Genomic DNA, 144179 nt, shown 5'->3' with positions numbered 1-144179 from the left:
GTTTGTAGTTTGTACTTTGTTGTTCAGTCAGACTGACCAACTCAATGATTTTCATTAAGGGAATATGCAAAAAAATGTTGTCGTTAAAAAAATAATTGTCATTACATTTAGTAAATGAACGATTTTAGTAAACGATTTTCGTTAATTTTTCTCTTGAAAAAATTAACGAAAATAGTTTACTAAAATCGTTCATGTACTAAATCGTTGTGTATGCAGCTTTAGGGGTATATTTACTAAAGTGCAGGTTTTTAGAAATGGAGATGTTGCCCATAGCTACCAATCAGATTCTACTTAATACATACTTGCGAACATTGTGGCTTACATGTATGGGTGGGAGCAGCCAGGTCGGCATAGCAGGGGACATGGCCGGCATGGACATGGCAGGGAGGCGCAGCTGGACATATTACCCAACATTTGCGGGCAGAGCGGGGTGTGTGGTCACATGATCACATAATGTTGGCCTCGCCCCTGCTACACAGTGCCGAGATTATCGGCATTGTGAATCAGGGGGCGGGGTCATGATGATTGGCCACCCCTGCTGCGGCGGTGTCTGGAGGGGTCGTGGCCCCCGGTAGGCTTGCCTGCATTTCCAGGGGGCCGGTCTAGCCCTATCTAGAAGATAATAGCTAGAATCTGTTTGGTTGCTAGGGACAATATCTCCCATTCTAAAAACTCTCACTTTAGTAAATATTCCCTTTTCCCTTGTAGTGCTATGCAGAAAAAAAAGGAAATGCAGCTGTACACTCTAAGCACTAAGGGGTATAAAGAATCATGTCTGACTTAGTTTTAACCATACTTTACATCGCAAGGACACAAAGGAGTTTGTTTAAAACAAACTCACAAGTTTACTAAGAATTGTGTTTGATTGAATTGTTTTATATAATGGTGTATGCAATCATGTTTGCTATTGTACTGAACAAAATAGCTACATGTTTAACATAAGCGTACACAGATCAGTGCAATTTGTGCATGCATCTGAGTGTAAAATGAACTTTAAAGTGTTAATATTGACATGGCGTCCCCCAAAAGCATAACCACCACTATACAGGGAAAACAATTGCATTTGGATCCCCATATTTCCATTAACCAACACCGGGCTCAACTAGTGGAGGGGGGCGGAAGTGTTTTTCCACAGCTAGGGGACACAGGCCCTGATTCAGAGCCAGATGCTCTGACAGAGTGCTCGCTCTGAATCAGGGCCGGCCTACTTGTTTTTTAGAGCGGCCCCCTGGCCGCTGGCATAGCTGTGGGTGACCACCCACAGCTATAGCGAGTGGCCAGGAAGACGGTCGCGATGGTCAAGACCATCACGGCCATCGGGTTTGCGACGAGACCCTTGTGGTAGGGTCTGGTTGCCGCAAGCCCCAGAGAGATTTCGGCTCTAACAGAGCCGAAATCTCTCCCACTGACATCACTCGTGATGTCAGTGGGGCTGCCCCCAAACGGTGGCGTTCACATGGGAATGCCTCAGTTTGGGCAGCCACTCCCCAGGCCCACCCAGCAAAGGGGGCGTGCTGTCACTCAACATCGACAGCAAGCCCCCTTTGGTACGAGACCCGGAGCGACGGTTTGCCCGTCGCTATCCGGGTCTCGCGCATGCGCACGATGGAGCCGGCTCTGTCATGCGCATGTGCACTGGGCCACCATCGACCCACTTGCGAGCGCATAGCGCTCGCGAGCGGGTCTGAATCAGGCCCACTGTCCATGTGGTCCCCCAACTAAGGGGTCTATGTACTAAGCAGTGATAAGAGTTAGAGTGAAAAGAGATAAGTCTGTGAATAAGGTGCCAGCCAATCAGCTCCCAACTGTCATTTTTTAAACAGAGCCTGTGAGATGGCAGTTTGGAGCTGACTGGCACCTTATCACTTATTTATCACTTTTCGCTCTGTCTCTTATCACTGCTTAGTACATAGACTCCTAAAGCATTAACCAGCCCCAAACTAGTAAGACCAGGCCATGGATTCAAAATAAAGGAGTCCTCCTACCAAGTATACCCCAGGCCAGCGTTGAAGCTTTGAGTTATCAACCACATCCCTGGGTGGTAGGTGTGGGGGTCTAAAAATTAGATTCAAATTAATTATGTTCTTTACAGTAGGACTACTGGTTCCAGCAAGCCTGCTCCACTTTCTGGCAATTGGATAATCACAAGTGCAAGCAAGCCTGGACATTAAGGGTACAATAGTACCTATGGTCCCCCTGTAAAGAAAATCTTAAAATAAAGACACACACACCAACATTTTTAATATTTTATAACACATTCACTCACTCACTCACCCACACTCACACTCACCCCTACTCCCTGGTGCTGGTCAGTCCCCTTGTTCAGTAGGCATCCCAGGCAGAAATCTGTCATCTTCTCCAGTAGGCAACCATGGGTAAGAATATAAAAGATACAAACCATACTAGCCAGACATAGCATGTATATGTATGTATGTACATGTATATGCTGCTCTCAAATGTGACAGGACCTACATGTGGTCCAGCACTTGAAGCCTCACCAGCCAACAGTGGCTACTACCATGGGAGCAGATTGTTCATTGGCTGTGAGCAGTGGCAGCTCCAGAGGTGAGGCAGTAGCACAGTTCAAACTTCAAATAGGGAAGTTCAACTTCTAGTGAGTCCCAACCAGCGATGGTTGGCAGCATTTTAGGGTGGGAGTTAGTGTGGTTCCATTATATGGAGCTGCCACTGGCTGTGTGTGCTTTGTATCATAGCCAAATGCCAGCCTGCTAGCAATTTCCCCCATATATTTAGAACCATGACCAGCTCACAGAGCCTGGTGCTGGTTATACGTTTAGGGGGGACCCCAAATACATTTTTTATTTAACATGTAATACTTTAAAGCCTATTTTACACTCAGAAGCATGCATGGATAACACTGATCAATATATGCTTCTGCAAACACAATGCTGGTGAGGTGGTGTGTTTGAAACTTCTGTTTTTTAGTGAATTTGCTTAAATTAAACCCATGTTTGCAATCATGAATTTTGGTGAATGCCCATGCTGTATTCTCGTCTATGGAAAGTACTTGCCAGTTTGGCTAATGGTGTATTAGCTGTATTGCTATTTGTAATTTCACTCTTGTTTGGTACACAGTAGGAGTATATCCTGTATTGTGCTCCATCCATCTGTTTGTCTTGTATTGTACTCCCCATCAGTATGTCCTGTAGTGTGCTCCTTTCATCTGCATAGCCTAAATTATGCTCTACCATCTGTATGTCCTATATTGTGCTCACATATCCATATGTCCTGTACTGTGCTCCCTCTACAAGTATGTCCTGTATTGTGCTCACCTATCTGTATGTCCTGTGTTGTGCTCCTTTCATCTGCATGGCCAAAATTATGCTCCCCAATCTGTATGTCCTATATTGTGTTCACTCTATTTCTATGTCCGGTACTGTGCTTTCACCATCTGTATGTCCTGTATTGTGCTCCATCACCTGTATGTCCTGTATTGTGCTCCACCATCTGTATGTCCTGTATTGTGCTCCCCTTTCTGTATATCCTGTACTGTTCTCCCCTATATGTATGCTCTGTACTGTGCTCCCCTTTCTGTATGTCCTGTATTGTGCTCCCCTGTCTGTATGTCCTGTATTGTGCTCCCCTTTGTGTATATCCTGTACTGTTCTCCCCTATCTGTATGTTCTGGACTGTGCTCCCTTGTCTGTATGTCCTGTATTGTGCTCCCCTTTATGTATATCCTGTACTGTTCTCCCCTATCTGTATGTCCTGTACTGTGCTCCTCCATCTGTATGTCCTGTATTATGCTCCCCCATCTGTATGTCCTACTCTGTGCTCCCCTTTCTGTATGTCCTGTATTATGCTCCCCCATCTGTATGTCCTACTCTGTGCTTCCCTATCTGTATGTCCTGTTGTGTTCCCTTTAACTGTAAGTCCTGTATTGTCCTTTTACCATCTGTATGTCCTTCATTTTGCTCTCCCAACTGTACTATATGTCCTATATTGTGCTCCCTGTCTGTATGTCCTGTATTTCTCCATTTACTGTATATCCTGTACAGTGCTCCCCCATCTGTATGTCCTGTACTGCGCTCACCTTTCTGTATGTCCTGTATTGTGCTCCCCCATCTGTATGTCCTGTACTGTACTCCCCATCTGTATGTCCTGTACTATGCTTCCCCATCTGTATATCCTGTATTATGATCCCCTTTCTGTATGTCCTGTATTGTGCTCCCCCATCTGTATGTCCTGTATTGTGCGCCCCTTTCTGTATGTCCTGTATTGTGCTCCCCCATCTTTATGTCCTATACTGTGCTCCCCTATCTGTATGTCCTGTACTGTGCTCCCCTATCTGTATGTCCTGTACTGTGCTCCCCTATCTGTGTGTCCTGTACTGTGCTCCCCCATCTGTATGTCCTGTACTGTGCTCCCCCATCTGTATGTCCTGTACTGTGCTCCCCCTTCTGTATGTCCTGTACTGTGCTCCCCTTTCCGTATGCCCTGTATTATGCTCCCCCATCTGTATGTCCTGTACTGTGCTCCCCTATCTGTGTGTCCTGTACTGTGCTCCCCTTTCTGTATGTCATGTACTATGTTCCCCATCTGTATGTCCTGTACTATGCTCCCCCATCTGTATGTCCTGTACTGTGCTCCCCCATTTGTATGTCCTGTATTGTGCTCCACTTACTATATGGCCTGTATTGTTCTTCCTTTTTCTGTATGTCCTGTACTGTGCTCCCCCACCTGTATGTCTGTACTGTGCTCCCCTTCTGTATGTCCTGTATTGTACTCCCCTTTCTGTTTGTCCTGTATTGTGCTACCCCATCTCTATGTCCTGTACAGTGCTCCCACATCTGTATGTCCTGTACAGTGCTCCCCCATCTGTATGTCCTGTATTGTGCTCCCCTTTCTGTATGTCCTGTATTGTGCTCCCCCATCTGTATGTCCTGTACTGTGCTCCCCTATCTGTATGTCCTGTATTGTGTTCCCCATCTGTATGTCCTGTACTGTGCTCCCCTTTCCGTATGCCCTGTATTATGCTCCCCCATCTGTATGTCCTGTACTGTGCTCCCCTATCTGTGTCCTGTACTGTGCGCCCCATTCTGTATGTCCTGTATTATGCTTCCCCATCTGTATGTCCTGTATTGTACTCCCCTACCTGTATGTCCTGTACAGTGCTCCCCCATCTGTATGTCCTGTACTGCGCTTCCCTTTCTGTATGTCCTGTATTGTCCTTTTAGCATCTGTATGTCCTTCATTTTGTTCTCCCAACTGTACTATATGTACTATATTGTGCTCCCCTGTCTGAGTGTCCTGTACTGTGCTCCACATCTGTATTTCCTGTATTTACTCCCTTTCCTGTATATCATGTACTGTTCTCCCCTATCTGTATGTTCTATACTCTGCTTCCCTTTATGTGTGTCCTTTATTCTGCTCCCTCATCTGTATGTCCTGTATTGTGCTCCACTATCTGTAAGTCCTGTTTGTGATCCCTTTAACTGTATGTCCTGTTTTGTCCTTTTACCATCTGTATGTCCTTCATTTTGTTCTCCCAACTGTACTATATGTACTATATTGTGCTCCCCTGTCCGTATGTCCTGTACTGTGCTCCCCATCTGTATTTCCTGTATTTACTCCCTTTACTGTATATCATGTACTGTTCTCCCCTATCTGTATGTTCTATACTCTGATTCCCTTTACGTGTGTCCTTTATTCTGCTCCCTCATCTGTATGTCCTGTATTGTACTCCCCTATCTGTATGTCCTGTACAGTGCTCCCCCATCTGTATATCCTGTACTGCACTTCCCTTTCTGTATGTCCTGTATTGTCCTTTTAGCATCTGTATGTCCTTCATTTTGCTCTCCCAACTGTACTATATGTCCTATATTGTGCTCCCTTTCTGTATGTCCTGTATTTACTCCATTTACTGTATATCCTGTACAGTGCTCCCCTATCTGTATGTCCTGTACTGCGCTCCCCTTTCTGTATGTCCTGTATTGTGCTCCCCCATCTGTATGTCCTGTATTGTGCTTCTCCATCTGTATGTTCTGTATTGTGCTTCCCTATCTGTATGTCCTGTATTGTGCTCCCCTTTCTGTATGTCATGTATTGTGCTCCCCCATCTGTATGCCCTGTATTGTGCTACCCTTTCTGTATGTCCTGTATTGTGCTCCCCCATCCTTATGTCCAGTACTGTGCTCCCCTATCTATATGTCTTGTACTGTGCTCCCCCATCTCTATGTCCTGTATTGTGCTCCCTTTTCTGTATGTCCTGTGCTGTGCTCCCTTATCTGTATATCCTGTACTATGCTCCCCCATCTGTATGTACTGTACTATGCTCCCCCATCTGTATGTCCTGTACTTTGCTCCCCCATCTGTATGTCATGTATTGTGCTCCCCTTTCTGTATGTCCTGTACTATGCTTCCCTATCTGTATGTCCCGTACTATGCTCCCCTATCTGTATGTCCTGTACTATGCACCCCCATCTGTATGTCCTGTACTGTGCTCCCCTATTTGTATGTCCTGTATTGTGCTCCCCTTTCTGTATGGCCTGTATTGTTCTTCCCTCTTCTGTATGTCCTGTACTGTGCTCCCCCATCTGTAGGTCCTGTACTGTACTCCCCTTTCTATCTGTCCTGTATTGTACTCCCCTTTCTGTATTTCCAATATTGTGCTACCCCATCTGTATATCCTGTACAGTGCTCCTCAATCTGTTTGTCCTGTACAGTGCTCCTCCATCTGTATGTACTATATTGTGCTCCCCTTTCTGTATGTCCTGTATTGTGCTCCCCTATCTGTATGTCCTGTACTGTGCTCCCCTTTCTGTATGTCCTGTATTGTGCTCCCCTTTCTGTATGTCCTGTACTGTGCTCCACTTTCTGTATGTCCTGTATTGTGCTCCCCTTTCTGTATGTCCTGTACTATGCTCCCCCACCTGTATGTCCTGTACTATGCTCCCCCATCTGTATGTGCTGTATTGTCCTCCCCTTTCTGTATGTCCTGTACTATGCTCCCCCACCTGTATGTCCTGTACTATGCTCCCCCAACTGTATATCCTGTACTGTGCTCCCCCATTTGTATGTCCTGTATTGTGCTCCCCTTTCTGCATGGCCTGTATTGCTCTTCCCTTTTCTGTATGTCCTGTACTGTGCTCCCCCATCTGTATGTCCTGTACTGTGCTTCCCCATCTGTATGTCTTGTACTGTGCTCCCCCATCTGTATGTCCTGTACTGTGCTCCCCTTTCTGTATGTCCTGTACTGTACTCCCCTTTCTGTATGTACTGTATTGTGCTACCCCTTCTGTATGTCCTGTACAGTGCTCCCCCATCTCTATGTCCTGTACAGTGCTCCTCCATCTGTATGTCCTGTATTGTGCTCCCCTTTCTGTATGTCTTGTATTGTGCTCCCCTTTCTGTATGTCCTGTATTGTGCTCCCCCATCTGTATGTCCAGTACTGCGCTCCCCTTTCTGTATGTCCTGTATTGTGCTCCCCCATCTGTATGTCCTGTATTGTGCTCCTCCATCTGTATGTTCTGTATTGTGCTTCTCCATCTGTATGTCCTGTATTGTGCTCCACTTTCTGTATGTCCTGTATTGTGCTCCCCCATCTGTATGTCCTGTACTGCGCTCCCCTTTCTGTATGTCCTGTACTGTTCTCCCCCATCTGTATGTCCTGTATTGTGCTCCCCTTTCTGTATGTCCTATACTGTGCTCCCTTATCTCTATGTCCTGTACTATGCTCCCCCATCTATATGTAATGTACTATGCTCCCCCATCTGTATGTACTGAACTATGCTCCCCCATCTGTATGTCCTGTACTTTGCTCCCCAAACTGTATGTCATGTATTGTGCTCCCCTTTCTGTATGTCCTGTACTATGCTTCCCTATCTGTATGTTCAGTACTATGCTCCCCTGTCTGTATGTCCTGTACTATGCACCGCTATCTGTATGTCCTGTACTGTGCTCCCCCATTTGTATGTCTTGTATTGTACTCCCCTTTCTGTATGGCCTGTATTGTTCTTCCCTTTTTTGTATGTCCTGTACTGTGCTCCCCCATCTGTAGGTCCTGTACTGTACTCCCCTTTCTGTCTGTCCTGTATTGTACTCCCCTTTCTGTATTTCCTATATTGTGCTACCCCATCTGTATATCCTCTACAGTGCTCCTCCATCTGTATGTCCTATATTGTGCTCCCCTTTCTGCATGGCCTGTATTGTTCTTCCCTTTTCTGTATGTCCTGTACTGTGCTCCCCTTTCTGTATGTCCTGTATTGTGCTCCCCTTTCTGTATTTCCTATATTGTGCTACCCCATCTGTATATCCTGTACAGTGCTCCTCCATCTGTATGTCCTATATTGTGCTCCCCTTTCTGCATGGCCTGTATTGTTCTTCCCTTTTCTGTATGTCCTTTACTGTGCTCCCCTTTCTGTATGTCCTGTACTGTGCTCCCCTTTCTGTATGTCCTGTACTGTGCTCCACTTTCTGTATGTCCTGTACTGTGCTCCACTTTCTGTATGTCCTGTACTATGCTCCCCCACCTGTATGTCCTGTACTATGCTCCCCCATCTGTATGTCCTGTATTGTGCTCCCCTTTCTGTATGTCCTGTACTATGCTCCCCACCTGTATGTCCTGTACTATGCTCCCCCATCTGTATGTCATGTACTGTGCTCCCCCATTTGTATGTCCTATATTGTGCTCCCCTTTCTGCATGGCCTGTATTGTTCTTCCCTTTTCTGTATGTCCTGTACTGTGCTCCACCATCTGTATGTCCTGTACTGTGCTTCCCCATCTGTATGTCTTGTACTGTGCTCCCCTATCTGTATGTCCTGTACTGTGCTCCCCTTTCTGTATGTCCTGTATTGTACTCCCATATCTGTATGTACTGTATTGTGCTACCCCTTCTGTATGTCCTGTACAGTGCTCCCCCATCTGTATGTCCTGTACTGTGCTCCTCCATCTGTTTGTCCTGTATTGTGCTCCCCTTTCTGTATGTCCTGTATTATGCTCCCCCATCTGTATGTCCAGTACTGCGCTCCCTTTTCTGTAAATCCTGTATTGTGCTCCCCCGTCTGTATGTCCTGTATTGTTCTCCTCCATCTCTATGTTCTGTATTGTGCTTCTCCATCTGTATGTCCTGTATTCTGCTCCACTTTCTGTATGTCCTGTATTGTGCTCCCCCATCTGTATGTCCAGTACTGCGCTCCCCTTTCTGTATGTCCTGTACTGTTCTCCCCTATCTCTATGTCCTGTACTGTTCTCCCCTATCTGTATGTCCTGTACTGTGCTCCCCTTTCTGTATGTCCTGTATTATGTTCCCCTATCTGTATGTCCTGTTTGTGATCCCTTTAACTGTATGTCCTGTATTGTCCTTTTACCATCTGTATGTCCTTCATTTTGTTCTCCCAACTGTACTATATGTACTATATTGTGCTCCCCTGTCTGTGTGTCCAGTAGTTACTCCCTTTACTGTATATCATGTACTGTTCTCCCCTATCTGTATGTTCTATACTCTGCTTCCCTTTATGTGTGTCCTTTATTCTGCTCCCTCATCTGTATATCCTGTATTGTGCTCCACTATCTGTATGTCCTGTACTGTGCTCCCTTTTCCGTATGCCCTGTATTATGCTCCCCATCTGTATGTCCTGTACTGTGCTCCCCTATCTGTGTGTCCTGTACTGTGCTCCCCATCTGTATGTCCTTTACTGTGCTCCCCTATCTGTGTGTCCTGTACTGTGCTCCCCCATCTGTATGTCCTGTACTGTGCTCCCCTATCTGTATGTCCGGTACTGTGCTCCCCCATCTGTATGTCCTGTACTGTGTTCCCCTTTCCGTATGCCCTGTATTATGCTCCCCCATCTGTATATCCTGTACTGTGCTCCCCTATCTGTGTGTGCTGTATTGTGCTCCCCTATCTGTGTGTCCTGCTCTGTGCTCCCCCATCTGTATGTCCTGTACTGTGCTCCCCTTTCTGTATGTCCTGTATTATGCTCCCCCATCTGTATGTCCTGTACTGTGCTCTCATTTCTGTATGTCATGTATTATGCTCCCCCATCTGTATTTCCTGTATTGTGCTCCCCCATATGTATGTCCTGTACTGTGATCCCCATTCTGTATGTCCTGTATTATTCTCCCCCACCTGTATGTCCTGTATTATGCTCCCCCATCTGTATGTCCTGTACTATGCTCCCCTATCTGTATGTCCTGTATTATGCTCCCCCATCTGTATGTCCTGTACTATGCTCCCCCATCTATATGTCCTGTATTGTGCTCCCCTATCTGTTTGTCCTGTATTACGCTCCCCCATCTGTATGTCCTATTCTGTGCTCCCTTATCTGTATGTCCTGTTTGTGTTCCCTCTAACTGTATGTCCTGTACTGTGCTCACCTACCTGTATGTCCTGTACTGTGCTCCCCTACCTGTATGTCCTGTTTGTGTTCCCTCTAACTGTATGTCCTGTACTGTGCTCCCCTATCTGTATGTCCTGTATTATGCTCCCCCATCTGTATGTCCTGTACTATGCTCCCCCATCTATATGTCCTGTATTGTGCTCCCCTATCTGTATGTCCTGTATTATGCTCCCCCATCTGTATGTCCTATTCTGTTCTCCCCTATCTGTATGTCCTGTTTGTGTTCCCTCTATTTGTATGTCCTGTACTGTGCTCACCTACCTGTATGTCCTGTACTGTGCTCCCCTATCTGTATGTCCTGTTTGTGTTCCCTCTAACTGTATGTCCTGTACTGTGCTCCCCTATCTGTATGTCCTGTTTGTGTTCCCTCTAACTGTATGTCCTGTATTGTCCTTTTACCATCTGTATGTCCTTCATTTTGCTCTGCCAACTGTATGTCCTATATTGTGCTCCCCTGTCTGTATGTTATGTATCTGTATTTCCTTTTCTGTGTTTCCCTATCTGTATGCCTATATTTTGAGCTCCCCTATCTTTATTAGCTGTGTTGTGTTTCCTCTAACTGTATGTCCTGTATTGTTCTTTCACCATCCTGTAATGGGCTCCCTTATCTGTATGTCCTGGATTGTGCCCCACTCCTCTATTGGTATGTCCTGTATTGTTTTCATCGCATCTCTATGTTCAAAATTATACTCCCTATTGTTTTTGTTCCAAAGTGTTGCTCCCCCATATTTATGTCCAATATTGAGTTACCCCATCTGTAAGTCCTTTATTTTTCTTCTCAGCTGTATATCCTGTATTATGCTCCCCCATCTGTATGTGCTATATTTTGCTCATCCACCTTTAGTACAGCATATGGTCCTTACTATTCTAAAGTATCTACCAATGTTCTGCATGTGGAATTGCATATTCAGGCCATCCTGCTTCACTCACACTCCAAGACATATAGCTAATCCCAGGGGTCCCAACCTGAATCAACAAACCTCTTGTGCCGTGGAAGTTTGTACTGGCCCAATTAATTATCAGGGAAACTCGACCCAATAATCTCTTGTGTAGCAGACTGGAGAAACAAGAAGCTAATCATGGCCAATTAATGCAATTCTTACCTGTAAACTTGTTTGGGTTCAATTCAAGTCTCTCTGAGCAGCCAAGCTATACCACAGCTGCTTAATCAAGTATGGTCTAGAACTCTGCCTTTGACTTCCATTTGCCTCCTACCTACTCTGGCTAAGTGTGATGGAGATTATCAATCTGCCAGAGGATTTCTGAACCAATCATTATCTTCCAATTTAAATGTAATATCCCTTTGCAACACAAAAGAGCCTAGGAAAGGGGTAGGATGGAATGTCTCAATGTTTGTCCCATGTTTTCAGTCTCAATCTCCTAATTCAGAGGAACCTAGGAAAGTAGACAGTTCTTGTCTCACCCTAGAAGAATGTGAAACATGTTTCAGAGAAAACCTCTCTCTATATTTTACTTAACAAGGCCATATGCTTGGATCTTATCCCAAAAGGTCAGGAAATGTCGGCTCCTAGTTGATGGTGGGTAGGTCAGTTTAAAGTGTTCTACTCATTTTCCTAGCAAACAAGACTGTTTCTTTCATGTAGCTCTTAAACCTTCTATGGAGTCTATATATTTACCTATCCTTCTCGATTCTGGAGAGGCTGGGAAGTTCATGACAGCACATTGGCCATCCCATTATCCACCACCTCCATGCCAATGTACAGTACCTTACTGCAGTCAATGGTAGTCACATGGTGGTACCATCACTCAGCCGACTCTTCCTTTGAATCGACTTCCCTTATCATAGTGAAGGTCTACTATCATCTCACACTTGGATTCCCCTTGTTATGATAACATAATCTGCATGCTTATTAGATGACTTCTCAGGTTCTTGCTTGGGAACCCTCTTGCATCAAGAGGTTCTTCATACAAATTCTTCCTCACTGCACCACCATGGTCTCTGAAAATCCTGCCTTTCTCCACCATACAGGGAGTTCCAGGATTGTTTCTATAAACAAGCCACAGAGACTCTTCCTCCACACAAAGGGAAATATGTAGTAGGCTGCTAACTTCAAACATATTTTAGTCCCATGTAAGATTGCCAAATGTTTTAAATTAACAATCATTTAAAAGGCAAATTTAACCTGGTTTTGCCTTTTTAATGACTGCTACTTAAAAACATCAGGCAGTCTCTCCGATGTTTGAAGTCCACAGCCTATTACATATAGAGTCATGGATCTTCTTTGATCTCCTCCCCTAATCTGTGCTTGCTGGCCCCCTGCTTTCTCTCCTCCACTAATTTATTAATGAATGTTAGGCCTCTTAAATGGTTCTTAATGTATATGTCACTTTATATTATAAACATGTAGAATTAGGGAAACTATACAATATTCATTTTATTTTTTCTAACATATCTCTTCCCCTACAGTAACTACCACATGCTGATAACCACCCAGTGTCAAAACAATATGTCATCCATGCACTGTCATATGTCAACCATGCAGGAAAAGAGTGCAAATACCACATTAATCACAATGAACTATTGACAAAAAAATTTGCATATATATTTTTCTCACAATGCACCACACCAGCAACTTATGCAATGTTTGCACTACCCCTGTGCAGCCGATACACAAGAACCAAGAAACAGTGACTAGAACATAGTATTATAATATAAAAAAACACATATAGAAAAACTAATAATAATGTTTCTCTTATCCTAATGGTGTATGATTTAAATGACCCCAGTGTAGTGTAAATCACACACCAGTCTTCTTCTGGGGAGAGCTGAAGAATCTATTCCCCAAACAGAATCCTTGACCAACCTTGGGGTAAAAGGGGTGACTGAGTTCTGTTGGATCATCAATCACAATGGGTTACAGATTAGATAATTTCCATACTTGAACAAACATTGAACATCTACGACATGGTAATTACAATATCATTACTTACCAGTAGTTTGTGTGTTGTACATTTTTGAATGTTTTCAAAAAATGTATCAGAAACTTCTATTAATGATCTCGCTCCATGGAATCATCTCTAAGACTACTACATCCTTTACTCTCCCTGCAGCTCATCCTTCTGTACATATTGCTGCCTCAGTACTTTCCTCTCCTCTTACAAACACACATGAGCTTTTAACTTATTTATACACATTGACAATAACATCCACAACCTCTTGCCATAAAAAACATTCAGACAAATCCCACAAATATATTTATATCTCGCTCCTGTTGCTTCTATTAGCCGGTGACATATCTCCAAATCCAGGCCCGACCCACATGCCACACTCACAGCAAACTATAAATCCAGCTAACCTCATTAACATTGCGTGCCTCCCTTCACCATCCAAGTCACTAAAATGTGCCTTATGGAATGCACGCTCTGTCTGCAACAAACTGACATCCATCCATGATCTCTTTATTTCAACTAACCTCAACCTTCTGGCAGTAACAGAAACATGTCTCACACAATCAGACACTGTCTCCCCTGCTGCACTTTCACATGGTAACCTACACTTCTCACACACCTCCAGGCCTGGCAATTGTAAAGGAGGTGGGGTAGGAATATTACTGTCCCAATCTTTCACATACACAGTTCTCCCACAGGTACCGTCACTCACATTTACATAATTTGAAGTACATTCTATCAGGACTTTCACCCCTTTTTCTCTGCGAGTTGCTGTTATCCATCGCCCACCTGGGCCACCACAACAATTTCTGAAACATTTTTCTGCCTGGCTCCCTCACTTTCTATCCTCAGACATCTCCACCATCATTATGGGTGATTTCAATATCCCCATTGACAGTCCACAATCTCCTCATGCCTCCAAAAAACTCTCTCTAACCTCCTCTCTTGGCCTCTCCCAATAGACTGACACCTCCACTCATCAGGATGGCCACTGGCTTGATCTTGTATTTACCAGACTATGCTCAGTTTCTGATTTCACGAATGCTCCTTCCCTCTCTCAGATCTCAACCTTATCACCTGCATGCTCTCCTCCATTACATCAACCTCAATGTCAGTGAAATCAACCAAACCTCCTAAAACCCGCAGAAATATTAATGCAGTTAACTTTCAACAACTATCTACCTCTCTACAACAACAACTCTCGCCAATATCTGGACTCACTTCTCCTGAGACTGCTGCATCAAACCTAAATCAGATTCTAGTAAAAGCCCTCGATGAAGTAGCTCCAGCTACCCATCACACTCCGCGTAGACTTAGACGTCAACCATGGCATTCTAACTTAACAAGGCATCTACAAAAACTCTCACGTAAAGTAGAACATCAGTGGCGAAAGCCTCGCACTCCACGTGACTTCCTCACATATAAGTCTATCTACAACTCTTATCGTACTGCTCTGGACACTGCCAAGCAAACATATTTCCAATCTCTTATCTCTGCTCAAGCCTCTAACCCCAAGTAAATTTTTTAATACATATAAACTGCTTCTTACCCCTCCCTCACCCAAGCCACCTGCTACTATCTGTGCACAAGATCTTGCTTCCTATTTCAAGGACAAGATTGATGATATCCGAAATGAAATGTTATTCTCTTCCTCAGCTAGTGACCTACTCAATTCCCTACCTGAACCCTCTGGCACATTCTCTTCATTTGACCCCACAAATGAAGATGAAGTATCTACACTCTTCTCATCCTCCTACTCTATTACCTCTCCTCTAGGTCTTATAGCCTCACAAATCAGTAAAGCTCTGTCTCCTGTGCTCATCCCAACGCTAATTAAAATCTGTAATCTCTCTCTTTCTACTGGCATCTTTCCATCACTGTTCAAGCATGCAGTGATTACTCACATTCTGAAAAAACAAAGGCCCTCATTCAGAGCCGCTCGCAATTAGCGCTCGCTCGTTCAGAAAAAGGGGGTGGCTAATCAAATGAACCGTACGCTCCTTGCGGTCTGTTGCCGCCTCCATGTCTGAACGAGCGAACAAAACATGCGCTCGTTTATTTGATAAAAACGCCCCCTGGCTGCTCGCATCATACGTCATGTCCGCTATTTATTAGATTAATCGAGTACATCGAACAGCGTATGAACTGCTCGCTATTCTTGTGGTTGGTTTTTCCTACCACTATATTGCGAGCAGTTCTGGCTATAAAACAACCAAGTGACGTGGTCAATGACGCTGCTGTATTAATTATGCACACCCATAAAATGCCCGTTTTGACCTTTAAGCATGCCTGCGTTCTTATCTCCACTCCCTGTTTTCAAGCACCTTCCCCTGTTACCATCCACATACGCCTCATTCTGTCACTCAAAATAGCAGGCACTCGCTATATAGCGAACAAAAGATTTTCGGCCGCACTAACTGGTTCGCGTATGCGTACTAAAAACCGTACGCATGTGCAGATGTGCGAACATCGCTTGGAACGAGCGTACTGCCGCTAACGAGCGGCTCTGAATGAGGGCCAAAATTCTGACCCTAACACTCTCTCAAATTACCGTCCTATCTCCCAGCTCCCATGCGCCTCCAAGCTACTGGAGAGACTTGCCTACACCCGCCTCACACACTTTCTTAACACCCACAACTTATTGGACCCACTTCAGTCTGGCTTTCGTTCCCAGCACTCCACAGAGACAGCACTGACTAAGGTAGTAAATGATTTGGTCACTGCCAAGGCTAAAGGCCATTACTCACTCCTAATTCTTCTAGATCTCTCTGCTGCTTTTGAAACTGTTGACCACTTTCTTCTCGTACAAACATTACAATCCCTAGGTCTTAAGGACACAGCTCTTTCTTGGTTCTCTTCCTACCTATCTGATCGCTCTTTTTCTGTTCGTTTTTCTGAATCTGCCTCCTCTTTGCTACCTCTATCACTGGGAGTACCGCAAGGCTTAGTATTAGGTCCTCTGCTATTCTCAATCTATACCACCTCTCTTGGCAAACTAATCCGCTCTTTTGGATTTCAGTATCATCTGTATGTGGATGATACTCAAATTTACCTATCCTCTCCAGATTTATCACCATCTGTATTGGTCCGTGTCACTGAATGTATTTCTGCCATTTCATCTTGGATGTCATCTCGCCAGCTGAAACTTAATATTTCTAAAACAGAATTAATTATATTTCCACCGGCCAAATACAGTTACCAATCTGATCTCTTTATCACTGTTGATAACTCAACAATCCACTCCACCCCACAAGCTCACTGCCTTGGTGTCATCCTTGATTCTGAACTGTCCTTTGTTCCCCACATTCAATCTGTCTCAAAATCATGTTACATACATCTAAAAAAATATACAAAATTCGACCATATCTCACACAAGACACTGCAAAAACTCTAATCCCTGCACTCATTATTTCCTGCATTGATTATTGCAATAATCTCCTTACTGGTCTTCCCAAAATCAGGCTAACACCAACATACATCTCTTCACTCATCTCAAAATATCTCCCAACCTGACCTCTCCGCTCAGCACAAGATCTGCGTCTCTTACTTGCTCCCATTTACAGGATTTTCTTCAGGCTGCACCCACTCTATGGAATACCTTACCACACACAATAAGACTTACCTCTAGTCTTCAATCCTTCAAGCGTTCCCTGAAAACTCCCCTCTTCAGGCAAGCTTATCAGATTCCAGAACCACCCACATAACATTCATAGCTTCCATGTCTAATTACATCCCCTCTCACAGTCCACACATAACCTCACACATTGTCTTTCTTTCACATCCTCCTGACATTTGGCCGACATTCCTGTGTGACTGGATCATGCAGCCCACCAAGAAACTCTGCATTCTGGCCGGACCAAATTGCAATATATATAGCACCTATCCTTGTGTATCAATGCCTATTTCCCTATAGATTGTAAGCTTGCAAGCAGGGCCCTCTTACCTCTATGTCTGTCTGTTATTACCCTGTTTCGTTCTATAAATGTTTCCAATTGTAAAGCGCAACGGAATATGCTGCGCTATATAAGAAACTTAATAAATAAATTAAATAAATAATTAGCAAATTACGTTGCCCACAATTGTAATTGATGCAATATCGGTATGCTTTTTCCTGCATAGTTGAACATGACACATAGAAATCAATAAATATTAAATAGGGACTGATTTGCATATAGTCAGAAATGGAAGTTGTCTCCTCCGCCTCTATACCCACACTGGACTTAGGGCCTTATTCAGCAAGGAATGCAGTTGCTTATACGCATGCAATCGACCGATCATTGCATATTGTGCATGCATACGAATCAGTCATTGCAATCAGGATTGTTTCACTCTGTTACTCCCACTGAGACAGTGCAGCCCCACACTGCCTCTCCCCCACTGCGCTGCTTTGTCCTCTCCCACCCTGACTCACTGAAGGAGAGCTCAGAGAACCTGGAGGCAGCATCAGGAAGGTAAGAGGACACAGCAGGGAGGGATCTTTTCAGATCCGTCTGCTATATCGGGCGCTGTACGCCATCTCAGGGTGGCATATAGTATTACTGTCAAGTTCCAAAAAAAATGCTTTGTCAGGACTTGATGAATTTCAAAATTTCCACATCTCCATTCTATAGTCTGGGGACTATATAGTACTATAATATGGGGACTGTGTAGTACTATAGTCTGGGGACTGTATAGTACTATAATATGGGGACTATATAGTACTATAACATGGGGACTGTATAGTACTATAGTATGGGGACTGTCTAATATTACAGTATGGGGACTGTATAGAACAATAGTATGGGGACTGTGTAGTACTATAGAATGGGGACTGTACAGTACTATAGTATGGGGACTGTATAGTGCTAGAGCATGACGACTATATAATGTTATAATATGGGGACTGTAAAATACTATAGTATAGGGACTGTATAGTACTAAAGTATGGGGACTGTATAGTATTACAGTATGGGGACTGTATAGTGCTATAGTATGAGGACTATATAATGTTATAGTACTGTATAGTATTACATTATGGGGACTGTATAGTACTATAGTACGGGGACTGTAAAGTACTATAGCATGGGGACTGTTAAGTACTATAGTTAGGTGATAGTATAGTACTATATTATGGGAACCGTATAGTACTAAAGTATGGGGAACATGTAGTACTATAATATGGGGACTGTATAGTACTATAATATGGAAACTGTATAGTACTATAGCAAGGGGATTGTATAGTACTATAGTATGGGGACTGTAAAATTCTATAAAATGGGGACTGTATAGAACTATAGTATGGAACTTTATAGTACTATAGCATGAGGACTGCATAGTACTATAGTATGGGGACTGTATAGTACTGTAGTATGGGACTGTATTGTACTATAGTATGGGGACTGTATAGTGCTATAGTATTGGGAATATATAATACTATAATATGGGGACTGTATAATACTATAGTATGCAGACTATATAGTACTATATTATGGAGACTGTATAGTACTATAAATTTTATAGTACTATAGCATGGGGACTGTATAGTACAATAGCATGGGGATTGTATAGTACTATAGTATGGGGACTGTATAATACTATAATATGAGGACTGTATAGAACTATAGTATGGGACTGTATTGTACTATAGTATGGGGACTGTATAGTAATATAGTATGGGGACTGTATAGTACTATAATATGGGGACTGTATAGTTCCTTAGTATAGGGACTGTATAGAACTATAGTATGGGGACTGTACTGTATAGTCCTATAGTATGGGGACTGTATAGTACTATTTTATGGGGCCTATATAGTACTATAATATGGGGACTATACAGTACTATAGTATGGGGACTGTATACTATATAGTATGAGGACTGTATAGTACTATAGTATGGGGACAGTATAGTACTATAGTATGGGGACTACATAGTACTTAAGAATGGGGACTGTATAGTACTATACTATGAGGAATATATAGTGCTATGTGGATTGAATAGTATAATAGTATGGGGACTGTATAGTACTTTAGTATGGGGACTGTACAGTTTTATAGTATGGGGACTGTAAAGTACTTTAGTATGGAGCATATATAGAGCTATAGAATTTAGACTCTATAGTACTATAATATGGGGATTCTATAGTACTGTAGTATGTGTACTTTACAGTGCTATAGTATGGTGAAGTATAGTGCTATAGTGTGGGGACTGTAAAGTACCTTAGTATGGGGACTGTATATTACTTTAGTATGGGGACTATATTGTGATATAGTATGCGGACTATATAGTAGGGATGAGCGGGTTCGGTTCCCTGAGAACCGAACCCACCCGAACTTCGGGGATCCGGGGCGATCCGAGCCCAAGCTCGGATCTCCCTGTCTGCCCCGGATCCCTCTCCCGAGGCAAAACCTCGAGATCTGCTGTCGGATCTCGAGGTTTTGCCTCGAGCGGCCATTTAAAAAAAAATGCCTTTGCCTTTAATGGGCAAAGTGCTGATTGGCTGACAGAGCCGTCTGTCACGGCTCTCAGCCAATCAGCATTATGGTGCTCATTTGCATGTAGCACGGACTCGTGAGATCCGTGCTACATGCATCTGTGTGATTGACAGTGACACAGAGCACAGATGGGTCAGTGAGACCCGTCTGTGCTGCTGTGTATTTCAATGACACAGATGCACGCACGGACCAGGAGATCCGTGCTACTTGCATCTGTGTCATTGACACAGAGCACTAACGGGTCCGTGAGACCCGTCTGTGCTGCTGTGGTAAATAAAAAAAAAAAAACCTGTGTAAAAAGAGAAAAAAATGGCGTGCCCCCCCCCAAAAAAAAAGAGCAACCAGCCCCGGGCATTAGTGACCCAGTGCTGGGTGTGCTTAAATACAGGGGACAAACGACATAGGGGTCCCCTGTACTTAAACACAACCAGCACCGGGCTAGTCAGAACCAGCGCTGGTTGCCAAAATACGGGGGACAAACGACGTAGGGGTCCCCCGTATTCTGCGCAACCAGCTCTGGGCTCTGATCCGGTCCTGGTTCTGGAAATACAGGGGAAAAAAATGAGTAGGGTTCCCCTGTATGTTCCAGAACCAGCACTGGACTTTTTCTAGCGGGGGGCTGATGCCACAGCCAGGGGAGCCCTTTCACCGGGCCCCCCAGCCGCAGCATCAGCCCTGACCGCTAGTCAGCCCAGGCCGGGGATCCCTGGAGAGCTGGGGACCCCCCCAATAAAGGGGTCACCCTCTCCAGGGCACCCCAGGCCCAGGCTGATAGCCCGGGGCTATCCCCGCCACCCCTGGTGGCGGTGGGTGGCGGGTTGATTGTGTGGTGTGGTGTAAATAAAGAATATCAAACATTGTCTTTACAAGTAGAACTGCAAGTCCCAGCAAGCCTGCCCCGCATGCTGGTACTTGGAGAACCACAAGTACCAGCATGCAGGGCATTAAGGGCCCACTAGTACCTGTAGTTCACCTGTAAAAAAATGTTTAAAAAAAACACAGGACACACACACCGTGACAGTATAAGTTTATTAAACATACATACACACACACACACACACACACACATGTACACATACTCACCTATGTAACCCTGTAGCATCGGTCCACTTGTCCGGTAAAGTATCCATAGGGGACCTGTGAAAAAAAACATACTCACCATCTCCTATGCGAGGTTCTGTCCTCTTCGTTCCAAAGTAGGCATCCCCGGACTTGGCAAAAAAAAACAAACGAAAACGCGATCCACGAACTTAGTACCGTTCTATAGAACGGTACTTCCCGAATGAGAGCTTAGCGGCGGGGTATCACCATGGAAACCCCGCTGCTAAGCGTTCATTGGCTGAGAGAGGCCATCTCCCGTCTCTCTCAGCCAATGAACGGCTCCCTCCATTGTAGTCAATGCTGGGAGCCGCAAGGTTATTAAAGTTTACCCTGCGGTTCCCACCATTGACTACAATGGAGGGAGCCGTTCATTGGCTGAGAGACGGGAGATGACCTCTCTCAGCCAATGAACGCTTAGCAGCGGGGTTTCCATGGTGATACCCCGCCGCTAAGCTCTCATTCGGGAAGTACCGTTCTATAGAACGGTACTAAGTTCGTGGATCGCGTTTTCGTTTTTTTTTTTTTGCCAAGTCCGGGGATGCCTACTTTGGAACGAAGAGGACAGAACCTCGCATAGGAGATGGTGAGTATGTTTTTTTTCACAGGTCCCCTAGGGATACTTTACCGGACAAGTGGACCGATGCTACAGGGTTACATAGGTGAGTATGTGTACATGTGTGTGTGTGTATGTATGTTTAATAAACTTATACTGTCACGGTGTGTGTGTCCTGTGTTTTTTTAAACATTTTTTTTACAGGTGAACTACAGGTACTAGTGGGCCCTTAATGCCCTGCATGCTGGTACTTGTGGTTCTCCAAGTACCAGCATGCGGGGCAGGCTAGCTGGGACTTGCAGTTCTACTTGTAAAGACAATGTTTGATATTCTTTATTTACACCACACCACACAATCAACCCGCCACCCACCGCCACCAGGGGTGGCGGGGATAGCCCCGGGCTATCAGCCTGGGCCTGGGGTGCCCTGGAGAGGGTGACCCCTTTATTGGGGGGGTCCCCAGCTCTCCAGGGATCCCCGGCCTGGGCTGACTAGCGGTCAGGGTTGATGCTGCGGCTGGGGGGCCCGGTGAAAGGGCTCCCCTGGCTGTGGCATCAGCCCCCCGCTAGAAAAAGTCCAGTGCTGGTTCTGGAACATACAGGGGAACCCTACTCATTTTTTGTCCCCTATATTTCCAGAACCAGGACCGGATCAGAGCCCAGAGCTGGTTGCGCAGAATACAGGGGACCCCTACGTCGTTTGTCCCCCGTATTTTGGCAACCAGCGCTGGTTCTGACTAGCCCGGTGCTGGTTGTGCTTAAGTACAGGGGACCCCTACGTCATTTGTCCCCTGTATTTAAGCACACCCAGCACTGGGTTACTAATGCCCGGGGCTGGTTGCTCTTTTTTGGGGGGGTGCACGCCATTTTTTTCTTTTTTTACACAGGTTTTTTTTTTTTTTTTTACCACAGCAGCACAGACGGGTCTCACGGACCTGTCATTGCTCTGTGCCAATCACACAGATGCATGTAGCACGGATCTCCCGGGTTCGTGCTACATGCAAATGGGCACCATAACGCTGATTGGCTTCCTGTCTGCCACTGCAGTGCCACTCCTAGATGGGCCACGTGTTTGTGCCGCCCCCTTGTGTCGCTTAGCATAGTCATCCAGCTTCCTCGGTACAACCTTTTGGCCTAAAAACAATATTGTGAGGTGTGAGGTGTTCAGAATAGAGTGGAAATGAGTGGAAATTAATGTTATTGGGGTTATTAATAGCGTAGGAACAAAAAAAGGCCCATTTATGTGATTTTAGCGTTTTTTTTTTATTTTTTAAGAAAAAATCCAGATCCAAAACACAAAACCCAGAACCCAAAACACGGAAGGGTGGTTTTGGCAAAACCAATCCAGATCCAAAACACGAAGAAAGATCCAGATCCAAAACCAAAACACAAAACACGAAAAGTGTCCGGTGCACACCCCTACTATATAGTGCTATAATATGGGGACTGTATATTGCTATATTATGGGAATGTATAGTACTTTAGTATATTGACATTTTAGTACTATAGTATGGGGACTGTATAGTACTTTAGAATAGGGACTGTATAATGCTTTAGTACAGCAACTTTATAGCGCTATAGTATGAGGACTTTATAATGCTATAGTATGGGGACTGTATAATACTATGGTACTATGGTATTGGGACTGTATAGTACTATGGTTTGGGGACTGTATTTACTATATTATGGGGAATGTATAGTACTTTTATATGGGGAATATATAGTGCTATAGTATGAGGACTATATAAAGCTTTATTATGGTTACTATATAGTGCTTTAGTATGGGGACTATATAGTGCTACAGTTTTTGACTGTATAGTGCTATAGTATGGGGACTGTGTAGAACTGTAGTATGGGAACTATATAGTACTAAAGTATGGGTACTGTATAGTACTAAAGTATGGGGACTGTATAGTACTAAAGTATGGGGACTATATATTATTATAGTAGTGTGATTGTATAGTACTTATGTATGTGGACTCTATAGTATTTTAGTATGAGGACTATATAGTACTATAGTACTATAGTATTGGGACCATATAGTGCAATAGTACGGGGACCGCATATTACTATAGTTTGGAGACTGTATAGTGCTATAGTATGGGGATTGTCTAGTAATATAGTATAGGCACTATATAGCACTATAGTATGTGGACTATATAGTACTATAGTACTATAGTATGGGGATTTTATAGTAATATAGTATGGGGACTATATATTACTATAGTATGGGGATTATATAGTACTATAGTATGGGGACTGTAAAGAACTATAATATTGGGACTGTATAGTACTATAGTATGGGGAATATATAGTACTATAGTATGGGGACTGTATAGTACTATAGTATGGGGACTTTATAGTACTATATTATGGGGACTATGTAGTACTATAGTATGGGTACTATACACTATTATAGTATGAGGAATATATAGTGCTATAGTTTGGGGAATGAATAGTATTATAGTATGGGAACTGTATAGTACTTTAGTATGGAGACAATATAGAGCTATAGTATGAAGAATCTATATTACTTTAATATGGGGACTCTATAGTACTATAGTATAGGAACTATATAGTGCTACAGTATGGTGACTGTATAGTACTTTAGTATGGGTACTATATAGTGCTACAGTATGAGGACTGTATAGTGCTATAGTATGAGGACTGTACAGTACTTTAGTTAGGGGACTATATGGTGCTATATTATGGGGACTATATAGTGCCATTGTATGGAGACTGTATAGTACCTTAGTATGGGGACTTTATATTACTTTAGTATGAGGACTATATAGAACAATAGTATGGGGACTGTATAGTGCTATATTATGGGGACTGTAAAGCACTATATTATGGTGAATATTTAGTTCTATAGTATGGGGACTGTATAATACTGTAGTATGTGGACTGTATAATACTATGGTATGGGGACTGTATAGTACTATAGTATGTGGTCTGTATAATACTATAGTATGTGGACTGTATAATACTATAGTATTGGGACTGTATAGTACTTTAGTATGGGAACTTTATAGTGCTATACTATGTGGACTATATAATGCTATAGTATGGGGACTGTATGTTGTTATAGTATGGGGTCTGTATAGTACTATATTATGGGGACTCTATAGTACTATAGTATGGGGACTGTATAGTACTATAGTATGGGCACTATTTAGTACTATAGTATGGGGAATATATAGTACTATACTTTGGGGACTGTATAATACTATAGTATGTGGACTGTATAATACTTTAGTATGGGGACTATATAATGCTTTAGTATGGGGACTATATAGAGCTATATTATGGGAACTATATAGTGCTTTAGTATGGGGACTATATAATGTTATAGTATGTGGACTATTTAGTGCTATATTATGGGGACTGTATAGTACTATAGTATGAGAACTGTATAGTACTATAGTATGGGGACTCTATAGTACTATAGTATGGGGACTGTGTAGTACTATATTATGGGACTGTATAGTATTATAGTATGGGAACTCTGTAGTATTATAATACGGGGACTCTATAGTACTATAGTATGTGGACTCTATAGTACTATAGTATGTGGACTCTATAGTACTATAGTATGTGGACTCTATAGTACTATAGTATGGGGACTCTATAGTACTATAGAATGGGGACTCTATAGTACTAGGGAATTTACTTTACTATTCATACTGAATGCGTACTTTAGAATGTAAGCTCTTATGAGCAGGGTCTCTACCCTCTTCTGCTTCTCCTTACTTTACTTTCACCTACTTCTTACCCCCCACCAGGGCACCTAACACTTGGTTGCTTACGCTCTGTTGCATATCTAGGTGTTATGGTCACTTATGTATCAATGTATGTTATCCATGTCCTTGTCCTATCTTGTACTGTAAGTCAGTTGTCAAATTATTTGTTTATGTACTATGTAAGGTGCTGCGGAACACTTGTGGCGCCATAGAAATAAAGGATAATAATAATAATAATAATAATAATAATAATAATAATAATAGGGAAGCCCAGGCCAAAGTTTGACAGCAGAGAAATAATAATTGTAACTTTATCTCGTTCAACTTGGTTTTGGGTCTTTAGACTCAAAATACTGTCTCCCATCATTTATATTAAACTTATTTTACATTTAAGGTTATAGTTCTATTAATTAAGAATGCCGCCAACAAAGCGAAAATCTCAGTGAACTTATGAATTGTGTAATACTAATGACAAAGAAACTGTATTATACTCAATGGGCAGAGCTGATTTAAGTTGCCCTTGGTGGGAGATCTGACATTGTGGTCCATATTAAATGAAAGAAACAGACTTGTAGCTCAGACTTCTTTACATTTTGTGCCGGTGACCAATTTATTTACACCTTTATGGATAGTTTGTCCTGGTGTTTATTGGCAGGGCCGTAGCTAGGGTAGTGCAGCCGATGGCATCGCACAGGGCACCACAGGTCAGGGGGCGCTGTTTGGGCCTGTCAAATTTCTGTATATTATCATTCTCACTTGTAGCTTCCTCTTATTTCATCCCCAGCATCTCCTGGCCTCCCCTATATCGTCCCTGGCTCTTCCCCATGGGTGTATTATGTCCATTTGAAAAACGAGGGGGGCGCCAATGCTCTTTCTGGCACAGGGTACCAAAAAGTCTAGTTACGGATCTGTTTATCCGTCATTGGTGTGTACACTGTAAGTAATATAACTTCCTCTCAACAATGTGGTTATAAAATGGAAAGAAGAGAAAAGCAGATCACATTGTATAATGTTACACAGCAGGTGTATGATGGAATATAACACTCACCATAATAATGACAAATGTGGGCTATAGACAATCTGAGCACTGTTGTCCTATTGTAGTTGCTCAGCTACTGAGTGGCCTCTTTACATCTGGGTGTTCAGTATTGTGGTTCAAATACTCAGGAGATGGGAGAAAAGTGAAAGAACATGGTGTACAGTATATCCTCTACAGCCAGTGATGGATACGGATGATTATAGTGATTGCACTCCTCATTAGTGAGGCTCATCTCCTGGACCTTTGCTAAGACAAACTATTAGCACAAGGTCTTTCCTAGAAAGTTTCTTATAAACAGCGCAGAATAGTTTATCACAATAATATACAGTGTATTTCCAGCTATTACTGTGTTACTTACTTTATGTTTTAACCAACAGTTATTTTTAATACACATTTACTGAATATAATGTTAAGAAAAGGTTATTACATGTTGGTCTGATGGCAGCGCTCTAGCAATGAGATAATGCAAACATCATATAAAGAAGAGCTGGCAGAACTTCTTAGGTGCTTATTACTTAAAAAAAATGTTCAGAAAATGATTAATGAGGAAACATAATTTGATATAAAGTAGCGTCTCCAATAAATATGTGGCCTAAATGTCTGCATATTGTCCATACGGTCTTTGCCTCTCTGCCGAGTGTATGTCCTATGGGTACTTTAGTGTAAAGAGGAGTTGAGGGAAGATCACAGTTGTTTGAGCTCTCTGTGGGTGGCAGTTGAAGGGTGAATGCACTCAGTTTATTACAGAACAACTTCTCAGTGGGGTCTGCAGGAGAGGGTGTGAGGGGTGGAGAAGAAAATATGGGTAAAGTGACAGAAGTGGGAGAATCCCCGTTTCTTAAAGTTGAAGTGACGCTTCAAATGTTGCTGATAAGTAAAAGATTAGGAAGGAAACTACGTCATCTGAAGACCAAGGGAGCGGGTAAGAAATGGTACCGTAAGCTGGGTGGGAGGGAGGCTGAAGGGAGGAGCAATTATCTAGGGAGTCATTGTGCCAGTTTCAGGTGGTGGTAACCCTGGGCTGTATACTGGCACTTAGATAGGTTTCTAGATCTAAAATCAAGCATCAATTTCCCCGGGGTGAATTCTGGAAGCCACTGTGGCTATGTAGGAAAGTCTTGTGCACTGGGTAGTCCAAATCTAACTATAGACTCATACTGTATATTTTATTTGTGCCTTTAAATTATGTTTTTCCATAAATGTAACTTTTGTACCCCAAGACCCTGCTTTACATAAAGACATCAATGTTACAAAGTGCACCCTGTTCTATGCCATCATGATTACTGTTCATTAGGTTGCACATTATAATAATCTTGTACTTATTTTATAATTGTTTAACAAAGATTCTCTCTAATACTAAACTTCTATCTACTTACTCCTTTCAGGACTTGTCACAGAATATCAGAATGTTGCTCTCAGTGGCCGTGCAACACAGTCATCCTTATACAATAGCCCAAAATGGGGATATATGGCTTATGCTGGGAATGCAATAGATGGAAACCAAGATGCAGACTATTACCATGGATCATGTTTTCACTCTGATAACAAGCTTTCCCCCTGGTGGAGAGTGGACTTACTGAGGCCCCACAAGATTCACCACATAACTATCACCAACAGAGGTGACTGTTGTGGAGAACGACTGAACGGAGCAGAAATTCTTGTTGGAAACTCATTGGCAAATAATGGAAACAACAATCCAAGGTGATGATACAAATATATATATAGTATAGATGTCACAATGTTAAGGCTCAGAGCAAACATTGGGGGAAAAAGTATTGCCCAGTCTTGAGGGCTAGAGAATCTTGGCTAGATGAGGCTGTATAGTGGTGGTGCAACCTTTGGGCCGGTAGCAGCCACTGGGCTGGTTGAGGCCTGTGGGCCAGTGAGTTGTGGTGCGGCCATTGGGCAGGTAGCAGCCCCAGGACTTTTGAAGCCTGTAGGCAAATGAGCTGAGTTGCAGCCTTTCTGCCAGAAGCAGACTCTAGGCTGGTTGAGACCTGAGGGCCATTAAGCTGTGGTGCAGCCTTTGAGCCAGTAGCATCCTCTGGGCTGGTTGGTACCTTGTGCCTTGAAGAATGCATCTATAGTCAAAAGAGCAGGACTGGAGGAAGGGAGCCCAAAAGCCCAAGTTTGTGGTTCACCTTGATGCCAGGAAATAATAATAATAATGCCTACTTGCTGGGTCTCTGAACCTGAGGACCCAGGTCGGCATCTGAAATAGAGCTTGCAGCTCTCTCTAAAGTTTATGAAGTCTTCCCAATTTCTGGAGAACCTGTCAGGAAAGTTCAGTTTAGGTTTAACCATAGCAGACGCAGTGGCACAATGGGTGTCCTCAACTTGGAGGGACAGCTCCTGGACTTTTTGTGTCAAAATCTGGATCTGAATGGCCAGGATCTGAGCCATAATCTGACCTGTGTCCATGATGGAAAATTCACATACCCTGCGGGAGTATAATGTCTTTTTTTTTGTGGCCGGTGATAATGTTAAGAATCAGAGAAAACAGTGGGGGAAAAAGTCTTGCACAGCCTTGAGGGTTAGAGTGTCTTGGCTAGATGCGCCCGTATAGTGGCAGTGTGGCCTTTGGGCCGGTAGCAGCCACTGGGCTGGTTGAGGCCTGTGGACCAGGGAGTGGTGATGCAGCCTTTGGGTCGGTCATAGACTCTGGGCTGGTTGGGGCCTGATGGAAAATAAGTTGTCGTGCAGCCTTTAGGCCGGTAGCAGCCCCAGGACTGTTGTAGCCTGTAGGCAAATGAGTTGAGGTGTGGCCTTTGGGCCGGTAGCAGCCTCTGAACTTGTTGAGGCCTAAGGGCCAATAAACTGTGTTGCGGCCTTTGGGCGGGTTGTAGCCTTGGGCTGGTTGAGGCCTGATGATAAATAAGTTGTGGTGCAGCCTTTGGGCCGGTAACAGCTCCGGGACCATTGAAGCCTGTAGGCAAATGAGTTGAGGTGCGGCCTTTGGGCCGTTAGCAGCCTCCGGGCTGGTTGAGGCCTAAAGGCCAGTAAGCTGTGTTGCGGCCTTTGGGCCAGTAGCAGCCTCTGGGCTGGTTGCTGCCTTGAGGGCAGAATGAATTGGCAAGAGGATGCTGAGGTGCACACAGTGTAGCCGGGATGACACCAGCAGTAGGATGTAGTGTTGTGTAAAGAGGACACTAAGGTGTGCTGAGGTGCTGCCAAGATGACACCAGTGGTTGTACACAGGGTTGTGTACTCTAATGTGCGGCCTGGGAACTCGACTGTGAAACAGGAGACCAAAACAACAACCGGAAACCCGTGAACGCTATCACCGGCATGGAGTGAAAGGCTGGCTGGAATTTAACTGAAACAGGTCCCAATCAGAGCAAGTCTCCCTAATGACAGACCAGTGAGCACCTGGGCTGTGCACAGACAGGAGAATCAATCAGTGTGCACCTGATAGTGCACACAGACAGGCAGTAATTAGTGCAGAGCAATCAATACTGGAACTGCAAACATTATGCTGCTAACCACAGATCCTAACATGAGGAAGGAGGAGACTTCAGCGAACGCTTGCCCGGCTTTCACCCCACACAGCATTAGCAGTGTGGCGGCTTGTGACACACAATGGTTATTAAATTATAGCTAACAAAGCATTTTATCGGGAAGTAAATATATCCACATACAATATGTTCCCTTTCATAATTACAGTTATGTCTAACATTTCAATATATATATGTGACTTTTCAAAATATGGACATATATTTAATATATTATCCAGAGATGTGAGTATTAGATGGCTAATGTACAATAGGATGCATTTACTCCTGGGAAACTTACTGGAGACGAGGAATGCATGATAATGATAAATGGGATTTACATGCAAATGTTCAGTTTGACATATTTCTAGCTGCAACTAGCGGCACATTAGCGGAGTATGGCCCTCATTCAGAGCCGTACGCTCTGAGCAGAGCGCACGCTCTGAATGAGGGCCGGGCTCCATTTTCATGGAGCGTCCTCCTGGACGCTCGTATAGCTGTGGGTCACCACCCACAGGCTATACGAGCGTGCATTGTGATGGCCGCGATGGTCGTGACCATCGCGACCATCGAAATTGCGAGCCGGAGCCTGCGGTTGAGGTTTTCAACTGCAAGCTCCGGAGTGATTTTGGCTCTATCAGAGCCAAAATCACTCCCACTGACATCACTAGTGATGTCAGTGGGCCGGCTTCTGACGGGAGGCGTTCCCGTGGGAACGCCCCCGTCAGGGAGGCACGCCCCCGGCACGCCCACCAAAGGGGGAGTGCTGTCAATCAACATTGACAGCACGCCCCCTTTGATCGGACACAACGAGCGAAGGACTTTCCTTCGCTCGTCGCGTCTGGCGCATGCGCACGACGGAGCTCCCTCCGTCGTGCGCATGCTCAGTGCCTAACATCGACCCACTTGCGAGCGGACAGCCGCTCGCGAGTGGGTCTGAATCAGGCCCTATGTCCCAAGCTTACATAAGGACTAGCAAGTCTGTATGGTGTACTTACATAGCACAAGAGATGCGGGTGATCATTTTAGGCGTTAATGTGAAATCACATGAATCTATATGTACACAATATAATAATATACTGAAGTGTTACATACACACATGAAATAGACTCAATCATCTCCAAAAATAAAATACAAGTAATATAAACACAAATACAAATGAAAAATATATAATGAATTTAATTAAATACACACATCTACTTTTTCCCTTTATAAATCATTTGGAATGCAATGCTCAGTTATTAGACTGTCACAACTTCTTACAATATAAAAGCCAATTGCAATGCATGTAATCTCAGCTGGAGAGGGCAATACACAATTAGCCCAACTGAAATGACTTCTGTAGCTCTACTGACCATCATCATCATCATCATCTTTATCATTACCGTGTCTGTTCCATCGGCACCCTGCAGCGATATGTCTGCAGACAGGTGTATGTGTTTTTATTCTTCGTTAAAATTACTAAAGATCGACATTTTTTGACTTATCCCTAAATCCAGATTTTACCTCCATAGAAGCAAGATTTACTAGTCTGCAGTTTGGAGAGTGAAGAAACAAATCACAGGTGTTTTGTCAATTTGGATGAAAAGTGTTTTATTTTGCAGCATTTTTATATAAATAAAAAATACTTCTATAATATTATTACTAAAGGCTAAACCAGCTTGGTACATTGTATGCATTGTTCACCTGACATATGTGGTCCCCTAATGAACGGTACATAACATCTGCCTCATTGCAGATGACATCCTGCTTTTCATCACCAGCCTGGAGACCTCTCTTCTAACTATCCAGGGCACATAACAGGACTTTTCATTGGCTACTTTTTATAAGTTGAATTTATAACAAATGGAAGTCCTTCCTCTCAATTTCTGCTCTCTTAGCCAGTTTGCAGACCCAATTGACAAATAATTGTCAGTCTCTCTCCCTTAAATATCTTGGCATCTCTTTTTACTGCCAAGAAGGATTCCCCCCTTCACTTTAATTATGGGTCTGTTTTGAAACAACTTATGGCTTACTCAAAAGACTGGCTTTATTATGAGGTTTCCTGGCTGGATAGAATTTCAACCATCAAAATGACATTTATCCCTAAACTTCTCTACTTTTTTTGTTGTATTTCTCAATTCTTCCCCCCTTGTGGATGAGCAAATTTCATGAAATTTTTAATAAATTAATTTGGTATAATAAAAGAGCTAGACTTGCCAAAAAATACCTCATGATGCCCAACAGTTTGGGTACTCTGACTTTTCCTAATTGTCCTGTATCAATTGGCTTGTCTGCTCGACCAAATAAGTGACTGATTTCTAACAGCACATCCTAAACCTTGGTACTCCTGGGTACCATGTGTTACCTCCGTACCATGTGTTACCAGGATACTATTGTTTACATTTTTACTTGGTTAACATTGTTTTACATAAGTGACATTAGTGTATTTGTTTTCCTTATTTTAGTTTTTAATACATTTAGACCATCTTTATATTATAAACTAATATTTTTACCCAAAAAATGTTTTTCGAGGTTTAAAAAAAGACAGACAAGTGTTTTTTGGTTTGCATTTTTATGTCCTGATTAATGCAAACTACAGTCACAGGAATTCTGGACTGGATTCAAAAAATTATACAGAGAAAATGAGTGCCCTTAACATACGTCCTTCTCAGATTGGTAGAACCAGGCACATGAGAAATTGCACATGTATGTCAGAAACCGCAATGCAAACAGCAGACATAGACTCGTGAAGCAAAAATAAACAATTTCTGAACACTGTACGAGGAAAACACAATGAAATACATGAACTCAAACATCCCAGAGCCAGGATAAATGAGGGTGACAAACCAACTTTAGGATATTATGATCTATTCATAAAACATCTCAAAGAAAGAGCAGGAGATATAGGAGAGTTACATTTATGAAACTTTGCAAAAAATAAAAACCGCAAATACAAAAATTCTATTTGAAAAAATCAATACTCATCATCGGGATGAAGTACTGCCTGAGTACTGTGCCAAAGTGACTCAACAGTACTCGTGGATGGCCCTGGTTGGTTGGAAGGGGGAGCAGTGGAACCCAAGGCATAGTGGGACTGATATGTATACGGAGGATCTGGGTGAAACATCTGAAGGGGAGCAAAGATTGGATACGCTGGGGGCGGTAGATGTTGGCCACTATATGGGCTTAGCGTCGTGTTTTCCTCGAGTTTATCGACTAACCCATGACGCTTTGCCTCATATATGACCCATTGAAAGTACAGCTGTGCCTGGAGCTTCATTTTCCGCATATCGTTTGCCATATTTTGCCCGAATGCTGCAAATTTATCAGTCTTTTATGCAATACCTCCTTTGCAAGTTTCATAAATTCATCCTCTTCCTCCATCCATCCTGACATCGAGGATTTAGCAGCTGCCTTGCCACCCGGCGTCCTCCTGTTTGGCTGGGAGGCTTCCTCACAAGCTGTTTGGGCTGGTAGTAGCACTCTGCTGCATTATATAAATGATGCAGCATTTTTGCTTTAATGAAGACCCTTACAGCATCTCCTCCCCTTAGACCTGTGCTCCATAAATCAGCCATGCTATGTATGTACATAAGCAAAAAGGAAAAGGTAGTGCTCATGGAATAATTATAACATTCAACAGTATAAAATCACTAATTGCTATTATATAATGCACAAAAAATGCACATAAAATAACAAGCAATATAATACTACGTAGCATAGATAAAATACAGCAGAATAAAAATTGTTGTAAAGATGTATCAAAGATATTGATGCCACTGAATGAAAAGTCCACTGCTAGCCACAGTAACAGTCACCTTATTCCCATTCCTATGTTAACCCCCGCTAATAAGAATTCCACTTGGAGGTGGCAAGTTGCTTATATACGGAGTAATCCGTTAGCTATAAAGTTACCAGTACACTAAGGGAGGAAGATCCTCCTGGAGAATGATAGTCCAGTATATAGTCCTTAGATGATACAGTGATTGGTATAGCTTCTATGCCAGTATGCCCAGGGTGTAGAGGAACTGCACAATGTGATGGTAAGATGGAGGTTCGGTCTGGGTGGTCCATGGTGAATCCAGAATGTAATCTGTGGATGGTTAAAAAAATAAGTATTTCTAACAGGAAAAATCTGCCCCATGGTGTGGTGAAACGCGTTTGTTATACTTACTTTTATAACCATCCACTGTCCCCTGTTCTGGTAGCTGCTATACTCAGCATACCATCTCAGCACCAACCAATTCCCTGTTAGGTATATTTCCCACATGCTATGTATGTAATCATTTCCAGTACATAATTGTTCTACATGTCTCACCCAGGTGTGCAAAGATCATATCCATGGCTGCTGGAACTTCTAAGACCTTTCAGTGCAATGATATGGTCGGTCAGTACGTGAACATTGTTATACCTGGAAGAGTAGAATATCTCCATGTGTGTGAGGTGCAGATCTTTGGAATTTCTCTACCTGATGGTAATTATTCTGCTTGGTATGAAGAGCATATTGCACAGCAAAGGTTTCTGTATCTTGCATAGGACTAAAATAAAAATATTTAACATAATAAAGTAGTAACCAACAGTATAACTTTAGTTCAGTAGAATTGTATTGTGTGTGGTACTCTACTGAGTTAGCAAAGCTTGATAGACACTATACTGTATGATTGTGCATTAATGGAACCTGCGACCACCATATAGTGTGTACACACAAATAATTGTGTAGTCACATTTTCCATTTGATGTGCTGCACATCCTTTAGATTGTAAGCTCTCTTGAATAGGGCTCTCTTCCTTTTTTATCTTTTGTCAATTACCCCTGGAAGTATAACTGTCTGCACTCTGATTGTGGCTGTAATTTGAATCACCTTAATTGTATCACACTAACATCAGGGCTGTGATCACATAGAGCTCAATGTACTGATCAGTGAGGGTAGAGCTGAATGTAATACTCACTGCAAATTCTCTCTCTCTACCTATGGTACCATATGCTTCTCTTTTAACTGTCACCACCCATGGTAAATAAAGAAGCCACAGGTTCCCAAACACTCTATCACAATTGTGCAGGCACTGTGATACAAACTACTATGCAGTATTACACTGAGATGAGAAAACATTTGTTGGGAAAGCACACATTACCGAAGCTAAAAAAATTTGTTATGAGATCAAGGTAGTGGTCCCCTCTGCTGGGGTAGATGGGCCATTGCAAACACACAGCAACCAGAAAACAGCACACAAGCCCAGAGTTTCTGTGTAATTAGCCAAAAATAGTTTACAGTAAAAGAAAAACATAATCCAAAATCCTAACCTGTCTGGTCTCTAACTAAGCAAAGAGGATACCTCTTCCATAAGCAGAAGAACCTGATGTCCCCACCAAAAACATAGTCATATGTACAGTACTCATGGTCAATAAATCACAATATCTCTTACCAAGCCTGTTTCCCCAGGTAGTGAGACACTAAGTAAAAACCCTGAGACAACTTTTCAGCCTCTCAGAGGTGCAAGTTCCTAATTAGCCTGCTCTCAGGCTGTAGACCCGAAAAGGCCGAATGGATGGAGCCTCCCTCACTCTCCATAAACATATAGGTCAGAAACCTTGGACAAATATATCTCATTTGTATGGCCTCATCAGTGCTTTTCTCACATTTTATATATATATATATATATATATATACATACATACACACAGTAGTGTATTCAAATAAGCAGTACAGAGATTACAAGTTACCACAAAGTGATCTAAGCAACATGCAGATATTGCTCTGCAGAGTAGATTTAGACACTGAACAGAAAACAGCTGATAAGGACATGAAATAACTAACATATATGTATTAATGAATACAAATGCATCAAGAACAATGTGCAGGGAGGAAGACTACACCTGAGAATGTGACTGAATTGCACAAAGAGCAGCATCTCTGTCAGGACAAATGCTGCAGCAAGATGACACCAACCTGCAGCCCAGTTGCACAATATCTGTCAGTTTAGGGTTTCAGATACAAGTCAGGACCTTTGGACTGGGCTGATGAGTCACAAAGCAACAGTGGTGGTTGTATCAGGAGTCTACTCATAGGTGTGACCCATGTGGGAAATGCTTGGTCCCTTCTGAGAGGTCAGTGGAACCTGGAAGGCTTCCAATCTTCCCCTGGAACCTATAGAATGTTACTCAACCCCTTACTCTAAATACAGGAATTAAGGGTCAGGACAAATATTTGAGAACTCAGGGGACAGAGCAGTGAGTAATACAGGTAATCAGTTCTCCATCTGGAATCTGATAACTGCAAGAGAAAGGTGGAGGAAGTCATGTGAGCATGACAGACAGGTAGAGACTGGATACTAGCACTCACCTGATCAGAGTCAACATGGCTGTGCCCATGGCCCTTAGGGATGCATTGACAGCTTTCTAGGCTAGAGTGTCCCTCCTTGATAAAGGACCACTTTGCAAGGCAGGTACGACTAAGTCCTGGTTTTGTGACAACAATGTCATGGAGGCATCTGAGACGTGTCATGTCCAAAGTATGATACTAGTTCTATAAGTACTGCATTGACTGTGCTCTTTGTCATATGGAGGCAAAGGGTCAAAGAAGGACAAAGACTATACTTTGCAAATCTCCAGGAACCATGAGGACAGAATAGCAATGAAGTCATGAATGTTAAGTGTTGGCAAACTGGAGATAAGCAGGATACAAAATGAGTAATGCAACTGTGAATTCAGAAGGCAACAGCAATCATACATGGATATGAATTAGGTAATGCCAGAGACAAAGGCTATCAGAATCCAGGCACACAATGATTGCTAAACCAAAGGTTAGATACCTAATTTACTTTCAACCAGTATGTGATACATGGTAAGTAGATATGGCTGAAAGATGATATCTAATCCAATCAGCATGTGAATCCCTATTTGAGTGCACTTGAAACTCATATTAACCAGGCTTGCCAGAGCAAAGTGTAACAGTGCACATATAACAGTGGGCTTGAACACACATTGCCCAGGTTTCTTGAACAATTCCTATGAAGTCTTTTCACAGGAATCTAGGATCTCTCCATGGAGCCAAAGTCAACTTAGGCTTCTAATTTATGGCTATTTGCTATGACATTATTGAATTCAGAATCTCCCTGATCTCAAACTCCTTTTTGCTCATCTTCTACCAATTCCAAACTCCTATGAGCAGAGAATGAGACTTAATTCCAGACAATTGGTTTGAGAAGTGACACCTGAAACTATTATGAATCCAAACATGAGCCAATAACTTCAATTTATAAGAGACAGGATTGATCTGACTAATGATGGTACTGTATATGGACTGATGCACTGAGGTGAAAACTTTATAGACTATACCCTCAACCTGATGTACTTAGTGGATAGCCAGACTCTCATGCCAGTAACAAAAACTACTGTACTCTTATCAATATTTTTGGTCTGTACTTTATATCTGGCAGAAGTTTGAACCAAATCCTTCCTCACATGTGTCCAAATACTGGAAAAAAATCTTATCATGGGTGCTATTGCTAGAACATTGTCAGGAACCTCTGGCACCTCAGGAAGAGCTGGGTGCCTGCTATATACATAAAAAAGGTGACTTCAATGATGAATTGTGGTAATGTTTGTAGTGAGCATACTCTGCTCATCAACCAAGTTATCATGGTTGGCCGCTAAGTATAGGTGGATACAAGTCTCCAGATCTTGATTGACACTCTCTGTCTGGCAATTGGATTGGCAATGTAACCTGAAGTAAAATCCAACAGAATTCCCCAAAAAATGCCCACCCAAATTTGGATACAAAGTGGATTATATAGTACTATAGTATAGGGACTGTACCGTTTTATAGTATGGGGAATATATTGTACTATTATATGGGGATCATATAGTAATATAGTATGGAGAACATATAGTGCTTTAGTATGGGGACTATATAGTACTATAGTATTGGGACTATATAGTACTTTAGAATGGTGACCACTGACTATATAGTGTGAAAGTATGTGGACTGCACAAGAGTATAGTATGGGAATTATATAGTAGTATAATATGATGAATGAATAGCATTATTGTATGTGGACTGTTTAGTACTATAGTATAGGGAATGTACAGTATTATAGTATGGGGACTGTATAGTACTATAGTATGGAAACTACATAGTACTAAGGTATGAGGACTATATTATGCATAATGTGTAGTACTATAGTATGGGGATTATATAGTACTATAGTATGGGGACTGTATAGTACTAAAGTATGGGGACTGTATAGTACTAAAGTATGGGGACTGTATAGTACTATAGTATGGGGACTGTATAGTACTATAGTATGGGGACTATATAGTGCTACAGTATAAGGCAGGGGTTCCCAACCACGGTCCTCAAGGCACGCTAACAGTCCAGGTTTTAGGAATAGCCATACTTAAGCACAAGTGACTTAATTAGTACCTCAGTTATTTTGATTTAACCAACTGTGCACAATTATGGATATCACTAAAACCAGGACCGTTAGTGTGCCTTGAGGACCGAGGTTGGGAATCACTGGTATAAGGACTGTATAGTACTATTGTATGGGGACTGTATAGTTCTATAGCATGTGGCCTGTATAGTACTATAGCATGTGGCATTTATAGTACTTTAGTATGGGGGCTGTATAGTACTATAGTATGGGGGCTATATAATAGTATAGTATGGGGACTGTATATTACTATAGTATGGGGACTGTATAGTACTATAATATGGGGACTGTATAGAACTATTGTATGGGACTTTATAGCACTATAGCATGGGGACTGTATAGTGCTATAGCATGTGGACCATATAGTGCTATAATATGGGGACTGTAAAGGACTATAGTATGGGGACGATATAGTACTATAGTATGGGGACCATTTAGAACTATAGTATGGGGACCATATAGCACTATAGTATGTTGACCTTGTAGTACTATAGTAGGGGGACTGTGTAGCACTATAGTATGGGCACAATATAGTAATATAGTAAGGAAACTGTATAGTACTACAATAGAGGAACCATATTGTACTATAGTATGGGTTATATATATATATATTACTATAGTATGGGGACCATATAGTACTATAGTATGAGGACCATAAAGTACTATGGTATAGGTACCATATAGTTTTATAGTATGGGGACTTCATAGTGTTATAGTACGGGGACCATAAGTTTCTATATTATAGGGACCATATAGTACTATAGTATGTGGACCATATAATAATATAATACGGGGACTGTATTGTACTATAGTATGGGGACCATATAGTGCTATAGTATGGGGAGCTTATAGTGCTATAGTATGGGAAATGGATAGGTCAACAATATGGCAACTGTATAGTACTATAATATGGGGACTGTATAGTACTATAATATGGGGACTGAATAGTACTATAGTATGGGGAATATATAGTACTATAGTATGGGGACTATATAGTACTGAAGTATGGGGACTGCATAGTACAATATTATGGGGACTGCATAGTGCTATGTTATGAGGACTGTATAGTACTATAATATTGTGACTGTATACTACTTAAGCATTTGGACTGTATAGTACTATAGTATGGGGATTTGATAGTACTATAGTTTGAGGACTATATAGTAATATAGTATGAGGACTGTGTAGTACTATAGTATGGGGAATGTATAGTACTATAGTATGGGGACTATATAGTGCTATAGTATGAGGACTGCACATCACAATAGTATAGTGACTGTATAGTGCTATAGCATGTGGACTGTATAGTACTTTAGTATGGGGACATTATAGTACTTTAGATAGGGGAATATATAGTATCGGGACTATATAGTACTTTTGTATGGGACCTATATAGTACTATAGTATGGGGACTATATAGTACTGTAGAATGGGGACTGTATAGTACTATAGTATGGGGACTGTAAAGTATTATATTATCGGGACTATATAGTACTATATTATGGGGAATATATAGTATTATAGTTTGGGGACTGTATAGTACTATACTATGGGGACTATATAGTTCAGTAGTATGGGGACTGAATAGTATTATAGTATGGGGACTGTACATTACTTTAGTATGGGGAGTATCTAGTATTATAATATGGGGACTGTACAGTATTATAATATGGAGACTGTATAGTACTTTAGTATGGGGTCTCTATAGTACTATATTATGGGGAATATATAGTGCTATAGGATGGGGACTGTATAGCAGAGCTGTAACTATATTTTTGGCACCCCCCTCATTTTTCAAAGGGACATCATGCACCCAAAAAAGGGTCATGGCTTCATGGGGAAGGGCCAGGGAATAGATAGTAGAGGCCAGGAGATGCTGGGGATGAAATAAGAGAAAGCCACAAGCAAGAATGTTAATAAACAGAATTTGACAGGCCAAAACAGCGCCCACTGACCTGTGGTGCCCTGTGCGATGGCACGGCCGCACTACCCTAGCTACAGCCCTGATATGTAGTACTATGGTATGGGGACTCTATAGTACTATATTATGGGGACTCTATAGTACTATAGTATGGTGACTCTATAGTACTATAGTATGGGGACTCTATAGTACTATAGTATGGTGACTCTATAGTACTATAGTATGGGGACTCTATTGTACTAGGGAAGCTCAGGCCAAAGTTTGACAGCAGAGAAATAATAATTGTAACTTTATCTCGTTCAACTTGATTTTGGGTATTTAGACTCAAAATACTGTCTCCCATCATTTATATTAAACTTATTTTACATTTAAGGTTATAGTTCTATTAATTAAGAATGCCGTTATCAAAGAGAAAATCTCAGATAACTGATGAATTGTGTAATACTAATGACAAAGAAACTATTATAATTGATGGGCAGAGCTGATTTAAGTTGCCCTTGGTGGGAGATCTGACATTGTGGTCCATATTAAATGAAAGAAACAGACTTGTAGCTCAGACTTCTTTACATTTTGTGCCGGTGACCAATTTATTTACACATTTATGTTTAGTGTGTCCTGATGTTTATCTGGTATGAAGTCGGGAAGCCGGCAGACCTTATACCGACAGCCAGCTTCCCGGTAAGTGTCTAATGACAGGCGTGGAAATCCTGATTGAAGGGACGCCAGGCTCCGAACATGGATAGCCGCAGTGGGGGAGGGTTAGGGCTCCCGGGGGGGGATTTAGGGTTAGACAACTCCTGGGAGGTTAGGGTTAGGCTAGGGGGAGGGAGGGTTAGGGTTAGGCATCCCAGGGGGGGACTTAGGTTTAGGCGGTGAGGAAGAGTTGGTGGTTAGGTTTAGGCACTGGGGGGGAAGTTTAGGGTTAGGCACCTCTAAGGGAGGGTTAGAGTTTGGGGGAACAAATAGGTTAGTAGATACTTACCTTCGATGATCGGGATTTCTGCCGGGATGCTGCTGTCGGGATTCCAACCACCGGGCATGGGTCCGGCGGTAAATTATACTGATTCCGTTTATCCGTCATTGGTGTGTACACTGTAAGTAATATAACTTCCTCTCAACAATGTGGTTATAAAATGGAAAGAAGAGAAAAGCAGATCACATTGTATAATGTTACACAGCAGGTGTATGATGGAATATAACACTCACCATAATAATGACAAATGTGGGCAATAGACAATCTGAGCACTGTTGTCCTATTGTAGTTGCTCAGCTACTGAGTGGCCTCTTTACATCTGGGTGTTCAGTATTGTGGTTCAAATACTCAGGAGATGGGAGAAAAGTGAAAGAACATAGTGTACAGTATATCCTCTACAGCCAGTGATGGATATGGATGATTATAGTGATTGCACTCCTCATTAGTGAGGCTCATCTCCTGGACCTTTGCTAAGACAAACTATTAGCACAAGGTCTTTCCTAGAAAGTTTCTTATAAACAGCGCAGAATAGTTTATCACAATAATATACAGTGTATTTCCAGCTATTACTGTGTTACTTACTTTATGTTTTAACCAACAGTTATTTTTAATACACATTTACTGAATATAATGTTAAGAAAAGGTTATTACATGTTGGCCTGATGGCAGCGCTCTAGCAATGAGATAATGCAAAGATCATATAAAGAAGAGCAGGCAGAACTTCTTAGGTGCTTATTACTTAAAAAACAATGTTCAGAAAATGATTAATGAGGAAACATAATTTGATATAAAGTAGCGTCTCCAATAAATATGTGGCCTTAATGTCTGCATATTGTCCATACGGTCTTTGCCTCTCTGCCGAGTGTATGTCCTATGGGTACTTTAGTGTAAAGAGGAGTTGAGGGAAGATCACAGTAGTTTGAGCTCTCTGTGGGTGGCAGTTGAAGGGTGAATGCACTCAGTTTATTACAGAACAACTTCTCAGTGGGGTCTGCAGGAGAGGGTGTGAGGGGTGGAGAAGAAAATATGTGACAGCACTGGGAGAATCCCCGTTTCTTAAAGTTTGAGTGACGCTTCAAATTTTGTTGATAAGTAAAAGATTAGGAAGGAAACAACGTCATCTGAAGACCAAGGGAGTGGGTAAGAAATGGTACCGTAAGCTGGGTGGGAGGGAGGCTGATGGGAGGAGCAATTATCTAGGGAGTCATTGTGCCAGATTCAGGTGGTGGTAACCCTGGGCTGTATACTGGCACTTAGATAGGTTTCTAGATCTAAAATCAAGCATCCATTTCCCCGGGGTGAATTCTGGAAGCCTCTGTGGCTATGTAAGAAAGTCTTGTGCACTGGGTAGTCCAAATCTAACTACATACTATATATTTTATTTGTCCCTTTAAATTATGTTTTTCCATTAATGTTACTTTAGTACCCCAAGACCCTGCTTTACATAAAGACATCAAACTTACAAATTGCACCAAGTCCTTTGCCATCATGATTACTGTTCATTAGGTTGCACATTATAATAATCTTGTATTGTTTTTTTATTGTTTATCAAAGATACTCTCTAATACCAAACTTCTATCTACTTACTCCTTTCAGGACTTGTCACAGAATATCAGAATGTAGCTCTCAGTGGCCGTGCGACACAGTCAACCTTATACAATAGCCCAAAATGGGGATATATGGCTTATGCTGGGAATGCAATAGATGGAAACCAAGATGCAAACTATTATCATGGATCATGTTTTCACTCTGATAACAAGCTTTCCCCCTGGTGGAGAGTGGACTTACTGAGGCCCCACAAGATTCACCACATAACTATCACCAACAGAGGTGACTGTTGTGGAGAACGACTGAACGGAGCAGAAATTCTTGTTGGAAACTCATTGGCAAATAATGGAAACAACAATCCAAGGTGATGATACAAATATATATACAGTATAGATGTCACAATGTTAAGGCTCAGAGCAAACATTGGGGGAAAATGTCTTGCACAGCCTTGAGGGCTAGAGTATCTTGGCTAAATTATGTTGTATAGTGGTGGTGCGGCCTTTGGGCTGGTAGCATCCACTGGGCTGGTTGAGTCCTGTGGGCCAGTGAGTGGTGATATGGCCTTTAGGCTGGTAGCAGCCCCGGGACTGTTGAAGCCTGTAGGCAAACGAGTTAAGGTGTGGACTTTGGGCTGGTAGCAGCCTCTAGGCTGGTTGAGGCCTGAGGTCCAGTAAGCTGTGGTGCGGCCTTTGGGCCGGTAACAGCCTCTAGGCTGTTTGCTGCCTTCAGGGCAAAATTACTTGGGAAGAGGATGCTGAGGTGCGCACAGTGTTGCTGGGAAGGCACACGCGGTAGGATGCAGAGTTGTGTACAGAGGATGCTAAGGTGTGCTTAGTGCCGCCGCGATGACACCAGCAGTTGTACACAGGGTGCATACACAGGATGCTGAGGTGCCGCCCAGATGACAACAGTGGTTGTACACAGGGTTGCGTACTCTGATGTGCGGCCTGTGTTTCCAGATTGACTCAAGACGCTGGGTTTTACACTCAGGCCCTGATTCAGAGGCGCTCGCTACATGTGAGCGCACACTCTGAATCAAGGTGGGCCAGTGTTTTTTTACACCTGCTTCCAGGCCGCTCGCTAAGCTGTGGGTGACCACCCACAACTTTAGAGGGCGGCCAGGTGATGGTCGTGATTATCGCGACCATCGGGTTTGCGACGAGACCCTTGTGGTTTTGTAGAGACGAACAGCAAAACAAAGTGTACTTCCTGCTCTAAAAGAGCAGGAAGTACACTACTGACATCTGTGATGTCAGTAGGGCCGCCAACAAGCAGCAGGCATTTCTTCAGGAATGCCTCCGTTTGCCCAGCTACACGCCTATGAAACGGGGCGAGCTGTCAATCACAATCGACACCCGCCCCATCTTGTAGTGAGACCCGCAGCAATTGAAAATTCACTTGCTACGGGGCTCGCGCATGCACAGTGCGCACGCTGCGTGTACGCATTGCCCGGCCATGGACCCGCTTGTGAGCATTATGCACTCACGAGAGGGTCTGAATCAGGCCCTCAGAACGCTGAGTGCGGGCTGTGCCATCTGGATGACACAAACGACAGCTAGAGCAAATGCAGACCATGCCGCCTGGATGACACAAATGACAGCTGGAGCAAATGCAGACCATGCCGCTTGGATGACACAAACAAAAGCTAGAGCAAATGCAGATCATGCCGCCTGGTTGACACAAATGACAGCTGGAGCAAATGCAGAGTGTGCCGCCTGGATGACACAAATGACAGCTGGAGCAAATGTAGACCGTGCTGCCTAGATGACACAAATGATAGCTGGAGCAAATGCAGACTGTGCCGCCTGGATGACACAAATGACAGCTGGAGCAAATGCAGACCATGCCGCCTGGATGACACAAATGACAGCTGGAGCAAATGCAGACCGTGCTGCCTAGATGACACAAATGACAGCAGGAGCAAATGCAGATCATGCCGCCTGGTTGACACAAATGACAGCTGGAGCAAATGCAGACCGTGCTGCCTAGATGATACAAATGACAGCTGGAGCAAATGCAGACCGTGCTGCCTGGATGACACAAATGACAGCAGGAGCAAATGCAGATCATGCCGCCTGGTTGACACAAATGACAGCTGGAGCAAATGCAGACTGTGCTGCCTAGATGACACAAATGACAGCTGGAGCAAATGCAGACTGTGCCGCCAGGATGACACAAATGACAGCAGGAGCAAATGCAGACCGTGCTGCCTGGATGACACAAATGATAGCCGGAGCAAATGCAGACCGTGCCGCCTGGATGATACAAACGACAGCTGGAGCAAATGCAGATCGTGCCGCCTGGTTGACACAAATGACAGCTGGAGCAAATGCAGACTGTGCCGCCTGGATGACACAAACAACAGCTGGAGCAAATGCAGATCATGCCGCCTGGTTGACACAAATGACAGCTGGAGCAAATGCAGACCGTGCTGCCTAGATGACACAAATGACAGCTGGAGCAAATGCAGACTGTGCCGCCTGGATGTCACAAATGACAGCTGGAGCAAATGCAGACTGTGCTGCCTGTATGACACAAATGACAGCTGGAGCAAATGCAGATCATGCTGCCTGGTTGACACAAATGACAGCTGGAGCAAATGCAGACCGTGCTGCCTAGATGACACAAATGACAGCTGGAGCAAATGCAGACTGTGCCGCCTGGATGACACAAATGACAGCTGGAGCAAATGCAGACTGTGCCGCCTGGATGACACAAACGACAGCTGGAGCAAATGCAGATCATGCCGCCTGGTTGACACAAATGACAGCTGGAGCAAATGCAGACCGTGCTGCCTAGATGACACAAATGACAGCAGGAGCAAATGCAGATCATGCCGCCTGGATTATACAAACGACTGCTCGAGCAAATGCAGACCGTGCCGCCTGGATGACACAAATGACAGCTGGAGCAAATGCAGACTGTGCTGCCTGGATGATACAAACGACTGCTCGAGCAAATGCAGACCGTGCTGCCTAGATGACACAAATGACAGCAGGAGCAAATGCAGACCATGCTGCCTGGATGACACAAATGACAGCTGGAGCAAATGCAGACCGTGCCGCCTGGATGATACAAACGACAGCAGGAGCAAATGCAGACCGTGCCGCCTGGATGACACAAATGATAGCTGGAGCAAATGCAGACTGTGCCGCCAGGATGATACAAACGACTGCTCGAGCAAATGCAGACCGTGCCACTTGGATAACACAAATGGCAGGAAGAGGGAAGCAGGCTAGGTGCTGGGAACTAAACTGTGAAACAGGAGACCAAAATGCCAACTGGAAACATGTGAACGCTGTCACCGGCATGGAGTGAAAGGCTGGCTGGAATTTAACCAAAACAGGTCCCAATCAGAGCAATTCTCCCTAATGACAGACCAGTGAGCACCTGGGCTGTGCACAGACAGTAGAATCAATCAGTGTGCACCTGATAGTGCACACAGACAGGCAGTAATTAGTGCAGAGGCTCAGCAGCAATTAATACTGGAACTGCAACCAATATGCTGCTACCACTGATCCTAACATGAGGAAGGAGGAGACTTCAGCGAACGCTTGCCCGGCATTCACCCCGCACAGTATTAGCAGTGCGGTGCCTTGTGTCAATGGTTATTAATTTACAGTTAACAAAGCACTTTATAGGGAAGTAAATATATCCACATACAGTATGTTCCCTTTCATAATTACAGTTATGTCTAATATTTCAATATATGCGACTTTTAAAAATATGGACATATATTTAATATATTATCCACAGAGATGTATTAGATGGCTAATGTACAATAGGATGCATTTACTCCCGGGAAACTTACTGGAGAAGAGGAATGCATGATAATGATAAATGGGATTTATGTGCAAATGTTCAGTTTGACATATTTCTAGCTGCAACTAGCGGCACATTAGCGGTTTATGTCCCAAGCTTACATAAGGACTGGAAGTCTGTATGGTGTACTTACATAGCACAAGAGATGCGGGTGATCATTTTAGGCGTTAATGTGAAATCACATGAATCTATATGTACACAATATAATAATATACTGAAGTGTTACATACACACATGAAATAGACTCAATCATCTCCAAAAATAAAATACAAGTAATATAAACACAAATACAAATGAAAAATATATAATGAATTTAATTAAATACACACATCTACTTTTTCCCTTTATAAATCATTTGGAATGCAATGCTCAGTTATTAGACTGTCACAACTTCTTACAATATAAAAGCCAATTGCAATGCATGTAATCTCAGCTGGAGAGGGCAATACACAATTAGCCCAACTGAAATGACTTCTGTAGCTCTACTGACCATCATCATCATCATCATCTTTATCATTACCGTGTCTGTTCCATCGGCACCCTGCAGCGATATGTCTGCAGACAGGTGTATGTGTTTTTATTCTTCGTTAAAATTACTAAAGATCGACATTTTTTGACTTATCCCTAAATCCAGTTTTTACCTCCATAGAAGAACTAGTCTGCAGTTTGGAGAGTGAAGAAACAAATCACAGGTGTTTTGTCAATTTGGATGAAAAGTGTTTTATTTTGCAGCATTTTTATATAAATAAAAAATACTTCTATAATATTATTACTAAAGGCTAAACCAGCTTGGTACATTGTATGCATTGTTCACCTGACAGATGTGGTCCCCTAATGAACGGTACATAACATCTGCCTCATTGCAGATGACATCCTGCTTTTCATCACCAGCCTGGAGACCTCTCTTCTAACTATCCAGGGCACATAACAGGACTTTTCATTGGCTACTTTTTATTAGGGGTGTGCACCGGCCACTTTTCGTGTTTTGTGTTTTGGTTTTGGATCTGGATCTTTCTTCGTGTTTTGGATCTGGATTGGTTTTGCCAAAACCACCCTTCCGTGTTTTGGGTTCTGGGTTTTGTGTTTTGGATCTGTATTTTTTTGAAAAAAAGCATAAAAACAGCTAAAATCACAGAATTTGTAGGTTTTTCTGCTCCTATGCTATTATTAACCTCAATAACCTTAATTTCCACTCATTTCCAGTCTATTCTGAACACCTCACACCTCACAATAGTGTTTTTATGTCCAAAAGGTTGCACCGAGGTAGCTGGATGACTATGCTAAGCGACACGAGTGGGCGGCACAAACACGTGACCCATCTAGGAGTGACACTGCAGTGGCAGGCAGGATGGCAGTTAGAAAAACTAGGCCCCAAACTGTACATAATGCAAAGAAAAAAAGAGGTGCAAGATGGAATTGTCCTTGGGCCCTCCCACCCACCCTTATGTTGTATAAACAGGACATGCACACTTTAACAAATCAATCATTTCAGCGCCAGGGTCTGCCACACAACTGTGGCTGAAATGATTGGTTCGTTTGGGCCCCCACAAAACAAGCTGGCAATTAATGTGTCCCTGCACAAACTGGCTCTACGGAGGCAAGATGTCATCCTCATCCTCCTCATCCACCGATTCCTCACCCTCTTCAGTGTGTACATCCTCATCCTCACAAAGTATTAACTCGTCCCCACTTGAATCCACCACCACAGGTCCCTCTGTACCTTCTGGAGGCTGGTCTCCCTGGAAGAGCTGATAATTCATTTTGATGAACATCATCTTCTCCACATTCTGTGGAAGCAACCTCCTACGCCTTTCGCTGACAAGGTTCCCGGCTGCACTAAACACTCTTTCGGAGTACACACTGGAGGGGGGGCAACTCAGGTAAAATAGAGCCAGTTTGTACAGGGGCCTCCAAATTGCCTCTTTTTCCTGCCAGTACAGGTATGGACTGTCTGACATGCCTACTTGGATGCTGTCACCGATGTAATCCTCCACCATTCTGTCAATGGTGACAGTATCATATGCAGTGACAGTAGACATGTCAGAAATTGTTGCCAGGTCCTTCAGTCCGGACCAGATGTCCAAACTTGGTCCTGCCTGCCCTGCATCACCGCCAGCGGGTTGCTTAGGATACCTAAGTTTTTTCCTGGCAGCCCCAGTTGCGGGAGAAAATGAAGAAGGAGCCGTTGACGTGTCACGTTCCGCTTCAGCTGACAGTGTGTTCACCAGCAGGTCTTTGCACCTCTGCAGGCTTGTGTCGGCCGGAAAGAGAGACACCACATAGGCTTTAAACCTAGGATCGAGCACGGTGGCCAAAATGTAGTGGTCTGATTTCAACAGATTGACCACCCTGGAATCCTGGCAAAGCGAATGAAGGGCTTCATCCACAAGTCCCACATGCCGAGCGGAATCGCTCCGTCTTAGCTCCTCCTTCACTTTCTCCAGCTGCTTCTGCAAAAGCCTGATGAGGGGAATGACCTGACTCAAGCTGGCAGTGTCTGAACTGACTTCACGTGTGGCAAGTTCGAAGGGCTGAAGAACCTTGCACAACACGGAAATCATTCTCCACTGCGCTTGAGTCAGGTGCATACCCCCTCCTTTGCCTATGTCATAGGTGGATGTATAGGCTTGTATGGCCTTTTGCTGCTCCTCCATCCTCTGAAGCATATAGAGGGTTGAGTTCCACCGCGTCACAACCTCTTGCTTCAGGTGATGGCGGGGCAGGTTCAAGAGTGTTTGCTGGCGCTCCAGTCTTCGGCACGCAGTCGCTGAATGGCGAAAGTGGCCAGAAATTTTTCGGGCCACCCAAAGCGTCTCCTGCACGCCCCTGTCGCTTTTCAGAAAATTCTGCACCACCAAGTTTATTGTGTGAGCAAAACATGGGACGTGCTGGAATTTGCCCAGATGTAATGCCCGCACAATATTGGTGGCGTTGTCAGATATCACAAATCCCCAGGAGAGTCTAAGTGGGGTAAGCCACTGGGCGATGATTTCCCTCAGTTTCTCTAAGAGGTTGTCGGCGGTGTGCCTCTTACTGAAACCGGTGATACACAGCGTAGCCTGCCTTGTAACGAGCTGGCGTTTCTGAGATGCTGCTACTGGTGACGCTGCTGCTGTTGCTGCGTAAGGTGATACATCTACCCAGTGGGCTGTCACAGTCATATAGTCCTTAGTCTGCCCTGTTCCACTTGTCCACATGTCCGTGGTTAAGTGGACATTGTGTACAACGGCATTTTTCAGGACACTGAGGACACTTTTTCTGACGTTTCTGTACAGTCTCGGTATCGCCTGCCTAGTGAAGTGGAATCTAGACGGGATTTGGAACCGGGGACACACTACCTCCATCAATTGTCTAAATCCCACTGCACTAATGGCGGATACCGGACGCACGTCTAACACCAACATAGCAGTCAAGGCCTCAGTTATACGTTTTGCTTCAGGATGACTGCTGTCGTACTTCATCCTCCTCGCTAAGGACTGTTGGAGGGTCAATTGTTTAGTAAAAGTAGTGGTGTTCCTACTTCCTCTCTGGGATGATGAACGACTCCCAGCAGCAGCAGCAACAGCAGCAGCGGCAGCAGTAGGCGTAGCAATGCAGGATCCTCCGGAGGAATCCCGGATAGGAGAGTCAGTCATGCCAGTGATATGGCCTGCAGGACTACTTCCGATCCTGACTAAGGAGGAAATTGACGAGGAGGGAGTTGACGGTGTGGTTTGCAGGCGCTTGGATACAACAGGACAACGGGATTTAGGTGTCCCTGGACTGCTTACGGTCTGAGCCAAAGTTTCTGAACTTGACAGTAACTTTTTATGAACGCGCTGCAGGTGCCGTATAAGGGAGGATGTTCCTAGGTGGTTGACGTCCCTACCCCTACTTATTTCACCTTTACATATGGTACATATGGCAAGACAGTTGTTGTCCGGATTTGGATAGAAATATTGCCAGACCAAAGAGGTGGAATGTTTGGTCTTCTGCCCAGGCATAACCGTGATGGGCTTTTTCATCCCACGGACAACAACTGTCTCCCCCGGAGCCTGATTTAAACAAACCACATCACCATCAGAATCCTCCTCGCCAACTTCCTCCTCAGCGCCAGCTACACCAGTATCCTCATCCTGTTGTACTTCAACAGTGACATCTTCAATTTGCATATCAGCAAGTGGACTGTGGGTGCTCCTTTCAGCACTTGCAGGGGGCGTGCAAATGGTGGAAAGAGCCACCTCTTCCCGTCCAGTGCTGGGAAGGTCAGGCATCGCAACCACCACCACACTTGGACTCTCCTTGGGGATTTGTGATATCTTCTTAGAAAGCACAGTTCTTCGCTGTGCTTTTGCCAGCTTAACTCTTTTGATTTTTTTAGTGGGAGGAGGGCTTCCATCGTCATGTGAAGCTGAACCACTAGTCATGAACATACTAGGGATCGACCTTAGCCGTTCCTTGCCACTCCGTGTCGTAAATGGCATATTGGCAAGTTTACGTTTCTCTTCAGCTGATTTAAATGTCTTTTTCAAGGTCATTTTCCTGAACTTTGCCATTTGGGATTGTATGTGCCCTCTACTATGACATTGGGCATCGGCCTTGGCAGACGACGTTGATGGCATGTTATCGTCTATGTCATGACTAGTGGCAGCAGCTTCAGCACTAGGAGGAAGTGGTTCTTGATCTTTCTCTATTTTATTTTTATCGGAGAAAGTTTGGTCCTCCATTTATGTTATATCGATTTGATATATACGTGCGGCTAAACACAGAAAATAAATTTTTTTTTGGTTCGGACTGGAGTGTACTTTGTGGGTTACAGCACCCTTTAACGGTCAAGCCAGCCGGCCCTTTACTTATGACACAGGCGCACTCTTGGCACTACTTTGTTGATGCACGTGCGGCTACTGCGCACACAATTCACAAACACAGAAAATAATTTTTTTTTTGGTTTGGACTGGAGTGTACTTTCGGGGGTTACAGCACCCTTAACGGTCAAGCCAGCCGGCCCTTTACTTATGACACAGGCGCACGCTTGACACTACTTTGTTGATGCACGTGCGGCTACTGCGCACACAATTCACAAACACAGAAAATAATTTTTTTTTGGTTTGGACTGGAGTGTACTTTCAGGGGTTACAGCACCCTTTAACGGTCAAGCCAGCCGGCCCTTTACTTATGACACAGGCGCACGCTTGGCACTACTTTGTTGATGCACGTGCGGCTACTGCGCACACAATTCACAAACACAGAAAATAATTTTTTTTTGGTTTGGACTGGAGTGTACTTTCGGGGGTTACAGCACCCTTTAACGGTCAAGCCAGCCGGCCCTTTACTTATGACACAGGCGCACTCTTGGCACTACTTTATTGATGCACGTGCGGCTACTGCGCACACAATTCACAAACACAGAAAATAATTTTTTTTTAGGTTTGGACTGGAGTGTACTTTCGGGGGTTACAGCACCCTTAACGGTCAAGCCAGCCGGCCCTTTACTTATGACACAGGCGCACGCTTGGCACTACTTTGTTGATGCACGTGCGGCTACTGCGCACACAATTCACAAACACAGAAAATAATTTTTTTTTGGTTTGGACTGGAGTGTACTTTCGGGGGTTACAGCACCCTTTAACGGTCAAGCCAGCCGGCCCTTTACTTATGACACAGGCGCACGCTTGGCACTACTTTGTTGATGCACGTGCGGCTACTGCGCACACAATTCACAAACACAGAAAATAATTTTTTTTTAGGTTTGGACTGGAGTGTACTTTCGGGGGTTACAGCACCCTTAACGGTCAAGCCAGCCGGCCCTTTACTTATGACACAGGCGCACGCTTGGCACTACTTTGTTGATGCACGTGCGGCTACTGCGCACACAATTCACAAACACAGAAAATAATTTTTTTTTTGGTTTGGACTGGAGTGTACTTTCGGGGGTTACCGCACCCTTAACGGTCAAGCCAGCCGGCCCTTTACTTATGACACAGGCGCACGCTTGGCACTACTTTGTTGATGCACGTGCGGCTACTGCGCACACAATTCACAAACACAGAAAATAATTTTTTTTTTGGTTTGGACTGGAGTGTACTTTCGGGGGTTACAGCACCCTTAACGGTCAAGCCAGCCGGCCCTTTACTTATGACACAGGCGAACGCTTGACACTACTTTGTTGATGCACGTGCGGCTACTGCGCACACAATTCACAAACACAGAAAATAATTTTTTTTTGGTTTGGACTGGAGTGTACTTTCAGGGGTTACAGCACCCTTTAACGGTCAAGCCAGCCGGCCCTTTACTTATGACACAGGCGCACGCTTGGCACTACTTTGTTGATGCACGTGCGGCTACTGCGCACACAATTCACAAACACAGAAAATAATTTTTTTTTGGTTTGGACTGGAGTGTACTTTCGGGGGTTACAGCACCCTTTAACGGTCAAGCCAGCCGGCCCTTTACTTATGACACAGGGGCACTCTTGGCACTACTTTGTTGATGCACGTGCGGCTACTGCGCACACAATTCACAAACACAGAAAATAATTTTTTTTTAGGTTTGGACTGGAGTGTACTTTCGGGGGTTACAGCACCCTTAACGGTCAAGCCAGCCGGCCCTTTACTTATGACACAGGCGCACGCTTGGCACTACTTTGTTGATGCACGTGCGGCTACTGCGCACACAATTCACAAACACAGAAAATAATTTTTTTTTGGTTTGGACTGGAGAGTACTTTCGGGGGTTACAGCACCCTTTAACGGTCAAGCCAGCCGGCCCTTTACTTATGACACAGGCGCACGCTTGGCACTACTTTGTTGATGCACGTGCGGCTACTGCGCACACAATTCACAAACACAGAAAATAATTTTTTTTTAGGTTTGGACTGGAGTGTACTTTCGGGGGTTACAGCACCCTTAACGGTCAAGCCAGCCGGCCCTTTACTTATGACACAGGCGCACGCTTGGCACTACTTTGTTGATGCACGTGCGGCTACTGCGCACACAATTCACAAACACAGAAAATAATTTTTTTTTTGGTTTGGACTGGAGTGTACTTTCGGGGGTTACAGCACCCTTAACGGTCAAGCCAGCCGGCCCTTTACTTATGACACAGGCGCACGCTTGGCACTACTTTGTTGATGCACGTGCGGCTACTGCGCACACAATTCACAAACACAGAAAATAATTTTTTTTTTGGTTTGGACTGGAGTGTACTTTCGGGGGTTACAGCACCCTTAACGGTCAAGCCAGCCGGCCCTTTACTTATGACACAGGCGCACGCTTGGCACTACTTTGTTGATGCACGTGCGGCTACTGCGCACACAATTCACAAACACAGAAAATATATTATTTTTTTAGCACTTGGGGGGAGCACCCCTGATGGACAGAGCACCCCCTGGACAACACTACAGCACCCCTTTAGGACTGGGACACTGCACAGGACTTTGGAGTGGACACAGCCCCTATGGAGAACTGACTGCACAACACAGTCCAGCCAGCCCCTATGGACTTTGAAGTAGTGGACACAGCCCCTATTAACAACAGCAGCACAGCACAACACAGCCAGCCCCTATGGACTTTGAAGTAGTGGACAACAGCAGCACTACACTACACTACACTACACAGCACTAACTCCCACCCTCCCTCTTCACTGTCCACAGCCGAGTGAGAAAATGGCGCCGACGCGGGTACCTTATATAGGATCCAAAACCCGCGAGACTCGGAAGGCGGGATGATGACGTTTTGCCTCGATGTCAGATCCGAGTCAGGCGGGAAAAGTCGAGCCTGACTCGGATCGGACTCGGATCGGGGGGGCTCGGGGGGGTTCGGATTTCAGAAATCCGAACCCGCTCACCCCTACTTTTTATAAGTTGAATTTATAACAAATGGAAGTCTCAATTTCTGCTCTCTTAGCCAGTTTGCAGACCCACTTGACAAATAATTGTCAGTCTCTCTCCCTTAAATATCTTGGCATCTCTTTTTACTGCCAAGAAGGATTCCCCCCTTCACTTTAATTATGGGTCTGTTTTGAAACAACTTATGGCTTACTCAAAAGACTGGCTTTATTATGAGGTTTCCTGGCTGGATAGAATTTCAACCATCAAAATGACATTTATCCCTAAACTTCTCTACTTTTTTTGTTGTATTTCTCAATTCTTCCCCCCTTGTGGATGAGCAAATTTCAAGAAATTTTTAATAAATGTATTTAGGATAATAAAAGAGCTAGACTTGAAAAAAAATAGCTCATGATGCCCAACAGTTTGGGTAGTCTGACTTTTCCTAATTGTCCTGTATAAATTGGCTTGTCTGCTCGACCAAATAAGTGACTGATTTCTAACAGCACATCCTAAACCTTGGTTCTCCTGGGTACCATGTGTTACCTCCAAACCATGTGCTACCGGAGTACGATGTATTACCTCCATACCATGTGTTACCTTGGTACCATGTGTTACCTGAGTACCATGTGTACCATGTGTACCATGTGTTACCTGGGTACCATGTGTTACCTCCATACCACGTGTTACCTGAGTACCATGTGTTAGCTCTGTACCTTGTGTTACCTGAGTACCATGTGTTACCTCCGTACCATGTATTATCTGGGTACCATGTGTTACCTTGGTACCATGTGTTACCTCGGTACCATGTGTTACCTCCGTACCATGTGTTACCTCCGTACCATGTGTTACTTGGGTACCATGTGTACCATGTGTTACCAGGATACTATTGTTTCCATTTTTACTTTGTTAAAAAAATTTTACATAAGTGACATTAGTGTATTTGTTTTCCTTATTTTAGTTTTTAATAAATGTAAACCATCTTTATAATATAAATTAATGATTTTACCCAAAAAATGTTTTTTGAGGTTTAAAAAATTACAGACAAGTGATTTTTGGTTTGCATTTTTGTGTCCTGATAAATGCAAACTACAGTCACAGGAATTCTGGACAGGATTCAAAAATTATACAGAGAAAATGAGTGCCCTTAACATACGTCCTTCTCAGATTGGTAGAACCCGGCACATGAGAAATTGCACATGTATGTCAGAAACCGCAATGCAAACAGCAGACATAGACTCGTGAAGCAAAAAATAAACAATTTCCAAACACTGGGGCTGATTCAGAGCCGCTCGTAAGCGGCCGCTCATTCGCTCCGAGCGATGTTCGCACATCTGCGCATGCGTATGGGTTTTAGCATGCATGCGCAAACCAGTCAGTGCGGTCGAAAATCGTGTGCTCGCAAAATAGCGAATGCGTGCTAATTTGAGTGACAGAATGAGGCGTTTGTGGGTGGTAACAGGGGAAGGTGCTTGAAAACGGGGAGTGGAGATCTGAACGCAGGCGTGCCAAACCGTCAAAACGGGCGTTTTAAGGGTGTGCATAATTAACAAAGCAGCGTCATCGACCACGTCACTTGGTTGTTTCTTAGCCTGAACTGCTCGCATGATTGCGGTAGGAAAATCCAACCACAAACACTGCGAGCAGTTCAGACGCCTTTCGATGTACTCGATTAATCAAATAAATAGCGGAGATGACGTAGGATGCGAGCGGCCAGGGGGTGTTTTTTCCAAAATAGTGAGCGCATGTTTCGTTCGCTCATTCAGACATAGAGGCGTCAACAGACCGCAAAGAGCTAGCGCTTAATTTAAATAGCCAGACCCTTTTTCTGAACGAGCGTCCGCAAATAGCGTCCGGCTCTGAATCAGGCCCTCTGTACGAGGAAAACACAACGAAATACATGAACTCAAACTTCCCAGAGCCGGGATAAATGATGGTGAGAAACCAACTTTAGGATATTATGATCTATTCATAAAACATCTCAAAGAAAGAGCTGGAGATATAGGAGAGTTACATTTATGAAACTTTGCAAAAAACAAAAAACGCAAATACAAAAAATCAATTTGTAAAAATCAATGCTCATCATCGGGATGAAGTACTACTGCCTGAGTACTGTGCCAAAGTGACTCGACAGTACTCGTGGATGGCCCTGGTTGGTTGGAAGGGGGAGCAGTGGAACCCAAGGCATAGTGGGACTGATATGTATACAGAGGATCTGGGTGAAACATCCGAAGGGGAGCAAAGATTGGATACACTGGGGGCGGTAGCTGTTGGCCACTATATGGGCTTAGCGTCATGTTTTCCTCAAGTTTATCAACTAACCACGTTGCACTACCTCATATATGACACATTGAAAGTACAGTTGTGCCTGGGGCTTCGTTTTCCGCATGTCGTTTGCCATATTTTGCCCGAACACTGCAAATTCATTAGTGTTTCTATGCAATACCTCCTTTGCAAGTTTCATAAATTCATCCTCTTCCTCCATCCATCCTGGCCACGAGGATTTAGCAGCTGTCTTCCCACCCATCCTCCTCCTCTTTGCCGGTGGCTGGGAGGCTTCCTCACAAGCTGCTATGGCTGGTGGTAGCACCCCGCTGCTCTCCCCATGGTCAATGAGCTCACTGGTCAGAGAGCCAACATCAACTTCCGTAGCATGGAACTAATAAAAATAGAAATTCAAAATGAGGTAATTTTTTTATTGTATCCACAGCAAAAAAATTTAAAATAAAATATTCTTCACAATTTTTTCTCAAGACACATTTAGACACCTGCCACCGCAATTACAAACCCCAACTTCCTTCAGCAGGCTAAAATGGGGTTACCCATACTAATCCCCCATGTCTGGGCATCTTTAGGGGGCTCCCAGGGGCATTTCCCCAAAATGAAAAACATCTAAACTTTGTACAGGCAACCCTTTTGTCTGGCTCCATATTGAATACGGGGATAAAGCGGATGCGCACCCGATACTGTATCCCTCGAAAACCTGAGATGTGGAGTGAAAAGTGCAGCACAGACTTTTCACTTCCATATTAAATATGGTCCATAGATTATTAAAACAAGGCAAAAAATTACATTGACAATTATACACCACTATTAAGAAAATAAAAAAACGTACGCTTTGTTGGCTCTCTCCGATTCCTCATGTGGAACCTCCAAGTCCTCGCCCAGCGAACTCACTGATGGCATCTCCGGCTCTTTCTCCAAGACGAATCTGAATCGTAGTACCATAAAGTTGGTTTCTGTACCTCATCTGTCCCAGCTCCGAAACGCATGGAGTTCATGTGTTTGTTGTGTTCCCTCGTAAACGTGGTCAGGAAATTATTTATTTTTTGCTTCACAGAAGCTAAGTCTGCCATTGCATCACGGCTTCTGGAATACGTGACCAATTTCTCTAATGCCTGCTTCTTTTGGATCCGATCTGAGAAGGACTTCATTCATAGGTTCCACAGGCACTCATTCTCTCTGTATAATTCGATTAATCCTGTCAAGAACTCTCTGTTTGCTGCCATTGCTGTTTTGAGAAAATACAAAAAAAATATTATTAACATTTCTGTCAAGATGCTTATGGAGGCATATTCAACTTTGAAATCAAATCCAGTCCTTTTCGCATTTGGGAATTTTGAATGTGTCCCTTTCCTTAATGTTTTATACTTTGAAAAAATACTAAGTACCAAATGGGCCAAAAACACCTTAAAAATACAAAACCGGATTTTTGAAAACGCCATCCTGTATTAGATTGGTATAGGAAAGAAATTAAGTGGGGGTACCCCGTATTAAGCACAACCAGCACCAGGCTTTTCAGAACCAGTCTTGGTTGAAAAAATGCAGGGAACAAATGATGTATGGGTCCCCCTTATTCAATGCAACCAGCAATGGGCTCTGATACGGTGCTGCTTCGGAGGGCTGATGCTGCAGCCAGGGGAGCCCTCTCACCAGGCCCCCCAGCCGCAGCATCAGCTGTGACCGCTAGTCAACCCAGGCCAAAAATCCCTGGGGTGCTGGGGACCCCCCAAATAAAGGGCTCCCCCTCTCCAGTGCACCTCAGGCCCAGGCTGATAGCCCGAGACTATCCCCAGCACCCCTGGACAGTGGGTGCCAGGTTGATTGTGTAATGTGTGGTGCAAGTTAAATTTAAAAATTGACTATTGTTGTGGAACTACAGAACCCAGCAAGGCTAGGCCATTGCTGGTAGTTGGTGAACCAACAGTATGACCATGCAGGGCATTATGTCCATGCTAGTACTTGTAGGTCGACAGTATAGGCAATATTTGAATGAAACAACACTCACAACTTTTCAAAAGAATTTTGATTTAAAAAGACACATACGCTCACATGCACACACATGATCACATATCCCCTCCCCCACAACACATTGCATAGCACCCCTATTCCCAATGCACAGCAGCTCCCCAACATTGCATGTCATGCCTATTCCCCCAGCACCACCATAATTGCATGGCATGCCTATTCCTCCTGCAAATCAACACCCCCGCTTTGCTGCCAGATTCTCTACCCTCACCCCCGCATTGCTGCCACAATCATTCACTCTCCTTACCTACCCACCGCAATGCAGCCATTTTATGTCCGTCTCCTTACCACCCCCCCCCCTCCACAATGCAGGCATTTTATGTCCGTCTCCTTACCACCCCCCCCTCTCCGCAATGCAGGCATTTTATGTCCCTCTCCTTATCCCCCCACCCTCCCCAGAATGCAGGCATTTTATGTCCCTCTCCTTATCCTCCCACCCTCCCCAGAATGCAGGCATTTTATGTCCCTCTCCTTACCCCCCCCCACCGCAAAGCTGCCTTTTTATGTCCCTCTCCTTACCACCCCCCCACCGCAAAGCTGCCTTTTTATGTCCCTCTCCTTATCCCCCCACCCCACCCAGAATGCAGCCATTTTATGTCCCTCTCCTTACCACCCCCCCACATGCACTCCATGCATGTCAGCCAAACATAAAACACCACTTACCACTTTTATATAGTGCCATATGTGCCCCTCAACATTGGTGGTCAGTGAGGGGAGGGGGAGATGGGTACTTACCTTTGCAAAATTCTGGTTGGGGTCTCCATGGCAACGTGGTGTGTTTCAGCTCTGCATGCGCGGGAATGACTGGAGTCTGGCGGGGAGTGTGGTGGGAGGATCCGTTGTTCTTCGTTCATCGTTCATTCTGCCAAACATGAAAGAAAATCGTTCAGTTGGACAGTCAGAATGGACAATAAACAAAAACTACAAACTGCAAATGGGAGCGCGCATGAACGATTTTCGTTCATTATTTTGGCAAAAAATAAATTTTTTAAATGATTGAATGATAACGACATCGTTATAGTTAAATTGTTAAATAAATTGTTGTGTGTGTACGCACCTTGAGAGAGGAAAGACAAAAGATATCCCTTGAAAATTCCGGTGGCTGTGCTGAATGATATATGTCATGTACATGACAGATTTTGACAAAAGACGAATGATGAACAATATTTCATGACATCATTCAGGGAGTGGATTTTTTTTAATGTTTGTATGAATATTCATTGAAAATATCGTTCGTCGTTTCGTCATTTACCGCATATAAACTGCCAGATATTTCTAATATCTGGCAGCTATATGCGATAATTGACCAACATGTTGGAGAGATAATAGATGCAATTTATTGGCAGCGGGAGTGCGCATCTGTCATCGTTCCAGGCAGATCCGCAGCACATAAATTGAACGATTGAACGATATATCATTCAATTTATCTGCTAATGGATAGGCCCCTTAATAAGGATGAACTTGTTTTTCCTCTCAGAAAGATCTCCGATGAGACCAATCATATTAGATTTGTAGGTGATTATAGAAGGAATTAGCGAGAACTTAAAAAATCCTGCAGAGACATTGGTCTATTCTCCTCTCAGATCCAGACCTAAAGGATCATCTTGGAACACAAGTCTCAATGAATTGGAGATAAGCCAAAAATCTCAAGGACCATTTGGTACACAGTCACTTTGAGAATACTGCCAAGAAAATGCCTAAACTTACTGGAACATACCCCTGTGGTGAATGTAAGGCTTGTACCTACATTTTAAAAAGGTAGAAAACAAAAATGGTAAAATCATCACCATACAAAAATTCATGAATTGCAAAGCCAATGGGCTGATCTATTGCTTACAATGAGAGTGCGGACTCAGATATGTAGGGATGACCTCCAGGATGCTCAAAGTATGCATTTCAGAACATATCAGCAACATCAAGATCACCAAGACAGATATGGCTAGGATGAAGAAGATCTCCACAGTAGCCAGACATTTCTGTTTAAAACACAGTGGTGACCCAAGAAATGTAAGAGCATTTGGCTTGGACAGATTGGGCATTAGAGGAGGAGACCTAACCAACACCTTACTTAAAAACCAAACAGAATGAATTTTCAAGTGGGGAACCATAATACCACATGGCCTCAGTGAATATAACAGTTATAGCCTATTAGTGAATTGATTTTTTTATTCAGCACTGATGGTGCTTTTGAGATAATCTTCATTTCCTTCAATATCCCCCTTCTTCCTTCCTTCTCCTCCATACATAGCTATATGATTCTTTTTTATTATATACATAAACAATTACATTCCTGACCTTGTGTGTGATTTTCACTCTATTTCTATTTATCAATAAATAATGATATTTTATTTTTATACGATCACTTAGAACTAAGGGCCTGATTCAGAGCCGTTCGCTATTTGCGGTCGTTCGTTCAAAAACAAGGGGTGGCTATTCAAATGATCTGTTCGCAAATTGCAGTCTGTTCACACCTCTAAGTCTGAACGAGCGAGCAAAACATACGCTCGTTTATTTGTTAAAAACGCCCCCTGGCCGCTCGCACCATACGTCATGTCCGCTATTTATTAGATTAATCGAGTACATCGACCAGCGTATGAACTGCTCGCTATTCTTGTGGTTGGTTTTTGCTACCACAATTTTGCGAACAGTTCTGGCTTAAAAAAAACCCAGTGACGTGGTCAATGACGCTGCTGTTTTAAATATGCACACCCATAAAACGCCCGTTTTGACCTTTAAGCACGCCTGCGTTCTGATTTCCACTCCCCGTTTTCAAGCACCTTCCCCTGTTACCACCCACATACGCCTCATCCTGTCACTCAAATTATCAGGCATTCGCTATTTTGCGAGCACATGAATTTCGGCCGCACTGACTGGTTCGCGCATGCGTATAACTATCCGTACGCATGCGCAGATGTGCGAACATCGCTCGGAACGAGCGTACTGCCGCTAGCGAGTGGCTCTGAATGAGGGCCTAATTTTTTTACAATTTCCTAATAATTGACATGATAGTACATTACTTACTACATTACTTACTACATTCTTCACTCTTCTATGTTACACTTTGGTTATATATCTTATGATATCTTATGATAACAAATGCACAATAATACACCCTTTTTCTCTTCTTTCTTTTCTCCTATATCTATGGATTATGGCCCTCATTCAGAGCCGCACGTTACCAACAGTACGCTCGTTGCGTTCCGATGTTGACTAACCGCGCATGCGTCGGTGTTACACTGCGCATGTGCGTACGGCAGATTGCGAGTTTTTTTTCTCTCGTTCCTAAAATAGCGTACAGGAAGTGACATGTCAAATGTGATTGACAGAACAGGGCGTTTTTGGGTGTTGACGGGGGTGGAGATGAAAAAACGCAGGCGTGGCGAGGCGTTTTTGGGGCGTACATACATTAGCAGATGCGAACGTCAAATGTGTTCGGACCGTCTCATACGTCACTGGAACATCCGCTTTCCCTTCAAAATGCTCGCACAGCTTAGGGTCAGGATTACTCGACCACATTGGCGATGGCCTTCTCCTCCGTCCCGGGACTCAACGATGGTGCTGCGATTAATCGCGGCTGGTCAGTAAAGTAATTAGTGTTGGATTGAAAACCGGCTTGGTATGTGTTTGGAAAGCAGTTTATTGGGATAGCACAAAAGCGTACACAGGTGGAAATCAGAGCTGCTAATGTCAGGATTACACAATCAATTAGCGTACATTTTTGGGCTTTTATTTTGGCCACAATTTGGTGGTTATGGCCTATTGTAACAATAATGTCATCATGTTTTAATTAGCTCCCCTTTTTTTTGGTTTACTGTGGAATTTGCATCGCTATGTGATTTTTTAAACGTTCCTTAAAGAGGCCTTTTTTTTTTTTTAAGAGGGTCAGTTTTTGCCTTTAGGGCCAGGATTAAATGTAACCCATTTGTACAATAATGTCACAATACAATGTCAGTTTTTTGTTTTAAATTTATTGTTTAAACACAAACAAATTGGCCTAATATTTTGTTGCCTTTTTTTTGTGGCCAAGATATTTGTTAAAAAAAAAAAAAACCATAACTGCTAACATAAGCGTAAATACAAAATGTAAAAACATTTCACAAGAAAGGAGAGGGAAGTTTTGACCAGAAAGGAATATGAGCCAAGCACAGAAGGAGTGTGGGAAAAGTCGCCATTGCTGTCACCGTTTTCTCGCCCGTTTGGCTGGGTGAGGGTGGGCGCCAGACCGGGTCCGGGATGCCATCGGGCTGGCCTGTCCAGAGGCAGATGTTGTGGCCTCTGGACTAGGCATAGGGCTAGGCACATTTGGAGGATTGGCTGATGTTGTGCCAGAGGTGGAGGATCCGGATGTTCCGGCAGGAAGGGAGGTCGGCTCCACCATGTGCTGGCGAACGAGCTGCTCCAGGGCATCGGCGATGCGGATGTTGGCCCTGGTATTTTCCGCCAGGGCCTGAGCAATGGTCACGTTGGCCGCAGCATTTTGCTCCAGGGCCTCAGCCACCCGTATCAGACTGGCGTCCATCCTCTGCAGAATCTCCGTATGGCAATCCGATTTAAAATTGAGTTCTGTGAGGAGGCCCACTGCCTGCGAGGGGGCACGCCCTGGACTGGCTTCTGCAGGGTCCTCAGCCGGATGTACTGGTTCCTCCCCTGCAGAGCCAGCAGAAATTCTGCGGCCAAGGCTCCCCTCTGGAGCAGACTCATCCGCCTCTGTCTCTGTTAGGAAAATTGCGAAAAGACTCACATTAGAATCTACATATTGGCACAATAGCATTTCAGAGTTGGTGACATCACAAGACTTACCTTGGCCAACATGAGGAGCCGCAAAGTCTGGCATGTCCGTATCCATGTTGGACACGCCAAACACCTCCACAGCCTGCACACACCCCTGTGCCAGCTCTTCTAAGTCTGTCAACTCCAATGACACAGGGGTGGGACCCCCACCTGTCCCCCTTGCATGCCTAGCCCTGTCGGCAAGTTTTTGCTTGAGACGATATTTGAAGTCTGCCCATCTGTGGAATGAAATTGGAACCATTATCCTTTTTTTTACAATGGGGTTTGTTTATAGGATGGGAAAGTGTTTACTTACCGCCGTTTGACATCCCGGGCTAGACGGACATAATCACCCACCCTATTGACAGCAACGGCGACCTCCTCCCACATTCTCCACTTCTGGCTTTGGCTCATATTCCTGGCTGCCTGGGGCATCCTGTCAACGCACTTCTGGATCAAAACCTCCATCTCCTTGCTTGTGAAATGTGGCTGCCTTTTTTTTTTGGCAGCTTTGGCGGGTTGACTGGGGCCAGCAGTCTCTTCCATGTCATCCTCCTCACCTATTTGGGTAAATATGCAGATTTAGGCACTTCACAACTTGACCAATATATTTGTTTTAAAATAATCATTGAGACAAAATGCATGAAGGCCTTACCGCCGGATTTTTGGCCATTGTTTCCCTGGTCTGAAGCCATGTCTCTGCTTCCAGAATGAAATCAACCAGAAATTCAATGTGATTTCGTGACGTATTTATACATGCGTCCTTTGTTTGCGGCCGCATCATTGATTGTGCGTCCCTATGATTCATCCTTAATTTGTGCGGGAAAATAAACACTATTTATGGCTTGGTGTGTGTGGAGTCGAGGTGGGGTTGTTGGATTGTTGGCGGTTAAGTTGTTTGGATTTGGTTGTTTGCGGTTGGAGGATTTGGCAGAGTTGGTTTTTTGTTTGGTTTTGCTACAGTTCTTTTGTTTTTCCGTTCGCATTTTTTTCCTTTTTTCCACATCCTTTCCTGATTTGGTAAGTTTTGTGCAGTCTAATTTGTGGCCAATTGGTGTCTACTTCTGTTTTTTGGTTCGCTAATTTTTTTAACACTAATTTCATCTTTTTTAGTTTGTTTTGGCTTTCGGACCCAAAGACCTTTTTTTTGGAAATCTTATATATTCGAGTTGGGTAAGTCCATTTTTTGTCTTGCATTTGCGAATTAATTAACGCATTTTTGACTGTTGGTGTAGTGACTTGCATTTGCGAATTAATTACCGCATTTTTGACTGTTGGTGTAGTGACTTGCATTTGAGAATTAATTAACGCATTTTTGACTGTTGGTGTAGTGACTTGCATTTGCGAATTAATTACCGCATTTTTGACTGTTGGTGTAGTGACTTGCATTTGAGAATTAATTAACGCATTTTTGACTGTTGGTGTAGTGACTTGCATTTGCGAACTAATTAACGCATTTTTGACTGTTGGTGTAGTGACTTGCATTTGCGAACTAATTAACCCATTTTTGACTGTTGGTGTAGTGACTTGCATTTGCGAACTAATTAACGCATTTTTGGCGGCTTATTCATCATGTAAACCAGTTTTGCTTTTCCCTTTTCCATTTTTGGGGTCCATTTGAACCCTATTTGACGTACGGTGTGCAATGTCGTTTTCATCGATGGCCAAATGTGTGTTTCGGCTATTTTCTGTGTTGGCTTGCAACAATTTGAAAAACAAAAATTCACCCTCTAAATTTTTGATGTCTCATTTTTGGCTTTTTTACAGTTTATACGTATCATGACAATACCCCGGCATGTAAGCAGCTATGGATGGTATCAGAAAGCTAAGTTGTTTTTTGTTACTTTTGGGGTGGCTCAAAAGCCTTACATTGTAAACTTTGAATTTCAGGTAGATCTGGGGCGAATTGTTCTGGCCCTGCTCCTGGAAGACGACCAACCTCAAACTCGTCCCAGGCGTAGGCATCGTAGGCATGCAAGGCCCCAGATATTTCGAACACGTGTCACCCTTTTTGGAATGCCCGATGATGAGGTTTTAAGACGCTACCGTCTACCTCCCAAAATCATCATAGACACTCTCTCATTAATAGAAAGTGATCTTGAGCGGCAAATTGACAGTCCAACAGCAATACCACCACTGACGCAATTTATGGCGGTGTTACATTTCTGTGCCTCAGGATCGTTTCAAACAACGGTGGGAATAGTGGCGGGCATCTCCCAATCCTCCTTTTCCCGGATCCTGAGGGCAGTGATGGAGGCACTTTTCAAGCACCTCCATCATTTTATTAAAATGCCTTTGGATATGGGTGCCCTTAGTGTGGCCAAGGCCAATTTTTACCAAATAGCTGGCTTCCCACACATCATAGGGGTTGTGGATGGTACTCACATACCACTTCAGCCTCCAGCACGGCTGGAGGCAATATTTAGAAACAGGAAACACTATCACTCCCTGAATGTAATGGTGGTATGTGATGCCTCCCTCCAGATCCTGTCCCTGAATGCTAAATTACCCGGAAGTGCTCATGACTCCTTCGTCATCCGGCAATCAGGGATATGGCAGAAATTAACCAACCTACAAGCTGGTGATGCGTGGCTTCTGGGTAAGTGGAGACCTTTAGTACATAACAATGTTAAGCTTGATACACAGTGTTCCTGATGTGGTCTATTTTTGTTCACAGGAGACAGTGGATACCCTTGCATGTCCTGGCTGCTCACTCCTTATTTGGCTCCCACACCAGGGCCACAAAGTGCGTATAATTCCGCACTTACAGCCACCAGGCAAGTGGTGGAGCGCTGTATCGGCCTTTTAAAAGGCCGATTCAGATGCCTCCACCGCTCTGGTGGCGAGCTCATGTATGTGCCGGATATGGTGTCTAAAATTGTGGTCCTGTGTGGGATATTTCACAACATTGCCATAAGGAGTGGTGTCCCAATGCAGCCAGAGGATGCCTTACCTGAGGATGGCCCCCCCGAGGTTGGTCGAAGGTCAGTATGTGGGGGGGCCATACGCGATGATGTGGTGGCCAGATTTTTTAGGTAAGTTTGAACAAAACTCCAGTGTTTATACCTAATGTGTTTGTGTTTGTTTGCGAACATCTAATTTATTTTTTTTTTTCTCACCATCTTCTGTTTGTTCACATAATCTTTGGCACTCCAACGCTCACTACTTCCTGCTACCCTTACCAAACCTGGATCTGGTCCTTTTGGGCATATATTCTGGAACCCATATCGCAACACCATGTTTGTGGAATCATGTTGGCATGGTCCTTCGTCAACCAGTTCTTGATTTTGTGTTTTTATTTAATTATTTCTTGGTATGTGTTGTATTTGAATTTATCACTGTGTTCTTTTTTTGGGAGTGACCACTTTGTTTTCTCTGTTATGTTGTGAATAAATGTTTGGAGAGTGAAATGGTCTTCCTTTTTTGGGACGTTAACAGCAAGTGTAACCAGGTTAACACAAGTTACATTTGACTAAGGGGTAAACCAGTACTGATGCCAGTTGAGCTAAACTGAAATATGTTTTCAGCTTCCCAATCCACACCAAAAGGAAGCCTGGCCCAACCTTGGGATTTGTAAGATTGGCCTAAGCAGCTTGCGCACCAAGTAGGAACCTGGAAAATGTAGAAATATGTAATTGACACTACACCCAAAAAGGGAAATGACATTGTTACTGTTATGTGTTTCTTGTGTCTGTTTGACATACAAAGACAAAACACAATCTAACTTTTAAAAAAGGGAAATCCTTGCAGGAACAGTCTACTTATGTCAGGCTAAACTATCTTGGTTTGGGTTTTTAAAAATGAGCCACAACGTATATTTGTCTTAATAAATTTAATTGGAAAATATAACAAAAATAAAAAAACTACTGCCGAAGGAGGCCAGACAGCCGGTCGAGGGCCACCAGAATGCCGATGACATGTTGGCGCATCTGCCCCACAACATCCGCCACCTCTTGCCGACGCCTCTGTTCCTCTGTGGGTGAGAAAAGTGTGTGGGTTAATACAACAATAGGGAATCCACATAAAAAAAAAAAAACACAACCAAATCACTCCTAAACCCAAACCAAAAAAAAAAAAGGGGGGGCTGGCAAAAATACAAGGCCTAGGTACAAATTCCCACAGGTATGATATGTGTATGTTTAAATCACCAGGAAGAGGTAAAGGCAAACCTTCACAATCACCAAAAGTCAAGCCACAAAAACACGAAGAAAGGCACGACACATGATTACATACAAACAGTTTGTGCTTTAAAAAAAAAAAAAAAAAAAACATACCGGGAGACAAAACGGGAGCTCCGGGAAAACCTCCATGATCCTCGGAGGAGGATCCGTCATTACCCAAAGAATGGGGAGGAGTTATGATGGACTCCGGGGAGGGGGTAATTGGAAGAGGGGTGGGTGGAGGAGAGGGGGAAGTGGGACGGAGGGGAAGGAGGCCCGACATTTCCGGGAAAGGGTCTGGGAAGGATGGGGAGGAGTGGGGAATAGGGGAAAGATTTGGGGTGGAGTGTTGGCTGGGGGTTGGGGATAGTGGCCGGGAACGCCGTCTGGACGGACGGTGAGGGCGGAGTCTTGGCTGTCCCCCTAAAATATGTCAAAGAAATTGCGTTTAGTTTATGGACAAATCCGGGCAACAAAACTAAAAAAAAAAAAAACAAATAAGCCAAATAGCAGTAGAATTAATAAATCAGAAATAGAGGGAAACATGCACACGCAGATATGAGTACAAATAATAAAGAGGACAGACAGGAAAACATGCACACGCAGATATGAGTACAAATAATAAATAGAACAGACAGGAAAACATGCACACGCAGATATGAGTACAAATAATAAATAGAACAGACAGGAAAACATGCACACGCAGATATGAGTACAAATAATAAATAGAACAGACAGGAAAACATGCACACGCAGATATGAGTACAAATAATAAATAGAACAGACCGGAAAACATGCACACGCAGATATGAGTACAAATAATAAATAGAACAGACAGGAAAACATGCACACGCAGTTTGCCCCACAAACACAAACATTAAAACCACAATACATAACACTTACTTGCCAGGATCTGCATGCGAAAGCATGCCAGCAAGCGGGGCATTCGCCGTTGCAGGTCGGACCACCTGCGCTCCAGCTACCCGATGTTGCGGCGTGAGCCGAAGGACCGCAGGCGGGACCGTGCCTCCGCATACGCGGAGCGCTTCTGCCGGTTGGTCATGGGTTGAGGCTGGCTGGTGATCCGGCGATCCATGACCTCCGTAAGCACCAGCAGCTCGCGCCTGGTGAATGCGGAGGCTCTCATGATGGCGTTGGAGTTTTTCATACAAAACATTTTTGATAAAGTGTGTAAAAATTTTCTGATTGGCTAATGTAGCTTGGAAATTAACAGGAGCAATTTTATTGGTTAGTGTATGAGTCATATGTTCGACAGGGCCAGAAATCTCTGGAGAGTTATGATAGGCTTGATGCAGTGACATGCGTAAGCAAATTTAAATAAAGAAATGAACCCAGGGAAATATGCGAGGATCCACAGCAATAGAACAATTGTTTAATTGTGGTTCACATGTTTTTTGAACAATAAAAGCGAATGTTTCATCCGTACGTATTCTGCGGGTAAACACAAACACGGACAAGAGTAAAGTTTCTTGCATTGTGTTGAAAAAAACAAACAATTAAGCTAATTGATACATTGATTGACATGATACGATTGATGGAGGTAGGCAGAATAAAGGAGCAGGTAATCGACATCTGACAAGGCCACTTCCTGTTTATACTTGTGCGTGCGTTCCTTTCAAGCCATTTCGGGGATGTACGCTCGCTATTTCGTACGCTCGTTAGTTAGAGGAGGGGTCGTCAGAGTTTTGGGAGGAATTTTAAATGCGAACGAAAATACGAGCGAGCCATTGAATTTAAATATTTTTGTACGTACACCTAACGTACGTGCGCCCGCTTGCGAGTGGGTCTGAATGAGGGCCTATGTTTGACATAAATAATTAGTAATGGCACTAATACGATTGTTATTCCCTTATTTCCTCTTTAATATATTTACTCCATAATGAATATTTTCTTATAATCACACTGCCACAAATGTCACTCCTTTACAAATTGGAGAATTATCTCCTATATTAGTGTATTCTCATACTTGACTAATCCTTTTAATTAATATTTTTTCTCACACATATATGTCATTTTTTTAAAGACCAATACTTTATGTTAATATTCTTGGATCCTATGATAAGGATCTCTGATCACAGACACCATTTAGCTCTCCTTTTCGCGGCTGCCATAATGCAGCCTGTACTAAAATCTGGAATGGATATGAAGTCCATGTCTCGACACCGGCAACCCGAAGGGAGAAGATTCTGATAGGGCAGGTAAGTGCCCTATCCCTACCATCCCCCCCAGTAACCCTAACCCTCCCTTATTGGTGCCTAACCCTAAGCCCTCCTTACTACACCCTAAACCTAACCCACCCAGGGGGTGCCTAACCCTTAGCCTCCCTCCTAGGGGTACCTAACCCTAACTTCCCCTCCAAAACCTAAACCTAACCCCACTACACTCCCTAAACCTAACCCACCACCCCGCAGCTGACTGTAAGCCCTCCTTACTGTACCCTAGACCTAACCCACCCATGTGGGTGTCTAACTCTAACCTCCCCATGTGGGTGCCTAACTCTAAGCCTTCCCCCTAGGGGTGCCTAACCCTAACTTCCCCTCCAAACATAACCCTAACCCCACTACACTCCCTAAACCTAACCCACCACCCCACAGCTAACTGTAAGCCCTCCTAACTGTACCCTAAACATAACCCACCCATGTGGGTGCCTAACCATAAGCCTCCCCCCTAGGGGTGCCTAACCCTAACTTCCCATCCAAAACCTAACCCTAACCCCACTACACTTCATAAACCTAAAATACCACCCCGCAGGGTGCTCCTAACTCACCTCATTCAGGCTGGCGTCCTTCGGCGCTCTGGTGTCGAGATTAAGATAGACGTCGGTATTTTGGTGCCTATCTTACATCCCTTCTCGGAATTTCCTTGTTGGTATTGAGACCAGCGGCCCCTAAAATCCCTGCCAGCCATGTCTGCAGTGAATACAAGGTGTTTCTTTCTACTTAGATGAATTACTGGTGCATGCCATGTACCCAGCTATCCCCCCTCTGTTATCTGACTGGACGGCTCCTCTCCTTCACTGTCCTATGCATTTAAGTGCAAGATAATGAATAGTAGAAACGATCAGCGGTAATAAATGTTACTGGCTGTTGTTTCCAAGGGTTACAGTGGAACACGTCTCTCACTCCTCACCCTATGTCTTAGGTAAGAGGGGAAGCAGCAGAACTGTGCAATACAGGTCTTTTATACCCTGACTTTCTCTCCTACTAGCTGAATGGGAATAACTAAGTGCAATGCTAATAGGATTGATTGCATTAAATTATATCATCATAGAGCTATTTTTTAATTTATGAAAGCAGTGACAACAACACTGATATACTTTGTTCCTGGGTCTATTTTATAATTGTTTTTGTGTTATATGTATTTCTATAAGTGTTTATATGTATGTGAAGTATATCACCTTTTCCATATTTTGCCATCCCAAGAAGGATGACCCCTCACACTCCCATTTGTATACCTTACACACCTTATCCCATCTATTTAAAATGTTTGACTTGTAAATCGATTTGAAATAAGTTTTTTTGAAATATGAAAAGTTATATTTTAAGTGATTGATTACTAATACAGGCTATAAGGGTGCTCCATGATAGAGTCTTGCAGGTCACATAGATCTTCGCTTTGATACTGCCATGCTATGTATGTACATAAGCAGAAAAGAAAAGGTAGTGCTCATGGAAAAATTATAACATTCAACAAAGTAAAATCACTAAATGCTATTATTTAATGCACATAAAAAACAAGAAATACAATATTATGTAGCACAGATAAAATACAGCAGAATGAAAATTGACACTGAATGCAATAAACAACAATGTTGCAAAAATGTATCAAAGATATTGATGCCACTGAAAAGTCCACTGCTAACCGCAGTAAGAGTCACCTTATTCCCATTCCTATGTTAATCCCCACTAATAAGAGTTCCTATGTTAATCCCCACTAATAACAGATCCACTTGGGTATGGCAAGTGCCTTATGTACAGGGTAATCCATTAGGTATATAGTTAACAGTACACTGATAGAGGAAGATCCTCCTGGAGAATGATAGTCCAGTATATAGTCCTCAGATGATACAGTGATTGGTATAGCTTCTATGCCACTATGCCCAGGGTGGAGAGGAACTGCACAATGTGATGGTAAGATGGAGGTTCGGTCTGGGTGCTCTGAGGTGAGTCCAGAATGTAATTTGTGGAGGGTTAAAAAAATAAGTATTTCTAACAGGAAAAATCTGCCCCATGGTGTGGTGAAACGCGTTTGTTATACTTACTTTTATAACCATCCACTGTCCCCTGTTCTGGTAGCTGCTATACTCAGCATACCATCTCAGCACCCACCAATTCCCTGTTAGGTATATTTCCCACATGCTATGTATGTAATCATTTCCAGTACATAATTGTTCTACATGTCTCACCCAGGTGTGCAAAGATCATATCCATGGCTGCTGGAACTTCTAAGACCTTTCAGTGCAATGATATGGTCGGCCAGTACGTGAACATTGTTATACCTGGAAGAGTAGAATATCTCCATGTGTGTGAGGTGCAGATCTTTGGAATTTCTCTACCTGATGGTAATTATTCTGCTTGGTATGAAGAGCATATTGCACAGCAAAGGTTTCTGTATCTTGCATAGGACTAAAATAAAAAAATTTAATATAATAAAGTTGTAATTAACAGTATAACTTTAGTTCAGTAGAATTGTATTGTGTGTGGTACTCTACTGAGTTAGCAAAGCTTGATAGACACTATACTGTATGATTGTGCATTAATGGAACCTGCGACCACCATATAGTGTGTACACACAAATATTTGTGTAGTCACATTTTCCATTTGATGTTCTGCACATCCTTTAGATTGTAAGCTCTCTTGAATAGGGCTCTCTTCCTTTTTTATCTTTTGTCAATTACCCCTGGAAGTATAACTGTCTGCACTCTGATTGTGGCTGTAATTTGAATCACCTTAATTGTATCACACTAACATCAGGGCTGTGATCACATAGAGCTCAATGTCCTGATCAGTGAGGGCAGAGCTGAATTTAATACCCACACTTAATATTCTCTTTTAACTGCCACCACCCATGGTAAATACAGAAGCCACAGGTCCCACTGTATTACACTGAGACCAAAAAACATTTGTTGGGCAATCACACAGTAACCAATCTAATATAAATTGTGATAAGAATAAGGTAGGAGTCTCCTCTCCTCGGGTAGATGGGCCCTTGAAAACACACAGCAGCCAGGAAACAGCACTTCAGTCCAGGGTTTCAATGTAATTAGCCTTTGATAGCTTATTGTACAGTAAAAGAAAAACATAATACAAAATCCTAACCTGTCTGGTCTCTAACTAAACAAACAGGATACCTCTTCCATAAAGGGTAGGACCTTATGCTCCTACCACAAACATAGGCATATGTACAGTACTCATGGTCAGTAAATCTTAATATCTCTTACCAAGCCTGTTTCTCCAGGTAGTGAGACACTGAGTAATAACCCTGACACACCTTTATCAGCCTCTCAGAGGTGCAAGTGCGTAATTAGCCTGCTCTGAGTCTGTAAACCCAAAAAGGCCAAATGGATGGAGCCTGTCCTCACTCTCCATCCATAACCTCAGGAACTCTTTACCAGTTTTTCCAAAATCCCAAATACTTTAAGTTTTTTTTAGTCACAATATATATACCGCAAAGTGATCTAAGCAACATGCATATATTGCTCTGCAGAGTAGATTAGACACTGAACAGAAAAAAACTAATAAGGACATGAAAGAACTAACATATATGTATTAATGAATACAAATGCATAGAGAACAATGTGCAGGGAGGAAGACTACACCTAAGAATGTGATTGAATTACACAAAGAGCAGCATCTCTGTCAGGACAAAAGCTGCAGCTAGATGACACCAACCTGCAGCCCAGTTGCACAATATCTGTCAGTTTAGGGTTTCAGATACAAGTCAGGACCTTTGGACTGGGCTGTTGAGTCACAAAGCAACAGTGGTGGTTGTATCAGGAGTCTACTCATAGGTGTGACCCATGTGGGAAATGCTTGGTGCCTTCAGAGAGGTCAGTGGAACCTGGAAGGCTTCAAATCTTCCCCTGGAACCTATAGAGTGTTACTCAACCCCTTACCCTGAATACAGGAATGAAGGGTGGACAAGTGTTTGAGAACTCAGGGGACAGAGCAGTGAGTAATACAGGTAATCAGTACCCCATCTGGAATCTGCTAACTGCAAGAGAAAGGTGGAGGAAGTCATGTGAGCATGACAGACAGGTAGAGACTGGATACTAGCGCTCACCTGATAAGAGTCAACATGGCTGTGCCCATGTTAGGGATGCATTGACAGCTCTCTAGGCTAGAATGTCCCTCCTTGATAAAGGACCACTTTGCAAGGTAGGTATGACTAAGTCCTGGTTTCGTGACAACAATGTCATGGAGGCATCTGAGACGTGTCATGTCCAAAGTATGATACCAGTTCTATAAGTACCGCACTGACTGTGCTCTTAGACATATGGAGGCATAGGATCAAATAAGGATGAAGACTAAAGTTTGCAAACCTCCAGGAACCACGAGGACAGAATAGCAATTAATTCATGAATGTTAAGTGTTGGCAAACTGGACGTAAGCATGATACAAAAGGAGTAATGCAGCTGTGAAGTAAGAAGGCAACAGCGATCATACATGGAAATTAATTAGGTAATGCCAGAGACAAAGGCTATCAGAATCAGGGCTCACAAGAATTGATAAACCAAAGGTTAGAGACATGATTTACTTTCAACCAGTATGTGATACATGGTAAGTAGATATGGCTAAAAGATGATGTCTGATCCAATCAGCATGTGAATCCCTATTTGTGTGCACTTGAAACTCATATTAACCAGGCTTGCCAGAGCAAAGTGTAACAGTACACCTATAATGGTGGGCTTGAACACGCATTGCCCAGGTTACTTGGACATCTCCTTTGAAGTTTTTTCACCAAGTGCAAACCCTTCCTTCCAAGGAGCCAAAGTCAACTTAGGCTTCTAAATTATGAATACTTCCTATGACATTATTAAATTCAGAATATCCCTGATCTCAAACTCCTTTTTGATCATCTACTACCAATTCCAAACTCTTATGAGCAGATAATGAGACTTAATTCAAGACAATTGGTTTGAGAAGTGACACCTGAAACTATTGGGAATTCTACCATGAGCCAATAACTTCAATTTATAAGAGACAGGATTGATCTGACTAATGATGGTACTGTATATGGACTGATGTACTGAGGTGAAAACTTCATAGACTAAACCCTCGACCTGATGTTCTTAGTGGATAGCCAGACTCTCATGCCAGTAACAAAAACTACTCTAATTCATTTTTTTTGGTCTGTACTTTATATATGGCAGAAGTTTGAACCAAATCCTTCCTCACATGTGTCCAAATACTGGAAAAAGATCTTATCATGGGTGCTACTGCTAGAACATTGTCAGGAACCTCTGGCACCTCAGGAAGAGCTGGGAGCCTGCTATATACATGAAAAAGGTGACTTCAAAGATGAATTTTGGTAATGTTTGTAGTGAGCATACTCTGCTCATGGCAGCATATCCACCAAGTTTTCCTGGTTGGCCACTAAGTATAGGTGGATACAAGTCTCCAGATCTTGATTGACACTCTCTGTCTGGCAATTGGATTGGGAATGTAACCTGAAGTAAAATCCAACTGAATTCTAAAAAAATACCCACCAAAATTTGGATACAAAGAGGACACCTCTGTCCAAAACTATTTCTTTAGGGACCCCATGCAAAGTGAATATCTGCTTAATAATAGTTCCCTCAGGGAAGTCACTGCTGTTACCCCTGAGAGGGTTACAAAATGAGTGTGTTTTCAAAAATGTATCTACCACAACCCATATAGTCTTGCTAGCCTTCCTTGTCAATAATCGAGAAATAAAATCTATACATACAGTATATGTGTCCATGACACAGCAGGAATGGGTAAAAATAATTCCTCAGAGTTTTGTGTTGAGCACATACTGGGCTAGAGTAAAGAAAATTCTTAACACCCTTCCTAATAGAAGGCCACTGGCATTGTACTAATACTGTGAACATTTTTTGATTACTTATGGGTGACTGGAAAACAAAGACTCATGAGCCCTTCTTAATTTTTTTCACAAAATCTGTTGAGCGCTATAGATTTACCAGAAGATCTACTTTTCTATGTTTGGGAAGCAGCTACAATACATTTGTGATTAGCGATGGGATTGCTGTCCTTCTTGGCATATTTTTCCCCACTTGACAGAACTTTCTAGAAACAAACATGCATGGGTGTAAACAGCCATCCTCCCTCCTTTGAGACGGGAATGCTTCTACCTAAAATGTGGATGCACCCACTTCCAAAATATGTTTTTTGAGTTATCAGTATTGGGGCAGATGTGATATGAAAAATATTCTAAGGTCTTGGGATGCCAATCCTTGAAGTTTGCACCTTTATGGGTAATTTCCATTAATGGGGTCTACAGTGTAGAGTAGTCCTTGATAAAATAATGAGTATAATTAGCAAAACCTCTGGGTAGCGTTCAATTCTGAAGGCACTTACCAATCAATAATAACAAAAGTCCAAAATGGAGGCCTTGCCAATATGGAACTAACATTTCTTTATTTTGCAATAAAATTTGCTTTCTCACACTCTTTTGAGAACCTTTCTCACTGACTTGACATAAGAATCCATGTCCTTAGAAAATATAAAATATTATCAAGATATACAGTATGACTACATATGTGTACTCTAATTGCTCATAAAAATTTGAAAAACATCTGGCACATTGCTGAGACCAAAAGGCATAACCTGAAACTCACAGTGACCATCTCTGTTGTTAAATGTAATAAGCCACTTGTCCCATTCTCTAATGCATATCGTTATAAGTACCCTTCAAATTGAACTTAGAGTATATTGATTCTATCAAAGAGCTCTGGGCCTGATTCAGAGCCGCTCGTAAGCGGCCGCTCGCCCGCTCCGAGCGATGTTCGCACATCTGCGCATGCGTATGGGTCGTAATTCGCATGCGCAAACCAGTCATTGCGGTCGGAAATCGTGTGTTCGCAAAATAGCGAGTGCCTGCTAATTTGAATGACAGGATGAGGCGTTTGTGGGTGGTAACAGGGGAAGGGGCTTGAAAACGGGGAGTGGAGATCCGAACGCAGGCATGCTAAACGGTCAAAACGGGAGTTTCAGGGGTGTGCATAATTAACAAAGCAGCGTCATCGGCCACGTCACTTGGTTGTCTCTTAGCATGATTGCGGTAGGAAAATTGAACTGTTCGCATGATTGCGGTAGGAAAATCCAACCACAAGCACTGCGAGCAGTTCAGACGCCTTTCGGTGTACTCAATTAATCTAATAAATAGCGGAGATGACGTATGATGCGAACGGCCAGGGTTCGTCTTTACAAAATAGCGAGCGCATATTTTGTTCGCTCGCTCAGACATAGAGGCGTCAACAGACTGCAAAGAGCGAGTGCTCTATTTAAATATCTGGCCCCTTTTTCTGAACGAGCGAGCACAAATAGCGTCCGGCTCTGAATGAGGTCCACTGTTATCAGAGATCAGTTGTATTTACTTAGTAATTGCATAAAGAACTCTAATAAATGCAGCTTCTCAAATCTTCACTTTTCTTTTTCTCAAAACAATAGTTGGGGAAGTTACAGACTCTACGCTCATACTGTTAGCACATTCTCACTGCACAATATAAGCAGGACCACATGTTCTTTGAAAATAAGGTTTCAGGAACAAAGGCTGAATATTATTAAGAAATTTCAACTTCGTGAAGATTCCAAAGAGTTTTCTAATTGTCATAAATGGGACCCCAATGGCCTTTAAGTAGTGGGGTTACAACATATGGGTAACACCTAAAGAGGGAGAGACAGATATAGGAGCTCATGAATCTCTGACCTCCAGACTCTATTTCCAGAAATGATGAATGATAATATATCTGAGTCTTTTATCTGATTAGGTTTTAGTTAGCTTACCATCATCATTTAGGCTTTGGATCTATATGTATTTGAAATGGTTAGTTTAGTTCCCCTGTACATTAGTGGGATTGTGTTATCCCATCTTTTGGAGATTTGATTACAGCACAGCCATATCTTTGGTTAGGACTCATTCTTTTTTGGGGGGGTTATTAATTGATTACAAATAATTAGGAAGACAACAACATAATGAAAAGTTATTTATTGTCCACAAAAACATTCTATAGAATAGTATTATGACACCTACAATATTATAATCTTATGAGACAACTTGTTAATTAGTTTTCTCTGAAATAAAGTTGGAGGAGCACAAAAAGAAAAGCAGGAAAAAAAAGTATAGATTTGATTGTAACTACGATCACATTACGGAGTGAGCATCAGCAGGTAAGACTATGGGTCTCATTCAAACCCGGTCACAAGCACTGAGCGCTCGCAACCGGGTTGATGTTAAGGCCCTGCGCATGTGCAACGACCACACTGCACGTGCGCAAGCCCCGGAGCGAGAGAGAAACTCTCTCGCTCCGGAGCTCACTACAAAAGGGCCGGCTGTCAATGTTGATCGACATCTCGGCCCAATTTGTAGGCGTGGTGGGGAGGTGGTTTCACAAACGCCTGCCGTTTTGTGGGCGGCCACACTGACATCAGCAGTGATGTCAGTGGGGAGCTTCCTGCTCGATCAGAGCAGGAAGCTCCCTGGGGTTTGCGGTTGCCGAGACCCAACCTAAGGGTCTCGTCGCAAGCCCCGATGGTCACGATGGTCTTGACCATCGCGACCATCACCCTGGTTGGTCGCTAAGCTGTGGGTGGTAACCCACAGCTTAGCTAGCGACCAGGAGGCTGCACTTAAAAAATCAAGTGGCCGTCCTCATTCAGAGCTAGCGCTCACTTCTTGCGACCGCCTCTGAATGAGGGCCAATGTTCTCTAGGGATATTTTTAGTAGAGTAGTGAGATAGATAGATAGATAGATAGATAGATAGATAGATAGATAGACAGACAGACAGACAGACAGACAGACAGACAGATATGAGATAGATAGGTAGATAGATAGATATGAGATAGACAGACAGACAGATAGATAGATAGATAGATAGATAGATAGATAGATAGATAGATAGATAGATAGATAGATAGATAGATAGATAGATAGATAGATAGATATAGAAAAATATCAGACATGAGTGTTTAAAGCAACATCATTGTAATTTAGTTGTTGAAGGATTAGTTGTGGACTGAAATTTAATAGATGGCTTTAGTGGAACAGTGGTAAGGACATTGCCCAGTACAGCTAGATGCTACATTTTGGTTCCCAGGGTGCTACAGTATATGATAATATACCTTTGTTGGGATATTAAACCATACATAAATAATTTAAAATGATATTTATTCAAGAAATTAAACAGTCAATAAACAGAACATACAGAGCACAAGACAGAAGTGTATAATACGATATTTAAAAAAATCTTATATTTTCCACATTATTAGTAGGCGATATTCTTATATTCAAAGCTGCATGTGAAGATTTATACACATAATACACTTCCACTTAAATATTGGTTATATATTATTTCATAAAAATAGAGCCGATGTATCAGCAGGATTTTAACCAATTCTCTTTAATGTTTCAAGAATCATGTATGTTACTGTGGCCAATGACCTAAAATCCAGACCCTGCTTTTATTATATGCAAATAGCAGACACTGTTACAAGTTGTGTCTAAAAATATACAGGAGCTGATTCAGACCTGGACCCTAGAAGCGTTCCCTCGTAGCTGGCCGATGTTTGCATTCAGCTCATGCATATGCATCATAGTGTGCGTGCGCGAACCAGTGCGAAATATCAAGATGCGTTTGCTTGCCGAGCATAGACAGCCCAGCATAGACAGCTCAGCATAGACAGCCCAGCAATAGACAGCCCAGCATAGACAGCCCAGCATAGACAGCCCAGCAATAGGCAGCCCAGCATAGACAGCCCAGCATAGACAGCCCAGCATAGACAGCCCAGCAATAGGCAGCCCAGCATAGACAGCCCAGCATAGACAGCCCAGCAATAGGCAGCCCAGCATAGACAGCCCAGCATAGACAGCCCAGCATAGACAGCCCAGCAATAGGCAGCCCAGCATAGACAGCCCAGCATAGACAGCCCAGCAATAGGCAGCCCAGCATAGACAGCCCAGCATAGACAGCCCAGCATAGACAGCCCAGCAATAGGCAGCCCAGCAATAGGCAGCCCAGCAATAGGCAGCCCAGCATAGACAGCCCAGCATAGACAGCCCAGCATAGACAGCCCAGCATAGACAGCCCAGCAATAGGCAGCCCAGCATAGACAGCCCAGCAATAGGCAGCCCAGCATAGACAGCCCAGCATAGACAGCCCAGCAGAGTGAGTGACAGGAGAAGCCATTTGTGGGTGGTGACAGGGGCTGGCCTCTAGAAACGGGAGTGTAGATGTGAACATAGGCGTGCCTGAGCGTCTCAACGCCGTTTCAAGGGCGTGCATAATTAAAAGGAAGCATCATAGTACACGTCACCTGGCTGTTTTTTACACTCAAGTGATCGCAGTTTTTGCGGCAGGGTATAGTCAACCTCAAGTGCTGCTTTCGCTTCCGATGGTACCCGATGTACCGATGGTTGCATACACTTCCTGGAGATGACGTGCATTAGTGGGCATCTTAAGACAGGCTGGTGGGCATCTGTATACACAAAGAGAATGCACGCCAAGACGTAGTGGGCGTGCTTATGCCTTGCCGTGTGATTGCCTGCCATGCCATCACTTAGCCGAACTAGTATACACTGGCAGCGAAAGAATACATCTAGCGAGCGGTTCTGAATGAGCTCCACAGTTCCCTGGGGATTTTTCTCTGACATATGCAGTGATAGTAAGTAGCATTAAGCCAGCTCTCCGTTTATTGTTGTATAAGAGTAAGAGATCTGTCTCAGTGATCCTGTGAATTTGCTGTTTAGCAAAATTTATGTAACATAGATATGACAGATTTTTTTCATCCCGTGTAACACGAAGCATCAGGTTACGTCACCTGAACTTTATCCACTGTGATAATCTTGTATATGCACGCCAATAGTCACAGTCCCCATTATGTCAGTAGCTGATGGCTCAGGCTCAGCATTGTGATAGTAAGCAGATCAGGCACATCATGGTATAGCAGCTGTAACTGGTGGCTCGGTAATTGAGAGCGGCTCAGGCCAGGGTGGGCAACAGAAAACTTGGGGCTCGGTACACTAAAATCTCTGGGGCCCCCAACCCCGATTCCCCACCCCCACCCCCCCTTGGGAATCTGGCAGTCAGAATCCTCACGCCGCCACCTTGACAGTGTTAGGATACCGTTGGTCAGTATCCTAACCCTCCCCCTTCTCCCTACCTCTAACCCTCCCTCCCCAGTGCCTAAACCCAACCTTCCCCCTTAGAGCCTAACCATAACCCTCCCCTTAACCTCATTACTTACCTTCGGGATCCCAGCTGTCATGATACCAGCACCAGTATTCTGACAAGTGTGGGGATGCCGATGTCGGCACTCTGAACACCGGAATCCCTGCAGCCACACAAACACACATACATTTATATATATATATTACAAAAAAAGACAATAAAAAATAAGAAATGACAATAAGTAGTTACTTACCTGGACTAAGAGAGACCCTTTATACACTTTTCTGTTGGACCACCTAGAGAGGAGGACTTGGAGTGATCGGGGGGGGGGGGGGGTGGCGCGAGAGGGGGGGGGGCGGCAGTCAGACACTGTGGGGCGGAGTTGAACAACAAGCCGATGGTGAGGAACAGGAAGCAAAGGTGAAAAATGGTTGCTATCGGTGCTGGAGCAGTGCAGGGTAGGTGGGGATGCGGGCTCATGAGGGAGGAACACCGGCCCCTGCGTGTCACAGTGTGACCGGTGTGACTTGGGGGAAGGAAGGAGGTGAGATGGAGGGAGGAGTTTCTGCTGGACTGTTACTGCAGCTGTCTACAGCAGCACACACAGCCGGTTAAAGGTAATAATAGGTGACCATGTTGCTGATCCATTTTTTTTCTATCCCTGAATTCTTGGGGTCCCCCTTGTCCCACGGGGCCTGGTACTGGTGTCCCCTTAGTCCCTCCCTGTCACCGAGCCTGGCTCAGGCACAGCGTGATGTAACGATTTAACCACTGTGTGATGCAGCGGCTGTCTCCAGTCTCTGTAGCCGTATCTGGCCAACAGTGTGGAGCTTGTAGCGAGTAGTTGGGCATAGAATAGGATCCCCAGAGTCCTGTAACAGAGAGCAGCAATGCAGTTAGGCTCAGGCACAGCGTGATGTAACGATTTAACCACTGTGCGATGCAGCGGCTGTCTCCAGTCTCTGTAGCCGTATCTGGCCAACAGTGTGGAGCTTGTAGCAAGTAGTTGGGCATAGAATAGGATCCCTAGAGTCCTGTAACAGAGAGCAGCAATGCAGTTAGGCTCAGGCACAGCGTGATGTAACGATTTAACCACTGTGTGATGCAGCGGCTGTCTCCAGTCTCTGTAGCCGTATCTGGCCAACAGTGTGGAGCTTGTAGCGAGTAGTTGGGCATAGAATAGGATCCCCAGAGTCCTGTAACAGAGAGCAGCAATGCAGTTAGGCTTAGGCACTTTAGCCTTTTTCAAGTAATTGGTCAATTAGTTGATTAGATTTAACTGCTAAGTGTCCGTATTCTATGAGTGTAGCAGAGATGTTCTTAATAACTCTAATGTGTTCTGTGGACAAATACTTCATCCAGACACATAAAGAACAAAGCAATACATATGTATATATAGTTTTCTCTCACTGTCACAGCAATATATCATCTACTGAAAATGGAGCTCTTATACACCCAACCATTTTAATTAAGAATTACACAAAAAAAGATACATAAAAGCACAGACCTAAATAAAGGTCATATTCATACAAAATACATATACTGTATATATATATATATTAGGGGTGTGCACCGGCCACTTTTCGTGTTTTGTGTTTTGATTTTGGATCTGGATCTTTCTTCCTGTTTTGGATCTAGATTGGTTTTGCCAAAACCACCCTTCCGTGTTTTGGGTTCTGGGTTTTGTGTTTTGGATCTGTATTTTTTTGAAAAAAAGCATAAAAACAGCTAAAATCACAGAATGTGCTGGTTTTTCTTCTCCTATGCTATTATTAACCTCAATAACCTTAATTTCCACTCATTTCCAGTCTTTTCTGAACACCTCACACCTCACAATAGTGTTTTTATGTCCAAAAGGTTGCACCTAGGTAGCTGGATGACTATGCTAAGCGACACGAGTGGGCGGCACAAACACGTGGCCCATCTAGGAGTGATACTGCAGTGGCAGACAGGATGGTAGTTAGAAAAACTAGGCCCCAAACAGTACATAATGCAAAGAAAAAAAAGAGGTGCAAGATGGAATTTTTTTTGGGCCCTCCCACCCACCCTTATGTTGTATAAATAGGACATGCACACTTTAACAAACCAATCATTTCAGCGCCAGGGTCTGCCACATGACTGTGGCTGAAATGATTGGTTCATTTGGGCCCCCACAAAACAAGCTGGCAATTAATCTGTCCCTGCACAAACTGGCTCTACGGAGGCAGGATGTCGTCCTCATCCTCATCCACAGATTCCTCACCCTCTTCAGTGTTGTGTACATCCTCATCCTCACAGAGTATTAACTCGTCCCCGCTGGAATCCACCACCACAGGTCCCTCTGTACGTTCTGGAGGCTGGTCTCCCTGGAAGAGTTGATAATTCATTATTATGAACATCATCTTCTCCACATTTTGTGGAAGCAACCTCCTACGCCTTTCGCTGACAAGGTTCCCAGCTGCACTAAACACTCTTTCGGAGTACACACTGGAGGGGGGGCAACTCAGGTAAAATAGAGCCAGTTTGTACAGGGGCCTCCAAATTGCCTCTTTTTCCTGCCAGTACATGTATGGACTGTCTGACATGCCTACTTGGATGCTGTCACCGATGTAATCCTCCACCAATCTGTCAATGGTGACAGTATCATATGCAGTGACAGTAGACATGTCAGAAATTGTTGCCAGGTCCTTCAGTCCGGACCAGATGTCCAAACTTGGTCCTGCCTGCCTTGCATCACCGCCAGTGGGTTGCTTAGGATACCTAAGTTTTTTCCTGGCAGCCCCAGTTGCGGGAGAAAATGAAGAAGGAGCTGTTGACGTGTCATGTTCCGCTTCAGCTGACAGTGTTTTCACCAGCAGGTCTTTGCACCTCTGCAGGCTTGTGTCGGCCGGAAAGAGAGACACCACATAGGCTTTAAACCTAGGATCGAGCACGGTGGCCAAAATGTAGTGGTCTGATTTCAACAGATTGACCACCCTGGAATCCTGGCAAAGCGAAAGAAGGGCTTCATCCACAAGTCCCACATGCCGAGCGGAATCGCTCTGTCTTAGCTCCTCCTTCACTTTCACCAGCTGCTTCTGCAAAAGCCTGATGAGGGGAATGACCTGACTCAAGCTGGCAGTGTCTGAACTGACTTCACGTGTGGCAAGTTCGAAGGGCTGGAGAACCTTGCACAATACGGAAGTCATTCTCCACTGTGCTTGAGTCAGGTGCATACCCCCTCCTTTGCCTATGTCATAGGTGGATGTATAGGCTTGAATGGCCTTTTGCTGCCCCTCCATCCTCTGAAGCATATAGAGGGTTGAGTTCCACCGCATCACAACCTCTTGCTTCAGATGATGGCGGGGCAGGTTCAAGAGTGTTTGCTGGCACTCCAGTCTTTGGCATGCAGTCGCTGAATGGCGAAAGTGGCCAGAAATTTTTTGGACTACCCAAAGCGTCTCCTGCACGTCCCTGTCGCTTTTCAGAAAATTCTGCACCACCAAGTTTATTGTGTGAGCAAAACATGGGACGTGCTGGAATTTGCCCAGATGTAATGCCCGCACAATATTGGTGGCGTTGTCAGATATCACAAATCCCCAGGAGAGTCTAAGTGGGGTAAGCCATTGGGCGATGATTTCCCTCAGTTTCTCTAAGAGGTTGTCGGCGGTGTGCTCTTACTGAAACTGGTGATACACAGCGTAGCCTGCCTTGGAACGAGCTGGCGTTTCTGAGATGCTGCTACTGGTGACGCTGCTGCTGTTGCTGCGTAAGGTGATACATCTACCCAGTGGGCTGTCACAGTCATATAGTCCTTAGTCTGCCCTGTTCCACTTGTCCACATGTCCGTGGTTAAGTGGACATTGGGTACAATGGCATTTTTCAGGACACTGAGGACACTTTTGTTGACGTTTCTGTACAGTCTCGGTATCGCCTGCATAGTGAAGTGGAATCTAGATGGGATTTGGAACCGGGGACACACTACCTCCATCAATTGTCTAAATCCCACTGCACTAATGGCGGATACCGGACGCACGTCTAACACCGACATAGCAGTCAAGGCTTCAGTTATACGTTTTGCTTCAGGATGACTGCTGTCGTACTTAAAGGACTGTTGGAGGGTCAATTGTTTAGTAAAAGTAGTGGTGTTCCTACTTCCTCTCTGGGATGATGAACGACTCCCAGCAGCGGCAGCAGGAGGCGTAGCAATGCAGGATCCTCCGGAGGAATCCCGGATAGGAGAGTCAGTCATGCCAGTGACATGGCCTGCAGGACTACTTCTGATCCTGACTAAGGAGGAAATTGACGAGGAGGGAGTTGACGGTGTGGCTTGCAGGCGCTTGGATACAACAGGACAACGGGATTTAGGTGTCCCTGGACTGCTTACGGACTTAGCCAAAGTTTCTGAACTTGACAGAAACTTATTATGAACACGCTGCAGGTGCCGTATAAGGGAGAATGTTCCTAGGTGGTTAACGTCCCTACCCCTACTTATTCCACGTTTACATATGGTACATATGGCAAGACAGTTGTTGTCCGGATTTGGATAGAAATATTGCCAGACCAAAGAGGTGGAATGTTTGGTATTCTGCCCAGGCATGACCGTGATGGGCTTTTTCATCCCACGGACAACAACTGTCTCCCCTGGAGCCTGATTTAAACAAACCACATCACCATCAGAATCCTCCTCGCCAACTTCCACCTCAGCACCAGCTACACCAGTATCCTCATCCTGTTGTACTTCAACAGTGACATCTTCAATTTGCATATCAGCAAGTGGACTGTGGGTGCTCCTTTCAGCACTTGCAGGGGGCGTGCAAATGGTGGAAAGAGCCACCTCTTCCCGTCCATTGCTGGGAAGGTCAGGCATCGCAACCGCCACCACACTTGGACTCTCCTTGGGGATTTGTGATATCTTCTTAGAACGCACAGTTCTTTGGTGTGCTTTTGCCAGCTTAACTCGTTTGATTTTTTTAGCGGGAGGAGGGCTTCCATCGTCATGTGAAGCTGAACCACTAGTCATGAACATACTAGTCATACTCGTATGACACACACTAGTCATTGGGAAAGACCTTAGCCGTTCCTTGCCACTCCGTGTCATAAATGGCATATTGGCAAGTTTACGTTTCTCTTCAGATGATTTAAATGTTTTTTTTAAGGTCATTTTCCTGAACTTTGTCTTTTGTGATTGTATGTGGCTTCTACTATGACATTGGGCATCGGCCGTGGCAGACGACGTTGATGGCATGTTATCGTCTATTTCATGACTAGTGGGAGCAGCTTCAGCACTAGGAGGAAGTGGTTCCTGATCTTTCTCTATTTTATTTTTATCGGAGAAAGTTTGGTCCTCCGTTTATGTTATATCGATTTGATATATACGTGCGGCTAAGGCGCACACAAACACAGAAAATATTTTTTTATTTTTGCTGGAGAGTAGTGCACTTTGTGGGTTACACCACCCTTTAAGAAATGAGCCAGCCAGCACTTTACTTATGGGACACAAGCGCACGCTTGGCGCTGCTCCTTTGTTGATGCACGTGCGGCTACTGCGCACACAATTCACAAACACAGAAAATATTTTTTTATTTGGTTTGGAGTGTACTTTGGGGGTTACAGCACCCTTTAACGGTCAAGCCAGCTGGCCCTTACTTATGACACAGGCGCACGCTTGGCACTACTTTGTTGATGCACGTGCGGCTACTGCGCACACAATTCACAAACACAGAAAAAAAAATTTTATTTGGTTTGGACTGGAGTGTACTTTGGGGGTTATAGCACCCTTTAACGGTCAAGCCAGCCGGCCCTTTACTTATGACACAGGCGCACGCTTGGCACTACTTTGTTGATGCACGTGCGGCTACTGCGCACACAATTCACAAACACAGAAAATATATATTTTTTTGGTTTGGAGTGTACTTTGGGGGTTACAGCACCCTTTAACGGTCAAGCCAGCCGGCCCTTTACTTATGACACAGGCGCACGCTTGGCACTACTTTGTTGATGCACTTGCGGCTACTGCGCACACAATTCAAAAACAGAAAAAATATTATTTTTTTAGCACTTGTGGGGAGCACCCCTGATGGACAGAGCACCCCCTGGACAACACTACAGCACACCTTTAGGACTGGGACACTGCACAGGACTTTGGAGTGGACTCCCTATGGAGAACTGACTGCACAACACAGTCCAGCCAGCCCCTATGGACTTTGAAGTAGTGGACACAGCCCCTATTAACAGCAGCACAGCACAACACAGCCATCCCCTATGGACTTTGAAGTAGTGGACACAGCCCCTATTAACAGCAGCACAGCACAAAACAGCCATCCCCTATGGACTTTGAAGTAGTGGACACAGCCCCTATGGACAACAGCAGCACAGCGCAGCACAGCACAGCACAACACTACTCTGCACTACACTACACTACACAGCCCAGCCAGCCCTAACTCCCACCCTCCCTCTTCACTCTCCACAGCCGAGTGAGAAAATGGCGCCGACGCAGGTACCTTATATATGGATCCAAAACCCGCGAGACCCGGAAGGCGGGATGATGACGTTTTGCCTCGATTTCAGATCCGAGTCAGGCAGGAAAAGTTGAGCCTGACTCGGATCGGCCTCGGATCGGGGGGGCTCGGGGGGGTTCGGATTTCAGAAATCCGAACCCGCTCACCCCTACTGTATATATATATTATGAGATGGTACTGAAACAGCGCTCAAATCCGTATGTTTCTGTGTAAATGCAGCAACGGTCTTAGGACCTCATTCAGACCCAGTCGCAAGCGCTGAGCACTTGCAAGCGGGTCGATGTTTAGGCCCTGCGCACGCGCAGCGGCTGCACTGTGCGTGCGCAAGTCCCGGAGCGAGAGAGAAATTCTCTTGCTGCGGAGCTCACTACAAAAGGGGCGGCTGTCAATGTTGATCGACAGTTCACCCCGTTTTGTAGGCGTGGTGGGGGGGTGGTTTCACAAACGAAGGCGTATTATTGAGCTTCCATGTGCTCTATTAGGCTAATGCAGCTGTATTGGAGGAATTGATCATGCCTCCTATACTTAATTATCACTTCTGAAAATCTGCTCCTTTTTGCGGAGACAGCTTTTCAGAATAAAGGGACATTTTCCCTGCTTCACTGTCTCTTCGCAGCCTGTCTTAAAGCTGCGCATGTTCATCTTAAAGGCTGAAGCTGCAGGGGAGAGGCCGGTGGAGTTCAGCCCCCACTCACCGGCCCGATCCTTCCCTCGCTCATTCCGGCTCACCCCCTGGTCAACCCTGCTGATGGTGTCCCCCAACCCCCCTGCCATCCACCGCCGCAGAGCTCCAGCCACCACGAGGGAGTCTGTGACTCCCACTGAGACAGTGCAGCCCCGCACTGCCACTCCCCCACCGCGCTGCTGTGTCCTCTCCCACCCTGACTCACTGAAGGTGCGCTCGGAAAACCTGGAGGCTGCATCAGGAAGGTAAGAGGACACAGCAGGGAGGGAGCTTTTCAGATCCATCTGCTATATCGGGCGCTGTACGCCATCTCAGGGTGGCATATAGTATTACTGTTAAGTTCCAAAAAAAATGCTTTGTCAGGACTTGATGAATTTCATAATTTCCTCATCTCCATTCTATAGCATGGGGACTATATAGTAATATAATATGGGGACTGTGTAGTAATATAGTACGGGGACTGTATAGTACTATAATATGGGGACTGTGTAGTACTATAGTACGGGGACTGTATAGTACTATAATATGGGGACTGTGTAGTACTATAGCATGGGGACTATATAGTACTATAATATGGGGACTGTGTAGTACTATAGTACGGGGACTGTATAGTACTATAATATGGGGACTGTGTAGTACTATAGTATGGGGACTTTATAGTACTATAATATGGAGACGGTGTAGTACTATAGTATGGGGACTATATAGTTCTATAATATGGGGAATGTGTAGTACTATAGTATGGGGACTGTGTAGTACTAAAATATGGGGACTGTGTAGTACTATAGTATGGGGACTATATAGTACTATAATATGGGGACTGTGTAGTACTATAGTATGGGGATTATATAGTACTATAATATTGGGACTGTGTAGTACTATAATATGGGGACTGTATAGTACTATAGTATGGGAACTTTATATTACTATAGTATGGGAACTTTATATTACTATAGTATGGGGACTGTATAGCACTATAGTATGGGGACTGTATAGCACTGTAGTATGGGTACAGTATTGTGCTTTAGTATGGGGACTGAATAGTACTATAGTATGAGGACTGTATAGTACTATAGTATGGGGACTGTATAGTACTATAGTATTGGTTCTGTATAGTACTATAGTATGGGGACTGTATAGTACTATAGTATGGGGACTGTATAGTACTATAGTATGGGGACTGTATAGTACTATAATATTGGTTCTCTATAGTACTATAGTATGGGGACTGTATAGTACTATAGTATGGGGACTGTATAATACTATAGTATGGGGACTGTATAGTACTATAGTATGGGGACTGTATAGTACTATAGTATGTGGTATGTATAGTACTATAATATGGGGACTCTATAGTACTATGGTATGGGGACTGTATAGTACTATAGTTTGTTGACTGTATATTACTATAGTATGGGGACTGTATAATGCTATAGTATGGGGACTGTATAGTACTATAGTATGGGGACTGTATAGTACTATAGTATGGGGACTGTATATTACTATAGTATTGAGACTGTAAAGTACTATAATATGGGGACTATATAGTGCTATAGTATGGGGTCTTTGTAATACTTTATTATGGGGACTCTATAGTACTACAGTATGGGGACTCTATAGTATTATAATATGGGGTCTCTATAGTACAATATTAAGTGGACTCTATAGTACTATAGTAAGTGGACTCTATAGTACTATAATATGGGGACTCTATAGTACTATAGTAAGTGGACTCTATAGTACTATAGTAAGTGGACTGTATAGTACTATAATATGGGGACTGTATAGTACTATATTAAGTGGACTCTATAGTACTATAGTAAGTGGACTCTATAGTACCATAGTATGGGGACTCTATAGTATTATAATATGGGGACTCTATAGTATTATAATATGGGGACTCTATAGTACTATAGTATGGGGACTCTATAGTACTAGGGAAGCTCAGGCCAAAGTTTGACAGCAGAGAAATAATAATTGTAACTTTTTCTCGTTCAACTTGGTTTTGGGTCTTTAGACTCAAAATACTGTCTCCCATCATTTATATTAAACTTATTTTACATTTAAGGTTATAGTTCTATTAATTAAGAATGCCGTTATCAAAGAGTAAATCTCAGATAACCGATGAATTGTTTAATACTAATGACAAAGAAACTGTATAATACTCAATGGGCAGAGCTGATTTAAATTGCCCTTGGTGGGAGATCTGACATCGTGGTCCATATTAAATGAAGGAAACAGACTTGTAGCTCAGACTTCTTTACATTTTGTGCCGGTGACCAATTTATTTACACATTTATGGATAGTGTGTCCTGGTGTTTATCTGGTATGAAGTCGGGAAGCCGGCGGACCTTATACCGACAGCCAGCTTCCCGGCAAGTGTCTAATGACAGGCGTGGAAATCCTGATTGAAGGGACGCCGAGCGCCGAGCGTGGATAGCCGCGGTGGGTGGGGGAGGGTAAGGTTTAGGGCTCCGGGGGGGGATTTAGGGTTAGACAACCCCCGGGAGATTAGGGTTAGGCTAGGGGGAGGGAGGGTTAGGGTTAGGCATCCCAGGGGGGAATTAGGTTTAGGCGGTGAGGAAGAGTTGGTGGTTATGTTTAGGCACTGGGGGGAAGTTTAGGGTTAGGCACCTCTAAGGGAGGGTTAGGGTTCGGGGGAAGAAATAGGTTAGTAGATACTTACCTTCGATGATCGGGATTTCTGCCGGGATGCTGCTGTCGTGATTCCAACCACCGGGCATGTGTCCGGCGGTAAATTATACTGATTCTGTTTATCTGTCATTGGTGTGTACACTGTAAGTAATATAACTTCCTATCAACAATGTGGTTATAAAATGGAAAGAAGAGAAAAGCAGATCACATTGTATAATGTTACACAGCAGGTGTATGATGGAATATAACACTCACCATAATAATGACAAATGTGGGCTATAGACAATCTGAGCACTGTTGTCCTATTGTAGTTGCTCAGCTACTGAGTGGCCTCTTTACATCTGGGTGTTCAGTATTGTGGTTCCAATACTCAGGAGATGGGAGAAAAGTGAAAGAACATAGTGTACAGTATATCCTCTACAGCCAGTGATGGATACGGATGATTATAGTGATTGCACTCCTCATTAGTGAGGCTCATCTCCTGGACCTTTGCTAAGACAAACTATTAGCACAAGGTCTTTCCTAGAAAGTTTCTTATAAACAGCGCAGAATAGTTTATCACAATAATATACAGTGTGTTTCCAGCTATTACTGTGTTACTTACTTTATGTTTTAACCAACAGTTATTTTTAATACACATTTACTGAATATAATGTTAAGAAAAGGTTATTACATGTTGGCCTGATGGCAGCGCTCTAGCAATGAGATAATGCAAATATCATATAAAGAAGAGCTGGCAGAACTTCTTAGGTGCTTATTACTTAAAAAACAATGTTCAGAAAATGATTAATGAGGAAACATAATTTGATATAAAGTAGCGTCTCCAATAAATATGTGGCCTAAATGTCTGCATATTGTCCATACGGTCTTTGCCTCTCTGCCGAGTGTATGTCCTATGGGTACTTTAGTGTAAAGAGGAGTTGAGGGAAGATCACAGTTGTTTGAGCTCTCTGTGGGTGGCAGTTGAAGGGTGAATGCACTCAGTTTATTACAGAACAACTTCTCAGTGGGGTCTGCAGGAGAGGGTGTGAGGGGTGGAGAAGAAAATATGTGACAGCACTGGGAGAATCCCCGTTTCTTAAAGTTTGAGTGACGCTTCAAATTTTGTTGATAAGTAAAAGATTAGGAAGGAAACAACGTCATCTGAAGACCAAGGGAGTGGGTAAGAAATGGTACCGTAAGCTGGGTGGGAGGGAGGCTGATGGGAGGAGCAATTATCTAGGGAGTCATTGTGCCAGATTCAGGTGGTGGTAACCCTGGGCTGTATACTGGCACTTAGATAGGTTTCTAGATCTAAAATCAAGCATCCATTTCCCCGGGGTGAATTCTGGAAGCCTCTGTGGCTATGTAAGAAAGTCTTGTGCACTGGGTAGTCCAAATCTAACTACATACTATATATTTTATTTGTCCCTTTAAATTATGTTTTTCCATTAATGTTACTTTAGTACCCCAATACCCTGCTTTACATAAAGACATCAAACTTACAAATTGCACCAAGTCCTTTGCCATCATGATTACTGTTCATTAGGTTGCACATTATAATAATCTTGTATTGTTTTTTTATTGTTTATCAAAGATACTCTCTAATACCAAACTTCTATCTACTTACTCCTTTCAGGACTTGTCACAGAATATCAGAATGTAGCTCTCAGTGGCCGTGCGACACAGTCAACCTTATACAATAGCCCAAAATGGGGATATATGGCTTATGCTGGGAATGCAATAGATGGAAACCAGGATGCAGACTATTATCATGGATCATGTTTTCACTCTGATAACAAGCTTTCCCCCTGGTGGAGAGTGGACTTACTGAGGCCCCACAAGATTCACCACATAACTATCACCAACAGAGGTGACTGTTGTGGAGAACGACTGAACGGAGCAGAAATTCTTGTTGGAAACTCATTGGCAAATAATGGAAACAACAATCCAAGGTGATGATACAAATATATATACAGTATAGATGTCACAATGTTAAGGCTCAGAGCAAACAGTTGGGGAAAATGTCTTGCACAGCCTTGAGGGCTAGAGTATCTTGGCTAAATTATGTTGTATAGTGGTGGTGCGGCCTTTGGGCTGGTAGCATCCACTGGGCTGGTTGAGTCCTGTGGGCCAGTGAGTGGTGATATGGCCTTTAGGCTGGTCGCAGCCTCTGGGCTGGTTGAGGCCTGAAGGCCCATAAGTTGTGGTGCAGCCTTTGGGCTGGTAGCAGCCCCAGGACTGTTGAAGCCTGTAGGCAAACGAGTTAAGATGTGGTCTTTGGGCTGGTAGCAGCCTCTAGGCTGTTTGCTGCCTTCAGGGCAAAATTACTTGCGAAGAGGATGCTGAGGTGCGCACAGTGTTGCTGGGAAGGCACACGCGGTAGGATGCAGAGTTGCTTACAGAGGATGCTAAGGTGTGCTTAGTGCCGCCGCGATGACACCAGCAGTTGTACAGAGGGTGCATACACAGGATGCTGAGGTGCCGCCCAGATGACAACAATGGTTGTACACAGGGTTGCGTACTCTGATGTGCGGCCTGTGTTGCCAGGTTGACTCAAGACGCTGGGTTGTGCACTCAGGCCCTGATTCAGAGGCGCTCGCTATATGTGAGTGCACACTCTGAATCAGGGCGGGCCAGTGTTTTTTTACACCTGCCTCAAGGCCACTTGCTAAGCTGTGGGTGACCACCCACAACTTTAGCAGGCGGCCAGGTGATGGTCGCGATTATCACGACCGTCGGGCTTGCGACAAGACCCTTGTGGTAGGGTGCATCCACCGCAAGCCCGATTTTACTTCCTGCTCTTATAGAGCAGGAAGTACACTACTGACATCACTGGTGATGTCAGTAGGGCCGCCAATAAATAGCAGGCATTTCTCCTTTTGTCCTGCCACCCCCCCTACACGCCTATAAAATGACAATCGACAGCCGCCCCATCTTGCAGTGAGTCCCGCAGCAATTCAAAATTCACTTGCAACGGGGCTCGCACATGCACAGTGCGCCCGCTGCATGTGCACACTGCACGGCCATCGACCCGCTTGTGAGCGCTATGCGCTCGTGAGCGGGTCTGAATAAGGCCCTCAGAAAGGTGAGTGCGGGCTGTGCCACCTGGATCACACAAACAACAGCTGGAGAAAATGCAGACCATGCCGCCTATATGAAACAAAGGACAAGTAAAGCAAATGCAGACCGTGCCGCCTTGATGACACAAATGACAGCTGGAGCAAATGCAGCCCGTGCCGCCTGGATGACACAAATGACAGCTGGAGCAAATGCAGACCGTGCCGCCTATATGAAACAAAGGACAAGTAGAGCAAATGCAGACCGTGCCGCCTTGATGACACAAATGACAGCTGGAGCAAATGCAGACCGTGCCGCCTGGATGACACAAATGACAGCTGGAGCAAATGCAGACCGTGCCGTCTGGATGACCCAAAGGACAGCTGGAGCAAATGCAGACCATGCCACCTGGATGACACAAATGACAGCTGGAGCAAATGCAGACCGTGCTGCCTGGATGACACAAATGACAGCTGGAGCAAATGCAGACCGTGCCGTCTGGATGACCCAAAGGACAGCTGGAGCAAATGCAGACCATGCCGCCTGGATGACACAAAGGACAGCTAGAGCAATGCAGACCATGCCGCCTGGATGACACAAAGGACAGCTGGAGCAATGCAGACCGTGCCGCCTGGATGACACAAAGGACAGCTGGAGCAATGTAGACCATGCCGCCTGGATGACACAAACGACAGCTGGAGCAATGCAGACCATGCCACCAGGATGACACAAACGACCGCTAGAGCAAATGCAGACCGTGCCGCCTGGATGACACAAACGACAGCTGGAGCAAATGCCGACCGTGCCGCCTGGATGACACAAACGACAGCTGGAGCAAAGCAGACCGTGCCGCCTGGATGACACAAACGACAGCTGGAGCAATGCAGACCGTGCTGCCTGGATGATACAAATGACAGCTGGAGCAATGCAGACCATGCCGCCTGGATGATACAAATGACAGCTGGAGCAATGCAGACCGTGCCGCCTGGATGACACAAATGACAGCTGGAGCAATGCAGACCGTGCCGCCTGGATGATACAAATGATAGCTGGAGCAATGCAGACCGTGCCGCCTGGATGATACAAATGACAGCTGGTGCAATGCAGACCATGCCGCCTGGATGATACAAATGACAGCTGGAGCAATGCAGACCATGCCGCCTGGATAAAACAAATGACAGCTGGAGCAAATGCAAACCGTGCCGCCTGGAAGACACAAATGACAGCTGGAGCAAATGCAGACCCTGCCGCCAGGATGACACAAACGACAGCTGGAGCAAATGCAGACCGTGCCGCCTGGATGACACAAAGGACAGCTGGAGCAAATGCAGACCGTGCCGCCTGGATGACACAAACGACAGCTGGAGCAATGCAGACCGTGCCGCCTGGATGATACAAATGACAGCTGGAGCAATGCAGACCCTGCCGCCTGGATGATACAAATGACAGCTGGAGCAATGCAGACCGTGCTGCCTGGATGATACAAATGACAGCTGGAGCAATGCAGACCGTGCCGCCTGGATGATTCAAATGACAGCTGGAGCAATGCAGACCGTGCCGCCTGGATGACACAAATGACAGCTGGAGCAAATGCAGACCGTGCCGTCTGGATGACCCAAAGGACAGCTGGAGCAAATGCAGACAATGCCACCAGGATGACACAAACGACCGCTAGAGCAAATGCAGACCGTGCCGCCTGGATGACACAAACGACAGCTGGAGCAAATGCCGACCGTGCCGCCTGGATGACACAAACGACAGCTGGAGCAATGCAGACCGTGCCGCCTGGATGACACAAACGACCGCTGGAGCAATGCAGACCGTGCTGCCTGGATGATACAAATGACAGCTGGAGCAATGCAGACCATGCCGCCTGGATGATACAAATGACAGCTGGAGCAATGCAGACCGTGCCTCCTGGATGACACAAATGACAGCTGGAGCAATGCAGACCGTGCCGCCTGGATGATACAAATGACAGCTGGAGCAATGCAGACCGTGCCGCCTGGATGATACAAATGACAGCTGGTGCAATGCAGACCATGCCGCCTGGATGATACAAATGACAGCTGGAGCAATGCAGACCATGCCGCCTGGATAAAACAAATGACAGCTGGAGCAAATGCAAACCGTGCCGCCTGGAAGACACAAATGACAGCTGGAGCAAATGCAGACCCTGCCGCCAGGATGACACAAACGACAGCTGGAGCAAATGCAGACCGTGCCGCCTGGATGACACAAAGGACAGCTGGAGCAAATGCAGACCGTGCCGCCTGGATGACACAAACGACAGCTGGAGCAATGCAGACCGTGCCGCCTGGATGATACAAATGACAGCTGGAGCAATGCAGACCCTGCCGCCTGGATGATACAAATGACAGCTGGAGCAATGCAGACCGTGCTGCCTGGATGATACAAATGACAGCTGGAGCAATGCAGACCGTGCCGCCTGGATGATTCAAATGACAGCTGGAGCAATGCAGACCGTGCCGCCTGGATGATACAAATGACAGCTGGAGCAATGCAGACCGTGACGCCTGGATGATACAAATGACAGCTGGAGCAATGCAGACCGTGCCGTCTGGATGATACAAATGACAGCTGGAGCAATGCAGACCGTGCCGCCTGGATTATACAAATGACAGCTGGAGCAAATGCAAACCGTGCCGCCTGGAAGACACAAATGACAGCTGGAGCAAATGCAGACCATGCCGCTTGGATGACACAAACGACAGTTGGAGCAAATGCAGACCGTGCCGCCTTGATGACACAAAGGACAGCTGGAGCAAATGCAGACCATGCCATCTGGATGACACAAAGGACAGCTGGAGCAATGCAGACCGTGCCGCCTGGATGACACAATGGACAGCTGGAGCAAATGCAGACCATGCCGCCTGGATGACACAAAGGACAGCTGGAGCAATGCTGACCATGCCGCCTGGATGACACAAATGACAGCAGGAGCAATGCCGACCGTGCCGCCTGGATGACACAGAGGACAGCTGGAGCAATGCAGACCATACTGCCTGGATGACACAATCGACAGCTGGAGCAATGCAGACCATACCACCTGGATGACACAAACGACAGCTAGAGCAAATGCAGACCGTGCGGCCTGGATGACACAAACGACAGCTGGAGCAAATGCAGACCGTGCCGCCTGGATGACACAAACGACAGCTGGAGCAATGCAGACCGTGCCGCCTGGATGATACAAATGACAGCTGGAGCAATGCAGACCGTGCCGCCAGGATGATACAAATGACAGCTGGAGCAATGCAGACCGTGCTGCCTGGATGACACAAAGCACAGCTGGAGCAATGCAGACCGTGCAACCTGGATGACACAAACGACAGCTGGAGCAAATGCAGACCTTGCCACCTGGATGACACAAAAGACAGCTGGAGCAATGCAGACCGTGCCGCCTGGATGATACAAATGACAGCTGGAGCAGCGCAGACCGTGTCGCCTGGATGATACAAATGACAGCTGGAGCAATGCAGACCGTGCAGCCTGTATGACACAAACGACAGCTGGAGCAAATGCAGACCGTGCTGCCTGGATGACACAAATGACAGCTGTAGCAAATGCAGACCGTGCCGCCTGGATGACACAAACGACAGCTGGAGCAATGCAGACCGTGCCGCTTGGATGATACAAATGACAGCTGGAGCAATGCAGACCGTGCCACCTGGATGATACAAATGACAGCTGGAGCAATGCAGACCGTGCGGCCTGGATGACACAAACGACAGCTGGAGCAATGCAGACCGTGCCACCTGGATGACACAAAGGACAGCTAGAGCAAATGCAGACCGTGCCGCCTGGATGACACAAACGACAGCTACAGCAATGCAATCTGTGCCGCCTGGTTGATACAAATGACAGCTGGAGCAATGCAGACCGTGCCACCTGGATGATACAAATGACAGCTGGAGCAATGCAGACCGTGCCGCCTGGATGACACAAAGGACAGCTGGAGCAATGCAGACCGTGCCACCTGGATGACACAAACGACAGCTAGAGCAAATGCAGACCGTTCCGTCTGGATGACACAAACGGCAGCTGGAGCAAATGCATACCGTGCCGCCTGGATGACACAAACGACAGCTACAGCAATGCAATCTGTGCCGCCTGGATGATACAAATGACAGCTGGAGCAAATGCAAACCGTGCCACCTGGATGACACATATGACAGCTGGAGCAAATGCAGACCATGCCGCCGGGATGACACAAACGACAGCTGGAGAAAATGCAGACCGTGCCGCCTGGATGACACAAACGACAGCTGGAGCAATGCAGACCGTGCCGCCTGGATGATACAAATGACAGCTGAAGCAATGCAGACCGTGCCGCCTGGATGATACAAAGTACAGCTGGAGCAATGCAGACCGTGCCGCCTGGATGACACAAATGACAGCTGGAGCAAATGCAGACCGTGCCGCCTATATGAAACAAAGGACAAGTAGAGCAAATGCAGACCGTGCCGCCTTGATGACACAAATGACAGCTGGAGCAATGCAGACCGTGCCGCCTGGATGACACAAATGACAGCTGGAGCAAATGCAGACCGTGCCGCCTGGATGACACAAATGACAGCTGGAGCAAATGCAGACCGTGCCGCCTGGATGACACAAATGACAGCTGGAGCAAATGCAGACCGTGCCGTCTGGATGACACAAAGGACAGCTGGAGCAAATGCAGACCTTGCCGACTGGATGACACAAAGGACAGCTGGAGCAATGCAGACTATGCCACCTGGATGACACAAAGGACAGCTGGAGCAATGCAGACCGTGCTGCCTGGATGACACAAAGGACAGCTGGAGCAATGCAGACCATGCCACCAGGATGACACAAACGACAGCTAGTGCAAATGCAGACCGTGCCGCCTGGATGACACAAACGACAGCTGGAGCAAATGCAGACCGTGCCGCCTGGATGACACAAACGACAGCTGGAGCAATGCAGACCGTGCCGCCTGGATGACACAAACGACAGCTGGAGCAATGCAGACCGTGCCGCCTGGATGATACAAATGACAGCTGGAGCAATGCAGACCGTGCCGCCTGGATGATACAAATGACAGCTGGAGCAATGCAGACCGTGCCGCCTGGATGACACAAACGACAGCTGGAGCAAATGCAGACCGTGCCGCCTGGATGACACAAACGACAGCTGGAGCAATGCAGACCGTGCCGCCTAGATGATACAAATGACAGCTGGATCAATGCAGACCATGTAGCCTGGATGATACAAATGACAGCTGGAGCAATGCAGACCGTGCTGCCTGGATGATACAAATGACAGCTGGATCAATGCAGACCGTGCCGCCTGGATGACACAATCGACAGCTGGAGCAATGCAGACCGTGCCACCTGGATGACACAAACGACAGCTAGAGCAAATACAGACCGTGCCATCTGGATGACACAAACGGCAGCTGGAGCAAATGCAAACCGTGCCACCTGGATGACACAAATGACAGCTGGAGCAAATACAGACCATGCCGCCTGGATGACACAAACGACAGCTGGAGCAAATGCAGACCTTTCTGCCTGGGTGACACAAACGACAGCTAGAGCAATGCAGACGGTGCCGCCTGGATGACACAAACGACAGCTGGAGCAAATGCAGAAACTGCCGCCTGGATGACACAAATGACAGCTGGACCAATGCAGACCGTGCTGCCTGGATGACACAAATGACAGCTGGAGCAATGCAGACCGTGCCACCTGGATGACACAAACGACAGCTAGAGCAATGCAGACCGTGCCGCCTGGATGACACAAACGACAGCTGGAGCAATGCAGACCGTGCCGCCTGGAAGATACAAATGACAGCTGGAGCAATGCAGACCGTGCTGCCTGGATGACACAAACGACAGCTAGAGCAAATGCAGACCGTGCCATCTGGATTACACAAACGGCAGCTGGAGCAAATGCAAACCGTGCCACCTGGATGACACAAATGACAGCTGGAGCAAATGGAGACCGTTCCACCTGGATGACACAAACGATAGCTGGAGCAATGCAGACCGTGCCGCCTGGATGATACAAATGACAGCTGGAGCAATGCAGACCGTGGTGCCTGGATGACACACACGACAGCTGGAGCAAATGCAGACCATGCTGCCTGGATGACACAAACGACAGCTAGAGCAAATGCAGACCGTGCTATCTGGATGACACAAACGGCAGCTGGAGCAAATGCAAACCGTGCCACCTGGATGACACAAATGACAGCTGGAGCAAATGCAGACCATTCTGCCTGGATGACACAAACGACAGCTAGAGCAATGCAGACGGTGCTGCCTGGATGACACAAACGACAGCTGGAGCAAATGCAGACCCTGCCGCCTGGATGACACAAATGACAGCTGGACCAATGCAGACCGTGCTGCCTAGATGACACAAACGACAGCTGGAGCAATGCAGACCGTGCCACCTGGATGACACAAACGACAGAGCAATGCAGACCGTGCCGCCTGGATGACACAAACGACAGCTGGAGCAATGCAGACCGTGCCGCCTGGATGATACAAATGACAGCTGGAGCAATGCAAACCGTGCTGACTTTATGACACAAACGACAGCAGGAGCAAATGCAGACCGTGCCGCCTGGATGATACACATGACAGCTGGAGCAATGCAAACCGTGCCGCCTGGATGATACAAATGACAGCTGGAGCAAATGAAGACCATGCCGCCTGGAAGACACAAACGACAGCTGGAGCAAATGCTGACCATGCTGCCTGTATGACACAAAGGACAGCTGGAGCAATGCAGACCGTGCCGCCTGGATGATACAAATGACAGCTGGAGCAATGCAGACCGTGCCACCTGGATGACACAAACGACAGCTTTAGCAAATGCAGACCATGCCGCCTGGATGACACAAACGACAGCTGGAGCAAATGCAGACCCTGCCGCCTGGATGACACAAACGACAGCTGGAGCAATGCAGACTGTGCTGCCTGGACGACACAAACGACAGCTGGAGCAATGTAGACCGTGCCACCTGGATGACACAAACGACAGCTAGAGCAATGCAGACCGTGCCGCCTGGATGACACAAACGACAGCTGGAGCAAATGCAGACCGTGCTATCTGGATGACACAAACGGCAGCTGGAGCAAATGCAAACCGTGCCACCTGGATGACACAAATGACAGCTGGAGCAAATGCAGACCATTCTGCCTGGATGACACAAACGACAGCTAGAGCAATGCAGACGGTGCCGCCTGGATGACACAAACGACAGCTGGAGCAAATGCAGACCCTGCCGCCTGGATGACACAAATGACAGCTGGACCAATGCAGACCGTGCTGCCTAGATGACACAAACGACAGCTGGAGCAATGCAGACTGTGCCACCTGGATGACACAAACGACAGAGCAATGCAGACCGTGCCGCCTGGATGACACAAACGACAGCTGGAGCAATGCAGACCGTGCCGCCTGGATGATACAAATGACAGCTGGAGCAATGCAAACCGTGCCGACTTTATGACACAAACGACAGCAGGAGCAAATGCAGACCGTGCCGCCTGGATGATACACATGACAGCTGGAGCAATGCAAACCGTGCCGCCTGGATGATACAAATGACAGCTGGAGCAAATGAAGACCATGCCGCCTGGAAGACACAAACGACAGCTGGAGCAAATGCTGACCATGCTGCCTGTATGACACAAAGGACAGCTGGAGCAATGCAGACCGTGCCGCCTGGATGATACAAATGACAGCTGGAGCAATGCAGACCGTGCCACCTGGATGACACAAACGACAGCTTTAGCAAATGCAGACCATGCCGCCTGGATGACACAAACGACAGCTGGAGCAAATGCAGACCCTGCCGCCTGGATGACACAAACGACAGCTGGAGCAATGCAGACTGTGCTGCCTGGACGACACAAACGACAGCTGGAGCAATGTAGACCGTACCACCTGAATGACACAAACGACAGCTAGAGCAATGCAGACCGTGCCGCCTGGATGACACAAACGACAGCTGGAGCAATGCAGACCGAGCCGCCTGAATGATACAAATGACAGCTGGAGCAATGCAGACCGTGCTGCCTGGATGACACAAAGGACAGCTGGAGCAATGCAGACCGTGCTGCCTGGATGACACAAAGGACAGCTGGAGCAATGCAGACCGTGCCACCTGGATGACACAAACGACAGCTAGAGCAAATGCAGACCATGCCATCTGGATGACACAAACGGCAGCTGGAGCAAATGCAAACCGTGCCACCTGGATGACACAAATGACAGCTGGAGCAAATGCAGACCATGCCGCCTGGATGATACAAATGACATCTGGAGCAATGCAGACCGTGGTGCCTGGATGACACAAACGACAGCTGGAGCAAATGCAGACCATGCCGCCTGGATGACACAAACGACAGCTGGAGCAAATGCAGACCATGCCGCCTGGATGACACAAACGACAGCTGGAGCAATGCAGACCGTGCCGCCTGGATGATAAAAATGACAGCTGGAGCAATGCAGACCGTGCCGCCTTGATGATACAAATGACAGCTGGAGCAATGCAGACCGTACCGCCTGGATGATACAAATGACAGCTGGAGCAATGCAGACCATGCCACCTGGATGACACAAACGTCAGCTAGAGCAACTACAGACCGTGCCGCCTGGATGACACAAACGGCAGCTGGAGCAAATGCAGACCATGCCGCCTGGATGACACAAACGGCAGCTGGAGCAAATGCAGATCATGCCGCCTGGATGACACAAATGGCAGCTGGAGCAAATGCAGACCGTGCCGCCTGGATGACACAAACGACAGCTGGAGCAAATGCAGTCCCTGCCGCCTGGATGACACAAATGGCAGGAACATTGAAGCAAGCTAGGTGCTGGGAACTCGACTATGAAACAGGAAAACAAAATGACAACTGGAAACACGTGAACGCTATCACTGGCATGGAGTGAAAGGCTCGCTGGAATTTAAAAGAAACAGGTCCCAATCAGAGCAATTCTCCCTAATTACAGACCAGTGAGCACCTGGGCTGTGCACAGACAGGAGAATCAATGAGTGTGCACCTGATAGTGCACACAGACAGGCAGTAATTAGTGCAGAGGCTCAGCAGCAATTAATACTGGAACTGCAAACTATGGCCCTCATTCAGAGCCGTACGCTCTGAGCAGAGCGCACGCTCTGAATGAGGGCCGGGCTCCATTTTCATGGAGCGTCCTCCTGGACGCTCGTATAGCTGTGGGTCACCACCCACAGGCTATACGAGCGTGCTTTGTGATGGCCGCGATGGTCGAGACCATCGCGACCATCGAAATTGCGAGCCGGAGCCTGCGGTTGAGGTTTTCAACCGCAAGCTCCGGAGTGATTTTGGCTCTATCAGAGCCAAAATCACTCCCACTGACATCACTAGTGATGTCAGTGGGCCGGCTTCTGACGGGAGGCGTTCCCGTGGGAACGCCCCCGTCAGGGAGGCACGCCCCCGGCACGCCCACCAAAGGGGGCGTGCTGTCAATCAACATTGACAGCACGCCCCCTTTGATCGGACACAATGAGCGAAGGACTTTCCTTCACTCGTCGCGTCTGGCGAATGCGCACGACGGAGCTCCCTCCGTCGTGCGCATGCTCAGTCCATAACATCGACCCACTTGCGAGCGGACAGCCGCTCGCGAGTGGGTCTGAATCAGGCCCTATATGCTGCTACCACTGATCCTAACAGGAGGAAGGAGGAGACTTCAGCGAATGCTTGCCCGGCATTCACCCTGCACAGTATTGGCAGTGCGGCGGCTTGTGACACACAATGGTTATTAAATTACTGCTAACAAAGCACTTTATCGGGAAGTAAATATATCCACATACAGTATGTTCCCTTTCATAATTATAGTTATGTCTAACATTTCAATATATGTGACTTTTAATAATATGGACATATATTTAATAAATGGGATTTACGTGCAAATGTTCAGTTTGATATATTTCTAGCTGCAACTAGCGGCATATTAGCGGAGTATGGCCCTGATTCAGAGCCGGACGCTCTGGCAGAGCACTCGTTCTGAATCAGGTCCGTCCATCTTAATTCAAGACCGTCGCGTCCATCGGGTTTGCGACGAGACCCTTGTGGTAGGGTCTCATTGCCGCAAGCCGTGGAGTGCTTTTGGCTCTATCAAAGTGGAAAGCACTCCCACCGACATCACTAGTGATGTCAGTGGGGCCGGCCCCAGACGGTAGGCGTTCCCATGGGAACTCTTCCTTCTTGGCAGCCACGCCCCTGGCACTCCCACCAAAGGGGGCGTGCTGTCACTCACCATCGATAGCACGCCCCCTTTGGAGCAAGACCCGGAGCAACGGCTTGCCCGTCACTATACGGGTCTCGCACATGCACATTAGGGAGCCGGCTCCGTCGTGCGCATGCGCACTTGGCCAACATCGACCCGCTTGCGAGTGCTCAGCGCTCGCGAGCGGGTCTGAGTCAGGCCCTATGTCCCAAGCTTACATAAGGACTGGAAGTCTAAGTCTGTATGGTGTACTTACATAGCACAAGAGATGCGGGTGATCATTTTAGGCGTTAATGTGAAATCACATGAATCTATATGTACACAATATAATAATATACTGAAGTGTTACATACACACATGAAATAGACTCAATCATCTCCAAAAATAAAATACAAGTAATATAAACACAAATACAAGTGAAAAATATATAATGAATTTAATTAAATGCACACATCTACTTTTTCCCTTTATAAATCATTTGGAATGCAATGCTCAGTTATTAGACTGTCACAACTTCTTACAATATAAAAGCCAATTGCAATGCATGTAATCTCAGCTGGAGAGGGCAATACACAATTAGCCCAACTGAAATGACTTCTGTAGCTCTACTGACCATCATCATCATCATCATCTTTATCATCACTGCGTCTGTTCTCTCAGCACCCTGCAGCGATATGTCTACAGACAGGTGTATGTGTTTTTATTCTTCATTAAAATTACTAAAGATCAAAATTTTTTTACTTATCCCTAAATCCAGTTTTTACCTCCATAGAAGAACTAGTCTGCAGTTTGGAGAGTGAAGAAACAAATCACAGGTGTTTTGTCAATTGGGATGAAAAGTGTTTTATTTTGCAGTATATTTATATAAATAAAAATACTTCTATAATATTGTCATTAAAGGCTAAACCAGCTTGGCACATTGTATGCATTGTGTTACCTCCATACCATGTGTTACCTTTGCACCATGTATTACCTCCATACCATGTATAACCTGGGCACCATGTGTTACCTCCGTACCATGTGTTACCTCCATACCATGTATAACCTGGGCACCATGTGTTACCTCCGTACCATGTGTTACCTCCATACCATGTGTTACCTCCGTACTGTTACGACCAGGGTTTCGCGGCATGGAGGTTTGTGGTCCTTACCGGTGAGGGCGCTGTGGCCTGGTCCTTCTGTCGGGGGAGCTGGTATGTGGAGACTGGCATTGGCTGTATGCAGAGGTCTGCCAGCATTGGACCATCCTGGCAAGGGTAAGTCTAGCAGCATCTCTGTGTCACAGGTGTCTGGGCGCCACCTTGTTGTCTTTGGTCATGTGACATAGCAGGCCAATCGTCTGTAGGTCACCTGCTCTCTCTGGCCTATCACATTAACGTACTGGGAACTTAAGGGTTTTTGGAGCTCCCTGTAGTTGCCAGTGCATCATGTTCACAGCATAGCTGTGAGAGCGAGTTCTCTGCGCTCCTGAGACCTAGACTTGTGTTCCGGTGCTAGCTCCAGCTCCTTGTCGGCCTCTGGTTCCCTGCATAGCCTGCACCACTCTGCCTTGCTTACTGCTGAGATCAGCCCTGCACCTTCCACCAGACCCTCTCCTGCCTGAACCTGTCTCCACAGTTAACCCATCACAGCATTTCCGGATTTCCATTTCAGCCTGCATCACCTCATTACTGTATATCCCCATCAGCCACTATTCAGCAAACCAGGATTCCCACTTCACTCTCACAGTTTATCTGGATTCATCTCCGTCACTGGTCTGGACATTCATTACTCCGATTTACTACAGTTCCCTTCAGCCACATATATCAGTTTGATTATTACTGGATTTTAGTTAATCATTATTCATGTCCTCTAACAGTCACATTAAACAACCCACCTTTCAGTTTAAACCTATGTCTGCTCCTGCTTCCACCCCCGGGTCCACAACAAATGCAGACTCTGACAGTTTGCACTGACCAAATGGATTTGGCTACTGGACAGGAGTCCAGAACAGATTTCATTCATGGCATGGCTTCTCGCCTGGAAGGATTGCGAACCATGCAACAGCAATTAGCACAGTATGTGCAAGAAATGGCACGCCGTCAGGATAACTTACAAGCTATACTAGCTTCCCCAAATATGCCAGCAGTTACTCCTGCCTTCACTTCCCTGGTATCTGCCTCTGGAGCTCCTCCTCATTTGTATTTACCTACACCTGGCAAGTTTGATGACAATCCTAAACGGTGTCGTGGATTTCTAAACCAGTGTGATATACATTTTACTTTGCAATCATCCAATTTCCCTACTCCTAAAACCAAAGTGGGCTATATTGTGTCGCTGCTGTCCGGCTCAGCCTTAGATTGGGTTTCTCCACTCTGGGAGTGATCTGATCCACTACTGGAGAATTATCCAGAATTTTTGACATCATTCAGGAGGATTTTTGATGAGCCTGGAAGAACCACTTCTGCTTCATTCAGTATTATGAATCTGAAACAAGGTATCTGTCCTGTCAGTCAGTACATCATTCAGTTCCAGACGTTGGCATCAGAGCTCAGATGGAACAAAGAAGCCCTAACATCGGCCTTCTGGCACGGACTATCGGATCGTATAAAGGATGACCTAGCAACTCATGATTTACCCTCTAGTCATAATGATTTAATTTCCCTCTGCAACAAGGTTGACATACACTTTAGAGAGCGCCAAGCTGAGAAGCACAGAACAGCTCATTTTAGGCCTCATTCTCAACCTCCTCCTACCCGTTCTCCCCCCTTGCTTACAGATGAAGAACCCATGCAGGTTTATCATACCCATCTTCCTAAAGAAGAACGACAGAGATGCATTCAAAAGAACCTTTGTCTATACTGTGGAGACACGGGTCACCTGGTGGCTTACTGTAACCACAAGTCGGGAAACGCCCATTCCTAACTAGTCCCGGGGACAATCAGTTAGGAGTAATACTTCCGTCCCCAAAGCAAAATGTCTCTGTCTTGTCCAAGCTCTAGACATTAAGTCTAGTCCTGCATTCGTATCTGCCCTCCTGGATTCTGGGGCAGCAGAAAATTTCATGGCCGCTCATTTGGCAGATAAATTACAAATTCCTTGCATCACCTTGGATCCTGCTATCTCCTTGACCTCTATCGATGGTAGATCTATTTCTAATGGAAATGTGTCTAAAAGAACCCAATCTATTGTAGTTCGTATTGGAGCCCTCCATGTTGAACTTATCAGCTTCTTAGTCATACCCAAGGCTTCCCATGAGATTATACTCGGATACCCATGGCTGCGTAAACACAATCCCAGAATTGATTGGAACACTATGCAGGTTCTGTCATGGAGTGAGTAATGCCAGGGGTCTTGTCTTCCGAAGATTCGACCTGTGAGGAAAATTCAGACGTAACAGGCCCCATCTATACCTAAAGAATATCAATCATTTACCGATGTTTTCTCTGAAAAACAAGCCAACATCTTACCCCCTCATAGAGAATGGGATTGTCTTATCGACTTGTTGCCTGGGAAGATGCCTCCCCATGGTCAGACTTATCCGCTGTCCCTTCCAGAAACCGACGCCATGTCGGAATACATCTGAAATAACTTAAAAAAGGGATTTATCTGACCATCTACATCACCTGCTGGAGCGGGATTCTTCTTTGTTTATAAAAAAGATGGAGGCCTGAGGACGTTTATAGATTATAGAGGCCTGAATGATATCACAGTAAAAAACAGATACCCTCTACCATTGATCATCAAATTATTTGACAGAGTCAAGGGATCCACTATATTTTCTAAATTAGATCTCCAAGGTGCATACAACCTCATACGTATCCGAGCAGGTGACGAGTGGAAAACAGCATTCAACATGAGGTATGGTCACTTTGAATACTTGGTCATGCCGTTCGGGCTGTATAACGCACCTGCTGTTTTTCAAGGATTTGTCAATGAGATTTTTTTTTTTTTAGGGATCTCTTATATGTCTCAGTTGTTGTCTACTTAGATGACATTTTGATTTTTTCATCTTCTCCTGAGGAACACCATAATCATGTAAAAGAAGTCTTGTCTCATCTGAGGAAGAACCAACTGTATTGTAAATTGGAGAAATGTGTGTATGTACCAAGTATTCCATTTATTGGATATATAATTTTCAGGATCGGGTTTAGAAATGGACCCCAAAAAAGTCCAAGCAATACTGGATTGGTCCCGACCCACGCCTTTGAAAGCCATCCAGAGACTTCTTGGTTTCTCAAATTACTATCATCGTTTTATCAAGGGATTCTCCTCTTTGATGGCTCCAATCACAGCCCTAACTCGTAAAGGTGCCAACCCTGCTCTGTGGCCCCCTGAGGATGAGACAGCTTTTAAACTTCTCAAGCAAGCCTTTATAACAGATCCAGTTTTGAGACAACCGGACACCAATAGGCCCTTTTTTCTGGAGGTGGATGCTTCATCTGAGGCAGTGGGAGCTGTCTTGACCCAGCGTTTTGAGGATAACCGGATTCACCTGTGTGGTTTCTACTCAAAGAAATTCTCCCCTGCCGAAAGAAATTATGCCATAGGCGAACAGGAGCTATTAGCTGTTAAACTGGCCTTAGTGGAATGGCGGTTTCTCCTAGAGGGCACTAAGTTCCCTTTTACTGTTTTTACAGACCACAGGAATCTTCTTTTTCTGAAAAATATTAATGTGTAAGTCCTCGCTTGGCCTGGTGGGCGATATTTTTTGCCTGTTTTCCTTTTACCCTGTCGTATCACTCTGGGGATCTCAATCAGAAGGCTGATGTCTTGTCATGGTCACTGTCCACTGATAGTGGTCCAGAAACTCTGCGGAATACACCCATGCTAGAGTCAAAGGTGTTCGCCACTATACAACTGCAACCACCTATTGGAAAGACCTTTGTGGCCCCGGAGATGAGGAAACAGTTGCTGACGTGGGCCCACTTATCTCATTTTGCTGGTCATTCAGGCATTCGTAAGACTTTGGAGTTCCTAAAGAGAATCTACTGGTGGCCATGGATGAAAACTGAGGTAACCGAGTTTATCTAATCTTGTACCCAGTGTGCCCAGCATAAGTCTCCTCGACAGTCTCCAGCCAGTGAATTGGTGCCTCTTCCCACACCATCTCGTCCGTGGACACATCTGTGGATTTTGTGACAGACCTGCCAATTCTAATGGATATACCACCATCTGGGTTGTAGTGGATCGTTTCTCCATTACATTCCGCTAGAGAAGTTACCCTCGGCACCTGATTTGGCTCACTTGTTTGTCCACCATATATTTCAGCTTCATGGACTCCCTTCAGAATTCGTCTCAGACCGGGGTGTCCAATTAGTGGCAAAATTGTTTAGAGCTCTCTGCTCTGTCCTACAAGTGAAACTTAACTTTTCCATGGCCTATCACCCTCAAATTAATTGGTCCACTGAGAGGGTGAACCGTGACCTCGACACTTTCATGAGAATCTTTAAGTCATCATCTCAGGACAACTGGTCTGAGTCCCTTCCCTGGGCCGAATTTGCGCACAACACATCATACCATTCTTCTACGAACCAAACTCCTTTCTTCATTGTGTATGGTCTTCATCCCAGGGTCCCTGAGTTCCGAAGTTTACCCGCCTTTGATGTACCAGCTGTGGATGCCACTATATGGAACTTTGCTTCAGTTTGGGCTCAGGTGCGAGATGCTCTTGTGAAAACTTCTGTGCAGTAGAAGGACCAGGCTGATAGGAAACATAGAAAAGTTCCTCAGATGCGGGTCGGGGAACAAGTATGGCTTTCTACCCGCAATCTTCGCCTCAGGGTACCATCCATGAAGTTCGGCCCCCACCGCAATGCAGTCATTTTATGTCCTTCTCCTTACCACCCCCCCCCGCAATGCAGTTATTTTATGTCCCTCTCATTACCACCCCCCCACCACAATGCAGCCATTTTAGGTCCCTGTCCTTACCAAACCCCCCCCCCCGCAATGCAGGATTTTATGTCCCTCTCCTTACCACCCCCCCTACTGTAATGCAGGCATTTTATGTCCCTCTACTTACCACCCCCCCTACTGTAATGCAGGCATTTTATGTTGCTCTCATTAACACACCGCAACACCCCCTGTGGTGGGAGGATCCAACGTTCTTCATTCATCACTCATTCTGCCAAACATGAATGATTTTCTGAACGAAAATCGTTCAGTTGGACAGTCAGAATGGATAATAAACGAAAACTACAAACTGTAAATGGGAGCACGCATGAACGATTTTCGTTCATCGTTTCGGCAAAAAAATAAGATTTTTTAAAATGATTGAATGATAACAACGTCGTTATAGTTAAATTGTTCAAAAAATCGTTGTGTGTGTACGCATGTTGAAAGAGAAAAGACAAAAGATATCCCTTGAAAATTCCGGTGGCTGTGCTGAATGATATCTGTCATGTACATGACAGATTTTGGCAAAAGACGAATGATGAACAATATTTCATGACATCATTCAGGAAGTGGATTTTTTTAAAGTTTTTATGAATATTCATTGAAAATATCGGTCATCGTTCATCATTTACTGCATATAAACTGCCAGATATTTCTAATATCTGGCAGCTATATGAGATAATTGACCAACATGTTGGAGAGATGATAGATGCAATTTATTGGCAGCGGGAGTGTGCATCTGTCATTGTTCCAGGCCTATCCATAGCAGATAAATTGAACGATTGACCAATATATCGTTCAATTTATCTGCTAATGGATAGGCCCCTTAATAAGGATGAACTTGTTTTTCCCCTCAGAAAGATCTCCGATGAGACCAATCAAAATTAGATTTGTAGGTGATTACAGTAGGAGTTGGCGAGAACTTAAAAAATCCTACAGAGACATTGGCCTATTCTCCTCTCAGATCCAGACCTAAAGGATCATCTTGGAACACAAGTCTCAATGAATTGGAGATGAGCCAAAAATCTCAAGGACCATTTGGTACACAGTCACTTTGAGAATACTGCCAAGAAAACTCCTAAACTTACTGGAACATACCCCTGTGGTGAATGTAAGGCTTGTACCTACATTTTAAAAAGGTAGAAAACAAAAATGGTAAAATCATCACCATAAGAAAATTCATGAATTGCAAAGCCAATGGGCTGATCTATTGCTTACAATGAGAGTGCGGACTCAGATATGTAGGGATGACCTCCAGGATGCTCAAAGTATGCATTTCAGAACATACTGTATCAGCAACATCAAGATCACCAGGACAGATATGGCTAGGATGAAGAAGATCTCCACAGTAGCCAGACATTTCTGTTTAAAACACAGTGGTGACCTAAGAAATGTAAGAGCATTTGGGTTGGACAGAATCAGATTGGGCATTAGAGGAGGAGACCTAACCAACACCTTACTTAAAAACCAAACAGAATGGATTTTCAAGTGGGGGACCATAATACCACATGGCCTCAGTGAATATAACAGTTATAGCCTATTATTGAATTGATTTATTTATTTAGCACTGATGGTGCTTTTGAGATACTCTTCATTTCCTTCAATATCCCCCTTCTTCCTTCCTTCTCCTCCATATATAGCTATATGATTATTTTTTTAATATATACATGAACAATTACATTCCTGAACTTGTGTGTGATTTTCACTCTATTTCTATTTATCAATAAATAATGATATTTTATTTTTATACGATCACTTAAAATTCCTTTTTTTTACAATTTCCTAATAATTGACATGATAGTACATTACTTATTACATTACTTACTACATTACTTACTACATTCTTCACTCTTCTATGTTACACTTTGGTTATATATCTTAAGGATTCTTCCTTTGAACCTCTATATACCCCTGCCTATACCTTTTAATATCCTTCCTATAAACCTCTAAGGGTGACGCTAATTTGCGTACGCAGTCATCCAGTAAATAAAGACTCCAGACTTAGAACATGTGGTTCCAAAGCACAAAGAATTATTCAAGTAACGTACAGCACTTACACGCTATGATCCTCATATAATCTTAGCGCAAAGAGATTATACAGACCCAAGTACAATTATACATACGCAGCGCTCTCTGGTCCAGATGTTAGGCATCAGCAAGAAACCCCTCGTCAATCAGCATTCAGCACAAAGACTAGGAACCCAGGGTCAGCACACATATTTATATCCCCCAGAAATAAACAACCTAAAGGAGAGGGCATATGTTACAAGGCATTTAACAGGTTGATTCAAATAGACACAACCCAGCCTCTAACAACTGGGGGTCTCTGGTTTTCTGCCTCATGCAATCATCCTAACAGTTGTTCATATTATGTACATTTTGTTGCTTGAAGTCTCTGCGGTCCATAAGTTGAGAATGCATGATTCGATCTCCACACCGATGGTACTGGAATACTGTTGAAAGAGTACGCATCAGTACAATACCAATCACGGCTTACTTATCATGTATAAAACCTTAGTTACCAAATAATCTTTATTTCACAGCATTTATGCTAAATGAACAAACTTAAATCTTATACTTTAAAGCTTATTAAACCTTTTATGTGAATATGTAATGTGTAAGTATGCAGGGTGTGATGTAAAGACGCTAGTTAACTTGGGGCAGATGTGTGCGCATGAAGCTAATAAACAGCGTTTTCATACAGGATCTTATGCATTCGCTAATATGCAATTGTGCGTATTAATGTGTGTATGAGAAATGGTGCACTTAAATCTCACTTAAACTAAGTGAACACCTAGCAGTGTGGAATGCTGAGCATTATAGTTCCACATGCCCCCCCCCTCTCTCAGCAGCCCCCACCCTTCCCAGGCTCAAAAGCACAGTCCTTTGCTCCCCCAGGTTCTTGTGTAAATGCAAATTAGCACAGCTACAAGACCCAAACCTCAGATAATACTCTTGGCTTTGAAGGTATTTTATTGCAGGAAGCCTGCTAATGTAAGGTGCTACAAACAACCCTCTTGCTGTATTCGAGCAGGGCCACCTGGAGTGAGAGCAGACGTTATGTCCAGGAAGCTTATCTACACAGGCTAGTTGTCACATGGCCATTTGCTCTGTTTAGCTAATGCAATCCAATTTTGAAAATATATCCTTTAGGGGAATTATAATAATATACACTTAATCCAGAGCACCCATACTACGTAAAGTCATGAAATGGGCTTTTGGTGAATCACCGTAACTTATGGCAATGGTCACAGATGCAATTTCATGATGCTAATAGTAATATCGCCACATGTACTAAAGTGTGAGTTTATCTAAAATGGCGCTTAGGCGGCCATTCGCAAAATGGCGTCTTGCGATCTCATTTCCAAGATGGCGTCTTGCGGCCAGTCGCAAGATGGTGTCGATGCGATTAAATTTTAAACTGATCTTGTCTCAGCCAATAATCCAGCTTCGACAGTCCACCCTTTGATAGCGAACAACATGCTATCACAATCTGATTTTAACATATAATTTAGGTTTTCATTTATATACTATTTAGTGTTATTATGGGATGGCACAAGGTGGTTCTTAATCCATCAATAATGTGTCTCTGAGTGGGGACATAAAACTGCTATTATACGCACACCGCGGATCTTGGATGATCATGTGAAAGATGTGGGTATACACCAGTCCTATAAAGGCAGTCTTGAAGGGGAATTGAGACTTTACATTATCTGAGGTGTTTTTAAAAATAACATTTCAATAATACATTCTATGTATGTCTAAATATAATACATTAAATGATGGTATTTCCTAGTTCAGGTTTGTAATGCAGTTCTGTATTTACCTCCGTATTCATACTGGCCACCATCATAATTTCGTTCTTTCGTTTTACTCTATTTTTACATTTTCCACACTTCAACACAATAGCAACACACCGGACACATATGCCAATTATTATGATGACAATCAGTATAAGGATTAAGAATTTGCCTATACTGGCGATCATTTCCTGGACCCATTCCCCTAGACCTCAGAATCATTTCACTGGGTTCAGCCATGAAACCCATCCTTCTATCTTCTCCCTTACTTCAGCCACTGAAGCATTATGGTTCTTACAAAACTCCCATTTTAGCTGCAAAATTTCATCCATCTTCTGGTCTATCACCTCCTTGGGGTCGCTGGTATAACTGGTGACATAGGTGCAACATTTTACTCCAAATTGGGTGGTCAACGCTATGCAATACTCTCCAGTAACAGCAGTTAAATAATTTAATACTAGCCTGTGTTGCACCAGTTCTTTCTTGTATGCTTACAATTCTCTCCCTGTATACCTGAATGTGTCATCGTACATCTTGGTGATATTATCTATCAATTTAGCAAGTTCCTGAATATATCTAAAGTTTAATGTACCCCGAGTGATCCTGGTGGGATCCAATGCGACTAAAACTTGAAAGCCAGTTGTCTCACCAATTAACTGAGAGGCTTTGTACACGTCACCAGGTATAATATTTTGTTTGCCTCTATGTTCATATTGTGTGTGAAGATATGGTGACGGTGTGTTTTTATGTATACCAAGCATTTCACCATGTGTGAGGGTCATAACTTCCTGGGCTACTCTTCCCAGGTAACACAAACCTTTGGAACTCGGGGAGAGCCACTTATATGATTTTCTTCCACATATAAAATATACATTATCAGGGAGAACATAAAGAATGGTATGCATCATTATCATTAAGCACATTTCCCTTGCAAACAATCCTATTTCTGGGTCTTCCATCTGGTACATGCAAGTTTTAGCACAATAAGCATCTGGCACCTTACCAATAATTTCTTTGGTGGAACTCAATGTATACCAATACCTAAAATGTTTCCCACTACATTTAATTGAGCGTAACAGATCATGGTTTATGGACTCATTATCAGCTCTTTGTGAGAAGGTCATCGTCTGATTATTCCCCGTCACTTCCCAACTCCCGGGTTTATTGGAGTTGGTTATGTTTAAACACAAAAGTGATCTATCTACTTGGAATTGATATAGTTTGAAATGAGGTGGTTTGGATGAGAGAAATTTTCCATCCAAGGTTTTCCCTTTTTGTAATTCTAAAATTTCCGTGATATTCAGCAGAAATGGCACCAACCCTACATTATGCTGTCCCTGTGGCACATGTGAACACACCCAGCAATCAGTTTGATTTAACACTTTGCCTACCATGCTATGATAATCCTCTAAAGGATACCCACCCCAGTACGGGTTATATTTAGGTTGGCACCGTTGGATACAGTTCTCATCAACTAGGGACCCACAAAGCTCACAAATACAGGAATCTTCAGACGATAAACCTCCACACCGTCCCCGAGTATCCGGAATGACAGCTCTCTTAACAATAACAGTACTAAGATTGGTAAGACACTCCCCTGATTGGCATTGCACTCCTCCTGACTCCACTCCATCAGCACTGCCATCAGCTCCCATTTCCTCAATCGGTCTCCCATCACAGAAACTGGATATTCCCGAACCGACCAGGATGGTGAACACTCTAAAAGAGAATATGAAAAAGAACACAGCAGGCCCGTCCATTGTCACAACAAGACCTGCAAATTTCTCTTAGTTCAGGTATCTCACTACGACCTTTTCAATCCTCCCGGAACAAGCTCGCGAGTGACAGATCCACGCTATCAGCCTTGTCTCCAACTTGTTTCTCCACCGGTTGATTGACCTTTTTGCAGTGAGTGGAATGGACCCAGGTATCTCTCTCAGCCACCTTCAAAGATGTAATACGTGTCAGCAACACCTGGTACGGACCTTCCCACCTATCAGTCAAACAACCAGAATGCAAGAAATTTCTGATCATAACATATTCTCCTGGTTCAACATCATGACAGTTAGTTTCAGGCATATCATGGGACAACAATTTCAGTTTCTGCTGCTGTTGCTTTAACTGCTTACTCATTGATATAAGATACTTTACAGTTACCTCATTGTTACCCTTCAAGTCTTCCTGTGGACTTATAATCAAATGAGGTTGTCTACCGAACAGTATTTCAAATGGTGACAGATTTAGAGGGGGTCTAGGAGTGGTCCTTATGCTATGTAGGACCAAAGGTAACGCTTCTGGCCATCCTAGTCTAGTCTCTGCCATGATTTTACTTAACTTATTTTTAATAGTCCCGTTCATCCTCTCTACCTTGGCACTGGCTTGCGGTCGGTAGGGGGTGTGAAGTCGGCTATTAATACCCATCAGCTTACACATATTTTGAAAAACATCACCTGTGAAATGAGTACCCCTGTCATTCTCAATGATTTTAGGGATACCGTACCTGCATACAAATTCCTGAACTATTTTCTTGGCAGTAAATGCAGCAGTATTAGTGGCTGCTGGGTAGGCCTCAACCCAATTAGAAAATACCTCAGTGCACACTAATACATACTTAAGATTCCTGCAGAGTGGTAATTGGATGAAATCAATTTGTATCACCTGGAAAGGTCCATCAGTCGGTGGAATGTGGGATGGTTCGGTAGGGATCGCTTTCCCTATGTTCTTCCTCAAGCAGGTCAGACAGGACATTGCTATCTTTTCTGCTTGTGAAGAAAAACCTGGTGTGCACCAATATGCTCTCACCAACTTGCACATACCTTGTTTTCCCAGATGAGTCAGACCATGTGCTGCCTCAGCCAGGCTGGGGTAATATGCCTTGGGGGCTACTGGTTTACCTTGTCCATCCCTCCAGAGCCCGGAGGACTCTTGCCCACATCCCTTGGACTTCCAAATGGTCTTTTCCTGAATTGAACACAAATTTTGCATCTCAATTAATTTTAGCATATCAATTGTTTGGAAAGACATAATTTTTTCAGTGGGAGAAAACATTTTTAACCCTGCTGCCCATTTTGCAGCTTCATCGGCTCTGTTGTTTTGCCCAGTGACACCGGATCATCCTCACATGTATGGGCTTTACATTTAATTACTGCCACCCCTTTGGGCAGTTGGATTGCTTCTAAAAGATGTTTTATGTGTCGGGAATGTGCAACTGGTGTGCCTGCTGCTGTCATAAAATTTCTCAGATGCCATAGAGCCCCAAAATCGTGCACCACCCCGAACGTGTACCTCGAGTCAGTGTAAATGTTAGCAGATATGCCTGCTGCCAGTTCACATGCTCTAGTTAGTGCTACTAACTCTGCCACCTGGGCTGAGTGAGGAGAACCAAGAGGTTTAGCTTCTATGATGTCTGCGTCATTTACAACAGCATAACCTGTACATAATTCACCTGTGTCTGTTTGTCTATGACAACTCCCGTCCGTATAAAAAGTCACATCCACATTCTCTAAATGTGTGTCGTGTATGTCAGGTCTAGCAGTAAAGGTCTGATTCAGATATTCCATACAATCGTGCATATCATTATGTCCGCTGAACTCACCTCCCGCCAGCAACTCGTCTCCTTCCACCATTTGTACATCATGTTGTACATATGGTAAATACGTTGCTGGATTCAGCGTGCTGCAATGTTTAACAGTGATGTTTGCGGGTGCGATTAGAGCTAGTTCCCATTTGGTAAACCTAGCCGAAGAGATGTGTCTGGTTTGAGCTGAGTTCAACAGAGCATGGGGAGTGTAGACAATCATATCATGACCCAATACTATGTCCTCACTTTTACTCACCAATAGAGCGGTAGCTGCTACACTTCTCAAACAAGTGGGGAGTGATCTTGCCACAGTCTCCCATTGGGTACTGTAGTATGCTACGGGCCTACTGGCATCACCATGTTTTTGTGTAAGAACACCTGCAGCACAACCATCGGCTTCTGTACAATACAAATCAAAAGGTTTTTCATAATCAGGTATTCCCAATGCAGGAGCTTTTGTCAGACTATCCTTAAGATTAAGAAAAGCCTGCTCTTTTTCCTCTGTGTGTATGACATGATCGGGCTTTGTGGAAGAGACTAATTCCTGTAATGGCAAGGCCAAAATAGAAAAACCTGGGATCCACATTCTACAGTATCCACACAATCCCAAGAAGGTACGAATTTGCTGTTGATTCTGCGGCAGTGTCATGTTCTGTATGGCCTGGATTCTATCATTTGTAAGATTTCGTAACCCCTGGGTTAGGCAGTGTCCCAAATATTTTACTCTTTATTGGCACGGCTGTAGTTTGTCCTTAACCACCTTGTGTCCTGTATGCGAGAGATGAAGCAACAAAAGTTTAGTATCATTCAAATATGACATAAATGAGTCAGAGCATAGCAATAAATCATCCACATATTGAATTAGAACAGATCCATTGGCAGGTTGAAAAGATTGTAAACAGTTGTGCAATGCCTGGGAGAAGATACTGGGACTGTCTATGAAACCTTGGGGTAACCGTGTCCATGTGTATTGTACACCTCTGTATGTAAATGCGAATAAATACTGACAGTCAGGGAGGAGAGGCACAGAGAAGAAAGCAGAACAGAGGTCAATGACAGTGAAATGGGTTGCATTTGGTGGGATTTTCATCAGAATGACAGCTGGATTTGGCACTACAGGGAATTGGCTCTCTACTACCTTATTAACACCTCTAAGGTCTTGTACCAGCCTATAACCCCTCCCACCACTCTTCTTCACCGGGAAGATGGGACTGTTGGCTACACTAGCTGTACAAACTAAAATTCCCTGTTGCAATAATCACTCAATTATTGGAAAAACCCCTAATTCTACCTCCTGTTTTAGTGGGTACTGGGGAATTTTTGAGGCTTGCCTACCATTTTTTAAATTTACCATTACAGGGCTTACATTTGCCATTAATCCAGTGTCCTGTCCATCCTTAGTCCAAAGGGAATCTGGAATTTGGGACAACATTTCATCTACCTGAGATGGATTTTCATTTAAAACTGTAGAGTGATACATTATCCTTTGGGAAGTGTCCAACACATCCCGCACCTTGTGTGCAACTCTCTCTGGGATATCTAAAAATACACCATCAGGGGTGCAATATATTACACATCCCATCTTACATAACAAGTCTCTACCCAGCAGGTTAGTAGGAGTCGCAGCAGCCAGAAGGAAAGAATGCCTGGTATGCAACAGCCCAATAGTAACCTCCGTGGACTTTGTTAAAGGATAATGTTCCACTTTACCTGTTACACCCATTGTTGGTACTGTCTCGTTGGTCACCTGTAAATGAATGGCAGATTTCATCACTGACCTGGTCGCCCCTGTGTCTACAAGAAAACGATATTCAGTACCAGCTACATCAACCATCATGACCGGTTCTTCCCTAGTACTTCCCGTTAACCTGACTATCTGTAGACTACAGGTATGACCAGTGGTGGGCTGGGCCAGGGGGCAGGGTGCCATATGCCCCCCGGGCCAGTAGACTTTTGCCTCAGTGAGGACCGGTATCACTAGTGCACAGGTATGCCGGGTGACAGGCAGAAAGTGCTCTCAGTCGCTCCGGCTATAGCAGCATCAGAGCGGCTGGACAGCATTCTCTGCCTGTTACTGGGCTGTCTGTCACCCTATGTAGCTTGTGGCTGCACACTGAGCAGCACTCCTTCCGAGGCCGCTCCGCTGCAGGGGCTGTGCACCTATCTCTCTGTGTCCTCTGTCCCTTTTCCGGGCTCCTTCCTCTCCCCGGCTAAGGCCCCGCCCCCTCACCGGAAGGCCCCGCCCCCTCTCCTACCCTGACTGACTATATTAATCCATCACCTCCTGTCCCTGCTGAAGACCCCGCCCCCTCACGAGTCTCCGCCCCTTCTCTGGTCTATCCTGTCTGTGTGATCTCTTCCTGTACCCTGGAGCTCCGCAGGGACCAGAGACAGAGCAGCCTTCCAGGCAGGTAAGTGCCAGTGGGGGTGTACATGTTTACATGATATTTGAGAGGGAAGGGGGGGTGTTGGAATACTTATGCAATGGCGGGCTGCAGTTATTTTTATCTTTGGGGGGATGGAGTGTTTTAATACTGTCGGTGCTGGGCGTGATGTAATAATGTGTGTGAATGTGGGGAGGTATTATTATTGTGTGTGAGGGCTACAGTATATTCATAATACCTGTGTTATATCTGGGTCACTGATGATTTCTGCATAATCTGGTGATTACTGCGTTATCTGGCAGCCATTACAACGCTCCCTGATCAGGTGGTCACTGAGAACGTCCCTGCATTATATGGCAGTCACTGCGACACTCCCTGATCAGGTGGTCACTGAGAACCTCTCTGCGTTATATGGCAGTCACTGTGACGCTCCCTGATCTGATGGTCCCTGCGACCTCTCTGCATTATATGGCAGTCACTGCGACACTCCCTGATCTGATGGTCCTTGCGAACCTCTCTACATTATATGGCAGTCACTGTGACACTCCCTGATCTGATGGTCCCTGCGACCTCTCTGCATTATATAGCAGTCACTGCGACACTCCCTGATCTGATGGTCCTTGCGAACCTCTCTACATTATATGGCAGTCACTGCGACACTCCCTGATCTGATGGTACCTGCGAACCTCTCTGCATTATATGGCAGTCACTGCGACACTCCCTGATCTGATGGTCCCTGCAAACCTCTCTGTATTATATGGCAGTCACTGCGATATTCCCTGATCTGATGGTCCCTGCGAACTTCTCTGCATTATATGGCAGTCACTGCAACACTCCCTGATCTGATGGTACCTGCGAACCTCTCTGCATTATATGGCAGTCACTGCGACACTCCCTGATCTGATGGTCCCTGCGACCTCTCTGCATTATATGGCAGTCACTGCGATGCTCCCTGATCTGATGGTACCTGCGAACCTCTCTGCATTATATGGCAGTCACTGTGACACTCCCTGATCTGATGGTCCCTGCGACCTCTCTGCATTATATGGCAGTCACTGCGACACTCCCTGATCTGATGGTCCCTGCGAACCTCTCTGTGTTATATGGCAGTCACTGCAACACTCCCTGATCTGATGGTTACTGCGAACCTCTCTGTGTTATATGGCAGTCACTGTGACACTCCCTGATCAGGTGGTCACTGAGAACGTCCCTGCATTATATGGCAGTCACTGCGATGCTCCCTGATCTGATGGTCCCTGCGAACCTCTCTGCGTTATATGGCAGTCACTGAGACACTCCCTGATCTGATGGTCCCTGCGAACCTCTCTGCGTTATATGGCAGTCACTGCGACACTCCCTGATCTGATGGTCCCTGCAAACCTCTCTGCATTATATGGCAGTCACTGCGACACTCCCTGATCTGATGGTCCCTGCGAACCTCTCTGCATTATATGGCAGTCACTGGGACGCTCCCTGATCTGGCTGTCACTGCAAACCTCTCTACATTATTTAAAGCACATCCACATTAGGCACACCTTACTCACAGAGACTATTTTCATGTATCTTTTCTCCATTGCAATGTGCTGGTGGAGAAATCGGGCCACTTACTTGTGTCTGCCCCCCAGGCCAAAAGTTGCCAGCCAGCCCCTGGGAATGACCTGACCCCTAGCATTGGCTACCATGCTCCAATAAAGCATTTACGGCCACAATTGGAGCTGGTGCCTGCTTGACATTTGCTGGTCTCTGTGCATATCCCTTATGGGGATGTCCAGGTCTTCCCTGATTTGGGGTTCCTACTCTTTTTAATGTACAGTTTCTACTTAAGTGTCCTGTTTGTTTACAATTAAAACATATTTGTGGATCGGGTGAAGACACAGGTTGTTGTGAGGTTTGAGCAGAGGGTAAAGGTGGTGGATATGGGTAGGGATAGGGAGGGTAAGGGTATTGTGGGGAATATGAGTATGGGACCTGTGGTTGTGTATGATATGTGGGGTAAGGATGTGTTTGCTGTGGTGTGGGATTGGTGAGGATGTGTAATTGTTCAGGTGCAAGTGTGTGTATAGGTGCAGGTGTGTCTACTGGCTGTGATGTTACCGTCATTCCTTCCAGAGCTTGGATACTGACAGCCATTAGTTTTTTGCTCTGGGTCTCTCTCTTCTTTGAGATGTTTTTATCATGTTCTATGGCAGATTCTATGAGGGTATCTATTGTGACTCCCCTCCAGCCAGGTTGTGAGGTCTGAACCCGAGTCTTCAAATTCTCTTTCAGACTGTCCATGAGTACCATGACTATCATTCCCCTGTGGTGAGTGCTATCTTTAATATCTTCTAACCCAGTATAATGGGTGAGCCTGCAGAGCCCGTTTGCAATAATCTTCTGCAGATTCACTCTCCTTTTGCTTAATGGTGAAAATTTTGTTCCAGTTAACTACTACCGGAAAATATATACCCAATTGAGTCACAATGCGGGAAATGTTACCTTGGTTTACTTGGTCTGTTAAGGGAACGTCACCATCAAATACACAATCCGTGATAAATTTTGTCACGTCGGTATTGCATGGTAGACAGGCCCTTAACACCACTCACCAATCTTTATTATTGGGCTCATGAGAACTACACAAATTTCTCAAAAATCTTTGACATTTGGCTAGTTCCTTTTTGGGATCGGGGAAATCATTTATGATGGAATTTATTTCTGCTCTTGTCCAAGGACAATGCATTACCACTTCCCTCATGGGCACTACACCGTTCGCATCTGCATTTCCATTCGGAATGGTTATTGTCCAAATGGGATGCAGACCGGCAGCGCTGCTACCTTTGAACTTGTTACCTGGCTGGGGATTTAATCTGTTGCTGCTACGTATGGTATTAACAACTTCCTCTATGGGTGCAGAGGGTGTTAGCACTTCCCTTGCTGTTACCGATGAAGATGGCGGCACCACTCGTGATTGTTGTGATGCAGCATCTATCATCTGCACAGCATGGGAAATTGCAGACATTACAATAGGCTCATCATCCACATCATGAACATTTTCTTTATAGTTGCTTAAGAGGGGGTACAAATTGCTTGTTACATTTTTATGGATATTTTTGGTAACTGTACTTGCACCTCCATCCACATAAGGTGGTGGTGGTGAGTGTGAACTACTGGCAATACTCTCCACAACGCTACCTTGCTGCACGTGTGCGCCATTTTGCAGCTCGCTCGTATTGCAATTCAGCATTGCGGATGTATTCTCTGGCAATGCGATCGCAACGCTAGTTTGCATTGCTTGCGCATTTTTAAGCCACGCATCAATCTTCATGCTGCCACAACTTTAAACATTCATAATATTTGACCTTTTTCTCTCGGGAGCTCATCAGACTGATGTGATCCCGGACATTATCTATTACATCTTTATCAAAACTACCAATTCTGGGAAATGGTCTAACACTCTTCATCATCATTTTAAACCATACATCACAATACCTTATCACATAAGTACCATACTTAGTATGCATAATACGACGGGCCGATCCAAACGGCGCTTCCATTAGCAGCACATCATTGTCTAACATCTCTATTGTTTGCATGGCCCCCACTCTGAGACAACTCCTATGCTTTTCAATAAAGATTTAAACTGGTGAAAGACAATCAAGATACTTTCAGTTACCTGTGGACGATTTAAACAGCAGCGCCCACACACCCGGATAAGATTTAGTAAGGCAACTTCCACACATATGGAAGTTTAAGTTGGCTACTTCTACGCACCTCTCTACAACAAAGACAACATGTACACCTGCTACTGTGTATAGAACGGTGAGCTGCTTACCGAGCGACTAGCACTTAGCCCTTAAAGGTCATACAGTACCTCTAACTGTAGGGAACAAGTTACCCCTACCAACAAATACTCACTGTTACACACTTTTACATGCGCAGAAAAATACACGTTAACCCAGATATTGATAACAATTGAAAAATGAAAACCTCAAAAGCTTTATTTAAACACGTGGAAGCACAACCGGAAGTACAAATACACTATTGTGCGACCAGTCACATACACAATAATGCGACTACCACACAACCGTATGACTACTTTTTAGCTGCGTACACAAAAGTGCGTCTTTACTGTGTGCAAAACTGTGACTCTGCCGCGTTCTCAATACTACGGCACCCCTTTAAACGTTAAGTTCTATCAACAAAGGAAAACAAACTTTTTCCTCTCTTGTCCCTGGATTCTAGTCAGCTTCCTTGGCTTACACGAAAATGGATAGTGATCTTTCAGCACAAAGCGGTTGCAGGTAAACACTGCATGTGGCCACTCCACCCTTTGCTGAGATATCGATAACCCTATGTGCCATGTGAGTAGGTGACTTCACGATGAGCACCCAACTAAGGATACTGCCTTTGAACCTTTATATACCCCTGCCTATACCTTTTAATATCCTTCCTATAAACCTCTAAGGATGACACTAATTTACGTATGCAGTCATCCAGTAAATAAAGACTCCAGACTTAGAACATGTGGTTCCAAAGCACAAAGTATTATTCAAGTAAAGTACAGCTGTTACACGCTATGATCCTCATATAATCTTAGCGCAAAGAGATTATACAGACCCAAGTACAATTATACATACGCAGTGCTCTCTGGTCCAGATGTTAGGCATCAGCAAGAAACCCCTCGTCAATCAGCATTCAGCACAAAGACTAGGAAGCCAGGGTCAGCACACATATTTATACCCCCCAGAAATAAACAACCTAAAGGAGAGGGCATATGTTACAAGGCATTTAAAAGGTTGATTAAATAGACACAACCCAGCCTCTAACAACTGGGGGTCTCTGGTTTCCTGCCTCATGCAATCATCCTAACAGTTGTTCATATTATGTACATTTTGTTGCTTGAAGTCTCTGCGGTCCATAAGTTGAGAATGCATGATTCGATCTCCACACCGATGGTACTGGAATACTGTTGAAAGAGTACGCATCAGTACAATACCAATCATGGCTTACTTATCATGTATAAAACCTTAGTTACCAAATAATCTTTATTTCACAGCATTTATGCTAAATGAACAAACTTAAATCTTATACTTTAAAGCTTATTAAACCTTTTATGTGAATATGTAATGTGTAAGTATGCGGGGTGTGATGTAAAGATGCTAGTTAACTTGGGGCAGATGCGTGTGCATGAAGCTAATAAACAGCATTTTCATACAGGATCTTATGCATTCGCTAATATGCAATTGTGCATATTAATGTGTGTATGAGAAATGGTGCACTTAAATCTCACTTAAACTAAGTGAACACCTAGCAGTGTGGAATGCTGAGCATTATAGTTCCACACGCCCTCCCCCTCTCTCAGCAGCCCCCACCCTTCCCAGGCTCAAAAGCACAGTCCTTTGTTCTCCCAGGTTCTTGTGTAAATGCAAATTAGCACAGCTACAAGACCCAAACCTCAGATAACACTCTTGGCTTTGAAGGTATTTTATTGCAGGAAGCCTGCTAATGTAAGGTGCTACAAATGACCCTCTTGCTGTATTCGAGCAGGGCCACCTGGAGTGAGAGCAGACGTTATGTCCAGGAAGCTTATCTACACAGGCTAGTTGTCACGTGGCCATTTGCTCTGTTTAGCTAATGCAATCCAATTTTGAAAATATATCCTTTAGGGGAATTATAATAATATACACTTAATCCAGAGCACCCAAACTAAGTAAAGTCATGAAATGGGCTTTTGGTGAATCGCCGTAACTTATGGCAATGGTCACAGATGCAATCGCATGATGCTAATAGTAATATCGCCACATGTACTAAAGTGTGAGATTATCTAAAATGGGGCTTAGGTGGCCATTCGCAAAATGGCGTCTTGCGATCTCATTTCTAAGATGGTGTCTTGCGGCCAGTCTCAAGATGTTGCCGCTGTGATTCAATTTTAAACTGATCTTGTCTCAGCCAATAATCCAGCTTCGACAATATTATGATAACGAATGCACAATAATACACCCTTTTTCTTTTCTTTCTTTTCTCCTATATCTATGGATTATGTTTGACATAAATAATTAGTAATGGCACTAACACGATTGTTATTCCCTTATTTCCTCTTTAATCAATTTACTCCTTAATGAATATCTTCTTATAATCACACTGCCACAAATGTCACTCCTTTACAATCTGAGAATTATCTCCTATATTAGTGTATTGTCATACTTGACTAATCCTTTTAATTAAAAATTTTTCTCACACATATATGTAATTTTTTTAAAGACCAATACTTTATGTTAATCCTCTAAGATCCTATAATAAGGAACTCTGATCACAGACACCATTTAGCTCTACTTTTCACCGCTGCCTTAATGCAGCCAGTACTAAAATCTGGAATGGATATGATGTCCATGTCCCAATGCCGGCAGCCCGAAGGGAGAAGATTCCTATAGGGCAGGTAAGTGCCCTATCCCTACCCCTCCCCCCACTAACCCTAACCCTCCCTTATTGGTGCCTAACCCTGACCTCCCCCCAGTGCCTAACCCTAAACCCTCTTTACTGCACCCTAAACCACCCGGGGGGTGCCTAACCCTAACATACCCTCCAAAACCAAACCCTAACCCCTCCTTACTGCACCCTAAACCTAACCCACCCGGGGGGTGCCTATCCCTTAGCCTCCCCCCTAGGGGTGCCTAACCCTAATATCCTCCCAGTGCCTAACCCTAACCCCTTCTTACTGCACCATAAACCTAACCCACCTAAGGGGTGCCTAACCCTAACTTCCCCTCCAAAACCTAACCCTAACTCCACTACACTCCATAAACCTAACCCACCACCCCGCAGCTAACTGTAAGGGTGCTCCTAACTCACCTCATTCAGGCTGGCGTCCTTCGGCGTTCTGGTGTCAGGATTAAGATAGACGTCGGTATTTTGATGCCTATCTTACATCCCTTCTCGGAATTTCCTTGTTGGTATTGAGACCAGCGGCCCCTAAAATCCCTGCCAGCCATGTCTGCTGTGAATACAAGGTGTTTCTTTCTACTTAGATGAATTACTGGTGCATGCCATGTACCCAGCTATCCCCCCTCTGTTATCTGACTGGACGGCTCCTCTCATTCACTGTCCTATGCATTTAAGTGCAAGATAATGAATAGTAGAAACGATCAGCAGTAATAAATGTTACTGGCTGTTGTTTCCAAGGGTTACAGTGGAACACGTCTCTCACTCCTCACCCTATGTCTTAGGTAAGAGGGGAAGCAGCAGAACTGTGCAATACAGGTCTTTTATACCCTGACTTTCTCTCCTACTAGCTGAATGGGAATAACTAAGTGCAATGCTAATAGGATTGATTGCATTAAATTATATCATCATAGAGCTATTTTTTAATTTATGAAAGCAGTGACAACAACACTGATATACTTTGTTCCTGGGTCTATTTTATAATTGTTTTTGTGTTATATGTATTTGTATATGTAAGTATTTATATGTATGTGAAGTATATCACCTTTTCCATATTTTGCCGCCCCAAGAAGGACGACCCCTCACACTCCCATTTGTATACCTTACACACCTTACCCCATCTATTTAAAATCTTGTAAGTTAATTTCAAATAAGTTTTTTTTAAATACTAAAAGTTATATATAAAGTGATTGAATACTCATACAGGCTATAAGGGTGCTCCATGATAGAGTCTTGCAGGTCAGTTAGATCTTTGCTTTGTTACTAGTGTAAACGGGTAACCTGGGCCCCATTTGCAGCATGGGGAATTTCGGGTTTCTTGGCGCTTGGAGTTGATGCAATGTGTTCCACTGCAGGAATAACCCGGATCAGCACCGCAGTGGAAAAGGGGTCTGGGTTGCTGCACGTTCACATGCAATAACTCAGGTTATTGGTGGCAGTGTGAATGCGGTATTAGAAGGAAGTACAGCAGGAGAGTTGTGTGTACCTGGTGGAAGAGATGTGTGATATTATGTCATCATGTTATAGAATATGAATGGTATTTCATAAAGTTTGATTTATTTTAGGTTTATTACTGGGCTTTATGACATTTAAATTGTGTAAAGCTAATGTTTTAGATCATTAATGAGTACATTCAATATCTATCTATAAAACTGTAAAAGGCCTAGTTTATGTAATTAGATAAACCCATGTCTTTTATATAAATGATGCTGCATTTTTGCTTTAATGAAGACCCTTACAGCATCTCCTCCCCTTAGACCTGTGCTCCATAAATCAGCCATGCTATGTATGTACATAAGCAAAGAGGAAAAGGTAGTGCTCATGGAAAAGTTATAACATTCAACAAAGTAAAATCACTAATTGCTATTATTTAATGCACATAAAATAACAAGAAATACAATATTATGTATCATATATAAAATACAGCAGAATAAAAATTGTCTCTGAGAGCAATAAACAACAATGTTGCAAAAATGTATCAAAGATATTGATGCCACTGAATGAAAATTCCACTGCTAACCGCAGTAACAGTCACCTTATTCCCCTTCCTATGTTAATCCCAGCTAATAAGAATTCCACTTGGAGATGGCAAGTTCCTTATATACAGAGTAATCCGTTAGGTATATAGTTACCAGTACACCGATAGAGGAAGATCCTCCTGGAGAATGATAGTCCAGTATATAGTCCTCAGATGATACAGTGATTGGTATAGCTTCTATGCCACTATGCCCAGGGTGGAGAGGAACTGCACAATGTGATGGTAAGATGGAGGTTCGGTCTGGGTGCTCTGAGGTGAGTCCAGAATGTAATTTGTGGAGGGTTAAAAAAATAAGTATTTCTAACACGAAAAATCTGCCCCATGGTGTGGTGAAACGCGTTTGTTATACTTATTTTTATAACCATCCACTGTCCCCTGTTCTGGTAGCTGCTATACTCAGCATACCATCTCAGCACCCACCAATTCCCTGTTAGGTATATTTCCCACATGCTATGTATGTAATCATTTCCAGTACATAATTGTTCTACATGTCTCACCCAGGTGTGCAAAGATCATATCCATGGCTGCTGGAACTTCTAAGACCTTTCAGTGCAATGATATGGTCGGTCAGTACGTGAACATTGTTATACCTGGAAGAGTAGAATATCTCCATGTGTGTGAGGTGCAGATCTTTGGAATTTCTCTACCTGATGGTAATTATTCTGCTTGGTATGAAGAGCATATTGCACAGCAAAGGTTTCTGTATCTTGCATAGGACTAAAATAAAAATATTTAACATAATAAAGTAGTAACCAACAGTATAACTTTAGTTCAGTAGAATTGTATTGTGTGTGGTACTCTACTGAGTTAGCAAAGCTTGATAGACACTATACTGTATGATTGTGCATTAATGGAACCTGCGACCACCATATAGTGTGTACACACAAATAATTGTGTAGTCACATTTTCCATTTGATGTGCTGCACATCCTTTAGATTGTAAGCTCTCTTGAATAGGGCTCTCTTCCTTTTTTATCTTTTGTCAATTACCCCTGGAAGTATAACTGTCTGCACTCTGATTGTGGCTGTAATTTGAATCACCTTAATTGTATCACACTAACATCAGGGCTGTGATCACATAGAGCTCAATGTACTGATCAGTGAGGGTAGAGCTGAATGTAATACTCACTGCAAATTCTCTCTCTCTACCTATGGTACCATATGCTTCTCTTTTAACTGTCACCACCCATGGTAAATAAAGAAGCCACAGGTTCCCAAACACTCTATCACAATTGTGCAGGCACTGTGATACAAACTACTATGCAGTATTACACTGAGATGAGAAAACATTTGTTGGGAAAGCACACATTACCGAAGCTAAAAAAATTTGTTATGAGATCAAGGTAGTGGTCCCCTCTGCTGGGGTAGATGGGCCATTGCAAACACACAGCAACCAGAAAACAGCACACAAGCCCAGAGTTTCTGTGTAATTAGCCAAAAATAGTTTACAGTAAAAGAAAAACATAATCCAAAATCCTAACCTGTCTGGTCTCTAACTAAGCAAAGAGGATACCTCTTCCATAAGCAGAAGAACCTGATGTCCCCACCAAAAACATAGTCATATGTACAGTACTCATGGTCAATAAATCACAATATCTCTTACCAAGCCTGTTTCCCCAGGTAGTGAGACACTAAGTAAAAACCCTGAGACAACTTTTCAGCCTCTCAGAGGTGCAAGTTCCTAATTAGCCTGCTCTCAGGCTGTAGACCCGAAAAGGCCGAATGGATGGAGCCTCCCTCACTCTCCATAAACATATAGGTCAGAAACCTTGGACAAATATATCTCATTTGTATGGCCTCATCAGTGCTTTTCTCACATTTTATATATATATATATATATATATATACATACATACACACAGTAGTGTATTCAAATAAGCAGTACAGAGATTACAAGTTACCACAAAGTGATCTAAGCAACATGCAGATATTGCTCTGCAGAGTAGATTTAGACACTGAACAGAAAAAAACTAATAAGGACATGAAAGAACTAACATATATGTATTAATGAATACAAATGCATAGAGAACAATGTGCAGGGAGGAAGACTACACCTAACAATGTGATTGAATTACACAAAGAGCAGCATCTCTGTCAGGACAAAAGCTGCAGCTAGATGACACCAACCTGCAGCCCAGTTGCACAATATTTGTCAGTTTAGGGTTTCAGATACAAGTCAGGACCTTTGGACTGGGCTGTTGAGTCACAAAGCAATAGTGGTGGTTGTATCAGGAGTCTACTCTTGGGTGTGACTAATGTGGGAAATGCTTGGTGCCTTCAGAGAGGTCAGTGGAACCTGGAAGGCTTCCAATCTTCCCCTGGAACCTATAGAGTGTTACTCAACCCCTTACTCTAAATACAGGAATTAAGGGTCAGGAGAAATGTTTGAGAACTCAGGGGACAGAGCAGTGAGTAATACAGGTAATCAGTACCATATCTGGAATCTGCTAAAAGCAAGATAAAGGTGGAGACAGTCATGTGAGCATGACAGACAGGTAGAGACTGGATACTAATGCTCACCTGATCAGAGTCAACATGGCTGTGCCCATGGCCCTTAGGAATGCATTGACAGCTCTCTAGGCTAGAGTGTCCCTCCTTGATAAAGCACCGATTTGCAAGGTAGGTATGACTAAGTCCAGGTTTTGTGACAACAATGTCATGGAGGCATCTGAGACGAGGCATGTCCAAAGTATGATACCAGTTCTGTAAGCACTGCACTGACTGTGCTCTTGGACATATGGAGGGAAAGGGTAAAATAAGTACAAAGACTGTAGTTTGCAAACCTCCAGGAACCATGAGGATAGAACAACAATGAAGTCATGAATGTGAAGTGTTGGCAAACTGGAGAACAGCAGGATACAAAACACTGGGCTAAATTGAGTCAATGTAGCTTCATAACTTAGAGATCCTCTTTTGTGGGGGCGTAATCCATACAGATGGTACTGTACTCACAAATACACTGCTGGGTGATAGTGTCCCATATAAGTTGGTTTAAATAGAAACAATACGTCCTCACCAGTCATGCAATATTTCTTAAGTGGGGCCTTATCCACCAGCAAAGAAATGTTTTCCAGAGAGTGGAAAGTAGTCCCAATTAGAAATGCTGTAGCATATGGTCCAGTGCTGGTTCAAGGAATTCCACCATAGGTAGGTTCTTGATGTGGTAGGTTGTGAACACCTGACTTGTTTCACTGCTGTCCTGTGCAGCTTTATCAAAGGTGACTGTCCATGTCCCTTGTTTGGATTTATATACCCTTCTCAATAAGGAGATGATTACACCTGATTCAGGTAATTAATTAATAAAGTGTATTTCCATGTATATAAACTATAAAAACAATTTATAAAACATATAATATACTGTATATATCTATAGAAAGTCAGAGGCAGACTTACTACAAGACATTTGTAATATTCTCAAGGAGGATAATAGATTGAAATATCTCTGGCTGCTAAATTGGAACAGAGTTTCCGGTTGGTCAGACACAGAGATAGTCACATGACACACACTACGGGCTAAAAACTCTTAGTAGCCCTTACTTGATGATCAAATTCATTAGTAATCAATGGGGTGTTCCTACCAGTATCAGTGGCTGTTTACTTTCTTATTGGGGATCCTTCAGAGTACATGATCACCGCTAGGTTTCATAACAACATCGCGGCTTCCTGGTGTGCGGTTCACCGGTAAATTCCGGTAATTGAACGGCGTAACATTACATAATTTCCTGTCTGTGAATTGCAAACAGCAGTCAGACAGTGCTCTTTACTAAGTATATGGAGCGCATGGACTTCGCTATTTATATGCACAGCGTTAGCACACTGAAACATATATAAATTATAATGTATATATAGTGTAGGCATAACAGACAATAATGGACAAATGGTGTATGATAAATAAAGATGAAACATAATAATTTATAATAAATAGGAAAAAATAATAATAAAAAAATAAAAAATTTAAATAATAATATTCATAATGACGATAAGTAAAAATATTAGAAAAATAAAAAATAAATAAATATAAGAATTACATGAACCAGCATAGTGAAAGGGATAACATTAAAAATTAAATTTTTAATACATTTATTTGGTATAATAAAAGAGCTAGAATTGCCAAAAAATATCTCATGATGCCCAACAGTTTGGGTGGCCTGGCTTTTCCTAATTGTCCTGTATCAATTGGCTTGTCTGCTCTACCAAATAAGTAACTGATTTCTAACAGCACATCCTAAATCTTGGTTCTCACTGGAACATGATATTTTAGGGGAAATTCCCTTTACAGGACCTTTTATAGCTCCCATCTGGTTCTAGGCTCCTTATTGCCATGTTTCCTGGGTGACTGCCACCTTGAAAGCTTGGGATACTATGTCATCCTTCTTACATTTCCCATTGCCTTCTTTAAACTACTCTTTTATTGGCTTGACTTTTTTTAATCCCAAACTTACATTTAAACTCCTGGGGCCATGATATAATACAATGAGAGTTTAGAAAATGTGAGTTTTATTTTTAAAATGTGAAAACATCTGGATGAGAGCTTAGTTTCTGTGTCTAAAAACATGCGACTTTGCAGGTTCTTGTCTCTATGACAATGGTACATTTGGCGAGTTTTAATAGTGTGAGAGTTTACTGCTAAACTCGCACATTTTCTAAACAATCACCCTATTCTATTTGACCCCTGGTGTTATAGAGTTATTTCCTCTGTTAGAGATTTGTATCTGGAATGTTTTCTAATGTCTTTTGCCCAAATTGCATAATAAGTATTTTTTACCTCCAACCAATTTTAAAAATATTTCCAAAAATATCACTGGCTCCACTCCTTTCCTCTCCTTGCAGAGTCCCCAGGTACTAATCCTATGATAGTCTTCTCTCGCTTATCCTCTGCCAAATGTAAGGAAGATATTTCATTTTGTTACTCACTATTGTCAACCTGATAAAATTTGGGCCCAACTGAAATGGGAGCAAGATTTGAATTTGGCTTCGCATTTTCATGATTGGTCTGGACTATTCTCCTCTATTTTTAAAATGTCTAAGTGCATATGTCAAATTGAAATGTATATGAAATTGACTCACTCTCAGTTACACAAAATCTGGCCCTTACATTCTTGCTTGTGCTCACATAGATGTGGACAAATGGGAGATTATATGCATGTTTGCTGGGTATGCCCCTTTATACATTCTCTCTGGTTGGAGGTACAAAATCTCACAGTGAAAGTTATTGGTTTGTCACTCTACCTGTCACCTGCTATGGCTATTTTACATATTTTCCAAGATAACATCCCAGTTTAACATAGATATCTTCTTGGCCAATTCTTCATCACAAACAAGACTGTTGCCCAAGTTTGGAAACAGGACAGTTTCTTGATGGAAACTTTAAATTGCCCATACTGCTCTGCCAAATCCCCCTTTTGAAATGGTTCATGAGTATTCTACAGAGGAATCCTGGCATCAAGGATGTTATAGTTGTCAACCTCCCCTGTTTACAATTTCTCACCTTCTGAATGCCCAGTATGGTAATGCCAATCAGTCTCTTCCTGCTTTTTATTACTTCTTTTTATCTTGGTTGTAACTAATGGCAATGTTTGTTTATGTTGCCCTATCTTATGCCTGTACCCCTCTTTTGTGTTTTCTTTTTCCTTTTTCTTTTTTCTGTACCTTGTGTTATTTTTCTAAAAAAAAACAGACTAAGAAGCAAAAAAATTATCTGTTGGTAAATGTTTGATTTAGCCCCAAAAAGACATCAAATTACATTGATTTAGATCAATTTAAAATCGATCAAAATCAACCATTAGTAAATTTACACCTAGGGGTGTCCATGAGTGCTATGTGTGAGTATCACATTTCTGATTCTGACACTGTAATCCTAGAGATGCCTCCCTCCACCATTTCTGTACTCTGCAAATGTGAGAATGAGTAGTAGTACAGGTAATGATGATGATGATGGTTTAGGCAGATTCATAGGATGCTATTTTGGAAGTTGTAAATGTGCAACAGAATGAGGGGGATAATTGTGTATCTGACTCTAATGAGGATGTTGATGAATTTGTTAGACAAGATGAATAAAATAAATAAATAAAATAACAAGTTGATAACATTCAGTTGAATTATGTTATTTGTGTCGATGCAAGCCACCAGAGATAGCACTTCATGCCAGTGATAAGAAACCCGTTGTCATGCCTGGGAAAAAGACCAAAAATAGCTTCCTCTTCAATGTGGAATTATTTTTACCCAAATCCTGTGATTTTACAAGCCATCTGTGGCATTTGTAGCGCCAAGGTAAGTAAAAGTAGGGAATTTAACCATCTTGGCACTTCCAACATGTTACATCATTTGCAGTGAGTTCATACAAGTTGTTTATCAAAATGTAGAAAATGTTATACTGTATATAATATCAATCAGGCCAGAATTAGCTACCACCAGCATGGATAGATACCAGCACATGCTATTACCACCACATTCATCATCAACCTCCTTATGAGAGATTGAAGATAGTCCTGCATCTAATTTGCAAAGACAATTTGATGAGTCAACTCAGTGCAATAGAAAGAAACATTATGACATATGAATGGACTTACAAGAATTTTCCACTTATATTGATACCTAGGGGCAAATTTACTAAGAATCGAGTCCGATTTTTGCATCGCCAAAGCTCAGGTGATTTTCCTGTTTTTCAACTCGCAAATTTGAGTGAGTTTAGCTGAAAGTTCGTTTTTCGATCATGAAGCAGATCGAGATTTCTCCGCCGAGTAGCAAGATTAGATGAGATTACTCACCCGAGATTGCAGTGTTTTCTCTCTGCAAAACTCTCCCGAGCTAGCAGCCTGCACATATCAGTGAGATATGTGAAGGCTGTTTGTGTATTGTAACTGTAAAAAAGGGGTTAAATGTTTTTAAAAAATGATGTAGGGTCCCCCCCTAAAGCTTAACCAGCCAGTCCTGGTTTCTAAAATTATGGTGAACAAAATGAGTAGGGTTCAACCATAATTTAGAAACCAACATCAGGCTGCAGGGCCAGTCCTGGTTTTAATTATAGGGAGGGAAAAATTGTGTAGGGTTCCCCCTATAATTAAAACCAGAACCGGACCCAAAATGGCCGGGCTGTAATGCCACAGCCCAGAGACTCTATTACTGGAGCTCCAGGGCCAAAGCATTATCAGGCCAAGCTGGTCAGGTCAAGCTGTGGATCTCAAGGGAGGTGGGGAAAAAAGGGGTCCCCCTTCTCCCTTAACCCCAGGCTTGGTCTGAAGCCTGGGGCTCTTCCCCGCACCCCTGGAGCATTGGGTACAGGGTAATAAAGTGAAGAATATAAGTAAACTATTGTATTTTACAGTGGAAGTACAGGTGCCAGCATGCCTGCCCTTTGGCATTTGTTTAAATACAAGTGCCAGTAGATGGCCGGCACCTGTACCCCCACTGTAAAATAAATAGTTAAATAAAAACAGTACACATACCGTGACAAGTAAAAGTTTATTACACACCTACCTCACTCACACATACTTACCTACTGCCAGGTCATCACGTCCTCTTCTCCAATGTAGAAATCCAGCACCTGCAATAAAGATCATATACTCACCTCTTCCATCGCACTGGTCTCCTGTAGCATCCAGAACACCAGAACCATTTACTAAGTTTAGCGCTGTGTGTGTGAGACCACATACAGCGCAAACCTGCTCCCGACTGACAGTGAGTCAGGAGCCACCAGCCAATCAGTGGCTGCTTATTGAAGAGCAGCTACTGATTGGCTCTGGCTCCTGACTCACTGAACAGCCCACATAGGGAACTGTCAAGAGCTGGAGCCAATCAGTGGCCACCCTACAATTAACAAATGTGTTTTTTTGTTTTGTGGGGGTACAAACAAACCAAGCACTTCAGCCACAGAAGTGACAGTCCCTTTTGCTGAAGTGCCTGGTTTAATAAACTGTGTATGTCCTTTTTACAACATAAGGGTTGTTGGGAAGTCTCAAATTGACCATTTCATCATACAATACTATTCATTATGGGTTTTGCCCGCCTTGCGTTATTGCTATAAAGACTACTAGACTGTTAATTCATTTGCATTTACCTGTACTGGCCTGGGGCCTGTGTTTTGCTGGCTGGAGAAGTTTGTTATGAAATGAAATTTGGCATGGATTGGAATAACTGGCGCTTCATGCTGCATGCCAAATTTCAGGGCCAAAAAATAAAAAATGAGTATTTGGGAACAATCTAAAGTTTAAACTGTCAGATTTTTTTCTGCCACTCTCAGTTAGGCTCTTATGCCTTGAGAAAACTTGTAGCAAAGTGTGCATTAGCATGTGGCTGTGCGCTGTCTAATTATATATGTGTTGATTTATATATATTTAAGTGTGTGTAGAAATTACATCTCTTTGCGGAAATGCCATTCGTAATATAGATTAAATCTTGAGACAAATTCAGTCAGTCAATCTAGTGTAAGTATGCAGGATCTGCTACACTGCTAGACTGATAGGTTGTAATTAAGAAACTACCAGCACAGAGACCACGGGAAGGGTCACACAGGAGCTGTGTTTATATTACGATGTATTAGCCATCATTCAGTTACCTCCAGGGATTTGTGCAAATAAAACAGTGGAACTGTGAAAGAGCGACACATGAGAAAGGGGTCTATTTACTAAGCAGTGTTAGGAGACAGAGTGAAAAGTGATAAGAAAGTGATAAGGTGCTAGCCAATCAGCTCCCAACAGTCATTTTTCAAACACAACCTGTGAGATGACAGTTGGGAGCTGATTGGCTGGTACATTATCACTTTCTTTTCACTTTTCACTCTGTCTCATAACACTGCTTAGTAAATAGACCCCATAGTTACGAGTGTAATCTGTCATGTTCCTAAGCACTTAACTTATCAGTGAATACCCGGCTGATATCTATTGAACCACGGTCACTTTAGGTTAAACTAATAAAAACAACATAGTGATCTCCTCGTGTTTAGACAGGGAATTTTATTATATATCACTTTCCCTGATAACAGGATAAGAGGCTATGGGCCTGATTCAGACCCACTCGCGAGCGGCTGTCCGCTCGCAAGTGGGTTGATGTTATGGACTGAGCATGCGCACGACGGAGGGAGCTCCGTCGTGCGCATGCGCCAGACGCGACGAGCGCAGGAAAGTCCTTCGCTCGTTGTGTCCGATCAAAGGGGGCGTGCTGTCAATGTTGATTGACAGCACGCCCCCTTTGGTGGGAGTGCCGGGGGCGTGCCTCCCTGATGGGGGCGTTCCTAAGGGAACGCCTCCCGTCAGAAGCCGGCCCACTGACATCACTAGTGATGTCAGTGGGAGTGATTTTGGCTCTGATAGAGCCAAAATCACTCCGGAGCTTGCGGTTGAAAACCTCAACCGCAGGCTCCTGCTCGCAAATTCGATGGTCGTGATGGTCTCGACCATCGCGGCCATCACAATGCACGCTCGTATAGCCTGTGGGTGGTGACCCACAGCTATACGAGCGTCCAGGAGGACGCTCCATGAAAATGGAGCCCGGCCCGCATTCAGAGCGTGCGCTCTGCTCAGAGCGTACGGCTCTGAATGAGGGCCAATATGCATACTTACAGAGAGACACCTTAGTGTATGCTATGGACTATTACTATCTTCATTGCCTTTATCTGCCTGTACTAAATATATGAACAAGCAACACAGACACTAAATAAGACATTTTTAGCATCTCTTGCTACAGAGAACAATCATCTTTATAGCCTTTACGTGTGCAGACAGAGAGCTCTATTATAAATCATTTTCCCCTGATAACAGGATAAGAGGCTATATGCATACTTACAGAGAGACACCTTAGTATATGCTATAGATAATTCCTATCTTCATTGCCTTTATTTGCTTGTATTAAATATATGACAAAGGAATTCAGAATTGGTTTAACCCTTTTCTGTCTTGGTTCAATGCATGTGAACAATTAATAGTGCAAACAGCAGATATATAGTTCATACGTGAAGCTGCCGCTTTTGACTATGAGCTATATCTATAATAGAAGGAATATAAAATAAAAGTATCCTAACAACACAATCATATGGTACACTGAAATATAAATCATTATTACACTGAAATCCTTGAATATATGTATTATATATAGCGTAATGTGCAAGTTTGTAGCCTGGACTGAATGACAACAGCCAGGTTGGAAGTAGCTATATCTCTGGCTGACAGTCTCTTTTGACACTTTTGTATCTTTTAAACCCCTGCAGTAAATGTATAAAATGTAAAGAATAGATACATATTTTTTGAAACACACACAGAGACTAAACTATAATAGACTTATAAATAAAGACAGCACACAGCCTTGGTTTTAAATAATTCACTCTTACAAATTTATTTTCTTTTTCACTCTGTACTTCTATGATTTTAAGATTATATTTCGCTTGATGACCTTATTTAAGGACATACAATTCTTACACTAAAATATTTCTTTTCATATATAAAAATAGAGTAGAACCAGAGTACTCTTATTACACCAAGGGGTAAATTTATTAAAGTGAGAGCTTTTAGAAATGAGTTTTAAAAGTGATGTTGCCCATAGCAACCAATCCGATTCTACTTAACATTTAACTAGCAACTTCTAGAAGATAATACCTGGAATCTGATTGGTTGCTATGGGCAGCATCACTTTTAAAACTCTCTTCTAAAAACTCTCACTTTAGTAAATTTACCCCCTAGACCAAAAGATATTGGCCTTTTTATGGCATACCTAATAAAAATAGTTTTTTGTATATGCAAATATTATTTGAGGATGAGAGTGCACCTGACATTATCTTTCTTTGTAGAAAAAATGTCACTTTCAGTTAGGACCACATTTCAGCTTTAGTCTATGGGGGATTTTTGGGAAGGCATAACTCAGGGCTGAGGATGAATTAGGTCTTGGGGTTTGTTTTATTCGGTAGCTCTTGTTCCAGTGTAGGTGCTTTTGGGGTTCAGGTAATTGAGATAGTTACAACTGATTAACTTTTAGCCCACAAATTCCCCATTATACAGATAGGGAGCTTCAATATGCTACACATGCTCAGTAAGTGCCTCCTGTATGGGGTATAAAGTGGCTTCACCTAGGTGCACTAAGATGACTGTCCTCTGCGAGCATTGGTGGAGGGTCCCTGCAGAGGTAGTGGGCGTTGGGGGCAGCAGGGACTCGGCGCCACCCTCATCCATCAGCATGGCTGTGGTGGGATCCCGCACTGTTCACCTCTGCTGCGGGAAGCGAAGGGAATGGCGGTGATGGCGGCAGGATGAAATGGGCATGGCGATGCAGGCATCGGTGGGATGTGTTTATTACCTTGCAGAAATTGGTAGTGGGTGGCTGGCTTCCCATTTCAATTCAAGATGGCCACCCTGCCCCTTTATGCTGGCTTATATAAGCCAGCGTGAGGCAGTGGGTGTCAGTCTGATGATGGAGGAGGAGCAATGAAGAGCTCCTGAAGATTTTAGATACCGGAGAAGTCCTGGATGGGCAGCAGGAGTTAAAAAGAGCTTAAAGGCCAGGTGAAGTTGCAGGGAAATAAATTATTAAAACATTTGGTGTATTGCTATTATTTAAATATTTATTTTACAGGTGTACTATAAGTACCAGCGAGCCCTTAATGCCCCGCTTGCTGGAACTTGTGGTTCTCCAAATACCAGCAAGCAGGGGAGGCTTGCTAGGACCTGTAGTTAACCTGCAAAAGACAATATTTGAACTCTTTATTTGAACTACACAATCAACCCGGCACCCACTGCTCCAGGGGTTCTGGGAATGCACCCCCAAATCACCCCCTGTGTGCAATCCCCTTCTCCACCCATGCTAGTGTACCATTTTTTTGTCCTTCTCCCCTGCAGGATGCCCGGTTTGCTCGACCAAACCCTGATGTTTAAATTATAAAAAGCAATGAAAATCATAGACAAAGAACCTTATGGTGTCACATGTCCCATTAAGGCTTATTAGACATGATCTGAAATTCACAAAAAATACTGAATTTCTGCCACTCAAACTAATAAAAGCAATGAAATTACTATAATTAAGGCTGACGCCTTATTGGACGTGTTCCTTGTGCAATACAGATATGGTATGCCAGCACACCCTGTGGTTAACTGCTGATTCAGCACTCTCACAGAATGAGATTGCTGTCACTCACAAAATGGTGGAGCTGCTAATTCACAGAATTGTGTGCTCATTGGAATACAAACATGCAGTCTATGCAACTGAGGTACAGTATGAGCAGAAGATAGAGCTGCGCGGATTGAATAAGAGTGGTGTAGATGACAAATGCCATCCAATGTACATCTGCTTTGACTCAATTGATTTGAATGTTCTTGTCCAATTCACAACATTCTGGGTCCCCGTTGAGCACATCAGCATTTTAAATTGTGAGGATTGTCCTCTAATACTGTGACAGTCATTCATTTTGGTAGTGTTTTATTAAATAGTCAAACGATTACTTTAGTTTTAATGCACACAATTGTCTCCATGCAACTAAGGGCCCGATTCAGACCCATTCGCTAGGCTGCATTGGCACGCAGCCATCAGCTGCTAATATATGCAAAAGCCGTGATCACACAGCAGGACATTAGGACGCCCACCAGCGGCAGTGCGATCGCAAGCCATTCTTATGACGCTCAACTTTCCATTTGCAGCACATGTCAGTGTATATAACAATAGGTAACATAGAGAACCAATCGGAGGCATACGCAGCACTTGGGGTTGATCATACCCTACCGCAAGCACTGCGATTGCTTCAGTGTTAAAAGAGCCAGGTGACATGTACAATGACGCTTCATTTTAATTATTCATGCACTAAGAATGGCGTTTTGACACTTAGACACACCTGAGTTCGCACCATCACTCCCCCATTTTCATGGACCTTCCCGTCACCACCCACAAATGGCACAGTCTGTAACTCAAACTCTGTGTGTTCTGGGCGTTCTCTTCCCTATCACAATGACTGGCTTGCGCACGTGCGCTGCGATGCATGTGCAGTTAGCGAAAATCGACTAGAAGCGTGCGAACGTAGCCTAGCAAATGGGTCTGAATTGGGTCCTAAGTTCCATAAATCAGCAATCATATTAATGTCATTGTGTACAGCCCAGGCTAACTCTATATGTTTTTATGCAGGTGTGCAGAGATAACTGATCTAGCGACTGGAGCTTCTGCAACCTCTGAGTGTGATAACATTGAAGGACGCTACGTGAACATTATTCTGCGTAACAGTGAAGAATATCTACATTTTTGTGAAGTACAGATATTTGGAATTGCTATTGGGAAAGATTAAATCTCATAGTAAAGCAGAATAACTGACAATTAATTAACTACAACTAATCAATTAACTCATTAATTAATCAATTAATTACAACAAAAAAATACTGTACAACAAAAATCTATTGTATAACATGCAAGTGGATGATTTTTCTCTCATAGATATTTAAAGCACCAAACAAACAAAATCAATATATGCTTCTGCTTTCACACAAAGTTATTTTTCAGGCATTCAGCAAACTTGTTGGGGAATGCTATAGGCTTGTACGATGATGCCTGTCACTTTGGGAACAGGGCTTCCTTTATTACAGTACTTTCCACCCTGACCACTGCTGCATGGACTTTGATGTTCTTATTAGAGATGTGCGGTTTAGTTATCCAGAAAACCAAAAACAACCAAATTTATGGATTCCGAGTCCCGCGGTCAGCTTGGAATTTTGAAAAGCTCAACTCAAGTTTTGGATTGCATGTAAAAAGGTCAAAATTACATGATTTTATCTTCTCTTTTATCAATTTTTAAAAAACCCAGATCCAAAACCAAAACACAAAGATGAATCCATATCCAAAACCAATCCAAATCACGGGGGTCAGCGCACATCTCTAGTTTCTATGCATCCACGGACACTATTTCTGTTAGGAAATTAAGATAAGCAAGTCTGGGGTTCCCAGAGAACTGACAGCAAGTAGAAGTTAGTCCCATCTCGGTTCTCTTCAGGAGTTCCAAGTTGAACCTGGTTCTGACTTAAGCCCTGATTCAGACCCGCTCAATGCCGGAGGCAACTCGCAGGTCTGAAGGGTGCTTTTTCTTTGGACCGGCCCTCTGACCAATAGCTAGCAGCTTTTGCGAGTGGCCAGGTGATGGTCACGATTGTTGCAACCATCGGGGCTTGCGACAAGACCCTTGTGGTAGGGTCTCATCTGCCGCAAACCCCAGTGAGTTTCCGGCTCTAATAGAGCCTGAAGCTCATTACTGACATCACTAGTGACTAGTGATGTCAGTAGGGCTGCCCCCAAACGGCAGGCATTCCTTCGGGAACGCCTCAGTTTGGCCAGCCACCCGCCCCCCCGACCTGCCTCCCAAATGGGGCGAGCTGTTGATCAACATCGACAGCCGCCCCTTTTGGATGCGAGCGCTGGAGCGAGTGATTTCTCGCTCGCTCCAGAGCTCACGCATGCGCACTGCTCGGCCATCGACCCGCTTGTCAGCGCATAGCACTTGCGAGCGGGTCTGAATCAGGCCCTTAGTTTCACGGACAGTTCAGTACTCAGGGCCTGATTCAGAGCCGCTCGCTAGATACAATCGCTCGCACGATGTGTATGCAAATTGTGTAGTTAGTGCAATCACACAGTAATGCATTAGCACGCCCAGTATTTTTTAGGGAGCGATCACATAGTGTATGCAGACACCCACCAACCTGTTTTAAGATGCCCACTTGTGCATGTCATGTCCAGGAAGTGTATACAACCATCGGTACATCGGGTAACATCGGATGAGATCGCAGCGCTTGAGGTTGGCCACACTCTGCTGCAAGCACTGCGAGCACTTCAGTGTAATAACCAGCCAGGTGACGTGTACTATGATGCTGTCTTATTATGATGCACACCTCTAACACGCCGCTGAGATGCTCAGGCACGCCTGCGTCTGCACCTACACTCCCCCGTTTTTAATGGCCAGCCCCTGTTACCGCCTACAAACGGCTTCTCCTGTCATTGACTCTGCTGGGCTGTCTATGCGCAGTGAGCGAATGCATTGTGAACTTTCGCTAAGGTATGCGCACAATGTATACACACTGCATACCATCGGCAGCAGCGAGAGTATACATCTTAGCGAGCGGGTCTGAATGAGCTCCTCTGTTCCAAAACCTGAAACTTGTTTTTTTTTATTGCATATTAACTGGTCAAATTTACTAAATTTTAGCTGTTTTTTGAGGAGTTAAAAGCTGGAAAAACTGAACTAAAGTAAAATCCAAACCAAAAACATTTGACTGTGATTTGGCAAAACCAAAATGTGAAGATGAATCCAGATCCAAAACCAAAACACTGTGGTCAGCACATATCTCTACTAGGAACCATTCCAACATGCATCTGCAGCCGGGGAGGATATTACTGCTGCAATGAATGGCCACCAGAGCTGGATTTGCTACATCCTGGGGGAGATGTATGAAGCCCTGAAGCGGTATCAGTGCACATTATGTGCGCTGATACCGCTTCTCCACAATGTACAGTATAACCAGGGGGTTGGGCAGTAATTATCGGTGCAGCTATCTACAAGATAGCTGCGTTGATAGCATGGGACATGTGTGAATGGTCAGATCACCTGACCGTTCTACCCACTGTAGCTGGCGCCTGGCTCTGCCGTATCCCCACAGCAGGTACACAGCGAGATCCCGCGCATGCTCAGTGGAGCTGGCCAAGACTGAGTCACAGCGCATCAGCACTAGGCTGATGCGCTGTGGTCTATAGCAGGTAGCGCCGAAGGGGGCGTTATCGATTCCCCTCTCCGGCCGATGAGATTTTCTTACATCTCATCGGTAGTGCTTCCTGCTTCGCCTCGGTAAAGAGACAAAGCAGGAAGCGTTATAGCGGCGCGGTAAGTGCTGCTATAATACATCTACCCCCTTATCTGCTACTGGTACAATTCCCATGCATGCTGCACACTTGTAACACTGCTCAATATCAAAACAAATAAGACTTTACAGGAAGGTGGTTATTTATTGTGGTGACAGGTGGTCATTTATTGTGGTGACAGGTGGTCATTTATTGTGGTGGACAGGTGGTCATTTATTGTGGTGGACAGGTGATCATTTATTGTGGTGACAGGTGGTCATTTATTGTGGTGACAGGTGGTCATTTATTGTGGTGACAGGTGATCATTTATTGTGGTGACAGGTGGTCATTTATTGTGGTGACAGGTGGTCATTTATTGTGGTGGACAGGTGGT

The 144179-nt window shown here is 44.1% G+C and overlaps 1 protein-coding gene across 1 annotated transcript; it reads left to right on the top strand.

The window, feature by feature from the left end:
• Window positions 1–27548: 27548 nt before the first annotated feature.
• LOC148473302 (uncharacterized) lies at window positions 27549–141254 on the top strand (the record flags this gene model as incomplete). Its single annotated transcript, XM_088459833.1, has 7 exons — window positions 27549–27880; window positions 33975–34126; window positions 42587–42890; window positions 71821–71972; window positions 92231–92534; window positions 128508–128675; window positions 141098–141254. Coding segments are annotated over 7 exons (1569 nt in total), but the record flags the coding sequence as incomplete, so codon positions are not given.
• Between the last annotated feature and the right edge of the window lie 2925 nt (window positions 141255–144179).

This window comes from Taudactylus pleione, unplaced genomic scaffold (genome assembly GCF_031769625.1).
Source record: "Taudactylus pleione unplaced genomic scaffold, aTauple2 ptg000937l, whole genome shotgun sequence".
In the NCBI taxonomy this organism is placed as follows: Eukaryota; Metazoa; Chordata; class Amphibia; order Anura; family Myobatrachidae; genus Taudactylus; species Taudactylus pleione.
This window is presented reverse-complemented; position numbering and strand designations above follow the sequence as displayed.